Source organism: Rutilus rutilus (assembly GCF_951802725.1).
Source record: "Rutilus rutilus genome assembly, chromosome: 19".
Taxonomy (NCBI): Eukaryota; Metazoa; Chordata; class Actinopteri; order Cypriniformes; family Leuciscidae; genus Rutilus; species Rutilus rutilus.
The window spans coordinates 31,346,954-31,491,132 of record NC_140232.1 but is presented as its reverse complement, the minus strand read 5'-3'; the positions used below and the strand labels follow the sequence as shown (position 1 = coordinate 31,491,132).

The window sequence follows — 144,179 nt, the reverse complement described above, 5'->3', positions numbered from 1 at the left end:
ATTTAAATTGTGTCATTCCAAAATGCTGTATCTCGTGAAATTTATGACCATATGTTTTAGCTATTGTCACCCAATTTTTGCCCTCCAGATGTCTTAAAATGCACATATTTGTAGATCTGGGGAATGTAGTGTACTGGAATGTATATAATTGAATTCAAAATATATGATTAATAATAATTATTTAAATTCAATAAATTACGGATGGATGGATGGATGGATGGATGGATGGATGGATGGATGGATGGATGGATGGATGGATGGATGGATGGATGGATGGATGGATGGATGGATGGATGGATGGATGGATGGATGGATGGATGGATGGATGGATGGATGGATGGATGGATGGATGGATGGATGGATGGATGGATGGATGGATGGATGGATGGATGGATGGATGGATGGATGGATCTAAAATAAAAAGTCTGCTTAATAACTACAGCATAAAGGAATTGGGAATCAAGGCACTGTTCCTAAAATGCTGTATTTATATGTAGACCTAATTTAAAGTTTAATCAGAATGACTGGCAGTGGCATCCAATCAGTCCCATTTTGTATTTCATAATAGCAAAGGAAAGAAGAAATTGTGTATCTCTCTCTCTCTCTCTCTCTCTCTCTCTCTCACGGTGAGGCTGGAGTTAGGGGTGCAGTGGTGTGTGAATAATGGATTGCCAAGCTGTCGTTGTCACTGGCTCGCATCCTTAAGAGAGGACACTAATGTGCTTTTAATTACGAGTGTCATTATAGAGACATATGAGTGACACAGTTGCAGTCATTCCAACATCTTCCTCTTAATCTGCTGGGCTTGCGGTTTAGTTTCTTAGTGGATTAAGCAGTAATGAAGTCGTGCACTGCGCTGCTTTCTGCTGCGTGTGAATGTTCTCACAACATGACCTTAAAGGAACCTAAAGGATGTAATGGTTTTGTGATAGAGGACGTGTTGACCTTTTTTTATATCACAAAATCTGCAGATCTACTACGCCACATCCCACCAATATATAATACCGGTCAAAAGTTTGGAATAATTAAGATTTTGTAATGTTTCTGAAAGTCTCTTATGTTCACCATTGATGCATTCTTTTGATAACAGTAATATTATTACAATTTATTGAATATGATTTTTTACTCCAGTCTTCAGTGTCACATGATCCTTCAGAAATCATTCTAATATGATGACTTGCTGCTCAAGACACCATGATGAACAATCAAAAGTTTGGGGTTTACAAGTTTCAGCAAGGATGCATTAAATTGAACAAAAGCGAGAAATCTTTTGTAAGATTCTAATGCATTTTAGTATTTCACAAACGTGTTTTTTTTTTTTTACTTTCTATTCAAAGAACTCTGGAAAAAATGATGGTTTCCACAAAAACAAAAAAGCAGCAGTCTTCAATATTGATAAGAACAATAATTAATAATTGAGAAGAAAATCTGCAGATCATGTTGAACATTCAGCTTTCCATCACAAGAAGAATTGAACATCACAAAAAATTACACTGACATATTCAAATCAAAAAATATTTTAAATTGTTATAATATTTCACACTATTGCTGTTTTTACGGTATTTTTTATCAAATAAATGCAGCGTTGGAGTGCATAAAAGACTTCTTTCAAAAACAAACAAATCTTAATTATTCCAAACTTTTGACCGGTAATGTACAGTACAATATATTAAAATGACATGATATTGTCTTTGCTGCAACAACAACAAAAGAATAAACAGAACAGACAGGAATCACCTTTCCTTTACGTTGTTGCAGCAAGAATCTAATTATTCGGCTCACGCAAATGATTTGCCTGTGCATGATTTTGCTGTGCAGACAAATTGTTTCTACAGTGCTCATCGGAAGTGAAGGGTGGAATTAAACCGTCGTGTATTAGTTAAATACCTCCCATGCTTCATCTAAGATGATGGGCCCTGCTCTGCTGAGTCATTTCATTTTGTTGCAGGAAGATTTCATTTGTACAAGCACCTCACATGAAGTGTCACTCATTTAATCCTGCTCTTGCAGTTATCGTCAGAAGAGATCTGATGAAACTCAAGTCATAATGACAATTTTTATTGTAAATGTAAAAATTTGTAAACAAAGTTATATGGCTCTTTTTGGGGGACAGCGACAATGAAAGTGGTCTTTGTTTGCAAGTAAAATGCACCTAAAGAATTGATTTTACTAGTGGTTATGTAAATGTTTTTCCTTTTGCATGTGCAGTTCAGAAGTTCCTCTCAGGCCTTGTCCACACTAACATGTTTTCGTTGGAAAGCGCACCTTTTGGCCTCCCGTCCACACTGAGACGCCGTTTTTAGGCATGTTTAGGCATGTGACGCATATTGAACCGATAGATGCGCATGTTTATACCGCTACTGTGCCTGTTATGTGCTATTCACTTTGCACTGTTGCTAAAGATGTTACTTTGTACACTCTTCATATCGCAGTCCTGCAAAGATGACAGAAAATTTATTCACAGTTGCTATATCCTGCAGCAAAATGAAAGCAGACCAAACATATAATGGCGAGTCAGTGTGTGACCTGGACGCATCAGTGAATGGTGAGATATTTTGCTAAATAAAATACTGACTACTATTGCTGTATTTGAAATAGAGATGGTGTGGTGCATTGTCAAAGGGCCTTATTAAGTTGCATGTGTTCATTAGTAAAAAATATTTAAATCCAATTTTGTGTAAAAATGTCTGATCAAATAAGCAGATGGAGAAGAATTCGTGGCTGAAATAACTTCCTATGCATTTGTCACACTGGAAATGGAACGTCGCATTGAACATTGTCAGGTTGGATGGGGTTCGATTTTAGAAAACCCTTTGGTTCTGTGTAAGGAGAAATGTCTTAACCGCTTATTCATGAAATTAGTATGCAATAATTTATTTAAATTCCTGATTATGAGCTGATTGATTCATAAAATGTAATCAAATTAAATAAATGAATGAAATCAAAATGGATTAATCAAAGCTAATGATCCCTTGATTGGAACCCTTAAAGGTTCTATATACAGTATGAAGTGCCTGACGGGACCCTTTAAGGTTCCATATAGAACCATTTCTCCTATGAGTGTATTGTGGGATCCGGCATGCTGTGCAGCAATCTTCTGTTTTGCACATTTTGGAAAAGTAATACATGCTGCAGAAATAGTACGAGTAGTGTGGTAGTGAGCTTTCAAACACCACCAGATTTCCCCAATCCGTTCGGTTTCAGGCGTTTTGACAAAAATAAGATAAATAGCAGCTTTGAAAAAAAGAATTAAGTATATCAGCATGCAAATGCTGTGCACCCACTCTTCATGCACCCAAGCATGCAGTTTCCAATTATACGCTTATCAAATCCATTGTGTTTATGAAGTACAGTCTTATATGTCTAAAAGGCATGGCTGTACAATAGTTTTGTGGCCAAATCAAATGTAGCATTTCTGCCGGAACGTATTGTGGCTAAATCAAATCAGTGCTCATTTATCATACCGTTATCTGATATCCGGTTTAATAGAGGCTAGAACTTGCTGAATCCACATCACAATGCAATTATCCGCCTCCCAAACTCTCGTCTGACAGCTTTCCCTCCTTCAATTGAAAAGGAGAGAAAATTTGCGCAGAAAACAGTTCTGGTGTCCTGAAGGGAAACTCGGGTAATTGCAGCGCAGCTTTTAAAATGATGTTTATTGTGTGTGTCCCTTCGTGGATTTTTCTCCCCTGCACAGGAAGATTTGGGGAAATATCTCAATCTATTATGAATTTATGTCATAAGTATTGGTTTGCAAATATAGGTTAAAGAGTTTAAAATCACTGGTCCTTCAGTCAATGTTCAACACTAATCACAATGCCTCTGACTCACTGTCTCACTGTTTGCACTCTTAAAAATAAAGGTTCTTAATCGCCATTGATGGTTCCATGAAGAACCTTTCACATCAGTGGAACCTTTCCATTGCGCAAAAGGTTCTTTATAATGGAAAAAGATTAGAAAAAATGGTTCTTTTGTGAAATGGCATTGCTGTGAAAACCTCCTTTTGGAACCTTTATTTTTAAAACTGAACCCGTATCTTCAGTATTTTGCACAAAACTGTTTTTTTTCTTTTTTTTTTCTTTTTCTGGTGCTCCTGTCATTGGTGGCGTCGCCCATAATGCCCTTTTCCAAAAGCTTTTTACGTGTCAAAGATTGTGCTGCGACACACTGCCGTTTACCAAACATTACAACTGACATCAGCCCTGACATTTGAGTAACTTTTTCAGGCTTATCCTCCAACGCGTGTCATGTGCTTTCGGTCCTGAGCTTTATAAATGTCTTGTACGATTTATTTTTAGAAACAGGCCAGTCACAAACCTACAGGATCCAGGACTGTATATGTTTGCTTTATTCCTTATATTATGTACACTCGTTTTCCTTTTTCCTCTTATTATTCTACGAACCTAGTTAGGGTGGCTAATATGTTACCATGTTAAATGGGCAATAACAAGAATGTTTTAGATTGAGTCTATTTTTAACAAAGTTTACAGACGGCAAATTATGTTCTCAATAATTGCACTTAAAACATACGTTTTTGCTACAAGTGAATTCAGTCAATGGAAGCAACATACAGTACATATTCCATTATGAAAGAAGGAGAAATAATACTTAACTGTTTTTAATTAAAAACATTTTTTGAAAGTTTAACATTGGTAATATTAAAAATAAAAATAAAAACATTTTGAAAGAAGTCTCGTGCTCATCAAGGCTGCATTTATTTTAACAAAAATACAGTTGTGAAATGTTCATTTTGATATTTAGTAAAATGTATTTTATTCCTGTGATCAAAGCTGAATTGTCTTCACAGTCTTCAGTGTCACATGATCCTTCAGAAATCATTCTAATATGATGATTTGCTGCTCAAGAAACATTTTTTATTATTATCAATGTTGAAAACAGTCGCGCTGCTTCATAATCGTATGGAAACCGTGATGCATCTTTTCAGGATTCTTTAATGAATATAATTTTTTATTTGAAACAGAAATTCTGTAACATTATAAATGCCTTTACAGTCACTTTCAATCAATTTAATGCTTCTTTGCTGAATAAAAGTTTAAAAAAATAATAATTAACTGAGGCCAAACTTTTGAATGATAATGTATGAAGGCCAATATCATCATGCCTCATCATGTATTAATTACAGTGATTAATTGTTGTTGTAAAAATTGCTCTAAAACCAAAATATATATAACAAGGTTCACAGATTCCCCTCAACAACCCCTTCTGCATTTCTTGATAAATGGATGTGTTTGTTTGAGTTACGGAGCATTTCATTTGGGTTTCACTGCATACAGTAGAGTAAGAAAAATATTTTTTTACAGTGTACTGTCATCATCCCAGTGTTGAGAACCTTTCCCTAAAACCCTAAAATCTTGTTAAGCTAAATGGCCAGTAGCATCCCAAACCTTCCATAGTCTTGTATTGGTAAAGTGCCGGATTGTTTCCCTTGCTATCCTTACAGTTCGTGACAATTACACTGAGGCCCTAAGGAGATCTCTCTGTGGGAAACTGTGCTGACGACAATCTGCCCACAGAAGCCTGCAGCCGAACGAGAGAGAAAAAAAAACTCAATTTAGTCTGACTCTAGAATTAGCTGAATTTGACCTTTTTTCTGGCGAAGCAGACAGGTTTCACGACTGCCCAGCCAATGAGCTCCCTAGTGACAAGCAAAAGATCGCTTTGTGTCAGTAACGGGCAAATAGTTTTGCTGCGGGTTTCAGCCAAAACCTGTCAATTTGTGAAGGTGTGCTTGTCTGCTTTAGAGGAAGAAGAAAAAAAAGTGACAAGAGAACATGGAATTCTGCTCCAGTTTTACAATCTGCCTCAGCTGGCAGCGCCTTCACATGTGAATCATCATGCATCGTAAACCAGTCGTGACATGTATAATCTGATGAAACACTAACTCAAACAAACATACATTTATCAAGGTGAATGACGTGTGATCAACAACTCTAATGACACAGCATGAGTAACGACATCTCACAACTGTTGCCTTAACATCAACATGAACTGGCATTCATGAGACAACTTTAGACAACACTATCATGGTTGTTTAAATGAATGAATATGCACTTCCGTGCAAAAGTTTGGGGTCAATACATTTAGTTTAGTTTTTGGAAAGAAATTAGTGCTTTTATTCAGCAAGGACGCATTCATTTGATCAAAAGTGATAGTTAAGATTTTTACTAAAAATGTCAGCAGCACAACTGTTTTCAACAGTGATAATGATAAGAAATGTTTCTTGAGCATCAAGATTTTAGGATCATGCGACACTGAAGACTGAAGACTGATGCTGAAAATTCAGCTTTGCATCTCAGAAATAAATTAATTTTTTACATTTTCAAATGGAAAACAGTCATTTGATATTGTAATAATATTTCACAATATTACAAATGCATGCAGCCTTGGTGAGCATAAGAGACTCTTTCAAAAACATGAATTATTACAGACCCCAAACTCTTGAACAGTAGCACTTTTTAATACATTGTTCAGTCCATGAAAGCATTAGAAAAAGTTCAAATGGTTCTCTGATTGCAGTTTGATTAAGATGTTTATTTAAAAAAATGTTTTATGAATGAACTATTTGTATCTGCAGGCAAAATCACAGTGAAAGAATATTTATGGATTAACTGTGCCTTGCTTACAGACATTTTATTGCATTTTTCCCTCTCAGATGAAAGATGATTGTAATTGCAGTGTTGTGAATTACAGGTTTCCTGAGTCTAGAAGCAAATGTTTTATTTTATTCATATTTTGACAGAATTCTTTTCATCCTCTCTCTCTCTCTCTCTCTCTCTATTCAACTTTCAGTCATCCCCTTTTAAAAGTGTGTAATTTCTGTGCTATTTACGACCCAAAACGGGACTGCAAAAAAAAAATAATAATAATGTTTTGAGTAGTGCAAAATCACCAGCACTATGCTCAGATATGTCCTAAGGTAATCTGAGTGTCATTTATCGTGTTGCTATGGAGTTGCTATAGGATGTCAAGCCTTTATGATATTATGATCTCTAGTTATGGTTATTGGGTCTCTCTATCAATGCAAATCATGTGCAAACTTGTTAACCGTGAGCAATAATAGGCCAATAATGATGCCTGGCTTAGCAGCACTAATGAACCGTCTAACGAACAAGAGCAATGTGTCGGGCCACTCAAACAAACAGAGAGAGTCACAGAACAGTGTCCAAATACCACTGGATAATATACAGTAGTTGACTCTGAACAATAAAGTGGAAGATCATCAATTATTTAAGCATCAAAACAAAAATCACACAGCAGCTTGCTGACATGCATTCATCATGCTGATAATAATCATCGATAGATTGAAATAGCCTAAGACTGCATATGAATATCAATATAATACTCATTAGCAGAATTCCAATGTTTTTGACTCATTAGCAGTCTCGCGACTCATTCTACTTTCTTCATGCTCTCCAGGGTTTTGGTCCTCTAGACTGTGCTCATAAGTGGACTGTGTGGATTAAAATAATATTACAGTGAGCGATGCAGGATATCTTCAGCTTTTCATCTCACAGTGAATCCTCAAATGCAGACTTGATGACTCACTTGCATTGTCTGGGTCTCTAGACATCAGCCTTTTAGCCAACTTTGTGGGATAGTCAGGAGTGATGACTGCAATTTTAAAGAAATTATTCCCTGATCTCGCTCCCTTCCCTGCAATCTAAACCACAAAGGCTTGCACTGTCAACTGCTTTTGATTTTTCACAGACATCTGGCACAGGCATGGCTCTTGTTGTGTGTGTATAAACCATAAGAACAATGTGAGATAAATGAGGTCAGATTTTTTTGCCATCTGATTGGACAACTGACAAAAACATCATGATATTCTCCAGTTTATATATTCTAAATATATATTCAGTGTATATATTTATTATAGTATATCATAATGATTGTAATAGCCCTTATTCATAATATAATAAATATAATATAATATAATATAATATAATATAATATAATATAATATAATATAATATAATATAATATAATATAATATAATATAATATAATATAATATAATATAATGTATTTTATCCTTAAAACATACACTGTCATCAAACGTTTGGAAGCATCGAGATCGTTTCTTATTATCAATGCTAAAAATGTTTAGGTTTTTGGTGACTAATATGACTAACATGGAAAATGTTAAAGATTTAAATAAAGTAATATAACTTTTATTAGGCAAAGATGCTTTAAACAGATTAAAAGTGACAACAAAGACATTTGTATAATGTTTATATAAAATGTTTATATAATAAGATTTATATTTCAAATAAATGCTGCACATTGAACTTCCTATTCATCAAAGAAACTTTGAAATTCCCACAAAATATGAAGCAGCACAACTGTTTTCAACATTGATAATAATAAGAACTGTTTCTTGAGCAGCAAATCAGCATATTTGAATGATTTCTGAAGGATCACATGACACTGAAGACTGGAGTAATGATACTGAAAATTCAGCTTTGATCACAGGAATAAATGACATTTTAAAATATATTAAACCAGTAATGTTTTTTTTGTTTTGTTTTTTTTCTAAGGCACGCTTATAAAAGCTACTTAAATGAATTGAAATAAATTAAAAACCTAACTGAACTAAGGCCTAATCCTGGCTTAATCTAAACACTGTCTGTGATAGTTAATAGTTACTGGAATGTCTAAACTGTATATTTTGCCTATATACAAGTTTCAATTTTAGTATATTGAAGACTAAAATTGTATTCCTTAATATTATTTTCAGTATTATTATCTTTATTGGTATTCACAAACAGTTGTATTGTGAACACATGTGTGTGAGGATTGCATGGAGAGATTATTTTAACCACATGTGTGTATGCAATGTAGCATATGTTCTCCACTGATGCATATGTCGACTGAAGTGAGGATTATGTAGCATGACATACATCTATTTTGAACATCTGTTTTAAGAATAAACAACATGTTTCTCTACTTTGCAAGCATAATGTAAGTTCCTTTGGTCAGTTAACACACTCTCTCCGGTTAATTGTCTTTCTCTTCTATGTCTTGACATATAATAATAAATGCGATATCTCTTGGCAAAATACAGTCAAACCAAAATGTATTCAGACAACTTCAACATTTCTCACATTATCACCGTTTATTTGCTATAGTTTAGAAAATGATAATACAATATGACAAGATCTCAGAGTTATCAAATCAGGAGATATTTCACTGGTTTTGGCCATCTTCTGTTAGACTGTTTCACAAATGAATTAGGTTGAATATCTGTCAGCTGTTAAATTTAACCACACCATTAGAAAATACCAATTTAGCTCAACCAATTACCAAGCAATGCTTAATTGTGTTCAGTCTGTGGTGTAAAAAGGTCACATTAGCAATTAAAGAAAAAACACTTAAGCAAAACATGGTCAAGTCAAAGTGTCTGGTCCCAAATCTTTATACATTTTACCTGGTAGTCCACTGTATGAAGAATTTTTGGGTATAATATGCCACAGTTTACTTTATTTTGCTATCCTCACTTACATAACTGAACTATAGTGTCCTGCACCCACTAGTAAAAAAAATATTTATAACAAATTATATCTGGTGTCTGAATATTTTTTGGTTTGACTGTAAATGGTGTTCGCTTCCATGATTCAACAACAACTGGGATAAAAGCTTAATTCCAAGTCTACATACATATACACGTACATATACATACAAATATACATACATACACACACATACATACATACATACATACATACATACATACATATACATACACATACACATACACATACACATACACATACACATATACATATACATATACATATACATATACATATACATATACATATACATATATATATATATATATATATATGGGTCAGTTATGTCTAATGTGAATGTCAACAGACAGGACAGTTGCATGTCTAATAGTCAGATCTGTACAAACAGCCCAAAAGAAGCCAAGACACCCATTTGGAAACACCCTGATGCCGTATATTCGATGTGAACGTTTCAAAGTGACCCTTATTCTCTAGCTGAGCATAAAACAGCCCTTCTATCACTGTGCCGCAGCTCCTGGGTTTGGATTCTCCTGGTCTGGCAGGACGAGTACCGTAGCCGTGCATGATGAGCTCTGACACAGTCCAGGAGTGAGCAGAAGATATTCAAGAATTACAGGACAAGCACTGCAAACTCACAAGAGCGGAAAGGCTTTGAACATGGACAGCTGTTCACAGTCAAATAGGAAAGAAAGACAGACTAGACTGTGCCTTTCATCAATTCTCATATCCCTCTCAGAGTGACTGACGGCAGAGAGAGGGTGAACGTAGCAAGAGCTCGGAGATACTTTAGCCATTCAACATTAGGAGTCTCTTGATGCACTTCTTCCACACAGTGGAGACTTGCAGAGCCTGATCTGATTATGAGAGAAATATAGCCACTGAGAGAGAGAATACTAGTTCCGCCGTTATCATTTATTTAATTTCTATTCAACATGAACTTTCTATTATATTTCAATAGATATCAGATGTTTTCCAAATGGCATTTTTGCACCCTTTAAGGGCTCTGCGAGAGGACGACGTTATAGGGCTGTGAGAATCTAGACACCTTTACTAAAAATATACAATGGTCACATCAAGGAAGCAATATGCAATCACATGGCCTAAGGCATGTCTTCAACTACTTATTTTGAAAGCTAATTTGTTTCAAATGTTATCTGAGATTGTAAAACCTGAGCATGAATTATTCCTTAAATATTATTTTCATGTTTGTTTATCAAACACAGCATGAAGAACCAATTGAAAAAGTTTGAATTAGAAACACAAAAAGGCAATATTTGACAGACGTCGGGGCTTCTTTAATAATTGCATGGGTTTTTTTCCTCGTATTTTAATGCACAGGAGAACCTTGCATGAAAAAAATCCAACCTCGTTAATGAATTTGGAGTATTCTTGAGAGACTGTGCACAGGAATAATTTATTAAAAATGAATACAGTTATATTAAATTGTAATAATATTTTACAATATTACTGTTTTTACTGTATCTTATTCAAATAAATGCATACTCTGAGCATAAGAGACTGGTAGAATAAATCAGACACCAATGTTCCAGCACTCAGTTCATGTGTCTTGCTATCATGCATCATGGTATACATATTGTACTTATACTTAGCCACATCATCTGGTCTCTACAAAATTGATACAATTCCCTTACAATCTTACAATTCCCATGCTGTATGCAATGGAAATACACTATTCCTAATAATACTAATGCAGAAAAGCACATTTTGGTAACACTTTATTTTGATGGTCTCTTTCGAATATTCTGTTGACTATAAATAACTTTTGCAACTACATGTCAACTAACTCTCATTAGAGTATTAGCAGACTGTCTGCTTAATATCTGCTAACACTTTATTTTGATGCTCCACAAACAGACATTCCACTGACTATATTAGCTTTGCAACTACATGTCAACCTATTCTACTAACCCTGCAGTCTAATACTCTACTAACACTCTAAAGAGAGCTAGTAGACGTAGATGCAACATCACTTATGGTCAACAGAATGTGTTAAAGGGACCATCAAAATAAAGTGAAACCCAAATTGTTCTGGTGAACTCTTTCTGGCTAAATATATGCGTCTCAAAACGCCTCCTGAGCGATCGGAAATCACTATACGTCTCAAATGTGTCTTAGAGGGCAATTTCACTTGGTCTTTTCATGATCTGATAGCTATCCGATCAGTAAAAAAACGAACGAAGTGACCGAGTGTAAAGGCCCCCTTATTTCCCAACTGTATACTGACAGGCTCATTTCACAGACCAGTTGTGTTCTTTGCGGGTCGCAGCTGAAAGCAACAGCACACCTTTGTCAGAGTGAAACCTAGACCAAACTTTGGAGGTTGAGCTTGTACGCTGTATTCTGGGGTTTGGACTAAACAGAAATGGTATTTTTTGGTTATACTTTATTTTGATAGTCTACTTTAGACACTAACTAAGTAATGATCAACTATACATGTCAACTAACTCTTATTAGAGTATTAGTAGACAGTTAGGTTAGGGTTAGTGGAATAAGTTGACGTACTTGCAAAGTTTTAGTCAGTGGAAAGTCTGTTTGTGGAGCATCAAAATAAAGTGTTAGCAGATATTAAGCAAACAGTCTACTAATACTCTAATGACTGCCACTGTAAAAAAAAAAAAAAATTGTCAAATCACCTTCAGATAACATAATATTTTGAATCTCCTTCATTGTATTAACTACATTTTTAAATTTTGATGAACTCAAAATTTTAAGGCAACCAGGTAACTTACTTAAAGGGTTAGTTCACCCAAAAATGAAAATTCTGCCAGTAATTACTCACCCTCATGTTTTTCCAACCCCGTAAGACTTTCATTCATCTTAAAATATGTTTTATTAAATCTGAGAGTTGTCTCGCTCCTCCATAGGCTTCTATGGGATCAAAACTTGCCGGGCCAGAAAGTTAGAAAAGACAATGTTTAAAATAGTCCAAGTGACTACAGTGGCTCAACCATAAGTTTATCAAGCGACGAGAATACTTTTTGTGCGCAAATAAAAAAAGAAGACTTTATTCAACTCTTCATTTTGTTCTGTGTGGGCCTCTGAGTGAGTTCACATAGTGTGACAGTGCTGCGCTTCTGGGTTGTACGCACAAAAAGTATTCTCGTTGCTTGATAAACTTATGGTTGAGCCACTGTAGTCACTTGGACTATTATAAACATTGTCTTTACTAACTTTCTGGGCCGGCAAGTTTCGATCCCATAGATGCCTATGAAGGAGTGAGACAGCTCTCAGATTTCATCAAAAATATCTTAATTTGTGTTCTGAAGATGAACGAAAGTCTTACGGGGGTTGGAACAACATGAGGTTGAGTAATTACTGACAGAATTGACATTTTTGGGTGAACTAACCCTTTAAGTCATAGGTCTTTAACCCTGCTCCTGGAGGCCCACTGTCCTGTAGAGGTTCGTAATCAGACACCTGAACCAGGCTCAACCAGCTAATCAAGGTCTTCAGGGTTGCTTGAAAATCACAAGCTGAAGCAGGTTGAATATAAACTTTGCAGGGCAGTGGGCCTCCAGGAGCAGGGTTGAAGACCTCTGCTTTAAGTTAAACCAACAATATTTTTTTACAGTGTAGTTGACATTTAGTTGCAAAGTTATAGTACAATGTCTACCAAAATAAAGTGTTTACTTTTTTCTTTTTCCCTTTTTTGCAGATGGATCACATCAGTTATAACAAGGTCCACAAACAGAGTATCATTATTTCAGTGTGTCACCTGAAATCACAGATTTAACAACATGTACTTCTGACAAGACATTGGAAAACATTGATGTGAATGATGCATTCTTTGAGATAAACGTCAGTCTAGTCTAGCTAGAAGTCGGAGTCTTCAGTAACATGACGGATAGCAAGCAAAGCTGACTATGTGATGTGGCTGTGAAAGTTGAATTCTCAGTACTGCTATGTTTATATATATACTGTATATACATATATGTGTGTGTGTGTGTGTGTGTAAGCAGAAAGAAACAGATTCCTTGTCAAAATCAAATTAGCTAATCAGATTTTTTTTAATGGCTATAAATAAAACGCCCACCACGACAGTACAGTGACTGTGAGCGTGAACAGATCTTTAGCTTTGTGCACATGGAGTAAAGTGCCTTTTATATTTACACTCACTAGTACTTTTCATCAAATAAATCTTAGTGAGTGAGTCACACAAACACTTGGACCAAATCAGCAAAGCAGAAGCGACCATAAATATGCAGCAAAATAATCATCATAAATCCCCTACACTGAAGCTTGCCGGATTTTAATATTACTTGTCTTTTGGCCTGAAACTAAACCAGGCCATTGAAGTGAAAAGTAATCCATTTGGAGGAAAATCTTGCGTTGTGGGTCTTTAAATTGCTTTACCAACAAATCGTCCTTTCCAGCACATCTAAGTGAGATGCCCTCTTCGCCCTTATAAATTACGTTTTCAGTTGGCTTACTTAAAAACAGGATTAAGACTGACACACATTCTTCTGGGTTAAGCTTGCTGTAATCTCTTCTGATTAGATAGAAAAGACTGCCATGTCCAAACTTCTTGAATATCTCGTGAGGAAAACCAATTCACTGGCGTTCTGCTCGTGCCACTGCACAGCTCGAATTAGACTTATTACACAGCCCATTTCTTCTACTGTACGCTTCAACCTACCCAATATGGACTCAATAGGAATTCCTGAATGTCCCATTTAATAATTAAAGGATGTGGCACAAAAGACTAACTGAAATAAATACAGTAATAAATGAATGGAGTGAATTTCTAATCAGTGTCATCTTGTAAAAAAACGAACAAATTAAAGCGTAATACAAGAATAAATTATTATTGAAATTAATAATTTAGCATAAAAAATATATATGTTTAAGTAAATGCAGGATTAAATGTTTTAATCTTTTTTCAGCAAATTTGGGCATGTTCTGAGAAACGAAATCTCATTCGGATAGGACTGTCTGTCGGATATGATTGTAGTATTTATTTTTTTTTTTTCACAGGGCTTCTCATTTTGACCATTAATAACTAAGTTCAATTAAAGCTATAAATTTGTGTATATATATATACACAGACATACAAACATATACACATTATATATACACTTTTGAAAGCAATTAATACTTTTATTCAGCAAGGACACATTAAATTGAAAACAAAAGTGACAGTAAAGAAATTGATAAGGTTACAAAAGATTTCTTTCAAATAAATGCTGTTATATTTTGAACGTTATACTCAAAGAATCCTAAAGAAAAATTATTTCTACAGAAATTTTAAACAGCATAATTCTAGACATTGGTGATGATGATGATACTAATAATAATAATAATAATAATAAGACATGAGCATCAATTCATCATATTAGAATGCTTTCTGAAGGATCATGTGACACTGAAGACGGGAGTAATGATGCTGAAAATTCAGCTTTGATCACAGGAATAAATTACGTTTTAAAATATATTCAAATTAAAAATACCTGTTTTAATTTAATATTTCACAATATTGCTGTTTTTTCTTTATTTTCTTAATAATTAAATGCAGCCATGGGGGACTAAAAATCTCACTAATCTCAAACTTTTGAATGGTGTATATATATATAAATAGAGAGCTGTGAATCAACACAGAGATGAAATCAGTGATCTACACTGTTGGTCTGATTATGCAGATGAGAAGCAGGAATCTTCTCAGTATTCAGAAACCTCATCGGCAGGTCACCAGCGAGCTGTCACCACTTCCATACTGGGCCGTCAGTAGAGCGTTCCCTTGAAATGTTTTCAAACAGACTGTCAAACAGTACAGCTATTCTCATCAATCTAGACAGCCAAGCACAACACCGAAAATGCTTGTCACCGAGGAAGTGTGGAGGGGGGACGTTATATCGTCGTAAAGGAAATGGAACATTTGTAAAAGGAAAGACGGGGGGAATCAGTGATGCTCATGAATTTTGATCTGTGAAGAAATTAGAACAGCACTTTATGATATTTTTGCAAGCATTACTGAAGAATACAGCATGGTTTACATGAGATGTATTCACACATACAGCCATTTGGGTACATTTAAGAGTGTTTTTCTGTTTAGATGTCATGTATCAACAGGACCCATTGACGAAATGCCATCAAATCAGCTCCGTCAATTATCAGACTTTAGAAGATACATTTCTGGAAAAGTTTTAAAGCTGTAAGGTTAACCATATAAAGCAGACTGTATCATACGTGATACAGGTACATACATTTCTAAGGTCTCCAAACAATCAACATGATCAAAACTTTTCTGAAAAAACTGTTGTACACAAACTACTATGACTTCTGTCATCTGATAGATAGTTTGTACATATCCAGTCCTTTCAGTATAACTGAAAACACATTCAACTTCAGCTTCAGTATTCATGTGTTTTTTGCTGAGAATTTTTATCAAGTAAACATAAGAATTACTTTTATTGTTAGTAATATATCACTATGATATATCTTGATATATCAAGATGATATCTTACTGGACGCAAGCAACTCAGCTTCACTTCATTAGCCATACACATTTTTTTATTTTACTTTTTGAAAAATCATGTTAAAATGAGTATCAAATATGATCTGTTAGGCTTTTGATGAAGGTTTATTTGTTCATAAGCAAGCAGAATTGGATTGCATTGTGTTTTAAAACTACAGAGCTTTGATCATAAAACTAAGCATTTAAATATCATATTTCTAAAACATTATTGGCAGATATAGAGTGACAATGGATTTTATGCAAGTACTCTGATTTACTTTGTTAGATTTTCTTTTTAATATTGTGTCTAAAGGTTCAATAAACAGTTCCATTTTTACTATTATTTTATGTCAAGCATTACTGGGTTAATGGTTTGTTCTTCAAGCACTTACATCAAACAAAATTTGGTCATTTTGAGGCTGATCATCTAAGACAGATGTTTATTATTTGCAAAATAATTTCTCATAAAATTCATTAAATACACACCCACATAATGGGTCCTATTTTAACATCTAAGCACATGGTCTAAAGTGCTAAAGTGCACGGCACAAGCGCACTTAGGGCGTGTCCAAATCCACTTTTGCTAGTTTAATGACAGGAAAAATGGTCGGCGCTCCCGGCGCATGGTCTAAAAGGATTGTCTCTATTCTCTTAATGAGTAATGGGTGTGTTTTGGGCTGTACGTCCAATAAACCAATCAGAGTCTCATCTCCCATTCCCTTTAAAAGCCAGTTGGCTCGCGCCATGATGGAATTTGCAAGTGGATAGACTGAACGCTTCTCCAGAAAGGAAGCAGATCTGTAAAGCGTACAAGCGGACCATCTACGGGACAATCCAGATTCCACAATATCTTTATGTACACAAAAATCTTTTTCATTGAAATCCTTTTATTTTTAATATTTGGCCAGTTTGTGTGCTGCTGCGCGTCCCTGTGTGTGTGTGTATAATAAGCAGAGTGTTCGCGCGTTGTGGACCGCATATAGGCTCATATTACAAACGTGCTCTTTAAATAACCAAAAAATACTGCGCCATTGGCTTTAGACCAGGTTTCAGTTGGTCAATGGCGGAGTCTATTTCAGTTGCCTCAAAATAGCAATGCGCCTGAACACACCTCATTTTCAGACCAGCAAAACCATGGGTGAACAAATGGGCGAAAATGCATTTGCCATTTAAACAACGTGGCGCAGGACGTGAAAATGATAACTGTGTTAAGCTGAAACTAGCAAAAAACACTTGCGTCGCGTGTATGATAGGGCCCAGATACTTAAAATCAGACACCCTGCTCTCCACTATAAACAATTTTTCTCTATTATTACCTCCTCATAATGATTCACGTTCAAAGAAGACTCTTGATAAATTGATATCCCCAATTTTAATCACCAATAGTAAAAGGCTAAACAGAGGCCAAAGCAACATAAGCAAGTGTAATCCAAAACAGCTGCAGCCTGTTAGAGCTACTTTTCTGTAAAGCTCAATTCCTCGGAGCTGGTCCAGAAACAGTAAATCAGCTTTATGAAACAGGCACCTGTGCTGGACAAATATGATAAGTGCGGCGCCGGCCGTGGACATTGGCTGAACGGCACTGTGGGGATTAAAACTGTTCACAGGAGAACCTTCAGGGGAGCCAAACACAAGTGGCTGTTTTTGTGACAATGAACCCTCTTCAAAAGCAGGAGAAGACTAATGATTCTCTTCTGGAGAGTCTTTTAAAAAATATGCCTGCTTATGTTCTAGTGCTATTCTAATTCTGTGAATTAAGTCCTAGAGAAAATGGCATTTGCAATTGCAAATTACAATGTCATCACCAGCCAAGATGTGTTGAACGATCTCTACAAAACGAGAATCTAATTCATTTTGAATTGAGCTTATATGCAAAAGTCAAGATCTTTTAAAGTTTTCGAATTGTGCAAGTTATTATCTCCATTTTCTGTACATATTTTTGTCTTATGCATCTAACTATTCAGCCTGCAGAAGTATCTGAAATTTTGATAAAAGTCTCTTTTATAAAATGCAAAGAAACCTTTTTTCTTTCATAAAATGACACATTGTCTCAGAATGATTTATTCAGTACTTCAAATATCCAAGTTACTGAGATTCTGTCCCATTCTAAATATGACTTTATATATTATATTATATTATATTATATTATATTATATTATATTATATTATATTATATTATATTATATTATATTATATAGAAGAAATTGTGCCCACCATTAAATATAAATATATTATATTTGTAATAATATAGCGTGTTAATTGTACAATATAATATAATATAATATAATATAATATAATATAATATAATATAATATAATATAATATAATTAATATAATGAGAAGAAATTGTGCCCACCCTTGGAAATGTTATATTAACAATATTACATATTAATTGTAACATAACATAACATAACATAACATAACATAACATAACATTTAAAGGTAGGCACAATCTGAGTTCTCAAATACAGTAGGTGAACTTCTGAATACTTCTGGTTTCACAGACAGGACTTAGATTATAGGCTTTAGTTCAGTTTGGACATTTAAGTAGCTTTTATAAACGTGCCTTAGAAAAACAACATTACTGGTGTGCATCTTAAGACAAAACAATTACATATTTTAAGATATGCTAGTGCAAGTTGCTTTCTGTTAAAACAGCTCAAACATGCGTTTTTAGTCTAGGCTAATGCCTCATCTGTGAAACTGGGGGATAGTATAATTTCTGCAAGGTGTCAAACAAAAAGTCATTTTACTGAACACCCCTCAGGTGTATGGCCCATCTCCATTGGCTCATTGAGGTCGACATCCTTCCCTTTCAAGACAAATATGAACCTGTATTCATCGTTTTCGGCACCATTCAAACCTCAACATCCTTTCCTGGCGAGTCTTGAGATGCTTTCAACCTGCCTGCAGACTGGAACCGGTCATTTATTTATTTTCACCCCTGTTCTGTTGTTTACCAGTAAATTGGACATCTGTCAAGGTGGTGGGTTTGCCACAGCTCTGGTGTCATTTGTGAGCCCTTTGTTGCCAAATCAACTAAGATAGATGGGGTTATCAGTCGAGCCCTGGATGCAGATCAAATCCAGTCCTGTTTGGCTGCGGTTCCTCCTTTTACAAGCGAGGACAATTACTATACGATGAAGGACACCAGCACTGACTTTCACAGAGGCCAGCATCTTCAAGCAGATCTAGAATAGTATAGTACAAAGTTAATCTGAAGTCCTTGAGTATTTGTGTATGTGCAAAGAGATAAAAGTACAATATTTCCCTAAAATCTCTCATTTCCATTTGAAAAAGAAAGCCTCTGGCTAGAATGATGAAATTTGAACCAGAGCATCAAAAATCTTTTGGTTGCATTTATCACAGTCATACAGATGCCATCAACACACATTAAGACCGTAACCAGTGTTCACTCAGAAAACAGTTCAGGTGCAACAGTTCCCATTGCAAGATTTTAGACCGTACGTTATCGACCACTGCCTACATAGACAACTGCCTTCTAGAAAAGCATCCTCCCAAATGGAATTTGTGACTGATTTTTTACTTTTTTTACTCACTACTGATTTTAATACAATCAAGCTTGTTGAGCTTGTTGCAATGCATTCTGGGATTGCGCACTCTGGGAATGATAAAAAGGCTACCTTTGAGTTTGGCAAGGCATCTTAGAGGAGCATAACTCATTTTAAAATTATCTTTTGGAGCAGGCTTGGTGGCATGAGCATCTGTGAGGTCTTAAAATGCTGCCTGTGGAGGAAACTCACCAGGTTTGGAACAGAATGCTGGTCAAAAGTCAGTTCTTATATACTAATGATTTCTGTACTCGGCTTGTGTCCTCATTATAAGAAGTCATGCATGGATCAGTTAAACATAAAAAAAGAACAGTAACTTTCATCATTTGTTTCAAATTTATAAAGATTTATATATGCTGAAAATTTTGCTTTGCCATCACAGCAATAAATAACATTCTAAAATATTCAAAGAGAAAACAGGTTTTAAATTGTAATAATATTACTGTTTTTACAAAAAATTTCATCAAATAAACACAGACTTGGTGATCTTAAAAGACTTAAAAACAAGTTGATAAACCAGTAAGATACACTGCACAAATGATTTGTTAAATTCTCACTTGTTGCAAAGCATATTTGCTTTTTGCATGTTTATAGGGAAGTTTAAATTTTGTCAGGCTGTAAGAATGCCAAGACAACAAAAACATTAAAATCGCAATGATAAAACCTGAGAGTTTGAGAATAAAGCTAGAGAAAGAGAGAAAGTGTAGCATCAGAGAAGCCACATGGAATAAAGAGCCAATGGCCCAGAACAGACAGAACAATGTCATTGAAAACTTGAGTCTTTAACCCAGTTGCCCAGAAAGGAAGGCTCGGGTAAAGAGGAGATGAATTCAAGTGCAAAACTGAGTACTGGTTACAATGTTTTTTCATGCTTTTCGTGACCGTGTGACTAAACTAAACTAGAGACATTCCAGCTGACCAATCAGCACACTACAGCTGCCCCACAGAACTAAAGTTGCAAGCATAAACACTTCAGATGATAGGCTTTAAAGGGCAATTCGCACTGCACCGACAGACGCCTTCTAATGCGGACAATCACCAGATTAATCTACGACTCAACAGACATGTTTAGTCTGTGAAAACAAGCGCCAACCAGTGGCAACAGGAAGTTCTGGCAGGTCATCTTATATAACTTGGGAAGTCCCATTGACCGGCTATAACTTGGTTCCGGAGTTACAGCTGGTCAAAATTTCCATTTTTGGAGGGCTATAACTCTGGAGCCAAGCCACAACGGGGCTCGAGACTCCGTGGATAGGAAGGAGCCTTATGCCGAGTTCACACTGAACGAATTTAGGCCCGATTTTCGCTCGCCGACAGGTTTTGAGAGATCACCGACAAATGCCCGAAATCATAGGCACATCGCTGCTCGTTCACGTGAGTGACAATCACACAATGTGAATTATCAAAGACGCGATCTGAGAGAATCGCCGACGAATCAAAACCCTGCTGTGTGAATGTGTTCTGACTGAAAACTACATTGGTGATGACCTACAGCCAATGAGAGAGCAAGATACGAGCAAGCGGGATGTTCGGGGAGGAGTTATGGACCAGAATATCAGAATTTTAAGAGACATATTTACAATTATATCAAACAGAAACAAAGCACAAACATTTGCTTGACCAGCAGCAACAGCAGCACATTGCCAAATTATTTATTTACCCCCAACTCTCTTTGCAGAACACACAATCCTTGCTCTCGTCTCCCAAACCATTCCCTCCTGCATAAGCTGTTTTTCTTTTTCTCATTTTCGCTGCAAATCAACAGACAATTTGGATCTCAATCTTCTTTCAGGCTATCATTTTTAATAACACACGCATGATCTTGCGTTATTTCCTCATCACTTTTCACGTGTGTTTGGTTGAGAAACGTAGTTTGCGGAACAGACAGAAGTTGTCGGCGATTCTTTCTTTTCTAAAGTCATGCAGTGTGAAATCGCCGATCCCTCGTGTAGTGTGAACACACCAGCAACTGAATGATACCCCAGATAGTCACGCAATGTGAAAAGAACAGTGACCCGACTACTTTGAAAATCGCGCAGAGTGAACTCGGCATCAGGAACCTCTCAGACCCCGGAGTCTGGAGTCCCGAGAAGGCTCGCTTCTGGAGTTTCAGCCAGTCAAAGCTCCACAGGAATTGGCCATATCTCAGGCCGGGGGCTAGGGACTTCGGGGTACACTGATCCAACAAAACCTGACGAAGTGCAGTGTGAATTGGCCTTAAAGTGATAGCTCACCCAAAAATGAATATTTTGTCATCATTTACTCACCCTTAAGTTGTTTCAAACCTGGTTTCTTTCTTCTGTTGAACACAAAGGAAGATATTTTAAAGAAGGTTAGTAATCAAACAGTGGACGGTAGCAATTGACTTCCATAGTAAGAAGAAAATACTATGGAAGTCAATGACTACCGTCAAGTGTCTGGGTACCAACATTCTTTAAAATCTCTTCTTTTTGTGTACAACAGAAAAAGAAACACACATGTGTGGAACAACATGAGAGTGAGTAAACGATTGTGAACCATCCCTTTAACTCTGCAAGCTCTGGCTATGACCAGCCTGGCTATAGTTTCAGAAATTGAGATCAACAACAGTCGTTTGCGAGAGATTCTGTGTGACATAAGCTCCTTAACAAACAAGCTCACACTGCAACATTCGCACAAATCCAGGTGTGTTCTGTGAGGTGTCACTTCTTCATTAGCCTTCTTCACTTTAATGAACGCCTACGGTTTTTTGACTATTCTGACTCAGACTTTCAGAGACCCCAAAGGCCAAATTACCATCGTACAGTCACAGCATGATCAAGCGAATTCCCTGCCGATCGATGCAGCATAATTACATGTCATCTCTCATTCTACAGAATTAGCTCTGTCGGCTGATGTCCCCTCTTCCTGTCTGCCTCTTTCTCATCACACATTGTTCTGCAGAAGAAGAACATCAAGGTCTGATCAGGTCCGATGCGGGTGCATCAGCGCTACAGCAAACCTACTAATAGGCATCCTGCCGAGCCGTCATTGCATCCATCTACGGATGGCAAAGATAAATTACTCTGCTTATTAAGAAACTCACACTGCAGACAAAAAAATGGAGCAGCTACAATTCCATAAGGCTTATCCCTGCATAAAAGGCACATCAAACAGAGCATACATACAATTCTAATGGTCAAATAATGTGGACTGTACTGACAAAGCACACGTAAGGTGACTGCGCCATTGCCAGTCTTTGTTTCCACTTCTCGTTTTAAAAGTCCAATTCAAGATTTCATTACTCAGAAGAGTGGCCTTCCGACCAGCCGGGGAATTTCAGAAGGAAACCACAGAGCAACCGTCTCCGCTTCAGTACCAAAGGTGCAAATAAACAAAAGCACAGCCACTCCGTGAAATCAATCAGGGGAGCCAACAGGTGGCGGCAATCCAATCCAAAATTTGCATTCAATGGCACAATGAGGAACATAACCTCGGCTTTGCTTTCTAAAGACTCCATTAGCATTTGAGTGAAAGCAGTCATGGGATGACAAGCACAGCATTTCCCCATGTGTTTTACCTTATGTGACCTCAATAATTCAAGTTTAAACACATCCACGCTGACGGAATCACACTCAAATGGGAGGCGGTAGCACATTTAAATGTCTTTTATCAATGTTTTACTTCAAAAGAAATGAGTAGTACTGTAAAATACTATCAAGCTCTTTTATTGTACAATTAACCTTTATGTTTTGGAGGAAATCCTGTGACGTCACATAGCGAATCATTTAAAAACAGATCTTGAAAAAAAAAACGTTCCATGAATGAATGTTTTGAGAATATTATAATAATTAGCGACAGGCCATTGAATTATTATAATGCACACCTGCTTAGTGTATGGCCACATTGATCATTTACAATGCTGTTCAGCCAATAACAATCAAGAACTATTATTCTATTAGTTACCGCAAGAATGTTAGCCAAATGTAACAGAAAACCTTACTAGAACATTAGCCAAAGTTTTGATAAAGTTCCCTGTTTGCTTAGCCTGGCTAACGTCAGACCAAGTCTCATTGAGACTTGGTCTGGGAACTACGTGCGCATTTTCTCGTATTTGAGGCGTGGTTTACGAATGCCCAGAGCCGTTTATTGGGCGCTATGAATGTCTATCAAATGCGCCTGTATGTAGCTCATAGCCAATCGCTTCAATTATACCAGATGACGTATGTAGAGTGAGAGAAATTCGACGAGGAAAAAGACGATGGGTCAAAGATTTATTTGTACACGATGGCGTTTAGCGAATATTACCGTTTGTGCAAGATAAACATGAGGGTAGAAGGTAACGTCGAGTCTGATATAAACAAACTGCTTCGGTGTCGTCATCATCTTGCTGCTCCCTCCCCGTTCTGTGATTGGTTCCCTTTTTCAGGGGAAAAATTGTCCCATGGTGTCCAGACTGCCATAGCAGCGTGAATAGAATCGCGCTGCGAGCAAGGCAGAATGGGGAAACCCAGGCTACTGTTTGCTGTGGTATTGCAGGAAAGTCGAGTACATAATATATGTTAATATTTTGAATTTATTCATTCAAAACTGAAGCGCTTGACGTGATTGCAAGGTCTGAAGTAAAGTCTAGTGAAGTAAAGTCATACCATGCTGAGATCACATGACTGGCTAAATACTACAGATTACACTATCATCTGAAGAATCAATTATTCACAGGGGGTAATATGCCTGTGAATGCATTGTTAACCATAAATATGTTTGCATGACACTGCATCCACACCAGTAGGTGTCAGCAGGATCCAAAATAAACACTTAAAGCACCAAATGCAAGTAAAAACTGCCTTAGACCAGATAAAAAAAACTGTTAGTTGGTAACTGCAACACATTGCATTATTAATCAAATTTAAATGCTTGCTCTCGCTAAATGTTAAACCAAACTAGAACTGTCATGACCCATGCATCTTCCCCCATCATACGTTTATCGAGGACATCATTTCTTTCCTCCAGAACTCCATTTGGAGGCACATTGAGTATTTCTCACATTAAGACACTGGAACAAAAATAAACAGAACAAAAACAAAGTGTCATTATGTTGTTTATGGCAGGTGCAGCTTCATCAAAAGATGGAGACCGTCTCATTTCATATATGATGCTGCAAAAGACATTATCCTACACTCCGTGCCACAAACACGACGAACGGCTTGAAATAATCATTTTGTCACAAGGAAAAAAATTTCTACTTAACATAATAATACAAAATACAGTCTCATGGCCAGTGAGCATTATTTATTGATGGCATATTTTCTCTATTCACTTGCCATTGCTTGGTGTAAAATAAATTATAGAGTGTTTGTATAAATCCAAAGACCATCAATGAAAATGTATCTTGCACCATACAGAGCTCTATAAAATAATCCACCAAATCGTTTTCAGATAAAAAAAATAAAAATTGACATTACAAATAGGGGTAAATTTGAGCATTCTAGAAAATGTAATGTTCTTCAACCAAACGAAAATTGACGTATAAAAAAATGATAAAATATCTATAAATTTAACAGGTGGAATCTAGTGCTTCTAGAAATACTCCATATGTTGTTTATATGAAAATATATTTTGGAGTCAAACTGGGTCAAGTGTCTCCAGATGACTCATGAACGGAAGATTTTCGGAGATTTTCCAGTCACCACTTAGGCATCAAGAAATGACTGAAAATACTGTACGGTTGCTCTTTCAAGTCAGATGTTAGATCAAGTCGTGCGCACAACAAAACAAAACCACAGAGTTATTTTCAAAGCATCACATCATATAGAAAACAGCAACGTACACGGTCACGTCCTCTCATCTGGTGTCAATGTTTTCTCACTACTAATGGACTGAGTTCACTGGATGAACTGCTTCATTGAAAACCACAAGATGCTTTCTTTGTTCTTGATGAGAAGAGATAAGGATTTGTAAAGCTCATATCTCAAGGTCTTCAGGGAAAACTACATCGAAAGGTCTTAAATTCCTAATCGGCACCAATTATCAGCGGCCGCTATCTCAACGATTAGGCTTGTCGGCCTTGAAGCAAAGCCTGCGAGAATCGAGACGAGGAGAACATTGCTTTTGTGTTAGCAAAGAATCAGACTGAACCTCAAACACAAAACTTTGGTCATGTACACCACTGAATTCGTTAGGCTAAATCATTTATATTAGGCTACTGTACGTATTAATCATTTCATTGTATTTATAGGGGCTATGTGTGGAATTGTTATTAGCGATTAGTGAACTGTAGTCAGCAACATAGGAGACTGAACGTGATTCAAGGCCCCAATATACTCATGAAAACGTGAGAAAACGACAGTTAAGAAAACATCTGATCGTAGCAATGTGGACATAATTGCACCAGTTAATTCATCTGCATTTTGTCGACAGATGAGGTCATTAAAATTACACTAACAACATGCTAATTCATGTTAACAACATGCTAAAACATGCTAGCAACATGCTAATTCATGCTAGCAGACTGTTAAATCATCAATCTGTCTAATATTTTGCTATATCTATCTATCTAATAATTATTTCAATCTATCAATCTGTCTTTCTTATATTTTAAATCTGGCTTTTAAAACTACTCAACTAAAACTTAAACTGAAAACCTTCAAACTGCAAGCTTTTAAAACCACTTCAAACTTCAAAACTACTTGTTACACAAAGAAAAATCTTGTAAAACAGAGACCAAGTCCTGTAAGAAGTAAAATTTAATTCAGATTCATACTCATGAACGAGACCCGCTTCCTCAATTGTGAATTGTACACACTCACACTCACACTCACCTTGTGTTTTTGTCCTCAGAGGCTCGGCGATGTTGCCAGGGTGATCATATCAGCATTTCCACGGTTCTGTGTGTAGCTGTGGGAGTTTGAGGTGGCATTGATGATCAAAAGAGCTCTTGACTGACAGAAGACTTCATCTAAGACCGTGTGCGCACATCCATCGCCTACAGTGACAGCAAAGATTGATTCTCCTTGTATTACATGTTTTGTAGTGATAATTAGTGTGAGTAATGCGAGCAAACAAGCCGATTCCCCACTGAAACAACAGTATTTAGGTTTTTACACCAGCCTAAAGTTGCATTTCCAAAATAAACACTACTTTAACCAACACATTGGCCTTTTGAGCGTAATACAAAATTCATGTGAATAAAAAATATATATATTTTGACCAAAAAAAAGCTCACATTTGTCATGCAATATGCAATAAGACATACTTCAGTGCAGTGGTTCTCATTCGGTTTTGCATTTTGTATTAGGACAGTGCCAACACAGTGTCTAAATTGTTTATCGAATGTAAAGAAAATGATCATTAAACCAAACATGAAATGCATTAATATTACCCTGAATTGCACAGGCCAAACAAAATGCAAAATGACTCACATGGCCAGGCTGAGTAAGAAAACCCACAGTTTTGTAAACCCATAAACAACAAGTGTGATGTACTGTATCAACCTAACACACAGAACAAGCACTAATATTGAATCAGTATTAGTCATATTTCCCCAAAATACAATGTGTGAAGGATTTCACCTTCAACACTAACAAGTATGGGAATCTGCCCTTTTAAATGTAAATGCATATCTTGATATTGTAACTACGGATGACTTTATGGCTAGTTATGTTGTATTATTCATATTTATAATAGTTTTCAATATCCAAATGAGAAGCACTGCTTTTCTGTGAACACTGCGGTTGGATCATGAAATCCTCTCGAGGACTCTTTGATTCAAAATAGCTTATTTAATCCACTTACTTACTGTGATTCTTTGAACACATTTTGCATTAGATAATCCAAGGGGAATATTTCACTGGAATGAAGCTCGACCGCCTACACAGAGGCCATGAATCACAAATCAAACATGTCAGGTGTAAATAGGCGGGTCAGCAGCGGGTTTCGCTGAGTTTGTGATTCTCTGTGATTGGTGGAATGCTGTGAGGGGGCGGAGTTTGAGCGGAAACACCTGTTTACCTGCTTCAGGTGAGAGTGTGAGTTGAGGAAACCGCAAAGAAAACAGCTGATAGAACTGCAGGGTTTGTTGGATTATTCTGAAATTGGTTGCTCCGCTGAGAGGTAATTTATATTTTTTCACACAATACTCTTATTGAGTTTACATAAGATTTATAAGAAGACAACAAAGCTAGTTGGTTGTGATAGGAAGACCTTTAGTTTGGACTTTGCTCTTTAAAAGATCCTTGCCTGCTCTGACCTTCGTTCTTCTGGCTTATTTAATTTCTTATGAGACTGAGATGATTATTGCAGACTGTCAGTAAGCTAGTGCTCAAAGAAGGCTCATCGAATCGAAAGCATACTGTATATATTTAAGCTGCATTCAGTTGTGACAGAACTCTCTTCCTCAAAGTTTTATTTACTGTGTGTTTTATTGGCAGCAACTCTGACACATGATTTGGTCCTTAAATGATTTATAGACACACTGATAACAATCACAGTTTCAGTGCTTTGAGATTTTAACAAGTAACCCATTTCCCTATTTATTGCCCCCCTTTTTTTTTTTTTATAACTCCACCTGGTGTTTCAAACATTATATTGTTTTAGTCACACTGTAGGCTACTAAATGCCTTATTTGCCATACACAGGATATGAAAATAGCGATAGGCGAAAATATCGGTCAGGCAGATAAATTAGGCAGTGTTTGAGATTTTTGCCAAACTGGTCAAAAATATCCAAACACACTTTTCATTTGTTAGTGCACAATTTCTGTTTTGAAATGTATGTTTTAAATTAAGTAAATATTGTGTAAAAAAAAAAAAAAGTAAATTAATTTATTCAATTATTAATATTGTTATTATTAAAATTGTATTTTACATAACATTCTTATAATATTGTATATACAGTATCATTATAAATTGGGTTCAGTATTGGCTTTTAAAAAGGCTATATCTGTCAGATACAAGTCTATAGTTCTTGATTTAATTTTTCTGTGCCATATTTCTTTTGTTGACATTTCTCCTTTACTACTTCAGAGTGATTAATGTTGTTGTTTTTTTACACCTTTGAATCGAAACTCGAGACTTTCTCATTCCAGTTGCGTTAAAATGACATTTGAATTTGCCAGAACTGAGACCCTTATCAGAATCAAATGACTCACACTTGCAAATGAGGTGTCCAGTCAGCGAGCGACAATGACAGTCTGTTCTTCTTTTCCCCCAGGTTTTCAGTGAGTTGATATTTGGCTATGAGCAAGTTTTGGATCAACTTCCCCTTACCGCTGGCTGCATTATACATCATTGCAGCGTGTCTAAATCATGCAGGTGTGTGAAATATATTTATTTATTTAACAATCTCTTTGAGGGTTTTCTGTGTTAAAGGTCACTTTTCTCTTCACTTTGTGTGGGCTGCATTGAGTTTCCACGGCAGTGTGACCATGTTATGCATAAATTAACCCTGCATATTAAGAAGTTGCACTGGCCTCCCACTCTGCTTTATGCAAATTCTAGCTCTGAATATTACTGGTTCTGAGATTCAGTTCAATGCACTTGCATGTGCATTTCAGACTTTAAAAAAAGCAGAAGATGTAGCGTCAACAAAACAATAGTTCATTATGTGTGAGTGCGATTTGCATCATATTGAGTGCGCTGAAATTATAGAGCATGAAAATGCATAATTCTTAACCATACATCAACGGTCTTACATGGGTTTAGCCCAGCGGTGTTGCTCAACACATTCATGCTTGGACTGTTTTTATTCCAGCTGAGAGAGGCGATCCGTAAATCACAGGCACTCCCTGCGTTTTGTGTGAAAGTGCAATGCTAACAGGAATGACATAGTTGTCTGACATGTCTGGTTGTGTTGGTGGTGCAAAAAACAAAACAAACCTGAAAGTCTGTAGCATTTCCCAAAAATCAAAAAAACAAAAATCATATGCCCCAAGCAAAGATTGCTCATCTGTAATCAAAGCAGTTGTTTGTGAATTTGAGACACAAAGATAGTGACAGGAGCATCTGAAGACAGTAAAGCACATCAGATCACATTGCATAGATCACCTAATTGTTCTTTCAGGCTTCAAGTCTTCCCATTCAGTTTCTGATGATAGTAAACTGTTGTTGTTCGGTAACATTTCTGTGACCTTCACAGCTATGGCCTTTGTCTAAGCTTTAACAAGCACTAAATGTTATAAATTAGCATTGTGCCATGAGTATTAATTTTGCTTCCAGCATTAACATGCCTCTTTTCACTCTTAAAAAAATAAAGGTTTTATTGATATTTAGGGTTCCATGAACAACTTTTAATATTCACGGACCCTTTCCATTACACAAAAGGTTCTTTAGATGTTCTTCACACTACCGAACACCCCCTTTTGGAAGCTTTATTTTTAAGATATTCTGCTTGGTGCAGTTAAGGTTATGCTATTCCATCCGTAAAAAACATTTTCTAGTGATCATGGCTCAGGTAATTCATCAAATATGGGAGCAGAAAGTTATTACCGTCCAAATATCCAGAAGCACCATGCAAGTGCACTTTCAGCATTTTAAAAAGAGCCGATTGATGGTGTCTGGATATGTGGAGTGATGCTGCACAGACTGTATCATCCTCCACACAACCAACACTCAGAACCAATCCGCAAGATTGAAGCATGGAAATTGCACCTAGCAGATTTTCTAGCTCAGACAGAATGTGCAAATAAATGGCATTATTAGCAACCGTGATTCATTATAGCAAATCCCCCTCTTGATCCCTTTTTAAAAGTGCATATCATGGAAAACAGGATCGTTTGTGCTCTTTCGAAATAAATGGTGTCATGTCACTTCTTCCTCAGACCAATCATTGAAATTAAGCTGCAGAAATGGTTTCGTCAGAAATAGCCACAGTTATGAAGTCGCAACTATGAGCACATTAACACATGAGCACATATCAAAGGGCTAAGTAATATTTAGCAACTTGGAGATGTCATTGACATCCAAAGAGGTTAGCCAGTCATAACAGAGCTCATTTATAAATAACGTGCAGTTGAAAAACTGTGACAAGCCTGTTTAATTTGCATTATAAACAAAACAGCGGCTGGTTTTTGTGGAGAAAGTTTCAGGGAGAAAATGCAACACAAAAGTGCTCTTTAATTAAATGTGCAAAAACTGATGGTCGTGGCCCAAACATAACTGGATAAGTTATGTGAGGAATAATTAACGACGGGCCTTTGAATTAGGCCATTAGAAAAGGTTAGGGTTAGTGCTATAAATACATACATGATTAATGTAGATGCATGATCTGATGAATATTTTGAGGTGCGGTAAGTGCTATTAACCCTAATAGCACTGCGGTTACCGCGCCTCAAAATATTCTTCAGATCATGTATTTCACGACATCAGGTTTTTGACCTTAAAACGCTCTCGAGTTTAGGACAATTTTGTTGTTGTTGTTGTTAATTCCAAAACGTCATTTTAGAGCTAGTAATGGTGTCTTGAGCCGTTAATAGCAGACTAATGCAGTTATGATAGAGAGAGAGATGTGAATTACCTCGGTCTGAGCGTCTCCTAATGGTGTTTGGCAGCAGCGTCGCTAATAATAGCGAAACTGTAAGTGTATCTTCTCCAAGAACAACACCGTTATTACCTCGCTAGTGATACATGTCATGTAGCTTTTAAGTTCTTAAACTATTTTACTGACAAAATCGTCAGAGCAGCGCTGACGACACGTTTCTATGCGAGTGTGTGTACGTACTGTATGTGTGTGTGTGTGTGTGTGTGTGTGTGTGTTTGAGTGGGAGAGTGGGAGAAAGAGAGTATGTGCTTTCCATACATAATAAAAATTTATTTTGTGGATATAATTTGACGTTTTTTTATCCTATTGTTTACTATATTTATTTGCTTGGTCAGTGTCGTTGTGGGGTTTGGTCATTTTGTTGTTCTAGGCTGTACAGACCTGAAATGGTGATATGGAACTGTAATGCGTTCAAGACCTGCCTGGAACTATTTTAGCCGTGTGTTTCGCTGAAAATAATTACACACCTTAGAACGTTTGTCAAGATTCAACATCAGAGTATAAGCAAATAATAAAATGCAACAAACCATACAATCATGAGTAGTAAAGATAGCACTTTAAAGGGTTAGTTCTCTCCTATTTACTCACCCTCATGTCGTTCAAAACCCTTAAAGTGACAACATGTAGAATGCAACAGGACATTTCTGAATGGTTAGTTGAAGAATTTTGATAGATTATGTGTAGTTATCTTCTAGTCATTGATTAGCATATTCTGTCATGAATAATGACATGTTCTGTTCAATCTATAAATCGTGTTCCGGGGCGGGGTTTATGTAAATTTAAGGGTTCGTAATGTCACTAACCTGGGAGGAATGTCGTGTAATCCCATTAAAAAAACGATTTCTTTAAAAGCAAATATCTTCCTTTGGTTTAGTCCAAAAGAGACATGATTGCTTTATATGATGAACAGATTGAATTTAGGCTTTTAGTGATCTAGTCTCATATGGATTAGTTTTATGATCTCTTTATGAATTTTTTGAAGCGTCAAAGTGGTAGTTGCGTAGCTGTCAATGGAGGGACAGAAAGCTCTCAGATTTCATCAAAAAGATCTTCGATTGTGTTCCGTAGATTTGAATTCGGGTTTGGAACGACATGAGTGCGAGTAATTAATGACAGAATGATCATTTTTAAAAAAACTAGTTGAGAACCAAACCAAACGAAATTGGACAAGACAGGTGTTTGTAAAATGAATGGTCATTAATTCATTATTCTGTATCTCTCTCTGTGAACCTTTAGCTCTTACGTGGGCTATACAGGTGACGACCACAGGACCACAGACAATCAAGAAAGCCCAGGGGGAGAGTCTTACTTTGGGCTGCACGTACACCGTGGGCACCATGGATGTCGGAGACCTGGACATTGAGTGGACACTCGTCAGTCCAGACATGACCCAGAAAGATGAGCTGGTGAGAGGGCACTGAGAGTACAAAATGGATATTAAAGTGTTCGTGACATGGATATTTTTATTGAATATGTTTCTTGTGTCAGTAAACAGCCATTGTTATGATTGGCTAACTTCATTGCATAGGAGAAGTATCAACGCGCACTCCCTATATAGCACACGAGTAAGGGCATGTTTACACGACAATGATGTTCTAAAAGCGGAAATGTTTTTACTTTGTGTCTTTTGCATACAGGTGACGCCATTGATCAAAACGATCCCTGTGAAAATGATTAAAATCGCTGTATTCTGCTGCCAGGCCAGTAGGTGTCGATGTCACTTTGTAAAGAAAAACTTTGTCACCGTTTTAACAAATTTACATTTTTGTAGTTTACAAAGAGACAATAACAGTATCGTTTTTAAAAAACATGCACTTTGAAACCCGTTTTCAAAAGTTTGCGTTTTCAGGTCCCCAAAACGCTCATTGTCGTGTAAATTATCAGCCAAAACGCAAAAGCATTTTGAAACTGTTTACCTTGAAGGGACCTCTTACATCAAAAGCTCAAGGAAAATTTGACTTCTCATGTCAGAAGCACATTCTCATCTTGTATTGAGTAAAGGTAATTTACTTAAGCTTGGCACAATTTGTCATTGTGGTTTAGTTTAACTGGAAGTACAAAAATATCTAACATTAAAAAATATTTAAAACTACATGGACAGTTTATATATATATAAGACACAACAACAAAAATATAAAAAGAAAACAAAAAAGAAAATATAAAAATTATATAAACTATAATTGTACAGAAATAGTAAAAGAAAAAGGCCTACTTTTGAAAGATTATTTGAGTATGTTTTACGAGAAAATTGTATTTTAGTTTTAGTTTTAGTAATTGTTTCTACACCCTTTTTTTTTGTGTGTGTGTGTACATTAATGAAACTATTGAAGGAATAAAGGTGATTTTAAAACTGCAAAGAATGCATGCCGTGCAGCTTTTCTTGACGTAACATCTGGTGTTTCTGATAAGACAAGAATGTAAGAATGTTTTCTCAGCTACAAGGAGATCACAGTCTGATCAATCGTATATCATCTTGATGGATTTTTGTAATTTCCTCCCATTTCTCCCTCGTCCAAACTACTTAACCTCATGCTTTCCAGGGATGTGTGTGGAGATTTGGAGAAATTCGTGTTTACGGTGTATTAGCGGCTCCGTGTTAATGACGGCAGGTGGTTAGACCTGTTATATTAGATAAGGCTCACTGAACTGGGTTTCTCTCTCTGACAGATCTTATCCTACACCGGAGGGAAACTCTATCAGCTAGGAAACACAGACCTGATGAGTCGCTTGAAGTTTGTCGGTGACCCGAGTCTCGGCGACGCCACGATCACCTTCTCCACCCTCAAGGTCTCGGACACGGCCACGTACCAGTGCAAAGTGAAGAAGACACCCGGCATCGACTCCAGGAAAGTCACTTTAGTGGTGCTGGGTGAGGACTTGCACATTCTCTGTCTCTGCTGACCTGCTCTTGCGCTCTTATCAAGCTGCCGGGTTTCTGTTGTACCGGTTCTCTCCACCCCAACATGCCCCTTTCATCCAGTCGTTCAGGATGACATGACTGGAATGGCAGGTGGGGTGGATGTTCTTTGTTCACGCCTGCCTTCTGTTTTCCTCTGTTAACCTCAGCCCAACCCCGCCACCTCGTCTGTCGAGAGCCTCAATGATTTCCACTTTCTCGGAAAACTCCAGTTCAGTGCTGTGATCCTTTAAGAGTCCTGTGTAATTATAGTTTAGGATTTTTAGATCTTGAGGCTGATTCTATCTTATTTCAGGTTTGTGTTATTTTTTGCAGCCTTTATAGTTTCAGTTGAGAGATTATAATCTATATCTATTTTTTTTTTTTTTTTTTTTTTTTTTTTTTATAGTAGGCTATTTGTAGTACTTTTGGGGCTTCTTTAGCGTTCAAAAGTGAAATAAAAAATAATTTATGATTATTTTTTGGAGCCATGTAAATGTATTTACTCAAGTTTCTGTTTTATATAGTATTCTTTTCTTTTTTTTATTCCAGTGAACAAAAATTGTTTTCGTTTATAATAATAACATCTCTACCTAGGGCCCATGTTATTCCAGTATCATTGAGATACTTCATATTCATATTTTGAATTAGTTTTTATTTTTAAATGATCCATTTTCATTTTAATTCTAGTTACAATTTTAGTAATTTTGTTGTGTGCTCATCTTTTGTTTTTTAAACCCTTAAATGAATGAATGTTTCGCCAATCATTATTACATATTCGGGTCTTTAGCGACCCGGATCTATACCATATAACACAGATTGATCTCTAACTGTCGCAATAATATAAAACTCTCCTGATGTTTTGCAAAAGAATAAAAGAAAACAAATTTTGTTAATTTTTGGAACTTCAATTTGAGCAGATGTTTTTTTTTTTTACCATCGTCAGAGCTCATTTCCACATTAGGCTATATTCAACATCTGGCACATATTTGCTATCTCAAACTATAGTTTATTTGTTATATGTTAAAATAAACATGAAGATTAGAAATGTTGCCTTGGATACTAGGTGGAAAAAAAAATAAGCTAAAATTGTATTTGCTTTCAGTTAACGTTTATTTAATTTCAAGTAAACGTGATTTCAAGTAACGAATATTATTTTACGAAAGTTATTATTTTAGTTAACTATAATAACATGACAACATATTTTTCAAGGGCTGGACAATATATCAAATATTCACAATATATTTGTAATTTTGCTGCATCACTGCAATGGTTTAAATTAATTTTTGTCTGGCCATTCAATTTTCTAAACAGCGTGACACTAATCTCACAATCCTTCCAAGTATGAGAGTGTCAACATGAAATTGCACTCCCAACCCATTTTACTTCCTTAAATGTGACGCCTTTCTGTGTGAAACAGGATATTCAATGAGGAAAACATTTATAGGACTTGATTTTATCTATGAGGAATGAATTAGATTGTGAAAAGCTGGTGTTGTACACCTGAAAGGGATCCAAGTTACCAGTTATCCAAGACAAATTTCTTTCTTTTTAAATGTATGTATACATAGGCCTAGTGCTATCATTAATGACGTTGCAGGCTCATAACAGATCATTTTGTTCCATGCATCAGCCATGTGATTTTGTCCATGACCTCTGATTATTTTTCTTTTGGTTTCTGTCAGTACGACCTTCGCCCCCTAAATGCTGGCTGGAAGGCAGCGAGGAGAAGGGCGGAACCGTTTCGCTCCGCTGCAAAACCTCCCAGGGTTCATCACCTCTGAAATATGCATGGACCAAAGAAAGTGGAAACATGCCACCAACCGCAACACAGAGTGAGTGAGTGAGTGAGTGAGTGAGTCCCCAGCGGTGAGCGCAGGTCTAGCGCAACGCTAGCGGATAGTTGAAGCGAAAGCTCAATATTTGGTAGCGCTTGAAGAACCTGTAGCTTCAGGCCTGTGTGTCCTAAAGCCAGCTGTTGTAGATGAAAACAAAAACATTTTTTGAGCCTCATAGCAACCAAACAAGTTTGACTGTGTGCACTCTGCCGTAAACGCCGCCGTCGGGGCCTTTCGCAATGGCTGCTCATTCTGAATGACTCTTTTGTTTAAAGATCCCCTGACCGGAGAGCTGCTCATCTCCAACCACAGCGAGAGCTACACGGGGAAGTACCTCTGTGAGGTCAGCAATGAAGTCGGAGCGGAGCGATGCACATACGCCCTTAAAGCTTATAACCGTAAGTATGGGTGGATCCACAAAGTATTTAGACAAGTAAGGCACACTTGACGTCTGAATGTCAATAACATGTCGGCGTTGAGTATTGAGTGCAAAAAATAACTGTTTTCTTTTTAAAAACATTTTAAAATGAAGAAGAAATGGCTTAAACCATGAAGTTAGTGAATTGAAAAGTTCCTGAGACTTTTGAGACCTTTTAAATCTATGTCTTTAAGTAGCTTAAGTATCCAAATACTTGAAAGCAGTTTATTTGCACACAAAAGAAGTGTCTTTATGCTTATTGAACCAATGGAGAAATTGAGAAATCCAGTCATTTTCCTGTATATTCAGGACATTTCTGTTCAAGGTTCATATATACAGTAGCATGTCTGTTTATGAAGGCCATTATGCAGCATGTGTCCTTGAACAAAATATGTAAGACTCACTCAACAGAGCATTTTTTGTGCATATTATTTTGATTAACCCATTTATTCTCCAGATGATTTTGTAAGGCAATTGAAGCCTCAGCAGCACGGTCAGATGAATTGTTTCTCAGGTTAAGAATCGAGCAAGCCATTTCTGCACATAATCTATTGGCTTTTTATCGTAATCTTTTATCTCTAGCAACCAATAAAGTGGGAGTGATTGTGGGAGCTGTGATTGGTGCTTTGCTGCTGCTGCTGCTCCTCCTTTTGCTGATCTGGCTCCTGATTTGCTGTTGCAACAAGCGGCGCTATGAAAAAGAGATAGCCAATGAGATCAGGTAAGACATTGCTTGTTTATTTAAAAACATTGGAATAGGTGGAATGTTGATGAAACAGAAGTATAGTGACAGATCTTTTCCTCCGTATTATGACTTATCAAAAAGGAACAAATGTAGGGCGGGACTTGGTTTCTATGCGTCAGTTGTTGATTGGATCTGAAAATGGAGGTAGATAAACGCGAGTTTAAGTGGACTAAATGATTGGAGAAGTCCTGCATACATCATCAGAGAGAAGTCATCTACACCGAAATGACATAAAAAAATTAAATAAAAAAAAGAAACTTATGTAGGCATGAATTGTTTTCAATAAGATATATGGCATGCATTTGGAAAATAGATTCAATTCATGCCGACTTTAAAGTTAAAATCCCACAGACGTACATTAAAGGAGGCAAAGTCGCAGATACAAGAATGTCAGTGAAACTTGAAGTTGGATTCTTTTGACTTGACCTAGTATGCAAGCACTAAAAAACACATTACACAACTACATTAGCAACCACCCACAACACCCTAACAACATAGTGGGAAGGTTTGCCTGGGCGTAGTCATAGTCCTAGAGGATATTTTGTCAGCATTTTAGTGCATTTTCACACTCTTTAGGAAAATATTGCCCAGAACTATTGTTTTCTTCCTTCTAATATTGTGAAACTTAATTATCAAATGTGAAAATCCATTTTGCTCAAAAAACTGAGTGGTTTGAATGGGAATGGTGCCTCTGGTGTGTTCACGCTATTTCGGAAGTACTGCAATTGAGTTTCCAACTTGTAAAAAGCGTTCATGTCCTCGTAGAACTCGTAATTCCAACTTGTAACTTGACCGCTGTACCACCTGACCTGCCGTTGATAATGTTGCCATAGAAATGCATCCAAGAACAGCTCATTATGAGAACAGCTCCAAGTAGAACGTCACCCGTTGTCATCTCGTAATTACGGTAGCCTAATAACGAGAGGGTGTGAATGCAGCATGTCTCAACACTGGCGTACTGTCTCACACTACACCAGCGGAGGTAGCCTACATACTTTTAGTTCATCGTTAAAGAATGTCTCACAACAAATCTCATGGGTAAATACCTGGCTGACAAGTCACCAATACTGGTACATTGTTATTCATCAACTGCAACCACACCCAATAATACCTAACTGGACTGGCCCCAAATATATATGTGTCCTTTATATACATATATAAAAATAAATGTGGCTAACACCATGTGACATTGCTCCTTTCTCAGGGAGGACACCGCAGCTCCGGAGAGTCACCCGGGAAGCCGTAACACCAGCTTCCGTTCTGTAATGGATTACCGCGCCCACCACGGGATCCACTACAGCTCCGTACAGAATGCCGATGTCACACGGGCCGGATCCGGTCACAGCAGTGCCAACACCGAACGCAGCAGAGTCCAAAGGGAAGCCAGCATGCTTGCGTCTGATCACAGGCCTCAGCTCACGTATGACAGCAAATACGGATATCCCGTATAACATCTGACGTCCTGCCAGGGGACACTATGCGCTCAAAAGATTTGAGGACATTAATACTGCACAGAAGAATATTCACATTTGTGAATTCTCCTAATGTTCAAGATAGAGATCTTATAATATATGTGTATAGTTGTGTTGTTGTATTTTTGTAAGATTGTTTTATAAGTATTTACATAGTCGTTTTGGTGAAATGTGGTCAAAATGATAATGGAAATTTAAATACATTAAACTAACAAACCTTTTTGTTATAACAATAAATTCTATCTTTTAAGATTGAAAGTAAAACATAAAGTGTCATCTGAGTGGTTGATGTTTACTAGGGCTGTTTTTCAATTATTTTAAATTTAATTAATTTTGATTAATGATTATTTTTATTTAAATTCAATTTATGAAATGTAATATATAAAAAATCATTATTACTGAATAAATCATGCCCCCAGACCCATATGCAAATTACTCAGTGAATTTTCCTATCCTATCATCAGAGTAGTTTCAAGGATCAGATTGCACAGAATTTTGTTTGTTTTTTGTGTTCAAAAAGAGCGAAAGCGGTCTGAGCTGTGACACATGGGGCAGAAATCTGTTGACATGGGGCAGAAGTCCAGCCCCTCTAGACAATTTTATTTATAACGCTTCTCACAATGGACAATATTTCAAACAAAGCATCTTTACAGAAAAATAATAATGCCTCAAATTCTGTGAGGTCCTCATTTGGACGTTCAATTAGGCTACATGAAAATTATGCCTTAGAGTATTTTTCTGTAAACCCCGAGTGAGCAAGCCAAAGAGTGGTTCTCACTGTCAAGTCCAGCTTAATGGCATAATGGCTGGAGAAGGTCCAAACGCACCTAACCCTGCCCATAACTCTATCCCTCCACCCATCAGATCCACAGAGGAGGAAATATACTAGATCAAGCTCAACCCATGACGTCCAGAGAGGTGGAGCTGGACATCATGTGTCTCTACAGTGAGCACCACTTGAAGCCAAAAGGAACCCAACTTCTTACAGTAGGTGTTAGGAGTGGAGAAAGAAATCCTGGAAGAATTATCCACTAATCTAAAAAATAATGCAATGCTTACGGTATAAGCATTGCTTGTGGTATCAATGCTGAAAAGCAAGTCAAGCCACATTTATTTATACAGCGCTTTTTACAATACAGATTGTATCAAAGCAGCTTTACAGAGATAATAGGAAAATAATGCAAAAAAGTTTGTTTCCAGAACAAAATAGTGTCACAGTCCAGCTTAAGCAAGTTCAGTGATGTTTCATTTTTGTTGTAAAAAGGTTATTAATTTAGATCATATATAAATATAGCCGCTCTGGAGAAAACCGTGATGTCATCGTTCAGCTCAGTTCAGTTCTCATATAATGGTGTCAATGCAGGCAGATCAGTAATATTGTTGAATATTAAATTAAATTAAATTAAATGTCCCCAACTAAGCAAGCCAAAAGCCAATGGCAACAAAGGTGAAAAAAGGCGACAGTGGCAAGGAACCAAACAGCGTATGATTATGATGCAAAAGCAGAGCGACATGGTACAACAGACAAATTTTGCACAGTTTATAAACCAGTCTTGCATTATGCTTGTGCTCTCATAACCTTTAAAGTCAGCATGAAACAGAAGTTGCGATAGTCTTTTCTTCCCTATTGTGACGTGTATTCGAGTAAAACGGCTTCTGCATTGAGAAATAAATCTAGGACTGGACTTGACTGAACTGGACTGGACTAGACTGGACTGGACTGGACTGGACTAGACTGGACTGGACTGGACTCGACCGAGCTTTTCGTCCTCTGAAGTTGATTGGATTGTAGGAAGTTGGGCATCGTTAACTTAATAAGGACAGATCTGAGTAGGCTTGTTCGACTTGAACCGGCGCTGCACAGACCGATCGGTGAATGACATCAAAGTACCGCGAGAGCGAATAGAAAGTAGACGGCTCCTTATGCTTTTGAATTGCTCTCGCGGTACTTTGATGTCATAAACCGATCGGTCTGTGCAGCGCCGGTTCAAGTCGAACAAGCCTAATGGCAATTTGCAGTCAGTTGTGGAGAATATAGTCCCACCCTCCACAAGACACACGCCTGTCACTCACATGAGAATGACCAATAGCAAACCACAACCATCCAATCAATTCCCCATGGAGAAAATCAAGTCCCGCCCTACATTTTTTCCTTGTCCAAGATGACGCTTCAAACAGACATGCGTCACAAAAGGGAAGAAAAGACGATCGCAACTTCCGTTTCATGTCACTTTTAAACATCTTGAGCTGATTTTAGAAAGCATATTGTTTTCATTTGTCATGTGGCTCATAGCAACAAGGGCATGTTTCTGTTGTGTTCGGAATTACTTGAAAATCTAGTGTGTGATCCTCAGGTTTTCTCTGTAACCATTTATAAAGTCAGCAGGTGTATGATGCAGTAGTGTAGTGTATTCCAGTTTACCTCAGACTGATTTAAATGAAAATGAATTGGCAGTGTGTTCAATGACAAGACATAAACAAAATAATGACTTCTAATTTATATTAAATGCTTTTTTTCTGCTGCAATAATTTTGATTTGTTAAATATTTATATATGATTTTATTCTGCAGTTTGCATGGTGGTGGTTGAATTGGTAAAGTCCTCCATTTCTAATACGTTGTTTTTTTAGTTGCTGTCTAACTGTCTTTCCCTTGTGATGCACCTGCACTGACAAGCGTTCAGTTCAAATCTGCGCTCTGATTGAGAGATGATGGGAAGGAAATTGTTTGCTCTGTTTGATTTGCATCTTCAGGTCAATCACTGTATGACAGCGAGAGCGTTGTGCAAGAGCGCCCCCTGGAGGCAGTGCACCATCCTCCGTCACCACACCCTCTCAGTGCCCTTTCGCCTCCAATCCATTTCTTCCTTTCCACTTTTCTCTCAGAATTGTTAGACCAATAACCCCTGATTATGGGATAATGGGTCTGGACTACGGGATGGACAATAAGAAGCGGGTGGCAGAAAGACATGAAAAGATATTTGAAAAATTTAATTAGTGCATTTACACACCGTGTTTCAGGGACACATAGCTACACAGTGTGTTCATCTTTGTGAAAGACTGTATGCAGACGAAATCACATTTAATTGCACAAAGTGAACAAGATTTTCCTTTCCTTGCCAAGGTTCATCAGGCATGAAAAATCAATATTCTGATTCACAGAAACCAATAGGCCTATCCTTAAATAAGAGAGCAGAAAGATTTTCCTTGCAAACCATTGTTTTTACACCATTGATTTTCTGAAGAAAATGTGAGTGCAAAATCATGGCTAGGTTGGTTGCCAGGATGGTTCTTCGGTTGCTAAGGTGTTTTGAGTCTGTTTGCACATTACTATTATAGGTGGTTATTTTAAAGCATCCCTTAAGCCTTATATTCTGGTATTTGGAATTGGCTCAGGTCTCTTCAATGTACATCTATTGGATTTTTTTATTTATTATTATTATTATTAGCCGCCAGTAAAAAAAAAAAAACCCAGAACACTTTCTATGATTTGTGTCAACATTCATGTCTATAGCACAAACACTTCAGGATGAGTTAAAGAACCTCAGCTGTAGTGATTCACCAAGACCATTTCAAATGACTGTATCTCAAAACTGATTTCAATCCAGTAGAATGACTCAAGTGCCTTTCATATAGCATGACTGTATCCAATAAGTGCAAAAAGCCCAAAGTAATGGTTTCCTTACAGAAATAACATTGTTGATCATCCTGTCCATTATGAGTTTATTAATGCTCTGATGGATCAGGTTTTATCTCATCATCTGTTGTTTTATGGCTCATTTCTGTTCTTGAGCATTTGAACTCTATATATGGCTGCATCCGAAATCACATACTATACGGTATAGGCGAAAAACAGTACGTGACAAAAGATGTGTGTCCGAGCCTTACAATAAATGACTGTATTTTAACAAAATATTATAGCTAGAACATGATGATGAGTTATAGTGAGGGCCAGGGGTGTAGCACAAGATCCCAGGCCCTATGCATAGGCAGTCCTGATGGGCCCCCATGTTTCAAATTAGGCTATTATAATGGTGTGTTGTATGCAAACAGCATTGTTACTGTACAGTTTATTTATTTGGCCTTTTCCTCAGATCACATGTATAACCAAATTATCATCTGACAGTGTATGTTCTGCTCTTTCAATGGGTTGTCTCAGTTCATTTTTAGCACTAACGATTGCGGAGATATTCAAGCAGTTTAGCACTGTAGATTTCGTGTTGCAGTTTCTCACCTTTGTTTGAAAAGAAGTCAGTTACCAACTGTTTCCCCTCATTTTGTTTTCTTTCCTTCTCATGTCTTTCCTTTCTTTCTTGGTGGCCTGATTTGGCTTTCTTTGAGAAAGACATTTCTACAGCTGAAGTTTGCGCTCCACCAGATGCTCAACAGTTGGACTAAACCATTTGGCGCATTAGCAAGGGGTGGGACCGTGAGACCTTAGACAGTCTTTACTTTTTTGTATACAAAATCAATGATTATCAGTCAATCAACCAAGTTATTAAGGCAATACACTAACTTTAGATTTCATCTGACATTCATTAGGAAATTTAATTAGGAAATGAAAATATCCAGGTAAAATAAAATATATTCCAGACTTTTCAAGGGCCCTCTCTCTCCTTGGGGCCCTGGTAATCTGTACTGGTTCTACCCCCAGTCCGACGCCCCTGGTGAGGGCTGACAGTGGCTATCAACTTTAATCAATTTTGATATTATCATAATGATTTCTGTGACTGAATGTGTTTTAAAGTGAAACAACACAACCAATACAGCAAAAAAATCTAAGAATTCATCCAATCTTTTGATAGTACTCACTGATGATGATGATGTCACTTCCTGGAGGATGGGTTAGGGGTTTCTAGTAAAGGGATTTTTACCAAGACTGACTGGAAATACACAAGAAAAAGTCTATAAGTTAAGTAACAACTGAAATATGTTAGAGCATAGAAAGAAAATAATGAAGGAACTGGAAAATTTCCTAATAAATAGCCTATTTTTCATCAAATTTGAGAATAGAAGGAAAATAATGAAAGAAATGGAATATGTCCTAAAGTGTGTTTTCAGAAGTGAACACCCACACAAATGAAGACAGTTAAATTACTTCAAATTAACCCTGTGCTTAGTTTAAAAAGTTAATTAAAATGAAAGAACACTAAGTGACTGATTTCTATGTTTATTATACTGTTTTCTTTAATTGAATTCTGTTTGCATTACTGAATCATTACTTTGTTTATCACTGCTTTGAAATGATCTGTTTTGTATAAAACACTAAAAGGTGACTTGACTTTACTTCATTCCATCTTTAAAAAAGGTCAATTTAATATTTTATAAAGACATATGTGACGAGGGCGTGAAAATGTACCATTTATCTTATTCAAAATGAAGTGTAGCTGTGTGTTTGTCCAATTAAATCACTTTTGTAGGGATCTACATGAATGCGCTATGATTTATTATTTAATACCCATTACAGCTTACATGGTTTATGAGATGCACAAACAGAATATCGTAGGTTCTCCTGGCAATCTGATGCTCTTTCCTGCTGGATCTGTGGGTAAAATGTCAGGGTCACGTAAGTATTCTCAGTATCAGACGAGAAGCAGAGAAAAGCGACTGCTGGGTTACTCAGCAAATGAGAAGACGTTTGGTTCAAGGCAAGGCCTGCTGGATGTGTTTGAATGTGTTGAACAAAATTAACAAGAAAGCACCAAAGTTCTTCAAAAGCAACATGCTTACGTGGCCATTTTATCACCTGCACGTCATACAGCAATATCACAATTAATATGCGTCGTGCATATGAATGCCAGGAGAGCTGTATTTGTCTTGTGAATGAGGACTGGATCTTCTCATTATGAGTCTCGGTGGGATGTGTGCTAGTCAAATAAAACCTCTGGGTGCATTAGCACAGGAAGGACGGGTGCAGGCAAAGCAGTTTGTCCACCTCAGGATTTGGCTTCGATTTGCATCGAGCACATCTGAATAATTATACAATGTGATTTCATAATGAGAACAGCAGGTTTGTGCAGGTGCCTTTCAGCATATGCCATAGAAACAACAATTAATATAGGCTGTATTAAATCTCAGTTCTTACAGCCTTGCTAGAAATAAATGTTTTAAAAAAAAGTCAACCTCTAATGTCAGTTTTTAGAAAAAGTACATTCAAAATGTTATCCAGACTTCTATGATGAGGGCATGAAAATGTTGTCTCTTATTCAAAAATAACTGTGTTTGTCAAATGAAATCACTTTTGTATGGATCTACATGAATGCATAATGATTTATTATTAATACCCATTACTGCTTTCGTGGTTTATGAGATGTTCGGATGTAGCAAAATAAAATGTGTAGCTTTAGTTTACCCCTTTTTTGCCAAATAACTTTGTATAATATAATAATATATCAATAATACACATATATAATAATGATATATTTAATATATAAATTATATGTATATAGCTCATATTTCAATGTTTTAGTCAAACTTATTATGGTCATTAAAAACATCCCATCACTTTTTGTGAATTATTTAACACAATCTCTTGTTTTTAGTGTAAACAAAAGACTCTTTTTCTTTTTCTTTTTCTTTTTCTTCCCCCCCATCTAAGAAAATAACTTGTGGCCCTTAATTATGCTCATTAACTGGATTATATAAATGCTGTAATCATCAAAGTAAACACAGATTGTCGTTACCAAATGTGAAATTGTGTCGGACAACATAAAGCTTTGCATATGAAATGAAATTAATCTGGCTGAATGAATACTGAAGCATAAACCCGAAACTAAAAGCCCACCAGCCCCCAATGCCATTTGAATTAAACCGCAGTGTCTGGTCAGCTATAGTGGATAGAATGACTTGTCATGCTTCTCTGCCATAAAATACACTGCTTTAAATATGGTTACTGTCAGCATATGAAAATTGTCCTTCAAATCTGGTGTATAAAAGTCACTTGTCTGTTGTCAAGTGCTTGCAGCACCAACCTTAGCAATTCACTTTCAATTTTCTCCCTATCATTTACTATTTCTTTAAAAAGAAAATGCATTTTGCCATGACAACAGAACATCATTTTCTGGTATTTTTATCGCTTAAATGCACGAGGAGCTCAAGCACAGCGAACATGAAGGAAAATATTTGAGAACTCCAAACAAGGTAATGAAATATTATTTTTGAAGGAATCATAACTCTTACTGTATGTGTGTGCATGTTCACAGGGAAAACGTATGTGTTCATATGAATTTATTTATCAGTGTTGTGTCAGATGTTTCTCCTTCGTTTATTCTCTAAAGAAATAAAAGCACACAAATGAGTCAATAGCTGTCGTAGAGTAAGAGGAACATAGCAAAATATGAAAGCATCAAAAAGCTGATATTGATCTTTGACGTTTGAGTGCTTTAGTATCTTTACTGTTTGAGACCAGTATTATTTCATTTACTTTTTATTTAGTCATTTACTTTTAGTATTTCAGCTTAAACCTTTTATTTCAGTGAGTTGCCAAGTTGCCAACATTTATAATTTTCGTTTTTCAATTTTAAGTTTATATTTTAGTTAGCAATAAAAGAAAACAGAAAACATACGTGTTCATTCATTTACGCATCAATGTTGTCTGTAGAAATAAATAAAAATTTGTCGGAGAACAGAGCTATGATCAGTCAGTTGACTTAACTTAAAAAAAATTGAGGAAACCCATTGCCTTAAAATTATTAAGTAAATAAACTTCATACTTACTCGGAAAAATTAAGAAATGTGGAATTGTTTCAATTAAGCATCAAGTTTATTTACCTAATTCTAAGGCAACGGGTTTACAATTTTTTTTAAGTTAACTGAACACTTTTACACGCACATATATACACATACTGTATATATATATATATGAACTATACATATATACATACTATATATATATATATATATATATATATATATATGTATATGAAGAATTCAGATGCAAAAGCCTCTAAGTGCCATCTGAAATTTTCTTCTAGAATGATCATTTTTATCAAACTTGTATAATTAAGTTCAGTAATTTCACTTAAATGGCAATAAAAAATTACCTATTAATTGTCATTTAAGTGAAATTACTATATTTAAATAATTAAATAATATTTATTAATGTTTTATCTTTTTATCTTTTCAGTTTTCATTTTTATTTTAGTTTGTCATTTTATTAATTAGCTTTATTCATTATTTTTAGTTCAGTTTAAGGACGAACAGATTGGCGCAAATGCATTTGCTATTTAAATGTGCCGCAGGATGTGAAAATGATAACTGCGTCGGGCTGAAACCAGCAAAAAACACTCGCGTCTGGCGTCTCATTGCGCCGGATGTATGATAGGGCCCATAATCTCATTGAATATATTTTAAAGAGATCTTCTTTTCTTTCCTTTGCGCATGTTGAGACCATCAATCTGACCATCATCGATCATGCTGTCATCTGAGGGCAAACTCGTGGCCTGGCTGCTGACCGGCTTCTTGGCAATTCTCACCATCTTCTTCAACATGTACCTGCTTCTGGTCACCCACAGAAGCTACCGGAAGAAGCACAAGCTCAACCCCGCCGACTTCATCATCACGGCCATCGCCCTGGCCAGCATCTCCCAGCAGGTTCTCACTTACTTGTGGCAGACGATCGACGTGATCGACACCGTGTGCCGAATCAGCTCGATGGCGGCCATCCTGCTGGTGCTCATCTTCAGCTTGAAGCTCATCATATTCTGGAGCACGGCGTTCCTGACCTTCTACTACGGCACAAAGCTGGTGATGGAGCCCGTCCACTGCTACACACGCATCCAGGAGGCCATCGTCAAGCACGTCCACACCGTCCTGGCGCTCATCTTCGTGAGCGGCTTCGCCAATTGCGTTCCCTTGCTGAGCGTTCTCACTTATTACAACGGCACAAGCACTGAATTTGGCGACTGCGGGTCCATCATGCCCACCGATACGACCGGGCTCGCCTACGTCTTCTACTACGTGATCATCTCCGACATCATTCCGGGCATTGTGATGGTCAAATGCAGCATTTCGATCTCATACCACCTGGCAAAACATCTTCTGGAGATGAAGGCCAGCAGCAACGGAGCCCACGGGCCCAAGTTAGGCACACAGATGCGGGTCATCAAGATGACCCTGAGCCTGGTGGTCGTGTACATTTGCTTCGTGGCCGTGGACATCTACACACAGATGACGGTGGTGCTGATGAGGCAGAACACGCTCGCACTGACCATTCTCTTTGCCAGCGTCTACACCACGGTCAGCGCTTTCGTGCTGGTTTACGGTAAAAAGAGCTACTGGAAGGAACTGATCGCCTCCTATAACCTCTTTTTAGAAGAGTACCCTTGTTTCAGCAGCATGAAGGTCGAAGAGGTCAAAACAGAACCGCATGAGCACAGCCACGGGCACTAACCTGGAGTTAAGGCCCGTTCACATCAGGGACGATAACTATAATGACAAGATTTAGTTAAAAAAAAAAAGAAACGTAATAAAAATAAAAGAATAACAGAGTCCACACCGCAACTATAACGATAACGGCACAGAGAAACATTGACAGCCAATCAGAATCAAACAATAAAGATTTAGTTTAAAGTAAAACAATAGCAGAGTCCACACAACAACTGTAACAACACAGAGTATATCGGTGGAATCACTTTCAGAACGATTTGTTCCAGCTGATGAACGATAAAAACCAGTCAGCCAATCAGAATCCATCCTACTTTAAGAACTTGAGAATTTAAAGCGGCAGATGACAAAACTGCAGCGCGCGCTTAAAATAAACAGAACAATGTTGTCTGCTGGTGCACGCTAATATAGATAACGTCAAAGTTATATTTATAGTTAACGGCAACGATAAAGATATAGTCCACACCTCAACTATAACGATAACGGCACAGAGAAACAATATCACTGGAATCGCTTTCAGAACGATTTTTCCAGCTGATGCGCAATAAAAACATTGACAGCCAATCAGAATCCACCCTGCTTTAAAGAGCTTGAGCATTTATAGCGGCAGACGACAAAGAATAAACAGAACAAAATCGTCCATTGGTGTGGATGCTAATATCGTTTTTATAGCTATCATTCTGGGTGTGAACGAGCCTTGACGGTGATATAGCTTGTGTAGCTTCTTTCTGTTTTTCTAGAGCGAAGACATTTTTAGATTTCTTTCCACCTGAGATAATACAATGCGATTTCATAACTCATTCTTTAAGGTCTGACCACTAGATATTATTGGACATTGAGTTGCCTTGAAAGTTTGCACAATCATTCTGCTCTACTAGTCCTTGAAGGTTCATGTTAACGCAACTTGTCAATGGTTGACATGAATAAAGTATAAAAACATTTGTTTGCCTTTTGTGTAAAGAAACTCCTTTGTGGGCTGAAATATGCTGCAGCATCTTCTGTGCAAGTGTACTGCGGTTCATCAAACATTTCTTTTTCTTTCTTTCTTTCTTTTAAAGTTACAAAACAAAATGTTTACATAAAGCACCACAGTGGTTCTTCCAATAGTTTGACAGACTCATTCATGAGGGGTCATGAACTGCATTATTTTATTATTTTATAATGTTTACTGGGGGTGCACTTATAATGTTAGTATGATTTTTACATAAAAAATGGTCATAATTTAGAAATAAAAGGCATTATTCCTAGCCTGATTTTAGCCTCTGATTTGACCGCTCTGTCTGTCTGCTGTGAGACTTCAGTGTAAACGCCCACTGCTGTGATTGGCTGACATCTTTGCATATGAATAAGTGTTACAAGTGGAACTCTCTCGAAAACTTTTAGCACATTTTAACCATTACAGCTCTCAAGGTTTACTAATCGTGAAAAGTGTTGATAATAGCATTGTATTTAAATCTAGCATTATATTTAGATTGTGGCATGAAAGGCTGCAGTGATGAGCATTGTAGCTGATCACAGACATGTTGAGCGCATGAATGCAGTGATCTCATCATTGCAACTCTATTTCGGCAATCTAACGAATGCTCTCATCATAACTAACAGTGCAAACACAATGTAAATAAGTGATTCGTTGACTATAACGAGAGTTTTGGCGAAAGTCCTGCTGTTTGATTGACAGCTCCAGTGATTATAAAGGGAGCGTTCTTTGATCGCTTTCTATAATTTAAGCACAGTTTAAATAACAGATTATTTTCATCCTACTAAGAGAAAAAATGTGAAGTTGATCGTTTAGATCGTTCGATAAAGAACATCTGACTGAACATGAATCATCAGAAATCACTGGTCACAGATCATGCATTAGAATAAATACGGTTACTTAGGCTACATGTTGTTGCATTACTGTCGAGTCCATATCGTAAAAGTCTGTTTACAAATTTAGCAAATAATCCACAGTGAAATGTAACGAATACAAATAAATAGACATTCACATCTTGCCGTCCCCAAAGCCATCTTTATCACTTGCTAGCTCTAGTAACACAGCGTTAAGACCCGGTCACACCAAGGTATAAAGATAACAATAAAGACTTGAGGTTTTATATGGGTTATAAAGACCTCACAGGAGAAACTGTTTTTGAAGTAGGTTCACAATTACACAAATTTCTGCCAACCAAAGCAAGCATTTTAAGAACTGGATGCAAAAGTATCATTTTGGACTTTCGGATCTGCAGAAATCTGCAGTGACAGACTGGACTCAACACAACTAAAATGTCTGAATGTCATTGCATTATATAACACAACATCAAAACAAGCGGCAACTAAACATTTCGGTCAAATGTTTTTCTTTAAAGTAAATTCCACTTGCTTTGATATTTTCCCCAAAACTAATTCATTGACATTCAGACATTTAAAGTGTGGTGCAAGTGTTTTATAGAAGTTATACACAATTTTATGCATTCTATCAATCATAAAAACAGTAAACATTGTAGCATATTATTAAAATTAAAAAAGTTTTTTATTTGAATATATTTTCAAATTGAATTTGTGATTAAATAAATCTTGAATGATCCTTCATTCATAATAATTTATTATTACTGAAAACAGTTGTGCAGCTTCATATTTTTATGGAAACTATGATATATTTTTCTTTAGGAATCCTTGATGAATAGAAAATTCAAAACAACAGTATTTATCGTATTTTGTAATATTATAAACGTCTTTACTGTCGCTTTTGATCAGTTCAAGGCATCCTTGCTGAATAGAAGTACTCATTTCTTTTCTTTTTTTTTTATCTGGAGCCAAAAGACAGAGAACATTTCATGATGCAGAGAGAAATGACAGAAAAGATGAAAAGAAACTCAAGTGCAGGGAATCAAACAATATTTGGCCAATAAAAAAACCAATGCTTTCACCTCTCATCATTGACCAGATATGACACTACCTGAAGGAAAAGATTCATTATTTCAGAAAAGACCAACGTGAATATGCTTTTAAACATCCAGCATCACTTAAATAGTTTGGGTCTTACAGAAGAAAGACATTATTAGGCTAATGATATAAAAAATATAGTGTTTAATATCTATGCTTCCCCCGACTGAAAAACCGAGGATCTCATGTTGCTGAAGGCAGGTTTTAAGTGGTGTTACCATGGAGACATCCATCAGTGGAATGTAAGATTAAAGGCTATTTAGCAGTCAATCATTTTACAGGCATATACAGAGACGTTCAAGCATCAAGCATTTATTCAGGAGAACCGTGGAGAAGTGAACAGCACATATTTTACGATCTATTCTGGTTTGGGATCAGACAAAATGAACAGAAAATCGTATCTTCAACAATCAAAATACATAAAAAATGTAAAAAAAAATGAAGGCGCATAAATGATTTGCAGGTTTAGAGGATGCTTGACTTTGTGTGGCTCATACCATCATGCAGCACAACAGAGAGAAGTATCCATTTCTAAAAAAGAGGGACACCTTGACAGGCGAGATGATTCCCTCTGTAATCTCAGGCCGGATGGAGAGGTGCTTTGATCGACTCGCTCGTGACATCCAGTTCTGGCCGCTGAGAGAGAACACGTCTCGCATATAATGTCAGCGTAAACTCACTTGATGAGCAGTCAGTCTGTGTGTCTCCAGAAGAATAGGACAATTTACATGAAATCATTGTGACAAGTTACATTTTATTCAAGTAAAAACATACAGTGGACCAAGAGGTATTTGGCACTCGAGTCACTTAAACGCCTTCTTGCCTTCACTGCAGGGAGCCATTATTATTATTCTTATTTTTTATTTTCAATTTTCAATTTTGTCAATATGAGGTCATAAAAAGTGTATGTATATGATTTTTGATTTTTGTGAAACATTCAAATACTTTTAGGGCCCCTGTAAATAGCTAAATAAAACATTGCTTACTGTATGTTCAATATAGCCATAGATGACTATTAATTTAATAATAATAACAATAATAATAATACACTTTATTTTATATAGCGCCTTTAAAGGCAGCTTCTCAAAGCGCTGTACAAGAAAAACGCACATAAAACAATGAATAAAATAATAAATATAAAAGTCACCAAGCATACGCTAGTCTAAAAAAATACGTCTGAAGTTGATACTGAATTAATACTGATTTAGAATTAGAAGGATTAGAAGTTGTTTGGGCAAATACAACTACGTTTTCCATAGGAATACATTTTTTTATAGGCCTGTTAAAATAAGAAAACCAATTTTCAATGTGATTATTTGAAACATTAATTTCTTTCTCATTTGATTTCACCTGCAAATTCTAAACATTTAAATAGAACAAGTTACAACAAATCTCACACTGGCAAGTTCTGAAAGTTCTCTTAACAATGTGTTCAGTGATGCATAGAGTTTGATTGTGCTGGAAGCATTCTGTAATGCCTGACGAATGTATACGTTCATTTACTTGGGTCTGAAAGGACAGTGAGATTGATGCAACTCTCTGTGTCAGTGTGATCCTTACCAAACACAACAGAAACCAAATGAAGATTTATTTAGACTGAAAGGTAATTTGACTCAACTATTAAACTCCATTAGTGGAAAAACTAGTAAACAGTTTGATTCAAGATTTTTTGGGCACTTTTATTCAAACTACAGAGCAAAAATAACAGTTTCTGATTGGTTGTTGTCCAGTGGCTTTAACAGGTTTCTGCCTTCAACTTTGGCCGCAGAAATATAAATTATTACTTTAAAAACATGCATTTACTAAACTGAAAAAGCGTTTGAATGTTGAAATGATCCAGGCCAGAATCCCAGTGGACTGTATTTTTGTTCAGAATGAACAAATTAAAATAAAAATTAATTCATTCAAATCTAATTTAAATTACAGTTTCAAGTTTAAATAATTCTGTAAAGAAAAATTCTATATTTACACCTACAATCCCTTTATAAAAACATTGTTCTGGATTCCCTGGAATTTTGTGTCATTTCTATCACATTTGTTCTGAAAATGTCATGGTTTAATACAGAATGTACAAAACATTTCATTCAGAAATAGAATTTCCCATGTGCACATCAATTAAATATCATATTTGCACAAAAAAAGCACACTCTTACAGTACAAAACTATGCCATCTTTATGCAAATTACCTTAATATAAGAACCCATTACAAACAACATTAATGCCATGTAGTTTTTACCCAGTGAACCTTAACTGTGAACTCCTGCTATTCTGAAACAAATTCATAACTGGAGCGCTGTATTCAAAAACATTACAATGAATAATTTACACATGAGACATTCTATCACAATGGAAGAGACAAATTTGGAATCACAAAAAACACATCATGAGCAAAAAATACAGTACACAAATACAGCTTTTCCATACAGTGCACATACTACTGAAGTGATTCTGACTTGAGGTACATGAACCAGCAAACCTTAGATATGTTGATCCAAACCAGGGCCGTCCCAAGCATGGAGCGGACCGACCGGCCCAGGTCCGAACCAAATGTACCGTTCCGCGAAGAACTACGGTGAGATTTAAGTGCTGACACATTCCTGAATTCTGTTTTTTAATTTGATAAAAGATTTAGTTCACAGGCTTTCTACACAGCTCTCTACAGTGAAAACACATAGACAATCAGTCTTTTCTCATTCCTTGGCTCAACAAGTTCAACTAGAAAAGATTTAATTGCATGAATGCACAACTCAACAATTATGAGCAATGTGCAAAGTGAATATGTGCACCGAGGAAGTAAAAATAACTTCAATAACTTTAAATATTTATTAAGGCACAGCTACAGGTCTAGATAAACTAATGAATCCAGTGGATGCGAGGCCGATCTGAACATTCAAACCAACCTTTGGTCACGTTCCTGCCCAGCAGTGATGAATAAATACATTTCTCAGTTCATTTCCAAATAAAAAAACAGCATTTTGTCATAATTAAACTGCTGTTTTGCTACAAAAAAAAAGGTTATGATAATCTTCAATCAAATTTTCATCACAAAACCCAGCTCAGAATATCTTAAAAGAGGAGCAAGTACCGTTCAGATGTTTTTCCTCTATAAATCGAACCCTCACAGCACGCAATAATATGAGACACGGGTACCGCGGGCGTCAGGAGAAGCCGAGTGTCTTTATTGTGGATTGCTCTCATATGTGGAAACCATGGACTTGCGTGTTTTGGGTGGCGGCGGTGGAGGCTTGATTTCCGCTTTCGTCGGTAAGGGAGGCGTGAACTATGGGTGACGGAGGAAAAGCTTATTATTTTCAGTCTGTAAATTTCTATACCGTTTTTGTCATCTAGATTTTCGGTCAAAATACAGATGAATGCACAAAGGAAAGTGTAAATTTTAACTTTTTTCCCACATGCAGACTGTACATGCCGTGTCTCACCTCAGAAGTAGAGTTATAGATGCTCTCGCTCTCGTGAGGGTGTTTCTTGGGTGGCATTGGTGGAGGGATGTTCGTGATGTCAGGTGCGCTGAAGTCACTCTCGCTCGGGAGACATGTGTAACCTACGGGAAGGTGATCAATATGAGGTTTATTAATGTCAGTACAGACGTGCCATGTCCTGGATCAGTGTGTTCGATCATGATGATCTGTGTATTTATGACATCATCCTTACATGCCTCTAGGAATTGTCGTTTGTTTAAAACTTTCGACCGCTGCACAATTCTCATATTTACATTTGTGTTATTTCGGTAGAAAACGCATTCAATTGGTCAAAAGTCACCATTAGGATATTTACATTGTTACAAATGATTCAAATAAATGCTAAATCTTGATAGTTTTATTCAAAACTCCACAACGGTTTTCAACATTGATGATAATCAGAAATGTTTCTTGAGCAGCAAATCAGCATATTAGAATGATTTCTGAAGGATCATGTGACCCTGAAGACTGGAGTAATGATGCTGACAATTCTAATTGCCATCAAAGGAATACATTATATTTTAAAATATATTTAAATAGAAAGTTATTTTAATTTGTAATTTTGCAGGTTTTACTGTATTTCTGATCAAATAAATGCAGCCTTGGTAAACATAAGAAACTTCTTTCAAAAACAGTTAAAAATCTTACCAAGCTCTGACTTTTGAATGGTTTTGTATTTTGAGAACCTTTTTATTTTTTAACATCACTGTAGTGGCACCACGGTATACAGATATTAGCATACAGTAATACCATAATGCTTTGACATGTAGTTATTATGGTAAAGAAAACCCACAGATCAAGTAAAAAAAGCCCACCATCTTCATAAGTGTCAGTGTTGTATGTGTGTGTGTGTGTGTGTGTGCACTCACTCGAGCTGCGCGGTGTGTGTGGTGTGGCAGGCAGAGGGCTGAGTGGGTTGTGTAAACTCAAATTGGATGATTCTCCATGAAACAGCGACAGCGTGAGTCTCCGGTCCCCTATCGTCAGACTTTTCGGCCTTGGCTGCTTCTCTGGAGGAATCTGCCACCACACAGACACAGACACAGAGACAGCGCATCAAATGAATCATATCTCCAAATATTACATTAGTCCATTTTATAAATGTCTACAACTCTACAACTTATTCCACTCAATCCTTTTGATTCACTATGAAATGATACAGATCAACGTCAAACAGATTGTGATCACGTTAACATCACAGAGCCATCGCATATAGGGCCGGATTTACTAAACAGGGCAAATTAGCAGAGAAAAGCTCTGCTCGTGATCTACTGATGACGTGCAAATTAAAGGACACCATTTCTAGAATGACCAATGCAATCTACTAAGAGCAGCTCAAATTAGCATCTTTTGGGGCGTTAAATATTTAGGGCTGTCACTTTACACTCGAAAATCGATTTGAAATTTGTTTGACATTTCTAATGGTAAACACAGCCATGTTGAAGCCTGCCGTAATGTTTTTCATTGATGTTATGGCAGTCCACTCTGCTTATTGTTTTTCGAGAATGTTGCACTCCTGTTTGTCATTGTGCACGAAACTTCACGCCAATAAATCATCAGCAATATTGCTGACTTGCGCGCGTCTCAAGCGCGGCGCGCCCTCTTTACGTTCGTCCTAATGCCTGTTTAGTTGTCCGTGGATTTGCCCATATTTGGCGTTTAAAATGGAAACGTCTTTAGACATGGAAAATCGATTTTACAATCGATTCAATGAACAATTATGTCTCAAAAATCGAACAGGATTTTTTCACAAAAGTGACAGCCCTAATAATGGCCCAAATACCAGTAAATTGACGAGCGCAAACCTTAGTAAATTTTTGCATCTGAAAGGGAAACTCCTACAAATGCATATGCAATAAGGTCAGCCGCAAAAATAGCCGCCTTTTCAGCGCTAATTTTTCACTACATGTCTTTAGTAAACCCTGACTAGTTTTTTTTTAACGGCAAAAGAGGGTTTGCGCTGGCGCAAGCTGAAGTGAATCTGGCCCTAAATGTTTAAAACTGCTCACTGACAGCCATGAACAGAAGAATGAACACAAAAGCTCCCAGCACCTGGTCTGTGTCAGCGGGTCGCTCCAGTAAGACCTGAGACTTGCTCATGCTCCATTCCTTCCTGTTCTTCTTACTTATCCGATTATCTTCCTCTGAGCGGGACAGAACCGAAACCCTGCTGTCGCTCACGCGGGAGAGCAGCGAACTGAGAGAAAGAGAGACAATCAGATATTTGTGCACCTGTACAAATCCTCTGAGCATGTTGCCATGTATTATGCATTTGTGCAACAGCATTCTGCTTATGTATTAGTTTAGTAATCTCAGGTCTAGAAACACATTTGACTACAAGTAAGCCACTCGTGGATTGAGTGGCGCAGAAGTAGAAACTTTCAGAAGTGAAAAACAATGTATATGCAATTATTCTTGGGAGATTCTTCAGAGATATTTGATGTATTCTCCCAGCTGCCTGTCTTGGTAATTGCTACTTATATGATATACGCACTTAAATAAAAGCACATTGCTAAAAACAGAAATATAAATGTTAACATAAGATAAGTAAACCAAAGATGTTCGAACATAAAATGGAAACATTGAGTATAACTGCTTCTGACTAACATGAAAAAGTCACAATACAACAGTACAAACACTATAAAACATCCAATCATGAAGTTTTAACACGCACAGAAGGAAACATTAAGAGTTTCCAAACTCTTCTTCTCAACAAGTTTATTTAAATGGATGAAGTTCTTAAACTGTTTATTTCAGTCTGAAACGGTTTGAGCAGCACATTTTAGCACTGATTGTTTTATGAATCTGTCGCAATGTACTTCATTTTGAATTTCCGAATTACAATGCTGATTCATTCCATGTCATAGCTGATAACCAATAAAATGACTGATATTAAGTGAATATTATGGAGCCCAGTACATGACATGCGGGGAAAATATGTACTATATTGTAGCCACAAATTAAGAATTCATTCCCTTGGTTTATTAACTTCCATCGTTTTACTAAATTGTGGCCACGTTGTAATAATTCGTTCCAATGTTTTAGTTCAATCAAAAAACAAGGGAGCAAACTAGTACAACGTGGCTAAGCACTTACTAAACTGAGGGAACATATATATATATATATATATATATATATATATATATATATATGTCCGCATATCATGTTCAAAAAACAAATTCTAGTTTTAAATGCTTCAAGGGAATTAAGCCATAGCAACATAATAACGTATGAATAATGGATATTGACTTAGAGATCTGCTAAAGATTAGTGTTTTTAAAGGTTAACTTTACATGATCATCATCTAAATGTAAAAACAGGGGAAATGAACATCTAATCAGCCAATATATCCAAATATCAACCACTAAAAATTAAATGTTTCAGTTAACACAACCTTTCATACAATATCTAAGTAATGCAAAAAAAAAAAAAAAAACTTGCAAAGAAATATCTAGGATAGGAGACGTGTGTTAATGTTGGGTGTAAAGACAACCTATGTAAAACAGTCTTTGCTTTGTGATTAAAAGAATGATTTGATGTGAAGCTAAAATGAACTAAACTGAATTCTAAAGGTCAGACTCAGAGCGAGGGAAAATGGTCATAAAAACTAAATTATTGACTGTTTTGGCACAAAAAAACTTGACTAGCATTATAAGTGGACCTCATGGGAAATAAGAATTATTTACTAAGAACATTCTCTAAATAAAGCAGCACACGCTCGGATGACATCAAACGATGCATAAAGTGACAGGGGAAGAAAACCGGAAACTGCGCTTTTCATGTTCTTTCCGACTAAGCATCATTCATCCACAATAATGATTTTCCAGAAAGAAAGCATTTATAGGCAAGTGTGATGACCAGTTAGGAATGACTAATTTAGAACAATTTCATCTGCAAATACTTGAAGGAAAACAAGCAGGTTGTCATTTACTCTAGGTAGATTTTTATCTAAATGATTGGGGAGTTAATGGTAATTAAGGACTTGTTTATTGAGAACCCACTTACACATAAAAGAACCAATTAAACATGGAGGTTAAACCGGATTAATGTCATGTTTGTCCACTAGCAGAGGCATAATTACAGGGGGAAACTGAATCCTTCCATGACCACGGGAACTCTGTCCAGCGATAAATCAGCCCTCGGTGCGCTGCTGAAAATGAGGAGGATTATTTCTATGAACGAGAGAATACTGACTCCTGGGATGCAGGCCTGGAGGAGCTTCCGGAGGAGGAGCCTGAGCCGCTGGAGTGTCCCGAGGAGGCGTTTGAGATGGTGGACATCCGTCTGAGCGTGGAGGACATGATGTATGGCATCACCATCGACCCCACGCGACTCTTTTTCTTTTCGGTCAGAGAGCAGGGCTGGAGATACAGATACAGAAACAAACACAAACAATATCATGACTTGAATCTCACTGACCTCTGTGGTAATCCAATTAAATGCAACTCTTAACTTTTAGCATTTATATCGTAAATGTGAATTTAGCACTATTAAGTCTCAATTAAAGTGATGTCACTTCTTCCCACCCAGCAAGATTATATATATATATATATATATATATATATATATATATATATATATATATATATATATATAAAATACTTATTATAAATTAAAAAATAATACATTTATATATATAATAATTGCAAATAATACTTTTATTCAGCAAGAATGTATTAAATTGATCAAAAGTGACGGTAAAGACATTTATAATGTTACAAATATTTCTATTTGAAATAAATACTGTTCTTTTGAACATTTTTTTTATTAATCAAAGAACCCTGAAAAAAAAAAAATTGTATCATGGTTTCCACAAAAAACTGTGATTGTACTGTTGATTACTGTTACAAACTGTTGATTATAACATTGATAACAATCAGAAATGTTTCTTGAGTAGCAAATCAGCATATTAGAATGATTTCTGAAGGATCATGTGACACTGAGTGAAGACTGGAGTAATGATGCTGAAAATTCAGGAATATTCACAGGAATAAATTACAATCAAAAAGAAAGAGTTATATTAATTCAAATAAATGCATAAATTGTGTGCACAGGAGACCCTAAACTTTTGAAGAGTAGTGTAAATCTACGGGATTTTTGCTTAGTAAAAATAGCTTGGTAAAGTAATAGCATGCTTCTGCACAAGTCGTCACATGATTTGAGGCAACATTCATGTATTTAGGGAAAAACATAAGGGACAAGTTATGTGTCATCTAATAAGACCTGTGCTTACTTTTAGTTAATTGGGATGGCAGAAAGATTTTTTACATCAAAACAATGATATACTTCACCTTTAAGCTATTTTTTTCTTTTTGGGGACCAACCTTGTCAAAGAAAAATATCTTAATAAAGGCTGGAAAGTGCAGGTTTTACTATGTTTGTGGGGACCAAATAAACCTGCAAGTATAGCAAAAACCTGACACACAAAGACAAATATCACTTCATTAAGCAGATATGTCCTCCTCTTGTGGGCTGCTGTCTCACGAAAATGAATCTTGATGAGTCTTAGCTGATCTCCATCAAAGTAATTGTTAGACAACATCCCGCATGAATCATTTCATTAGATCTGAAACATTGCGACTCAAAAACAGGCTGTTAAAAACTAGAACTAAAAACTTCTAAATAGTCGTATTCGTCATACTCACTAGAGTAATGACGCCATAGAGTTTCTCCACTTTGGTGCGCAGGTCCTGGAAGCAGGAGACGATTCTGTTGTGAAGGGGTCTGAGCTGCTCCGTGGACTTCTCTCCGTGGATCCGAATTCCCTCATCAAGCAATGGGACCTGAGAAGCATTAAAGCATTTTCAACATTAAAAATGTAACACTGAATGGATCACTTTGATGCTTTTTCAGTACCTGATTTTAATGTGACAAAACATACAGTGCTTGGATGGTTTTACCATATACTCTAGATGGTTTCAAAGCTAATTGAAATTTAGATTTAGAATTTTATTTTGATTACTTACATCAAGTAATTTAATCCATTTAATTATCTAAAGATATTTGATTATCTAAAACAGGCAGTTCATGGTTATATAAATATACACTAGCATTTAAAAGTTTGGGGTCAATAAGATTTTTTTTCAAGAAATGAATAGGTTAATTCAACAGGGATGCATTAAATTGATCAAAAGTGACTGTAAAAACATTTATAATGTTACAAATGATTTCTATTTCAAATAAATACTGTTCTTTTGAACTTTCTATTAATCAAACGACCACAGTTCCCACATTAATATTAAGCAGCACTAATGCTTTACTGTATTTTTAATCAAATAAATGCAGCCTTGGTGAGAATTTTTCAAAAACATGAAAAATTCTTAACAACCCCAAACATTTGAACGATAATGTAAATACATTTAGACAATATAATTGATATATACAGTTGTGGTCAGAATTATTGGCACCCCTGGTAAATATGAGCAAAGATGGCTCTAAAAATGTATCTGCATCGTTTATCCTTTTGATCTTTCATAAAAAAAGAAAATAAATAATAATAAAAATTTCACAAAAATCGAACCTTTCATTAAAGTAAAAGAATTGAAAGTGTGTGGGGGGGGGGGGGGGGATCACATTATGAAATAAATACTTATCTCCAAAACACCATCAGGGCAATAATTATTTTACTTCAATGAAAAGTTAGATTTTTGAGAATTTTTTGAATGAAACAATGCAGATTTATTTTTACAGCCATCTTTGATCATATTTACCAGGGGTGCAAATAATTCTATATACATAGTTAACATGGTAGATGGTCATATCTCCCACTTCTATGAGAATAATCTGAGTATTGTGTGAATGGTTAAACACAACACATATCTGCAGAAGTGTCACCTGCAATGCAATCAGGTGTTTCAAGACTTCAATGCGTTCCAGGTGGTCGGGGTTCTTCTTCATGTAGGCGTCTGTGAAAAACGCCTGAGGGGTGAAACAAAAATTTCAATCAGAATCAGCCGGTGCTCCAGCAGACCTACCGCCTAGAGACACACATCAATTTTTCATATCTGACCAGGACTAAAGATACAGAGCGACTCTTGAGCACATCTGACTGATTTAGCTGCGGACTATCGGGTGTTAGCTTGATTTGGGCTTGATTTCCTTTGGTTAAAAATTAATAGAATCAAAAATACAGAAAAGGTGTGCACATCCCAAACCTTTATTGGGCTCAGGTGCAGGAGAAAAAAAAACGACAATCATAGAAGTAAGAAGACTCATGTCCGCACACTGAGCTTACAGCTCTGAAATTAAAGGCAGGGTAGGCGATTTGTTCCAGAAACATTTTTGTTATGCTGGTTGAAAGTCTCTTCACATCCTGATAGCAATCACTAAGTTAAGTGTTCTAAATGTATTTATATCTATATAAATCGTCTGTTGAAGGCGTAGGACCATAAAATGTTCGTCTGAATTCAATGATACGATGTCCTACCTGCCAGTCAACGTATGTATTTCCATATCTCCGCACACCTGTTTGCGCAGACATCACGTCATCAGCGCGATTCATGCTATGCAGAGTTAGACAGACGTCAGTCACCGAGCGCCGCAAACGAAACAGCAGCCGCCTTATACAGTTCCTCCTGAACCAAAACAACCAGCTTACGCTACGTTCACGCCATAACTACTGTCATTTGGAAGTGATGGAAACCCGTGACGTTATACTCGGAGGAGATTCGTGACTTGAATTTATGCGTTTCAGTGGCAACACTATCAACGCCGAAATTAATCTGCAGCAGTCAGGTGGTACAGGTCACAGCTCTTTAAGTTATGTTCATTATTACTGTAATGTTATGTGCTTTGAGACATGAGGTAGTTTAACTCCGTCTCTCGTGACACTTGCTCCCTGCTGTGCACGTTTATGTGTTTTGAAGGAGGCGTGGCATTGGAGACACTTTAAAGGGAGCATGGGATCTCATGGTTTCGAAGCTAGCTCGCTATTGCTAGCCTCTCTGAAAATTGCCTACCCTTACTTTGATAGAAGTAGCAGAAGAGAAGAAACAGGGGAGAAAGACTGACCTTCTCATAGTTGGAAAAGCCGCCCATGACAGCCGGGTCCACGATTCCATTGAGCATCATGGAGAGCGGGTGCACAGGAAGAGAGCGGTCACACGCCTGCTGCTGTACCAGATTACTCAGCTTCTCATTGGCCAGCTCCATGGTTTCTATGGCGTTGTCCAAAGGGCTGATCTCTTCCTACAAACGAGGAACAATATGAGACGGGCGGAGAGATCAGATCTGATTATGATCATACACTACCATTTTTTAAAAGAAATTAATACTTTTATTCAGCAAAGATGGATTAAATTGATCAAAAGTGACAGTAAAGGCATTTTTAATGTTACAAAAAAAGATTTCAAATAAATGCTGTTCTTTTGAACTTTCTATTTATCAAAGAACCTCAAAAAAAATGATCATGGTTACCACAAAAATATTAAGCATCACAACTGTTTTCAACATTGATAATAATAATCAGCAAATCAGCATATTAGAATGATTTCTGAAGGATCATGTGACGATAATAAGTAATGATGCTGAAAATTCAGCTTTTCATAACTGTAATAAATTAATTTTTGAAATATTATTCATAAAGAAAACAGTTATTTTATAAAATTGGGTTACACTTTATTTCAAATAGTCCACTTTAGACATTCTACTAGCTATAAGTAACTTTGTAACTACATGTCAACTAACTCTCATTAGAGTATTAGTAGACTGTAGTAGATTGTTAGTAGACTGTTAGGTTAGGATTAGAATGAGTTAATTAAGTTTAAAAGTAGTTCATTAAGTTAATCAGTAGAATAAGTTGACATGTACTTGCAAAGTTACTTATAGTTAATAGAATGTCTAAAGTAGACCATCAAAATAAAGTGTTAATCTTTCTAAATATTCTCTGTTTTTACTGTATTTTTGAAATAAATAAATGCAGCCTTGGTGAGCAAAAGACTCCAAACTTTCTTGAAACTGGAATATCATAAAGGCTTGTAGGAGGGCTATTTTAATCTATGCCAGTACATTTACATTTATTCATTTAGCAGACGCTTTTATTCAAAGCGACTCACAAATGAGAACAATAGAGGCAGTTAAACTAACAGTAGGACGACAATATGCAAGTGCTATGACCCTTCTCAGTTTAATCTAACGCAGTGCATGTCATTTTTTTTATTTATTTTTTATTAAAAAAAATAGAATAGAAGTGAAATTGTTAGTATTACTGGATCAAGTGCTGCCGAAAAAAATATCCTTTATTTTTTATATTGATATTGATTTGATTTGATTTTGATACAGATATTGCTTACTGCCAGTAAGCAATATCCAAGCAACAGTACAGCAACACACAAGCATCACATACATTTTCTTCAGTAAAAATCTACTTGGTTAATATTACATCAGCAGAAACATAATTTTAGAAAAAGTCACAATTTGATGAAAGACTATGAAAACAATAACAAGCACTGATTAACACATTAAGGGGCATTTGAAAAAAAAAAGGTGAATTGGGTTCATTTTGATGTCATGTTGTCTTTTGTTAATAGGTAAGTATTCAGATAACATGTTTGACATTAAACAATAAAAATCAGTTTTAGAGTATTTCGAGAAGGACGAGTTACTCACCACAGACATGGATTTCACTTCAAACCACTTGAGGATTCCTGGAAAGCGGTACGCTGTAATAAAAGTGGTCCTTTCGATCCACATGGTCTGTGAGGTCAAAGGTAGAGAGGCACATTTACACAGAGGGGTAACAGGTTCTGAAGGTTAATCATGCCCATTTATGAATAATTATATAGAACTGAATTACAGGTTCTTGTACCACCTAGAAACTAGTGAAATGTAATTTCACAGAATCACAACATTCAAGATTACTGGCAACAGGGGTGATTCTTCAGTGTTAGTGAGTGGCAACTTTCTTTTAAAAGTTTAATTAGGCATTTAAATCATTATCATCATCAGGGGGTTGACAATCTGACATTTTTTAAAGAGCTATTAAGTCTTGATTTTGTTTTAGGCATCTACTAGAATAGGTTTTATGCTTTACCGACAGAAAAGTCTGTCAGTAACGCTCTGTTTAGTTCCTGTCTCTATGAAGCCCCTCCTTCCGAAAAGCATAGTGTGCTCTGATTGGTCGGCTGGACCAGTGTGTTGTGATTGGTCTGTGAGTTTCAACACACTACTAAAGCTTTGCACCATTTTTTTGTGTATGCCTTGGACGGGAATTATTTAAATGAGGAATATTGTGACGTGTTCGTTCCCGGAAGAAAACTCAAGACTGCAATGGAAGCGTTTCAGGGAGTTCAGAAACAGTGACACTGATATAGAGAAGAACTCTCTTTTTATGCTCAAACAGCAAACATTACATACTAAACAAAGTTAAAAAATATATATATATAATAATAATAGGAGCCCTTTAAATGACTGCTTTTAAATTATTTCTTGTGATTATCAGATATGGATATTTTTAATCATTTCATAGAGATTGCATATAAAAGGTTTTAAACCAATTAATACTCAGCATAAGCTAGAACTGTAGACCAAGAAACATAGATGTTAGATGTCCAAGCAGCTTTTTACAAAACGTGAATAAAAAATTTAAAGTAGAGTCATTTTTTACTGCCAAGCTTCAAAAACAACATAATAACACTTATGTCTTTGAACCATTCCTTTAACATTTCATTCATTTTAATGACTCTATTAGACTTGGAAATAACAATGTTTTTCAGACACAAATTTCAGGTTCGCCATGCCTGTGAGACCCCTGCATTCATTTCCTTAGTTGCAAGTCACAAACAATCTTGATGAAAAACATCAGTAACTCACTCATGGGGTTTGAGTTTGACACTTCAAACTAAAGCTTGCAAAACAGTTTTGACAAGGTTAAAAAAATGTATAATGTCAACAATGTTGAAATAAAAATGTCAGTAATTTAATCTGAAATCATCTTTTTCGCGCACCATAAATACCCTCATCTGCCTTATCGGTCAACCTCAGTGATTCAGTATTTGATCAGTGTTTGCAACTTACGGCAAACTCATTGTCAGGATCTTTTTCTCCTTTCCTAAACGGTCTTGAATACTGGAACTTGTCCACCTCGTTCGTCCTGTAGTAACTGAGAAAACAATAGAAGGAAAATAAGATCTATAACAGCATTATTTACAATAGATTTGAATTGTGACAAGGGCGTTGATTCATACTTGAGGATTTGTTCAGGAACTCCCTTGTCCTTGAACTGTGAAGGTAAAGTTAGGACAGGCTTCACCGTAAAACACTGAATATCTGCAGGGAATCAATTAAGGGTAGAAAACTGGTCACATTGACTTAATTTGGTCACAATACTGATTTAATGTGAGGCACATACACTACCGTTCAAAAGTCTGGGGTCGGTAAGAGTTTTGTTTAATGTCTTTGGAAAAACTCTCTAACCAAGGCTGCATTTATCTGATCAAAAACACAGTAAAAATGTGTATATTTGAATTTGAAGTAATGTATGTCTATGTATGTATAAGTAATTTATTCATGTGATGCAAAGCTGAATTTTCAGCATCATTACTCCAGTCTTCAGAGTCACATGATCCTTCAGAAATCATTCTAATAAGATTATTTGCTGCTCAAGAAACATTTCTTATTATTATCAATGTTAAAAACAGTTGTGCTGCTTAATATTTTTGTGGAAACCATGACATTTTTTTTTTCAGGATTCTTTGATGAATAGAAAGTTCAAAAGAAGAGTATTTATTTGAAATAGAAAACTTTGGTAACATTATAAATGTCTTTACTGTCACCTTTGATCAATTTAACGCATCCCAGCTGAATGCAAGTATTATATTCTTTAAAAAAATGACTGACCCCAAACCTTTAAATGTTACTATATTTAATTTAACAGTAATTTTTTTTTAAATCTTAAAATTCCACAGAATTTAGCCAACAAAAAGCTTTGACATCAGTATCTTGCTGGGTTAAAGGTGAAGGATACGTTGACCGGGTGAGTTAAAGATGTTGTCACCAGGGGGCGATGTGCTGGTTATCTTCACTGCATTGGGAAACTGAGACATGAGCTTGAGGCTAAAGTCTTCCAGCCACTCATACTCTTTACCACGGTAAATGAACATTTTGTTCTGTTTGAAACAGGGAGAGTAAAAATTTAATTGAAGACTGTAAGCCACTTCTATTAACGTACTAACAACAAAGTTCTTTCTCTGTTTAAGTGATTTTCACGGCTTGATATCTGGCATGCAGAACCAATAATAACTGCGCAAAGCCTATCATTTCATTAGATGTCTAAGGGGCTCTTGTATATGTAAAAGTAAGGCACCAGGGTTTCCAAACCCCTGACTGTGAACAAAAGTATTATTTTCTTGTTAAAACCCAATTACTCTGAGAGCTCTTTGGGGAGAGCTCCAATCAGAATATCTGTTTTCCTTTGGCAATGCTTAATGCCCAAATGCCCTGCCAGCATGTTTGTGTCACTGTTTAATCCATACTTTACACCGCATAAACAACAGAAAATTAGACATTTGAGCACCAAATAGGGGAATAATTCTCCAAGTTGCCTTTTGAAAATCGTATCCCATATTAAATCCATTTAAACAGGCAAAACTGGGATACAGCAGCAATTCACTCACCCTGAGGAAGGAGGGGAAACCTTGACCGTAGTATCCCACTGCGAAATATTCGGGCTGAGGTCTCATGGCGTGCATGATGTTCTCATAATACTGTGCCTGCTGTTTCTGTGTACAAAACAACCGGTGTTTTTACATTTCAATTAGCAATTAAGGCATTTTAAAAAAGTCAAGCATAAAAGGAATAGTTGAGCTGAAAACGAAAGCACTGTCATCATTTGCTCATCCTGTATTACTATTTTTTTCTTCCTTAAAACATAAAAGGAGACTTTTATGTGTGTTCACGCTGCTCTCGTTCATACAATGAACGTGAAAGAGGTCATAATACTTGTGAACTATATTGCAATTCTTGTGAAGTCATATGACAGCTTTGGGTGAGGAAAATTTTAATATTGCACAAATTCATCTATTTTTCTGATGGTTCCAAAAAACTGTTGCGTAACTAGTTTGACCTCTATTGCACGTAATCCTGCTAATACAAAAGCCTTCAGTCAACTTCAATTACTGTTATCTGCCCCATAATGCCTTTGATCAAAGCACTTAACCCCTGGTTCTTCCAATACTTGGAAAGACGAACAATTATGATCCTTTTAGTAGCTTATTTTAAGAGGTTAATAATAATCAAGGTCATAGAAGTCATAAAAAAAAAAAAATCAAATTGTTGTAATTGTTCCTACAGCTCTCTTATAAAAGTGCTTTTGATACCGTAACACTTTTAATTGTGGCAGTCTAAGTGTCAGCAATCTAACACTGAAGAATTGCCAATAATTTCAAATGTTCACCTATTTTCTAGGTCGTAGGAGAGCCTGTAAATCATATTCATATATATTAATTAACAAATGGAGATGATTAACGTTCAGAATCAGATCTTGTGTAAATGTGGCTCTCCGCCTTTGGCCTCACAGACCACGTGGCTCTTTTATAGTTAAATATGGAACTGCAATTGTGTTTCCCTTCACTGTTTTTCCTCCCACCTCATATTATTTCCATCACAAAAGTTTTGCGTGCAAACACAAAGATTGCTGGGTGAACACAAAAGTTTCGTGAGAGAACGCAAAAGCACCGAAATATATTTTTTCCAACCATCGTAGTTTTCATGTGCCTTTTGAGATGTTATTGTTAGTTAAAGCTAAAACTATTAATCTTTTTAATTATTGAAATAAAGCTGAAATAAAAAAAATTGAATATAAATATTAGAATTATAAATGTTGCCTTGGAAACTAACTGATATATGTTTAAGTTGAATTATTAAAATAAATAAATCTGAAATAAATAAAAAGGTAAACAGAAATTAAAAAAAAAAATCAAAATTACTAGAACTTAAACTACAAATAAAACTGTAAATATAAAAATAAAAGCATTAATAAATATTACACTAGTGCATAAATAATACTAAACAATATTTGTACAACAAATATGGTGGTTTCATTTTGGAGTTTTAGCACTCCTGTTCACTTTAAACGTATGGGAACATTTTGCAGCCTGAACATTCAGATAAATATCTCGTTTTACTCTCCGGCGATAAAGAAACAATGTAATCGGTTGCGGAATGACATGAGGATAAGTAAATGATGACAGAATATAAATTTTTAAGTGTTCTGCATACTTAAGCTTTGGTATTTGTCACTGTACATTCAATACAATGATTCCAATTCACACAAGAAATTAGAAATATAGGATTTATTCAAAATAAATGGGACTTTTTTTCCAGTCATCTCAATGGCAAAAATTTCCCAAATTTCCCTCGAATTCACCTAACTAATGTATGGCACATTTTATGCACCACAGGACAGAAAAGTTGAAGCAGTTGTCCACCCAATTCATCAGCACAAACTGATCAAACTGAAGACAGCTGCCAAGTGAGAACTTGACAGAGCCAAAGGCAGAACTGAGAGGAGTGTGTGTAACTGCTACAGTAGCCGTTATCGCACCAGTTTCCTTCCTCCTCTTGCTTGCAAATTGCCATGCTTATTTCCTGTGCCGAGTGACGGCTGCTACCCAGCCGACAGCGTGATGGATTACCGACCCAGAACGTGAATCAATGAGTAGTGCATGAATCAAAACGCTAAAATGTTTGCACAATCACAGAGCATCTCCTGTTCGGGCAGAAGCTCGGGGGAGGTTTGTCTGCGGCGTTACCTTCAGATCGCATTAACAAAGAAACAAGAGGGAATTCTGTCACGTCTGTCTTACCAGCAGTTGACCGAGCTCTATGAAATCAAACATTTGGTTTTCGTGAAGTTTAACAAGCTGTTTGGCCATCTCGATGGCTTTCTCCCACATCTGTGGACAAAGAACAAACAAACAATAAATGAGAAATTGTTTTGATGGCAACATTGTTTTGATGTTTTGATGCGGTGTGTATTCTTCTTTAAGGAACAGCTTCAATAATGAAACATCTGTTATCATTTAGTCTACCTTACAGTGTTCCAAAGCAATTACTTTCTTCATAAAAGATAAAAAAAATAATACAAAAAAAAACGTTTTATAACATGATGCGTTGTGACATGAAACACAGCAAAAGTCAACTTGACATCTACATACATTATATATATATGTATATATACATATACAGGTGCTGGTCTTAAAATTAGAATATCATCAAAAAGTTGATTTATTTCAAGAATTCAACTTAACAGGTGAAACTAATATATTATATAGACTCATTACATGCAACGTGAGATATTTCAAGCCTTTATTTGTCATAATTTTGATGATTAGGGTTATGGGTTATGATGCTGGAGTAATGAGACTTGACTAATGATGCTGAAAATTACAGGAATAAAGTACATTTTAAAAAAGACTTCTAAAAAAATTCTTACAGACCGTAAACTTTTAAATGAAGTTAAACCGCAACATGACAATAATTCTCTTTTCTGTTTTTTACAGCTGTACTTCCCTAAAAATGGTGCGAATGGCACGTAAAAGTAATTATGTTAAAGCATTTTCATTAGATTTAGATGTGCATACTTTGCCTTTGTCCAGATTGCACATGATTTCCTGAAAAAGTCTTTCCTTCAGCTCTTGTTGTGTCCAGCCCTGAGCTCCGTCCCGTGGGATCAGGTGGGGCGCACACGGCTTGTCGGACCACTAGAAAGAGATTGCACAGTTCAGTCATGCCAATCACACTGATCTGATAAATCACTAAACTATGCTGCAACTTTAACCAGCACACTGCAAGAGCAATACGTTTCTGAGTGCAGATATTAAAATGCAAAGCAGGCTAAGTTAAGCAGAATAAGATTTTGGGGAGTGTTTGGCTTTATAAAGATTTGGAGGAACAACTGACTTTCATAAGGCCGTGTCATTTCCAAATCTATAGACATCCTTGTCATTGAATAATAAACTATTTCAAAAAAAATTAAGCACATTGTGAATAAATGGGAATGTGTCAAATCTCTTTAAAGGGTTAGTTCACCCAAAAATGAAAATTATTACTATTGTCGTTCCAAACCCTTTTAACTTTTGTTCATCGTCAGAACACAAGCTGCGTTTCCATTACCCTTCAAATTGCGCAAATTGAAATTGCGAATTGAAAATAATGGAAACCCAATTCAATTCCGCGCAACAGAAGACAGAAGACGAGACGTTAAACTTTTTATGGGAATACTGGATTCTAAAAAACAAAGAAATGCCACAATTTATCAAGACCTGGAAGCAGATATGAGGGAAGCCGTGGCAAATATTACACTCCAAATGGAAAGCTCTCAAACAGAAGTATCTTATGGAAAAGAGAACCTCTGCAAAAGCTGTGCTGATGGGAAAGGGGAAATAAATTTCAAATAAGACTAGGACAGAGACCAACTGTCACATCGATGAGCACAGGTCTGAACAGCACAGGTAAGGCAAACATTCTTTCTATGTGGCATGAGCTGATATAACTGGAAACACTAAAATACACCAGGCTAATGCAAACTGAGTTGACATTAAGTTAGCCTCAGGCTTTGTTTTGACATATCACGAGAGGAAATAATTACGTTTTAGTCAGATATCATCGGTTAATGGAAACCCCGTCATTTCACTTTAGTTTTTAATAAACATTTAGAAAATATCGCAAAAGTTTTGAGTAAATCTGTAATGGAAACCCGGCCACAAATGAGAGAGCACCACGGCGCGAGAGCAGACGTTGGTGCATGAACGCAAGTTGGAGATTAAGTTTAAGTGGAAAATTAAGTTTGTTTGAGCAAACAAAGCACTCCCGAGTCACGTGGATTACTTTAATGATGTCTTTACTACCTTTCTGGGGCTTGAAAGTGGTAGTTGCGTAGCTGTCAATGGAGGGACAGAAAGCGCTCAGATTTCATCAAAAAGATCTTCATTTGTGTTCTGAAGATGAACAAAAGTCTTCCAGGTTTGGAGCGACATGAGGGTGAGTAATTAATGACAGAATTTTCCTTTTTGGGTGAACTATCCCTTTAATATCATAATATTTCATATGTATCATTTGTCACCATTACTTTATTTTATGCAGTATTAGTCAAAGTTTTTTTGCTTCTGGCAACCACTTGTCATTGAGAAGAAAGTCAAACTCTCCGATTTTTGCATTCGCTATGGAGTTTATCAAACAATAGCAAATACACAAATATTTAGACTTAATACTTATTTTCAAGTATTTGTTTACACTTCTGGACTGAAACATGCTATACCAGAAAGATATTCAGATATTGGTTGAAAATGTTCTCTTCTTAATTATTGTTCTCTAGTTTTTAGCATAGTGTGATCTACTGCACTCTGTTTGAAACATTTGTTTACATCATACATTTTTGTTGTGTATGGTTTTATTGAGGCATTAAACTTGTAGGACAACACTGAAGATCTTTAACCTATTTTTGCAAAATAATTCAATTCCGTGATAAAAACACACAGAAAATGATAGCGTCACATGCCTACTCATGGCCCTAAGACATTTTGATCTAAATGCTTAAATGATTGCAATTGCTGTAAAATACTTTTTATGGCTGATTAGACTGAAAATCAGCTTAAAGAATGTATATTTGCAAAAAGCTCAAAAATAAGATTTAATTTAGTTAATTATGTTTTCTAATCATTTGTTTTAATTCGCTTTTAATTTAATTAAGTTTTGATTTGCTTCCTTTTTTGGTCACTACAAACTTCTCATAATTTGAAGGAAGAAAAAAATTGGAAATTATTGCTGTGTTTAAACTTTTAAAAAGTTCATAAGAAATATATATATATATAACTTATTTAATATAAACACCCCCTTTGAAAGTTAACAAATTACTCTTTGCATAGAAGAGTTCTTAAGGTTTCTTGAAGATGTAATGTTCCAGCAAGTCTCCTTGATCAATTACCAAAGAACCATGCCAATATTATTCAGGGAAATAAGATGTTCTTATCAAAGTGATAAAATGTTGTTGCAAAAATGAGTACACCCTCCTGAAAGTTACAAAATAAAATGATCTGTTGCAAGTTAAAGGCATTTTGTGATCAACGAGTGAGTATGTTGAACCAAACCGTTTATATAAAAGTCATTTCTTGACAAATAAAATGTATAAAGCCCATTGAATCATTCTCAGACTTAATTTTGACAAAAATGGAACAATTTCAAAGATTAGTAGATTTATTTCTTTGCACAAAAGAGGACATTGGTACAAGAGAATTACCAAAGCAATGCTCTAAGCGTGAAAATATATACCTGAAACAATACGGCCTTCACTTTAAGCTTTCATTTTGTATGAATGAGTGATTTTTTTGTTAAGAAAAGAGCAGGAGAAATGCCAAGCAAATGTCTCAGAGCTGAGAAGAGGGACTGTTTCATCTTACACAGTAAGACGCAACGTGCAGAAGTGAAATGTTTTCTACACAGGAACTACCTACTGTAGCCAAAGCACAAGAAACTCATTTAGCCTTTTCCAAGGCCCATATTAACAAAATAGAGACTTCTGGTAATCCATACTCTGGTCTCATGAGACCAAATCAATCATTTGGGACCCAACAGCATCCAAAAAGGGATTGGGGGAGTTGTGCTTAATCAATGTGTCATGAATTTAAAATTCTAAATCTTGAAACATAGGAGATGCAATCCTTTTCCTTATTCCATGCCTTATTCCAAGCTTAACACTATTGGGGGATTTTGTAGAGACAAGAGCAACATTCCTTATCAAACATCAGGGCACTCTAGGGGCCACTATCATACACCCGGCGCAATGCAGGTATCATCTTCACGTCCTGCGCCACGTTGTTAAAATAGCAAATGCATTTGCGGCCATCTGTTCTCCCATGGGCTGCTGGTCTGAAAACGAGGTGTGTTCAGGCGCATTGTTGCTATTTTGAGGCAACTGAAATAGACTGCAACTTTGACCAACAAAAAACCTGGTCTAAAGTCAATGGTGCAATATTGTTTTTGTTATTTAATGCAAAACAATTTCCAAGCAGTATACTTAAAGTTATGCGAGAGAGAGAGAGAGAGAGAGAGAGAGAGAGAGAGAGAGAGAGAGAGAGAGAGAGAGAGAGAGAGAGAGAGAGAGAGAGAGAAAGAGAGAGAGGGGACAGGATTGGTCCACAAGCTGGGATTTGAACTCGGGTCCCCCGAAGCGCAACGACACTACATGTCGCTGCACTTCCCCACGAGGCTATAGGCGCCGACACGCAACCCTTCATTTAAGCAAAATCGGCTAATTTACTTATTTTACAGATATTGATATCACATTTTTCTCTGTTTTTATTAAGTATATGTTTAATAAATTTACATTTTGTCATCTTTCCATGAATTGCAATCATTTAGAAATAGAAAAGTATCTTTATGTTCAGAGGGGGTGTACTCATTTATGAGATATGCATAGATGTCGGTATCTAACCATAACCGTGACCAGCACAAACCTCCAACAGTTCAGCATGCAGCAGCAGGGTGTAGGCAGCCTCGGTGTAATTCTCACAGGCCAGATGTAGATCACGTAACTTGTACAAATATCTAATGAAAGACCACAAAACATTCAGATTCATGTGTGGGTCAACAAGCCAATAACTTTCAATCATCTGGCACACTTACCGGATATAAATATCCTCCCTTTTCTTTTCTTTGTAAAAGTTCTGTGGGCATGAGAGAGAAGATACATGCGAAGTCTTTAAACATCTTTTATTCCTGATTAGATGGATACATTGTTAGAAAGAAAAAAAAGTTTTAATGGGTTTTTATATAGAACGCTAGGGTTCTCGACACAATAAAAAAAAAACGCTTTATGCCAAAAAGGTTCTGTTATAAGGGAAAGGTCTTTAACGTTTGCAAAATACTTTCATGTTTAACGGGTTATTTTTTCTAGTAATTAAGTATGTTTAATTCATAAAATAAAAAAATTAAATAAAACAGTTAATTAATTAATACTAAATCCATAAAATGACCCCATGTTGGGAACCCCTAAAAAGGTTCTATAAATGAAGCACCTGACAGAACCATTTCTGTTTCTATATACAACCTTTGGTAACACTATTTAAAAGTGACGTAATTACACATTACTACATAGTAAGTATAGTAAGTAACTCAATAGTAAGTATTGGTGGTGGTTGAGGAGATTCCCCCTTCCATGTAAAGCGCTTTGAGTACCTAGAAAAGCGCTATATAAATGTAACGAATTATTATTATTATTACATGTAGGTAATTCATATTACTCCGTACTTATTTGAGTAAGTACAATGTAACTACGTCACCTTAAAATAAAGTGTAACCGAACCTTTTCTTCTAAGAGTGTACAGCAAGACTGCTTTAGTCAATTAGCTTCACAAATTAAAGTCCTGCTGATGAAAAGTGTGTTCCACCAAACTAGACCAGCACCAAACCTCTAGTCCTCGCTGGTTTTTTCAGCAGGTTGAGCGCGTGATAAAGAATGTTTTCCAAAGCTAAAGATGTGTTTGAGTTCTCGCGGTCCGGTTCTCACCAGGACGTTGACGGTGCAGCTCATGCGGAGCTCGGGGCTCTCGTCGTGGTTGATGGTGCGGTAGGCCAGCAGGTTCTCCAGCAGACTACTCAAGAGCAGAGCCAACGCCTCACCAGACTGACACAGATACAGATGCCGCTGACAGCGCTCCAACAGTCTGGACACAACACAAACAGAGACATAGAGTCAGTCACACAGGCACAGAAACTACAGAAAAGAATAGAAGCACAAGGCAATCAAAAATATTTGAGTGGCAGCACATGGTACACTCTTAAAAATCAAGATTTTCACAAGTTATGCCATAGAAGAACCATTAGAAGATACCATTTTGGCATCTATGATTCTATGGAACCTTTCAATTCCACAAAAGGTTCTTTATGGAGGAAAAAGGTTCTTTAGAATTTGGTTCTTTTCAGAACTGTTCACTGAAAGGTTCTTTGGAGAACCAAGGATAGTTCTTATATGGCATCGCTGCAAAAACCTCCTTTTGGAAACATTATCTTTAAGAGTATGAGGGGAGAGAAAGATCTCACATTTTTTCCAGCAGAATCTTGTATTGTTCATCACCACGGCCTCCTTCAACTTCCTGGTCCAGTTTTGTGATTAGCTCATTCTCAAACTGCAAAGCACACAAATGCTTCATCAAACTTTCTGAGCATCATGTACGAGCCTGCATAGGCAACATCTTAAAAGACATGGACCTTCCTAAGTATCTGATCTGAATGCTCTTCATGGTCAGTAACTCAAGCACACACACAAATAGAGAACACTTACAGTTGATTTCAATAGAAACTGTCATTAGCATTAGAAGTGTAGCGATACATCGATATGGATCGATGCGTCAATCAAATGACTAACGATATGATGTATTATTATCAGTGTTGGGGGTAATGCATTACAAGTGACGTGAGTTACATAATCAGATTATTTTTTAATAGTAAAGTAACACATTACTTTTAAATTTACAACAAAATCTCCTGCGTCCTATTCTTCTGCGATCCAGAACGGCAGTGAATTTCCTTTTTCCTTCAGCCTTAGACTTGTTCATTTCACCTTTGGTGTGAAAGGGCCTTTACATTTGCCATTTTTTTTACTTTTGTTTCTTTTTTGGCATTAAAATCAAACAAGCAAGCCCTTCCCAGGTGAGAAAAACTAACGCAAAAGTAACATAACGCATGACTTTTTCCATAAAATGCAATTAGTTACTTTTTTAGGGAGTAACTCTATAGTGTAACGCATTACTTTAAAAAGTAACTTTCCCCCCAACACTGAATATTATAAATATAAATTTTTAAGATGCAACTCTATCTATTTAGTTGATTTTTCTAAAGAAATACCTCTCGAAAGAGACCACTAGAGAAAAATGAGATGTCAAATTGTCACTGCAGCTGTCATCAAATATTTTATGTTTAACAACTTTATTTTTAAAATGCATTTATTTTTCGGTAAAAATGTATTTTTTCAACAACTGGAGTACCTCATTTTGTTGCGTATGTCCTAATGGGGATACTAGATTTGCGCATTTTAGAAAGAACACTAGATTGAAAGACTTTCTTGACTGTTGTCATTGTTTATCTCACTGCACTATCCAATATTGAGCTGTCATCAACTGACTAATAATCTGACTGTTTATTAATATTATTAATTTTTAAAACTGCATTTTTTTATATTTCAATTAACAATGATAAAGAAAATAATTGCTGTGCATTTTTAGGTCATGAAACCTAATGCATTAACAAATGTTCACAGAATTAACTACATTGTATCACTTTTTATAATTAAACATATCTATATTTTAATTGATAGATATTTCTGCACCGAATAAAAAAAAATACCAGCATCTTATAAGGAAGAATTATTTGTCTGTCAACAGCATAATGAGTGTGCGCATGCTGCCTAAATAGACAACATTTTGGAACAGAAGTTCTCATTCTCAAAGTAACCCAGGTACAAAAACAACCTCTCACCTTCTGAAAGGTGTGGTTGGAGCTAAAATGCTGTTCACACTGCATCATGTCAAAGAAGATGGGGATGGTGGCTTTCCTCAGGTCAGGCTCAGGCACTAACGTGGCGTCCAGGATCGGCCCAACCATTGCAGGGATGAACTTGATCTTCTCTGGGCCTGGAAGTGACACATACATCCAATGATGTCCCAAAATAGCCAAAATGTTCTTTTCCATTTTTACCTGCAATATGTACTTTGCCTTAGCCATTAAAGACAAACAGTACAGTAGTGATTTTACTCTCTATAAAAAGAAATTTGAACAAAAAGACAGTCCTTAAGAACATTCTGCAAAATTCCTCTCTACTCTTGAAGCTTCTGTAATTGTCGGTCTCAAACAGATAAGAGGCACAGGAAAAAGGTTTTACCAAGATTCTGCCACATATCTCCCAGCTTAAAGCCGATGCTTTTCCGCATGTCTCCGCACCTGTTTACATTTTTAAGAACACAATTTAATCAAGTTGAATTTTATATCAGCCTTTAAAACAAAAACAACAAAAAACAACAACACTTGAACACAAAAAGATTTGACAGAACAATGTCTCTCACTCACTTGTTGAGAATCTTGTCTCGTTTCTCAAGCGAGAAGGATTCCAGCTGCAAGGACTTGTGGGTAAGGAAGGCAACAATTAGGTGAAAGTAGTTGTTCCAAAGCTATTGAGGAAACACAAAAGGAAATCATCACTGCAAAACAATTTCTTGAGTACAAAACAGACATAAAAAAAAACATCTGTGTACAGCAATATCCTGCATTTCAGACAATTGGCTCTTTGATAAGTTTTGGTCTCATTGTCATTACATAAAAAAAACAGTACCAAAACATACCATGGTATTACTAGGTTTAAGCCATGGTAATAATATCCTAGTATTCTTATATGCATATTGTATTGGGCATACATGCATATGTGTGTGTAACTGTGTATAAGATGCACAATTTGAGGTATCACTTATGTCTGCACAAATGGCGAAGGATATGTTTAATACTTAACAAAAAGGGGATTCACTGAGGAAAATCTGTATTTACTATTTCATTGTTTCAAGGACCAGAATTGTCCTCGTTCTACCATCGCAAAGCCAGAGCTAGAAATTCACTCTGACGCTGCTTTTAAATCATCCTTGAGTGTTCACAGATATCACAGATGAGTAAGGCATAGTCACACTATGATTATTAAAACAAATTAGTTTGTATTGATATACTGTAAAGCAATTGCTTTTTTAATTGCCTGAGGTCTTACGGGTGAAACACTTCGGATGCACAGGGTGTTGGATGAATGGTAACCAGGCAACAGAAAGTTTAGCTGTATTTTCAACAGCGCTATAGATTATATTTTCCAAATGCCTAAAGTGCACAAAGCTTACCGTGGGTGCAAAATCCATATGGTTTCCCAAAAGATAATCACAACCTCAACAGTAAAAACATGTTACATAAGAGCATGCAAATCACCAGAAAGCGTCCATACGCTTCATAGAAATGCCCTCGCATTATTCTCATGGACACACTTGCAGAGAGATGCATGCAGAGATATTCACAGCACTTAAAATATAAAACCAGTGGTCAAATCACCACTGCACAATCTCACAGAACATTAAAGAGGTTATATTTTTATATTTTATATTTAGTTTTTTGCACCAAAAACAGCCATAAATTGGATTTCCATGACCATTCTTTACACTCTCTCAGACCCCTAATTCACTGTTCACATATTAAATGAGAAACGGAGCTTTGCTGCGCTTACACGTTGCGGTTGTGGATTTGCTTTTGGATACCTGCTTTTAGATGGTCCTGTTTAATTATCTAGAACACATTAAAGTGACTTTTAGAATATTTAATGACTACAATGTGTATTTCCTGGTAGAAACTGAATCATAGATAGGACAATAATACATTTATTTACTTCTTTTAACCACTCTGTCAGATGCCCTTTTCATTCCAACCAACAAAAAAAAGAATCTATGCTGCCATCAAAAAACAACCAATAACTAAGCAGGCAGCAGGTCTTAGCAGGCAGGGTGTTGTGCAAACATCAGATTTGGACATCAGATTGCTTTAATGCCTTCCTGCCTCTATATACTGCTTGTGAAGGCAGCAGTTTTCAAATGAAGGATTCAGCTGTGCTGTTCTTAGGATTGGGATGGAAGTACGAGATCTGAAAATTACAGTATGGTTAGTAAAATGAACTCTTTTATCTCAGAAGATTAAAGAAAAATAATATTCCTTTTGACACAGGCCTTTTAACAACAGACGGCATTCATTATTTTCTTATTCAACATACCATTACGGTTCATTAAAGGTTCAATTAATGATTTTGTTAGTAGTTTTACATATTTGAAAAGAATGTCCATTTAATTTAAAATAATTCCTACAAACGGCATGTTTAACCAGATTTTTCACAACCTTTTTGGTCTTTATTTCACAAACTTTTTGGCAATAACAAAACTAAAACAAAAAAGTGGAAACATATTTCATTCATTTTGTTTTTTGTTTTTTCAATCCCACTGACACAAAACACAAAGTGTGTCTGTAACACACTACAAGATTCGTAAGACTCCTTTTGTGAATCAGATTACTCTGTAATAATTATACTATTGTTCAAAAGCTTGGGGTTGATATAATTTTTTATGTTTTTGAAAAAAGTATGATCAAAAATACAGTAAAAAACAGTGATTAAAATTTAAAATAATTGTTTTCTATTTGAATATCTTTTAAAATGTAATTTATTCCTGTGATACAAAGCTGAATTTTCAGCATCATTACTCCAGTCTTCAGTGTCACATGATCCTTCAGAAATCATTCTAATACACTGATACGCTGTTCAAGAACCATTTATTATTATAACAAAAAAATAATAATATTTGAAATAGAAATATTCTGTAACATTATAAATGTCTTTACTCTCACTTTTTAACAAAATTAATGCTTCCTTACTGAATGAAAGTACCATTTCTCATTAACCCCAAACTGTGAAGAGCCATTTGTTCTGTCATCAGACAACACTGGCCTCCGAATGTCTTCCGGTTGGAAAAATGGAACCGGTTCTGGTGAGTTGCCTACAACGTGCAGTTGTTTCCGGAGCAACACTGGGATGCACTGGTGGTTTGCACAACCAGAAACACTATTGCATTTCTGGAAATTTAACCTTGGTCTCGCCTGAAGCATAATTGCGTACTTGAAACCCCTTTACGAGACCTTGTCAAACTGACCTGTAAGTGGAAGTGAGCGGAGTCCAGAAAGTACTTGTTGAGAACATCAGAGTACTGGTCTATCGCCCGCAGAAACACTTTCATTTGGAGAAGATTCAGGATCATCCAGTCAGGCGGAAACACGTTGCCCATCAGGTTTTTGAACATGATGAAAGTCTCCATTAGAAAATCCTGGTGGGGGGGGGGAGACAACAAAATACAGGATTTATTGTTGTTAAGAGCATGTATGTACATGCCAAGGAATTCTATGATTAGATGCAGACCGGCAAATATATAAATATATGACCGAGCAGATGCTAATTTGAAGCGGCGCTTTGAACACACTTATTTCGTTCTGCTATTAAACTCTGACTCGCTTCGACCGACGACAGGGAAAAAGAGCAACATCAGGCAGCTGTGCAAAAGGTGGATTATTTATAACTAAACTCTCTGAGCACAGAAGGCTCTTTCTGCATCTGCGATGATGGATGGCTCCTGCGGAGAGAGCGGGAGACTTACGATAATGTCCTGTCTGGTTTTGAAGGTGCTGATGTATTGTGCATAATGCGCGTCTTCCATTTGTTTCAGGATAGCGGTCATGCATGCCAGGTAGTGGCCCTGTGTCCAGAGGAAGAGAAGGAATAATCAATAACTTTACATGTGCTGCCCACTCCGCTGAGAAAACTCACAGTCAAGAGCCTGGGCAAAGAAATAAACAAGTTAAGTTCAGTGGTGCGGTCTGTTGTTGTTATGAGTTTCAGCAGGTGTGTGTGGGCTTTGCCGCGGTGCGGTCGAAATTACACCAGCTTTGGCAGGAAGGTAAGCAGATTTATCTCTGCTAAATCGTTCTAGAAAAGCTCAATTTTGTGGCGTGCTTGTGTCTTACTATGAAGGGAGAGTCCAAGCTCAGGCTGATGACCGTACGGTTGACCCTCCGCAGGAGACGGTCCACGATTAACTTCACATGACCGGACGTCGGACCCTGAAAGAATAAAAAGGTGAATGACATGCAACAAAGGACGGTTGAATGAGTGATGACTGAATCCAGAAACTACTCTCTCTGATAAGATGACCTTATCTGACCTTATTTTGGAAATTTGCAATGCAACTGCAAAGAGCTGCTCACAAGTCTCAAGAGTTTGACCTGAAATGTCTGTCTGTCTCAATGCATATCAACTGAAATGTCAACCAATCTTGAATGTGCTGTCATATCAACAAACCAGTGAAATGCATCATGGTTGAAAGATCAGCCTGTCTGTATTCATACAAAAAGTCACTCAATAGTCTTGTGTAGCCAGATATAAGTACACTCACCAAGGCTGCATTTATTTGATCAAAAATACAGTAAAAACAATTATACTGTGAAATGTTATTACTATTTTAAATAACTGTTTGTTTTTTTTATATATTTTATGATGTAATTTATTCCAGTGAGGAAAAGCTACATTTTCAGCATCGTTACTCCAGTCTTCAGTGTCACATCCTCCAGAAATCATTCTAATATGCTGATTTGATGCTCTACCACATCACTCACCACGTTTTTGCAGTCCAGCATGTCCAGTACAGTGCTCAACAGCTGTACACAGGCCTCAAGATCAGGTTTGTTGGAGTGATCGTCCAGTTGTCCACTCAGCTGATCTGTGATCAGGGGTAACAAGACATCTCTGCAATCTAGAAGCACAACAGAGAATATGAGGGGTTCAGGATGACACACAGCTTGTGCACTACGCATTTAGTGTGATGTCGATGAGATAAATTACATGTTGTGTCAAGTCCTACCTGGCTGTTTGAACAGGTTACTCTCAACAATTTTCACCAGACAGCCCAGCTTCTGCCTCACCATCTGAAAATCTGGGATGCTCTCGATGAACTTAGCCAGCTGAACACTGTGAGAGAGAGAAAAAGAAAAAAAAAGTGTTAACTCTAAATTAATACTCTGAAACTGACATCTGTGAAGTGAACATCTGAGTTACACTACCCTTAATTTGTCTAAACTGGTCTTCAAACATTGGATGTTTACAAGCCTGTTAGAGATTTTTTTTCACAACCAATTTTCCACAAGATCTACCGCGCCAAACATATTCTGTCAGTGATAATGGTTGAAAGACATTTATACTTTAAAGCTTAAAAAATTTAACTGTTTTTTACTGAATTGCTCATGCTTCAACGAAAATACAAGCTTCATATTTCTGTTTTTTAACTATCAGGACTTGTTGGTTGGTGTTTTAATGAAAATAGCCAGCTTCCTTGGCTATTTTCATGGCAGGTAAGAAGTTGAAATATTATAAAAGATTCATTTAAGGTTATTAAAGTTCGCTTGAGATAAAAACTCTAAAATAGACACGGCACTATCTCCCAAAGTGCTGCTGAGTAATATGATTTCCTAAGAGAACTTAAAACCACACAATTGAATCAAATATCTTTCAGAGATACCGGGCTCTGGCATGAGGATCATAGCGATGGATCTTCGTTTGATATTATTAACTTGTGTAAGATTCTGGAATGTCTGATTCTGCATTGTGTATATATGATCTGATCCCAGCAATTATTGAAAATAAAAATGTGATTTTCATCACACACAGTTTGTTTTTTGTACACTGATCCCATTCACTTAGCAGTTTTTTTGATCATGTAAGATACGATGGTAGTTGTAACATTTGAGGGTGGAATGAAACTGTAACTATCAGAACCACTGATGAAATTTATTTACATTCATATGTGTTTTACTGTAACCATGATTTCTGAAAAAAAAAAAAAAACGGCAATGAAGTTTTCACTTCACCTGAGCTCTACAGCATCAAAGACCTTCTGCAATTCATTGATGATGGTGGGAAGATATTTCAAGATTGCTCCCTGTGAGAAAAACAGATATAAATTTTATGTATATATATTAGAAATCATTCTAATATGCTGATTTGCTACTCAAGAAACATTTAAAAAATTTATCAATGTTGACATTTTTTTCCAGGATTCTCTGATGAATAGAACAGCATTTATTGGAAATATAAATCTTTTGTAACTGAATAAGGGTATTATTTTCTTTCAAATAAAAAAAAATACTGACCACAAACTTTTGAACAGTAGTGTGAATCTTTATTTTGTTGCTTTTACAAATGGCTGCGTTCACAAATGACATCTGTAAAGATATCTTCTAAAAGTAGTGAAACCTGCCTTTATCTTAACTCCTTCATCCAGAGGTCTGTCCATCAGACTGCTGATTGAGAGAAATAAGGTCCGAATGGAGTCGAGAAACTGCCCCGCATCTTCACTTTTCCCATAAAACCTGACAAATAACAAACAGAAAAACATTTTTAGTGATGCTTGTCCATGCAAACATCAGCGATATGATTCTAGGGAGCTGTGGGTGGATGTTTCATATCATTCATGTTTGTAGCACAATGAGTCAGGTGTTTGTCCAACTCCCTAACCATAAGCAGTAACACAGTAACAGCAATTCTGGTCATAAAGCACCACTAATGTCTTCTGTATATCTATCCATCTCTAATTCTATCTATTTCTCATGCTACTATCTATCTATTTCTCATGCTACTATCTATCTAATTCTCATGCTACTATCTATCTATTTCTCATGCTACTATCTATCTATTTCTCATGCTACTATCTATCTATCTATCTATCTATCTATCTATCTATCTATCTATCTATCTATCTATCTATCTATCTATCTATCATGCCAACAATCCATCTCTCATTCTATCCATCCATCTCTCATCTGTCTGTCTGTCTGTCTGTCGCCATGGATGTCCATATGGAGGTCCAATTGCCCCATGACTTTGTACCAATATAGAAGTGAGGGATTTCTAAAGTATACTTTTAACTGTTGCTTTTTCATTTGTATTGTCAGATGAAGGACAAGTTCAATCAAGCCCTCTTTTCGAGAGGAAATGAGGGCCGGTACCCACCTCAAATAGAGAATTCGAGACTGCACAATGAAACGAAAAAGATATTTGAAGGCTTTCAAGGCGGCGTATAGTCGCTCTGTATGAGCCGGGTTCTCGGCATGGCCCACAAAATAATTCAACACTTTGGTCAATTTCCTGTGAAAAGAAAAGGCAAACCGAGGCAATTACAGCGCGCTTGCAAATAAACACAAGTCACAACTGAGAGTGTCACTAGACAGGTGTATATGGAGAACAGGTTAGAGAAAAGAGTGTTAGCCCGAGTTGGCAAAGTGAGAATTAAATGTGGAAAAATACGGCCAAGTTATATTAAAACATGTGAACTGTGACACAAAGGACAGCGAAATCCAAACAAGACATTAACTCTTACTGATACGCCAGAGTAGCGCTGAAGTGTTTGCTAATGTAGGTCTCCAAAACAGGGTTGAAATGCTGAAACTTTACATCACCAATCAGTGAGATGATGAAAACCTGGACAAATAAAGCAAAAATAAAAGGTCTAGCACTTCACAATATAATCATATGACTTTAATCAAGTTTAAATTTAAATTTACTTTCTTAATAAATGTATCTTATTGTGAATAATTCATCAGAAGAAAAACATTTGTTTTCATCAAATTGAAGTAACTCAGTCCCTGCCTCTGCAAGACTACCTTTCTTTTGTACTTATGCAACCAAGATCGAATTGGCAGGGAAAAATATTAATAACCAACTTGCTTTTTATATCTTCTGACATGATGCATAACCTCAAAGGATTATAAGGCACTAACGTCACTCTCTGTCCCAAATGTAATGCAACTACAACAGTGGTTGAAAAACTTACTGAAATAAAACTACTTATAAAAACGGAATAATCTGACTTGTATGTCTGTGAGGGGGAAGACATCCCACATGCAGATGGCCATATGGCGTGTTATGGCATTAAGGTTACTCAAATGAATAACTAATGAAAACGCAATGACTCGGCAGAAGTGGCAGAGCACTCTTTATACAGTTGGTAACTTTAATCTAACTTTTGTGCAATGATTTGGCCCCAACAAGCCACATGATTTGTATCACGATGAGAAAACGTACACACCAAAGTTTAATACTTGTTCATATCCTAGAGCGCAACTATCTATGAGTAACAGTGAAAGTATCGCTCATTCGGAACAAGCTTCCCACACTATGAATACCACTCCAAAAAAGTTTTTTTTTTTCAAGATTTAGCCATTTCAATTAAAAGTAAATTCAATTTAAAACATACAGTATTATTCATATAATAATTAAAGAATTTTAAATAAGAAAAAAACAAAAAAAACTAGTGCTTAATAAAACATTTTGTATAAATCTTAAACTTAAACAGATTTTCTTTTATTTTTTTATTTTTTTATGAATACGAATCACAAACTAAACGGTCCATTCCCTTGTTCCATTAAGATTTATATAAAATGTTTTATATAGAGCCAATTTTTTTTTTTTACTTAATTCATAATATGAAAAATATGTAAGGATTATTAAATTCAATTTCATGAAATTTTGGTATTAACTGAAATGCGTAAATCTTGAAAAAAGGGTTAAACATTTTTTTGAGTGTGGATAAATATATGATTTATAATAAAATCATTTTGTTCACATTGCACTGGAAAGAAAAATTCTAGTCCATGAAAAATGTTACAGTTGAGCATAACTATAAAATACATAGTTTATAGAAATATACATTTCCTAACATTTCATTAGTTTTCATGACTTTTTTAAATAAATGGTTTAATTATTATTAATGATAATATGAATATTAATTCTAATTAATATGAATAATATAACTATTAATAATAATATTTCATTATTGTCTGTGACTTTTTTAAAACTGTATTTTTTATTATTAGATATCATATTAATTATTCGTAATCATAATAATATCCATATCAGTTAATAATAATAATAATAATGTAAATTTAATAAATCTCTAAAAAGTCACAGAAAGTAAAATGTTCATTTTAATGTTACTATTAGCAGAATTATATTTATATTAATTACAATTAATAATAATAATATTCATAAAATCTCTTAAAAAGTCAAGAAAAGAAATAAATAGTAGAAAATCTATATTTCTACAACCATCATGTATTTTTATAGTTATGCTCAACAGTATGCTGGACTTTCATGGACTAGAATTTTTTATGCAAGTGCAATGAGAAGAAAGTGATTTTTAAATATATTTATCCATTAATCACAAATGAAAAATCATGGTGTGGGAAGCTTGTTCCACATGAGCGACACTTTTACTGTTACTCATGTGTGGGGTTAGGGATCTGAACAAGTATTAAAGGGTTAGTTCACCCAAAAAATGAATCACCCTCATAAGACTTTCGTTCATCTTCGGAGCACAAATTAAGATATTTTTGATGAAATCTGAGAGCTGTCTCACTCCTTCATAGACTGCTGGGTAATTGATATCCGCCGGCCCAGAAAAGTTAGTAAAGACATCGTTAAAATAGTCCAAGTGACTAAGTTTATCAAGCGACGAGAATACTTTTTGTGTGCAAAAACCCCCCCAAATTTTTTTTTTTTACAAAAATAACGACTTTATTCAACTCTTCATTTTCTTCTGTGTGTTCCTCTGAGCGAGTTCACGAGAGCGCCACGACACACACGCAAGAACTGAGAAGATGACACAGATGAGTCTCAATGTAGTGTTTAAAATGGTTCTAAAGTGTCCATTTCCTGGATGTCCGAATCATGAGAAACCAACGAGAAAACGTAAAAGTGCCTTACCAGTGCCGCAAAATGAATGTCTTACCTTTCACACTTTCCCAACAAATGATCGTGAGCGTCATCATCTCAGTTCTTGCGTATGCGTCGTGGCGCTCTCGTGAACTCACTCAGAGGCCCACACGCAAGAAAATGAAGAGTTGAATAAAGTTGTTATTTTGGGGGGGTTTTGCGCACAAAAAGTATTCTCGTCGCTTGATAAACTTAAGGTTGAGCCACTGTAGTCACTATTTTAACGATGTCTTTAATAACTGCTCTGGGCCGGCAGAATGAAATTACCTAGAAGCCTATGAAGGAGTGAGACAGCTCTCAGATTTCATCAAAAATATCTTAATTTGTGCTCCGAAGATGAACGAAAGTCTTACAGGGTTGGAACAACATGAGGTTGAGTAATCCTCATCTTTGGGTGAACTAACCCTTTAAGCTTTGGTGTGTAACTTCTTAACACTTACACTCATGTGGCATGTTGGGACCAAATCATTGCATGAATTGGCAGGAAAGTTTACATGTAATTTCTTTGATTGTTCCTTGATATTTCCAGGTTTTCCATTACTGGAAAAACTCCAAAACAGAAGCATAATTGGCAACTAGTGGATCTCCGAAGAGCGAGTTAAATAATCAATACTTGCCAAGGCATTGAAAACTAGTGTATCATAGGTTTCTTCCTCTGAGGTCTCCATCATGATATTAAAGAGAGCGTCTAGTGTGTCCTGCAGGAACTAGAGAAACACACAACAAACACTTTAGATCATAAAGCAGCATTTTGCAGAAGGCCAATGTTGTGTTTTCTCACAACCTTACTTTAATAATCTCCCCTCCATCTACTTCCATCAGTTTCTGAAGAATTTCTCCAAGTCTCTCAGTGTTTGATCTCCAGTTGAGAAGGCCCAGAAGGTCAACTGAGACAGAGGAAATTAAAAAAGTTTTACAAATCCACCAACTGCAAGAACTTTACTGCTTCATACTGTCACATACTGTGAGAGTTTAGCACAAAATTAAACGTTTGTCATTATCTATTTTCATCCCTCTTGTTCCAAATCATATGATCACATTATGATCACATGTAGTCATTGCTTTAACGTCACTGCTCATTGTTTCTGCTTAAATGAATACATGACGTTAGCTAACTGCGTGATTTTCTTACAACTGTGTATTTCTGCCATATGGACATTATTTTGAAAGAGTCACCTCTGATCACAGATTCATCTTAATTGTAACCTTGAAAAATGTATTTTCTGTGAAGCTGCTTTGACAATATGCATTGTGAAAAGCCCTCAAACAAATGTGAAAATGAAATCTGAAGGTAATGTGTGATTGAAGGTAAAGTTTGATATGCAGAGATGTCAAGTCTGCAAAGACATGAGGGTAAATTATGACAAAACTGTCATTCTTTGGCGAGATATTGTGGAAATATTTAAATAAAAAAATATAATAATAAATGACTACCGTTTTGAGTAAGCTTTGTAGAGCAGGTGAGGGTGGCGATCTGGAAGCTGTCTTTGGTGATAGGAATGAGACCGGCAGGATGGAAGGATTTTCCCGTTTGTCTCTCTTTCTCTTCCACTTCAGCATACGAGCCAGGCAGAGTCAAATACGTCTTGGCGTCGTCAGTTTTCTTCACATCCACCTGTAGGAACAGAAGAGGAGCTTGTAGTGGCACTGCATGTTTGAAACAGAAAGGCCACATGACATGGAACAACAACAGACACTGCAGGTATAAAGGGAAGTTCAGAAAAGTTTGAAGAGACCCAAAGGTCACGTGCTAAGATGAGTTTAACTGACTGAAGTGCTTTCAGCGAAGAAAGAACACTACTTTTCAAAAAGCTTGGGGACAGTAATATATTTTTTATTTGAAAGACATTAATACATTTCGCATTCAGCAAGGATGCCTGCAATTGATCAAAAGTGACAGTCAAGACATTTATAATGTTTCAAAAGATTTTTATTTTAAATAAACGCTGTTCTTTTGAACTCTCTGTTCATTAAAGAATCCTGAAAAAATGTATCACGGTTTTCACAAACTGTTCACAAAAACAGTTTTTAACATTGATAATAATCAGAAATGTTTCTTGAGCAGCAAATTATCATATTAGAATGACTTCTGAAGGATCATGTGACTAAAAACTGGAGTAATGATGCTGAAAATTCAGCTTTGCATCGCAGGAATAAATTACATTTTAAAATATATTAAAATAGAGAACAGTTATTTTGAACCCAGAACATTCCTTTAAGATGCCCACCTTGTAGACAATGAGATCGTGTTTTCCATCTGGGAGTGTGGTGCCATCCGACTTCATCAGGCGGACAAAGGCCATGCCAAAAGGCTTCTCGGACTTATCTCTGGCTACAGAAATGTAAGCAGACAAATTTTCAACATTAAAACAAACTTGAACATAGAGTAGTGCAGAGGTTCTCAACCTGGGGTCAGCAAAAATGCTAATGTGTTTAAGTGAGATCTCTATAAACTCTATTCTTTTTTTATGTTTTTTGAGTTTAATATTTAGCCCCATGTTGGACTTCCGTATAAAATGTGAAATGCAGGCAACAAACATGACCTGGACAAAAAGGTTGTGAACCTCTGCATAAATGCATTAATGAAAAAGAAAAAAGGAGAACAGATACCACAGTCTTTAGCTTCTACATACAGTACTTGCAACTTCAATGTCATGCACAATAAGGACTCACAATCTTGAGAAGATCTGTGTCTAAAGGTCAGCCTCAGGTGACATCGACACACATCCTCAATAGGAATGGTCACCTGACGGACAGAAGGGAGCGAGTGAATGAAAACTCTAGTGAAGCTCTTAAGTCCCTTTCACATGACCCATGTGAAGGGCTTAAACACACCTCTTAACACAAGCGTGAGTTGACCTTGACATGAAAAGCATTGCAGGCAGTGTCACAGAAGGGCAATTTTCTTGCACGGCAGCATGAAAGTGGAAGGTGTATGCAGTGAAAATAGGAAATAGGAAATGGAAGAGGGAACACATTTGAGCTTAAAATAAGAAAAAATCCCTGGAGATCACAACAAAACACTACAGAAAGAATGAAAAGGAAACACACTCTCTCTGATCGTCAAGATATGCATTTTACATCTTGTGTGTTTACATGCTAAACAATGTACCAGATCATTTTGTCCAATCTTACTTTGAGGAACTATTATAAATAGTGGCAACACTTTTTGGTAACAATTTACAATAATGTCTCATTTGCATAAGCTTGACAATAAGCAATATATATTTTAAAGCATTTATTAATCTTCGTAAATGTTAGTTATTAAAAATATAATTGTTTATTGTTTGTTCGTTAGTTCGCAGTGCGTTAACTGAAGTTAACAAATAAAACTTTTGATTGAAATAATGTATTAGTAAATGCTGAAATTAAGATTAAATAAGATGAATGTTAACTACTGTAGTTAACGAATGTGAACATATTAAACCTTATTGTAAAGTGTTACAAATTTTTTAATGGACATTTATTAGAGAGTTGGGTGGCGATATGTGTTAAAACAAATTATAATAACAGAAACTGAGATGACAAAAAGATTTTTTTGTTTTTACTTTTACAATTAAAACATGATTGGCCTTATGGGAAGTGCTTCAAAAATAAATCTAGCAAAGAGGTTTTAATGAAAGTGATATTAAATGAATAAAACATGCAACTTCAGTTGCACAAAGAATCAGTCGCTCTTCCATCTTGTTTGACTACGTTGAAAAAAGTTGAAAATGTTGAACTTTGAGTTACTGGTCACAACGCTTGAATACGTTGCATGCAAAATAAAGCGAGGTTGTGCTGTACTGTAGATTAATGCTTTGCATTGGAGAATGCTTGCGTGAGTCATATGAAAGGGTCTTTAGCTTCAAAACTTCAAAAACCTGAACCCAGATGCTTTTGTTTTCGTCCTGGTGTTTGTACCTTAACCGTCTCATTCCAGCAGGGCTGCTTGACTTGATAGTAGATGACAGACTTATATTCAGTGATCCCTTCATAGCCAGCTCCAGGAAACATGGCTTTCTGAAGAGAGATTGAGAAGGTAAAAAAAAAAAAAAAAATTACTGGAAAAAAAATAGTTTTTCTTTTCACATACAGTAAGTGTTTTGCAGCAGAAAAAGTTCAATGTTAACAAGACCAGAAATTGGCAGCGCACAGCTTGAGTTGAAGGAAACTGTGCTGCATAATGTGCAGTATATAAAATGACAGCAAGACTGAAAGACAAGCTTAAATCCCTTAAAAGGGGGAGATTTTTTTAGGAAATGTTTCAGAATGAATTTTTTTGCATTTTTCAGTGTTCACGGGTGTAAACAGGACACACATTACTGTGCATTACAGATCGAAATAGCATTTGGCAAGAACAGAACTGTAAAAAGCTTTCTGTACTGTGTGTTTGAACATTTAAAGAAAGCAGCCGTTTCATAAAGGAGAAAGATCTGTGAGCTGTTTTTATGCCAGCAACAGTTCTGCTGTCAAAACACAGAGATAAAGGGGGTGGATGAGCTATGCATGCTAAGTAGAGAAAGTAAAAACTGTTAGTCAATATAAACAAGGAGAAAGGAGGACAGTGGAACCCAAGAAAGTGTTTTTTTTATTCAGATCATTCATAGTGAAATGACGATGTTATTTCCTAAAAAGTTGTGCCATGGTAATCCCATGTGGGTTTTTTTTTTTTTTAGATATGTACCATGGTAACACCTGCAAATGACTAATGCAAAAAATATGTAATTGAAGCTGTTGTCATGTGTTTATTTTGAATCAGGATTCAGTTACTGGTTTTTAACAAGTGCCCTTTACCAAGCAATGTTGTGGGAATATCCTGATTGTGCCTAGATATTAATGTTAGTAAATATTACATTTATTGTTTTTTTTTACCTCCATGGGATTTCCTTCTTCATCCAACACGCTCATTATAACTTCTACATTTTTGGGGGTCTTCTTCTTGCCACGATCAAATTCTCCTTGTAGCAGTGTAACATATATATCATTCCTTACATAACCTGTAGAGACATAATAGTTGCACTAACTGAACTGTACATTAAAGTTGACTAGTAATGGTCACTAGAGGATCTGGATGAAGAGACAACTGCAAATGGATGTACTAAAGTGGGTAAGAAAGGCTTTAATAGCTCTGTTATTAAGACGAAGATGTTACAATCTGAAAGATGTGCAGACCAACCTGGCAGGATAATTTCAGGAAAGCCCATTTTCCTGACTATAGCTGTTGTGCGATCCACAAAATGAGGGTAATCTTTTTTAACCTGAAACACATCTCCAGGGAGCAGCTTTAGGGTCACAAACAAACCTGAGAGCAAAAAATATGCCATTATAAGTCGGACAGGTCTCGTCAGTCAACAAACTCCAGCCCTGAGGGCGCAGAATCTCTCAACACAGACTAAATCATCTCAGAATCAATTACCGGACCGATAGCAGCCAGGCAGACAAGACAAACAGACCAAACGAAAGACAAACAGACCAAACGAAAGACAGACAGACCAAACGAAAGACAGATAGACACAGACAGACCAAACGAAAGACAGACAGACAGACACAGACAGACCAAACGAAAGACAGAGAGACAAGACAAACAGACCAAACGAAAGACAGACAGACACAGACAGACCAACCGAAAGACAGACAGACCAAACGAAAGACAGACAGACACAGACAGACCAAACGAAAAAGACAGACAGACAGACCAAACGAAAGACAGAGACCAAACGAAAGACAGTGAGACAAGACAAACAGACCAAACGAAAGACAGAAAGTCAAGACAAACAGACCAAACGAAAGACAGACAGACCAAACGAAAGACAGAAAGTCAAGACAAACAGACCAAACGAAAGACAGAAAGACAAGACAAACAGACCAAATGAAAGACAGACAGACAAACAGACCAAACGAAAGACAGACAGACCAAAAGAAAGACAGACAGACACAGACAGACCAAACGAAAGACAGAGAGACAAGACCAACAGACCAAACGAAAGACAAGACAAACAGACCAAACGAAAGACAGACAGACCAAACGAAAGACAAAGTCAAGACAAACAGACCAAACGAAAGACAGACAGACCAAACGAAAGACAGAAAGTCAAGACAAACAGACCAAACGAAAGCCAGAAAGACAAGACAAACAGACCAAACGAAAGACAGACAGACCAAACGAAAGACAAAGTCAAGACAAACAGACCAAACGAAAGACAGACAGACCAAACGAAAGACAGAAAGTCAAGACAGACAGACCAAACGAAAGACAGAAAGACAAGACAGACAGACCAAACGAAAGACAAAGTCAAGACAAACAGACCAAACGAAAGCCAGACAGACCAAATGAAAGACAGAGAGACAAGACAGACAGACCAAACGAAAGACAGAAAGACAAGACAGACAGACCAAACGAAAGACAGACAGACACAGACAGACCAAACGAAAGACAGAAAGACAAGACAAACAGACCAAATGAAAGACAGACAGACCAAACGAAAGACAGAGAGACAAGACAGACAGACCAAACGAAAGACAGACAGACCAAAAGAAAGACAGACAGACACAGACAGACCAAACGAAAGACAGAGAGACCAAACGAAAGACAAAGTCAAGACAAACAGACCAAACGAAAGACAGACAGACCAAACGAAAGACAGAAAGTCAAGACAAACAGACCAAACGAAAGACAGAAAGACAAGACAAACAGACCAAACGAAAGACAGAAAGACAAGACAAACAGACCAAACGAAAGCCAGACAGACCAAATGAAAGACAGAGAGACAAGACAGACAGACCAAACGAAAGACAGACAGACACAGACAGACCAAACGAAAGCCAGAAAGACAAGACAAACAGACCAAATGAAAGACAGACAGACCAAACGAAAGACAGAGAGACAAGACAGACAGACCAAACGAAAGACAGACAGACAGACACAGACAGACTAAACGAAAGACAGAAAGACAAGACAAACAGACCAAACGAAAGACAGAAAGACAAGACAAACAGACCAAACGAAAGACAGAGAGACAAGACAGACAGACCAAACGAAAGACAGAGAGACAAGACAAACAGACCGACAGACAGACAGATAGCTATAAAACATGATTGGCCTTAAATAAAGTGCTACTAAAATAAAAAATAAAGAGTTATCCAGTTTTCATTCTCTCAAAACCAAATACTCGACTTTCATACAACAATCAAGAAACTTCCACAAGGTCACATTTGTTACCAGAGACATAAACACAAGACCAAAGATTATTTGCTTGGGCCTTTTGGTCTGAATTTACCCTGTCCTTTGTGGTTGACCTCTCGTGTTGCGATGACCTTGTTGAAGACGGCAGCCAGTGGCTCGTTCTCGCCAATGACACGAGACGGGATGAGAGGAGACATGATTAGCTGCCTCTGACGGATGTACGTTTCCATGGCAATCCTAGGAAAAGAGAGTCCAAGAGGAGAAGGACAGAACTGAAAGAAATAGCAAAACATAGCCTAGGGGTAACAGTGTATGATGGACTCTGCCGAAGATAAACAACAATGCATGAAGAAGTGCACAAAAAAAAAGCATGAAAAGAGAAACCAATCATGTAAATTAAGGATATTTTAATCTCAAAAAGGACACACTCACTGTTGAAAAGGGATGAAATACTGCTTATCATCATCATCAATTTTCCCATGGGCAATATCTGTGATATCCATGACTGTAAACACAAAGAACAGGAGGCTAGAGCTGATCCGAACCGCAGATACATTACATTTAATTATTACATTCTGTATTGTTCAAATTCCCTTAGAGAGAGAAAATAACTAAGTATTAGGTTTGAGATGTATTCAGAGGTCAAATATGTGGCGCAAACTATTCATTTCAATTCTTTGAATATGTATTAATGTTGATAAAAGATTTTTGACTAAAGATTTCAATAGACTAATTTTGAGTCTATAGAAACGTCAATATCGACTTGTGATTTGCAAGCTTGAATACCAAATGAACAGACACTAAATCATCTTCAAAATCAGATTATTAAATCTAAGAAAAACATCATTATTCTGTGATCATGCTGCCTACTCATAACTGCTTTTCCTGAAACTCTCATGTCTTTTAGCTCTCTAATTGTGTACCATCAACCATGAAAAAAAAGGACAAACATGTTTTCAACAAGATAACCCAGGTATTGTCTGTGCTCAGGATAAGCCAGTGATGCACTATGTCTTTGAGCTTATGGTAAAAAATTGCTTCAATTTTCTTCTTGAAAAATACAATGCAGGCATTCAACCTGATGTTTTTGTCAGCAGTAAAAAAAGAAGCAAAAAAAAGGTCAAAACACTTGACACAATGTCCTACTGAAACAAAAAGAAACTATTTTCCACAAATGTGGGTCACCTATAGGCTTGATACAACATCTATTCACAATCTAATCATTTCATATGACATTATTGGGTTTGACCAAGGAAAGATAATAAGAGTATCATTGGGTCTTTCAGCTACCTGCACAACTGGAAACTTTAAACTGAAATATGATAAACAGGAGAAAGAAAGGCAAGAGAACACTATAAGCTGCGAGATGCGAAACGTCATGCGTTCTTGACTTGGGAAAATCCATTTTTCGCAAAAACAAATCGGCAATACGGATAAATAATGTCTTTTGCTCAGTTATTTGACAATACGAGGCAGAGCAAAAAAAGTAAAAGTGTTATCATCAAAATACTAGAGAAACACAGATTGTTGTGATTCTCTTGATGCAATTAAACCCTTGTTCACACACATCTGTCAAGTTAAGATCTATCACCAAACAAAATGAAGTTGACGCATCCCCAAGATCATGAAAACAGACAAAAAGTGCACTCGCAGTAATGCACTCATAAGTGAAGCCCAGCAGCCAAGACAGCTGAAGAGCTTAAAAGCAGACATGTGTCATTTGTATTGTTGTTTGTGAAGAACTTGTAGTCAGCAGAACAAAATGTGTGTTATTTGAGCTGTAAAGCTGTTTGTGTCGTCCTGTTGAGGTGGAAGGAAATCTGCCTGAAACCGGTCAATATTTTTGCAATTCTGTTCCAGGATGCTAGTGGCACAGAAATGACTGAAAAAGACCTACTGTTAAATGTAATAAAATTGCATTAAAGTATATTTGTATTGTACTAAAAACATTCTCAAGTACATTTTTAATACATTTAATAGAACGTCTTTTTCACCTGGGCCTTTTTTGGATATATAATGGCTACACTTAGCTACCTTAGTTAACAAACTAATAATAAAAAATACTTGTCAACCATTTATTAATATCGGTACATTTAGTAATACATCATTAAAATAACATAAAAATCTATTAATATTATTTAATGGACCCGAGCGAACATGAACTAACAATCGAACGCTTGTGTTTTTATTAACTAACATTAACAAAGATGAATAAATACTGTGACAAATGTGTTGCTCATAATTAGTTGCATTAACTAATGTTAACTAATTGGACCTTATTGTAAACAATTTAAAGGGACAAATACTCATGGTTCTAGACATATTCCGAATATGAAGTTTGAAACGAAGAGAAGATCTAGGAAAGCTCTGGATCTTCTACAGCTATACCATCTATAAATAATCAAGAATCTAGAACCTGCTACTCCAAACGGCCTCCTCAGCCCTCCTGTGTGTTTCTTTCCGTCCTTCAGCTCCATGCATCCCACACGGATGATCTGACACACCAGGAAGAGGCGCTGTCTGATGAGGTCACTGCTGCTCAGATCCTGAACACAGGGACGTCAAAGAAGAAGAACAGCAACTATTCAAAACAATCCCATGCTTTTTATTTATTTATCATTTTTAGATTTGCTGTTCAAAGTTTGGGGTCAGAACGTTTGTTTGTTTGTTTGTTTGTGAAAGTTAAGACTTGCATTATTACAAAAAATATATATATTTCAAATAAATGGTGTTCTCTTGAACTTTCTATTCATTAAAGAATACTGAAAAAATGAATAACAGTTTCTACAAAAATATTTGTTTTCAACATTGATAAGAAGAAATGTTTCATGAGCAGCAAATCATCATATTAGAATGATTTCTGAAGGATCATGTGACACTGAAGACTGGAGTAATGATGCTGAAAATTCAGCTTTGATCACAGGAATAAATTACGTTTTAAAATATATTCAAAAAGACAAACAGTTGTTTAAAATGTTTCAACAACACAAAAATCGTACTGACCCCAAACTTTTGACCGGTAGTCAAAAAACCTGTTCTTACCGTAAAGAGTGCAGGAAGGTTGTTGAGTTTTTCGATCTCTTTCGGCATGCCTGTGCTGTCCCACCGCACCAGGAAGTTTTCACTGATAGGAAAAGACAAAATGCGTCACAAAAATTACTTCCACAAAGCTCAAACAACATTTACTAACCAAACTAGGTCTGTGGAGAAAAGGTTGCCTTTAAATGACAAGCTTATGACCAGGTCCACTTATAATGTTAAATGTTAATTTAATATTCATGACTATTTTCCACCCTCATCAAAAATCCAATGCTTTCGAAATGGGACACTTTTCAAGTTTGACTTTAATAAACGGTTTTAATGGACTCAGGATCTTTCGAGTTCTTGTCCAGTATGTTTTCATAATACAATATACCCTTTTAATTCAAAATGTCAAGGAAAATTTGATGATTCATGATGCAAGCTCTTAAATATAAAGGCTAGAACTGAAAGCAAAGAACCACATTGAGTAGGTGTTTGAGGTATCTTTTGAAAAACTATCTCGTTGACTTGTAAAGAACAGATTCGTTTTCAGTCTCTTGGACATTCTCTGTCTAACATAAAGCAACTCATGAAAAAAAATAACATGTTATTCACGGTCCAGTTTGTGCCATAATATTTTCACCACTGAAAGCGACACAAGCTGCTCTTTGAGGAATATACTGGTGTAATTCAGCTTTTAAAGAACTAAATCAACTTTCTATTTCAAACAGAAGTCCATCGATACGAAGCGGACATTAAATACTTTTGTCCTTCTGCTTTTAAAAAACAAAACAAAAGGAAGAGACGGACTCACCTGATAAATTCCGACTTGTCAGGGTCATATAATGACATGAAGAGTTCTGCGTCTTCGCCGATGTTGCATACAAAGTTTTTGAGATTCATTAGGATGCTGTACGTGTGCACGCCGCTGAAGAGGGCCTGGCGCCGTTTCTCCAGGCTCTGAAGCCGCATCTACCCAAAAAGAAAAGAGAAAATGCAGGACTGGACACAGAAGTAGTGGACAGTTTGACAAGTTATGTCATGGGTTTGATTAACAATGCTAGGGAATGCATTAGCTGTTAAAACGTATACCTGAATGCAATGGAAAAAAGCATCTGTCAAATGCAAAAAAAATTACAATTTTACAATTTAATTGTAACCTTCAAAAGATGCTTGAGAGGAAAGTCAGTGAGTTCTTTAAGTAATAATGTTTTGACATTTTTTATGCAAATAATGATTTGAAAAAGATTTTAGGCCCAATTAAAAAAAAAAAAAAAATCATATTTAAAAAGCAAGGTTTTATCACCACACCAATATGTTTAACTGTATGAATGCTGATTAGGGGGGATTATTTATTATCAAGAAATGTACAAAGAAAGCGCTCATGCAAAGTCCAAAAATACCTTTTTAATACACTTTTCAGTTGCAGGTCAATTTTAATTAACAGTCATAATTATTGCTCACCAGCCATGGAAATAACCATGCATTATAATAACTTTTACAATAACCTTTGTATTATTTTTATTATATATATTTAGCTACAGTGCTTCAAAGAGGATACATAAAAATTCCTTGTGCGATAAAAGGTTAATAGATATTTAGCCTATATAACATAACAGCAGAACAACCAACCAGTGTATCAGTTTTTCTTTAGCAGTCCATTTGTATCCTTCCTAATTTGATTCTGTCAGCTATTCCTGTGAATTTACATTGCAACTCAAACCATGCATTATACAATAAACAGCCAATTATTTTAAGTACTCATCAAATCCAATTTGGCAATAGTCATTGTGCTAATTCTGGACCCAGGGTTCAACAAGCAACTAGAAAGAAAATATTTTCCTAGTACCAGCGTGTATATTATACCAATTTGATCATGAACAGAGCAAAAACTAGTGTTTTACCTTCTCCTCCTGTATCCTCTCATCAATACTGAGGGATGCTGTCTCATGAGCCCTGAACAGACTGACCGTGCTGGTGAGTTCGGGATCTAATGTGTTTCCGGCTTCATCACGCACCACTAAATCAAGACCCAGAATCCTGTGCAACAGCCACAGTCATAGTTTACCACACAAGAGTGCTGACACATTCTTACTGTATTATCATCATTAATTATAAACAGTTGTATTAAAGCATTCCATCGACTTAAATAGGTTAAATTCAATATTTCTGCTTGAGGATATCAGCAAATCACATATCCAGACATTCACAGGTTCGGGACGCTATATCGCACCTGTTCCCATAGTCGATTTTCGCGGTGACTTTCTTCCTCAGCTCCACAAGTTCGTCGTTGGGAAGCGTGCCGGACACAATCTGCGAGCGGTACTCGATCAGACTGTAGGCCATCTGCTGAACGTTCCGGAACAGCGTGGTCTTGTTGTTCTGGTGTGTAGACGAACAATTGATTAAAAATGATATCACAGCTTACAAAACACTAGGGATGGGATTTGTCTTTGTTGAACAAACACGTTGTGGGAAGCTCTGTGTTGAGCTGAAACGGACGATGAGTTCAACTCAAACTAACCACAAATGACACAGGTGGGCTCACGTACCACGTAAAGCTTGTGCCATATTTGTGTCCATTCCCGTAGTGTGGCGCCAAGTTCCTGGACCAAAGGCAAATCTGTCGGTACGACAGTCTCTTGTTTCCTGTACATCAACAGAAGGTTAGAAGAAAAACTTGATTCAGTCAGGGTCTCAGATCATCAAATAAAAATATTTGCAGTTATTTAAACCTGGGAGACCCAAGCACTGATTTTCATCATGTTTTTTTTTTGGTTTTTTTAATGTCTATAAGAAGCCATCGTTACAAAAAGTATCATTTGGAAAACATTCGCAAAATTGCAACGCTGGGCATTTTGGTTGCAGAACGTCATTAATATTATTTGATACACTAAGTGATCATTTTTTATTAAAAACAATTCAGCATATTGAATAATCTATATTTCAGCCAGTAAGCATACAGTCATAACAAGTTAAGAAAGGTCACTAATGGACCACTTAAATAATGTAATAAATATCCAAATCAAAGCATATTTTAAATATATGTTATTCATTGAAATACTACTTATTAAAAAAAAAAAAAAAAACATACATATACATACATACATATATATATATATATATATATATATATATATATATATATATATGCTCCATTGCATGAAAACCAGTAATTTCACTTTAATGGCAATGAAAAGTTTATTAGCAAGTTATTGAAATGCCTTATTTTCAAAAATGTCACTGATAAGAGTACAATTAAAAATATTAAAATGCTAATTTAAAAGATAAATGTAAAAAAAAAGCCACTAATTTTGACTATGACTAAACATGTTGAGAATTGAGAAAATGAATTCAGTTGAAACACTTGCTTAGAAGATTGTTCAATTTGGTCCAAAACAGTCAGCAATTGTGTCAGCACTGACTATGTTGTGTGACTTTGGCATGCTGGGAGATTCAGACTATATTTTCTAGCCAAATGTGTTGCTATGATACATTTCAGAGCATTTTAATCCATATTTATTAATCATGCATTATTTTAAAGGCAGGGTAGGCGATTTGTTCCAGAAAAATTGTTTGTTATGCTGGTTGAAAGTCTCTTCACATCCTGATAACAATCACTAAGTTAAGTGGTTTAAATGTATTTTTATATGTATATATATAATCTGTGGAAGGCGTAGGACCATAAAATGTTTGTCCAATCATTGCATTCGGTCCAAATTCAATGATACGATGTCCTACATGCCTGTCAACGTATGCATTTCCATATCTCCGCACACCTGTTTGCGCAGACATCACGTGACGTCATCAGCGTGATTCATGCTATGCAGAGTTAGACAGACGTCAGTCACCGAGCGCCGCAAACGAAACAGCAGCCGCCTTATACAGTTCCTCCTGAACCAAAACCACCAGCTTATGCTTCGTTCAAGCCATAACTACTGTCATTTGGAAGTGATGGAATCCCGTGACGTTATACTCGGAGCGGTTCGTGACTTGAATTTATGCGTTTCAATGGCAACACTATCAACGTCGAAATTAATTTGCAGCAGTCAGGTGGTACAGGTCAGAGCTCTTTAAGTTATGTTCATTATTATTGTAATGTTATGTGCTTTGAGACATGAGGAAGTTTAATGCCGTTTCTCGTGACGCTTTTTTTTTGCTCCCTGCTGTGCGTGTTTATGTGTTTTTAAGGAGGCATGGCTTTGGAGACACTCTGAAGAGAGGGTTGGATCTCATGCTTTCAAAAATAACTTGCTATTTCTAGCCCCTCCGAAAATTGCCTACCCTACCTTTAACTGCTTTGAACAAGTGTCACAATCGTGCAACAGTGGGTGTCAGAGTAAACGAGAAAACTACAAGCCACGGTAGATGACTGGAACAGTAGATCTTTCTGACAGCACATGGTTAAATAAGTGATTGACAATTTTTCATTAATGAATTATAGAGCATAATTAACATATGATCTGCCTCTTACCCAGTTCCCTCAACTTTCGCTTCTTTCAGATGAATATAGTTGGCAGGGAAAATGCCCTTTGAAATAAGACAAAGAAGCATTTGTGAGAACCCACGCAATTCATTCCGCCTGCTGCAGAATGTCAGGTAATGATTAGATTGTCATTTTATCAGTAGGATGATAATTATCCCAACACCTTTTGTGATTTCTGTCGTAGTGTGTATCCTCGGTACCACCCTGAGAGAAGGAAGGAAAAAGAACAGATCTTTTTAGAAAGATGATGCCACATGGCAGAGCTATATTCTTATATTATTTATATAACAGTATAAGGCAGATGTTCTGTTCGGATCTAACAATATCACGAGCGAAAATATTGAAACTAAGGCAGTTGTAAATAACAAAAATTAGGTTTTCTATTTTTAAATAAATCATATTTACAAGAAGAGGGACATTAATGCAAGCACTACAAAGTCATAATTACCAGTTGGAAACTCTGTATTGTCTTCAAAACACAGCTTTCAGAGTTGGGGGTGTAAATTAAATAATAATGGTGGAAGCTGATTAATGATAATGGTAATATAATAAAGTTTACTTTGTGAATGTTGACTGTACAAATTAGTTTGAGTGCATTTTGTGTTCTGTTGAAGAAGAATATCTATAAACCTTGCCAGAAAATACTTATTTAGCGAGTTTACAAGAAGACAGATTTACACAAAATGTCCAATCATTCTTTGCTGTAGTGGAGAATGCTAAAATGCACAGATAAAGCATCAATTGTGTGCATAATGCACAGTCCTTTCCTATTCATTTTGTTGTATTGGTGCTAAAAGGTTTAAGGAAAAAAACTGAAATTGGCCAATCTGTCCCATTTTATTCAGACAAAATCACTTGAATTTACATTACAACTTTAACTTCCAAACTTAAAGGTTTAAGTCCATCACAGATGGAATGGTATTTTGAAATCAGATGGATGTTTATTTTTTTAAGCTGCATGTGGACAGCAAAGTTAAAAACCCTTGTCCACAAAAATATGAAACAGCCCAACTGTTTTCAACATAATAATCAGAAATGTTTCTTGAGCAGCAAATCAGCATATTATAATGACTTCTGAAGGATCATGTGACACTGAAGACAGGAGTAATGATGCTGATAATTCAGCTTTGATCACAGGAATAAATTACATTTTAAAATATATTCAAATAGAAAATTGTTATTGAAATTTGAAAATTGAATTTTTTTTAAATTGTAATAATATTTGACAATATTGCAGTATTATACCCATTGCAAACCTGTATGACTTCCTTTCTTCTGAAGAACACAAAAGAAGATTTTTTTTATTATTATTATTACTTTAAATGTCGTAACACAGAAAAAAAGAAAGTCTTACATATTTGCAATAACATGCGGGTCAGTAAATTCAGAGATAATTTATATTTTTGTGTGAACTATCCCTTTGACGCCAGCTTAACGGTCAGAGAGAGTAGAAAACGGTCATGGAAATAAACTTTTAACATTATAAGTGGACTTTGGTTAAATAAACTGCAACAAAGTGTAAAATATGATCTCTTTAAATCCTCTAAGCAAATGGTGCTTAATTTGTGTGTTCAGGTCATGTGTGAAGTCCATTCATTCGAACATCTCTCAAAGCTACACCAGAACTGGGATACCCCAGATTAAGTGTTCAGTGCAAGTGTGAACACGCAATCAGAAAGTGTAGGTGGACGTGTCTAAACGTGTCCAAGAACTCAACACTCACCTTCAAACGTCTCAAGTATGTGTACCGTGTCCCCAACCTGAAGACTCAGCTCTGGCTCTCCTTTGGCATCATAGTTATAGATAGCTGAAATTTAGACAAGAGTGTGTCACAAAGAGAAAACAAAAAACAAAAACAACAAGGCTGCTGTCTGTCCTGTGACAGAGGGAAAAAATGACAGCGCACAAACTGTTGCACAAGTTCTTAAGAGGAAAGTTCTCAAGTTCTGCAGGGAAACAGCCACTTGACATGTCTGACGCCTATCGGAATGACTCAGATCTCCAAACAACGTCAAATGCAACCCAAACTCCCTGTGAGATTACAACAAAAAATGATTTTGCACGTTTATTTTGCCCTTAAAAACATGCCATCATGACGCAAGGACGTTGCTTTGCAGTTGACAGGGTGTTCTGGGTGGTTATACTGGTCAAAAGAGCCCACGTCATCTGGTCATTTACTAAACAGTGCAAATTAGTGTGAGAGCGCAATTCCAAAAAAGTGCCAATGGCAGTGAAAAGCTCTGCTCGTGATCGACTGACAACCTGCAAATTAAAGAACAGTCCAAAGGAGTCTTTATAATATAATAAAGATAACTTTAAAGGCATGGTATGTAAGTTTTGCCGCTAGAGGTCGCTTATTCAAAACAATAACAAAGGCATAGCCTGATGACGCTGTGAATGAGTGTGGAATCATGGGAGTTGTCATCTTATATGACGTCACTGGCAAGGCGCCGCAATGACACGGACCGTTGCACTGGTTAAAATAGCTGATTTCTCTGGATTTAAAGCTACACTGTGTAATTTTTAAAGTTGATTCTTAGCAAAAAACACTTTGTTCTTTCAAAATGATATGTGCTCATTAATGTGTAATTACTTCTACCAATTAATCAAGTATTCTCGTAAGCTTAGAATCTGCCATTTAGAATACATACGAGCGAGTCGCTCGAATGGCGGCAGCCATGTTGAAAATACATTAGCCTAAGAGGGACATACCTGGAAATTCAAGCTTCGCCTTTCGCGTTTTTACACTCAGTGGCACCGTGACGAATGCGAGGGGGAGATTACCCGCGACTGACGGCAGATTCGAATTAATACGGCCACCGTAGGAGTTAAAACGCCCTCGGAATGGGAGGGGCTAGAAAGTAATATTCAGTTGGTAGTCATAAACAATTTCACCACTAGATGGGAGAAAATCCTACACAGTGTAGCTTTAAACATTGTTGGAAACATTTTGGAAACATTACACAGGTCAACAAAATACATAACATTGTTTTGATGGTTTTTGGACATTTTAATCCATTGAGCCTTTACCTATTCTATATAATAAAAAATAACTATTTTATTCCTTAAATTGTTCAATTGTTTTAAAAATGACACTGTATGTTGGTAATTGATTAACTCACTTATGATTGCTTGTAATCAATGATTTGATGATGATTTATTTTATGATGATGATTGTTATGTTAGATCCTTTCTTGGCACACTTAAAATAAACCTCAACCTCAAAGATTCAGGGACAGCAGTATTAATAGTGACGCTTGTCTTAGCAAAAATAAGTCAATTTCATCATGCTGTAGGGGATACAACAGACGACAGGAGAGTTTGTGATATACTTGGATGCAATATTGGCTTGCACAAACAGCATCTGAAATGTTGGGCACTGTACAAGTGCCGATTTGTGGAATGTGAACACACTAAAAGGTGCTGAGTGCTTTCCTCATACTAGTAGTAACATTTTTGGGCTGTTGAACTGCAGATGAACCTGAGAGTGCATGTCTGAAGGACACTAGTGGGAGTGCAAGATATCTTTGTGCCATGCATCTGCCTCCACACTGCCTTCCATCTGCTACACACAAAAAATTAGAGTGTGTGCATACAAAGATGAAGTCTAGGAAAGTTTAGCACACTAACACAATTCTGTTTGCATCACTGAATCGTTCATTTCCTGTTTATCACTGTAAAGCTGTATTGTAAAAAACATAATATATATAGAGGTAGCTTGACTTTCCTCATTCCGCATTCACACATTAAATTACATTAAAGAAACAGTGTTATGACAAAGCAATCACTGAAACGTGATTGGCTGATACTAGGGGTGGGCGATAAACCAGTTTGTCAATCGATGTAACTAAACTGAACAGTATCATATCTCAATTGTGCAAAGCACATGGGTCACTTTAAACATTCCCTGCGAAGAAGAAAATGATCAGTCGCTAAGCCTCACCGCCTTTACTGTCTCTAAAGCTGTCAAGCCCTCCTACTAGCACTTCCTCGAAAGCTGTCGTCAAACATGAATAGAACCAATGGAATTGAGTGAGTTAGCACAGACATTATTAAATAACACATTATATCATTATATATATATATATCAATTAAATAAATAGATAATATGTGTGTGCGTATACATATATATATGTGTGTATATATATATATATATATATATATATATATATATATATATATATATATATATATATATATATATATATATATATATATCCCTTAAACAGGCAAGAGTAGAAAATGATAAGCAAAAAATAATTTCATGTAATTTTTTATATCATCTGGACTTAAGTAAAACATATCCAAAAGAATTTTTGAAATATTTTATATATTTTGGATTTTATGAGTTGTGACTCCCAGGTCACGTTGCCTGTTTAGGGTATAAAAAAAGGACCAAATCTATAACTGTAACTGCCATTGCATGTTTAAAACAATTATACCCTATACTTCTCCTGATCTAATGTTGACAAATTATATATCATTCGAAAGCTTACGATCTCAAGATTCAGCCTGTGAAAACTGTTTTGAAATCGGACCCTGCCTTACCATAAAAATGGTACTTTAACCCCTTAACTGTCACCCCCTTTTTGAGAATGGACATTAAAATGCACTATTCAAACTTAAATGGTTGTAATTCAAGAATGCTTTTGGGTATAGACCTAAGTTTGGTCTTGTTTTAAAGAAAACACTCTGCAGATTATTGCTGAAGTGAAAGCACTTAAAAAAATGAAAGTATGAAAAAGTTATGGAAGTTTAAATTTACAGTAAATCAAATATACTGTACTTAATATTCTTTTATATAAAATATCTATTTTACAAAATATGTTTTACTCTAAAATTAATATAAAATCAAAGCCATATATCTAACCATGTTTTGTTCCAAATTTGAAGTTGATATCACAAAACTTGAAGTTCCCATGAGATTCTGTTTAGGCGTAATACCAGAAATAGCCACCGGGTGACATACATTCCATTGAATTTAATTGTATGCATTCTGCTGTAACAAATTAATACATTTCTGTCCAAATATCACTTCTGTCACAAAATATCAAACCTTGAGACTCAGACCTTTCTGACAATATTTTGTCAAGATTAGAAAAGGTTTTGATCACAAATTATGAAACATGATTACGCCCAAAAGGGCTGGAGCCAGAGAAAAGAATTTAGACTACCGTTTCTATGGTAACGCAATGTCCAATTTCAAAGCGGTTTTCACAGGATGAATTCTGAGTTTGTAAGCTTTCAAATGATACCTAATTTATGATAACTACTAAAATATGTGATGTAATAAAAAAGGTGACAAAAAGATAATATTATATTTTAGAGTATAATATATATATATATATATATGTTATGCTTTTTAGAGGATAATATTATTTTATCATTTTTTATTGACAAATACTAGATTATATGTTTTATTATGAACTTTTAGCATGAAAACCAAAGTTTCAATTATTAAAAGTGTGTGCGTCGACTTTTTGTGACAAACGCCAGAACTCCTGTTACGATGTAGATTTTTTGAGGTGCCCTCTTGTCATAAATTCATCTATTACTGTTCCTACATAATTTGTAACAAAAAACAGAGCTAGAATATCTATTTAGGAGTCTTAGACCTTTCCAACGATATATAGTTTGTCATGATTAGATTAGGATTTAATTGTAATATAGTGAATTAAAAACTCAAAATACACAGATAGTCAAAATTAGAGTTAATCCCTTTTTTATACCCTAAACAGGCAACGTGACTCAGGAGTCACATATATTTCAAAACGTGCTAAATAACAACATGAACAACATATTAATTATTTTTCTTCTTCAGCACTTTAAGACAATGTTCACAATTAATGTTAGCAGTATTATTATTATTTTTCCAGAAGAAAAGTAAGTTTAATATATATTTACTTTCCTCAAAATCTGAATGTCCTGCACCACCGGTAGCCATGTTGGATTTAGGTCAGGCTGACTAATTTATCACAAAAAACTTGAAGCAAATCATGTGACCAGCATATTCAAGACAGACCAGGCTGTGATAAATGATAAAAGGATTTGATGAAAAAATCGTTCTTAGGCCCCAAAAAAGACAATAAAAACTATGTGACTCGTGAGTCACGTTGCCTGTTTTAGGGATATATATATATATATATATATATATATATATATATATATATATATATATATATATATATATATATATGTATAAAACGTTTTCTTAAAAATAATTTATAAATTCAGTCCAGTGTGACCAAATCTGTGACATATTTAGAATAAAACCAGTTATATCTATATATTTCATAGTAAATTAATACTTTTATTCAGCAAGGATGCAATAAATTGTGCACAATGCACAAAAGTGACAGTAAAGACATTTTAAAATGTTAAAAAAAAAAGATTTTAAACAAATTATGTGCTTTCTATTCATCAAAGAATCCAGAAAAAATATATTTTCATAAAAATATTACGCAACAACAACAATGAAGACTGGAGTAATGATGCTGAAAATTCAGCTTTGCCTTTACAGGAATAAATTACATTTTTAAATAAAATATATTAAAACATAGGATAATAGAAAAATAGTTATTTTGACTTGCAATAATATTTCACAGTATTTTGTTGATCAATTAAATACAGCCTTGGTGAGCATTAGAGACTTTTGAACAGCAGGGTATGTATAAATGTTTTGCTTAAATCTCCCACTCATGATGCATTAAACAATAAAAAAAGATCAAGTACAGCTAAAAAATAATGTTTTTTTCAATGCCACACTATCTACAGCCGATGACACTCAGCCCAGGGGAAAATAGCTCAGGCCTTGTTCAGGCATGCACATTGTTCAGTTCAAATAAAGACTCGTAGATAAACCAAAAAAGCTTGAGGCTACGTTTCCTAACATGCTTCCACTAGCGCACTGCAGATCTCAAGCACACTCAACTGAGAAATCTGTCCGCTTCTTTTTCACGGGCTTCTTTCGGTTTAATCTACAGCTGAGTTTGTATAGAACAGGTTCATTACAATATGACATTCTTTGCACATTGAAGAAAAGAAAATGCGCTACCACCATATCTCACAACTCATAAAATCAGCACATAAACTTCGCTCAGATTAATCATTTATAAGGTGCGTGAAATTTCCTGTCCACACCCAAATGAATCTAGATCTCAGAGGAGTGTCAAACACAAAGGAGAATTTCACCACCCCAGGTTACATTTAGAACATATTAAGACTTTTTATCACTTCAAAAAAGCTGTAACGGTCTTCAGTTCACACACTAGGCACCATTTGAGCGTGTGATTTGTTGTTGGCCAAATGGGCCATAGAGGTGTCACAGTGTTAGCCTGGTGCATGCTGGGATGTGGGCTCTGCTAACAGGCTCTATTCTGACCGTCTTTGTGTAGGCTCGTCTATGACATCACTGACAAGCAAGTCACACACTAGCACACTGCCATTTGTCATTTTGCCATAAGCATTTTTATGCGCTTCGCTCAAGTACCACGATGAACAGAGCCATTTCAAAGAGTAAATATGTGATAGCGCTTCACAAGGGCAGTGAGACTAATGCCTTGTGGTTATAGTGACAAGCAAAAAAATGTGCTGAAGTCATGGTGCAAAAACAGCTTGAATGAGTGCGATTAGAGTTCAGAAGCAACAAAAACATTGGTTACACTTTATTTGGATGGTCCACTTAGACATTCTACTAACTATAAGTAACTTGTATTGCATAATAAGTATTAGTAGACTGTTCTGGTAAGTAGAATAGTTGCAAAGCTATAGTCAGTAGAATGTCTATTTGTGGAGCTTCAAAATAAAGTGTTATCAGATACTAAGCAGACAGTACTCTACTAATACTCTAATGACTGCTAGTTGACACATAGTTGCAAAGTTACTTATAGTAGGCCTAAATGTCTAAAGTGGACCATTGAAATAAAGTGTTATCACTTATATACAGCATTAATTAACCTTTGTAAATGTTAGTGAATATAAATGTTCACCCTAATGTACAGATGTAACTTTTGATTTAAGAAATGCATTCGTAAATGTTGAGATTAACATTAACTACGACTAATACATGCTGTAGAAGTATCATTGTTAGTTCATGTTAACTAATGTAGTTAACAAATGTTAACAAATACAACCTTATTGTAAAGTGTTACCACAAAAAGCACCTTTAATTCAAATTCCTCAAGTGTATGTTAAAGTCCTCGGGCAGGAAAACCGGCTGAGTATGAACCAGACTGCTTGATGTCTGACCAACAGATTACATATCCCTTAAGAACATTCCACCACAACAATCCATCCTGTGTGCGTTAAACTGGCCAGCTGACCACTCTTGGTATAAACACTAAGTACAGTATCGCACCAGAGCTACAGAATAAATACATGTACATCAACCAGGGTCAGAAATTAACCAGCGCTCAGGGGGAAAAGGTCGACAAAAGTACTCCAAATATTAAAATGCGCTCTGAATCTGTTATCTAACATGTACCGTATGACATAATGTAGTGAAGAGTTGAATATGGGTGTAGTGCCTCTGAAGAACATTTTTAAAAATCATACCGTCCCTAGACTTTTGAACGTAGTGTATGTTTTTTGAAAATCATGAAAATCATAAATTCAGTCCAGTATGTCCAAACATTGCACATCCCGATTCAAACCATTATCGAAAGTAGGCTATATTTTTTATACATTGACTGTTCCAGTAAATAAAAATTACTTATATATATATATATAAACAAATTATGTTAGATGCAATTAATCGAGAAAGAATGCTTAAATCTCCCACCTCTAGCTGATGCATTAACATTAAATATTAAATGTACTCCCTCTCCAGACACGGTAGCTATCAGATTTGCTCTTAATTACTGTTTCAGGGCCAAGTTTTGTTGAATGTGTAGATAATATTAAGTGTTTTTTGTTTGTTTTTTAGGAAAACATGCAGAAAACAGAGACTGGACAATTGCATGAAGCAAGCAGAGCATTTACTGTGTTATGATATCTTGTGAATTTTAAGTTGATTTAATTAAGAGTTTTAACTCTTAAGTAAGCGCTTTAACTGTCCTCAGAATTGAAGTCATTTCAAATGAAGCAAGTGACATAAATTGGATGATTGGAAAAATAAATGCAAATCTAATTAAGATTCATCAAAAAAAAAAAAAAAGAAAAAAAAAAAAAGAATCAATTCCAGTGAGCAAATGTTGCTCTTGAACAAAAAAAGTAAGAGCAAATTGCAAATGCACAATTGGGTACTATCAACTAAAAATTAAACTGCACAGCATAGCCTGTTAGCTGACCACAAATGTATGCAAATGTCCTTTATTGTTGTTTGTGTGTGGGTTGATATGGGCATTTGCGAAACAATCCAGCAACTGTATATGTCAGTGAGCAGTGAGAGATAAAAGAGTTCCTTCTGGTTGACTTTATGGGTGTGTTAACCTGAGCTCATGTGCACAGATTAATGTGACTGGAAGGGAAATGCTGTTTATGACTGTGATCACTGTAACTCTGGCCGCACTGTTGCTGTATTTATTGTAATTGTATTGTCCTGTCAAGCCTCCAGGAAAAAAAAAACATTCACTGTACTGTGTACTTATATATACACAATAAAGCAAAGTATACTAAAATAAACATGTTGTTTGTGACCATAAAGTGCAATGAGATACCCATCCAATCTTCTGAAACAAAATGTCAACAAATCTTAACCATTTCGCTCTATTAAACCACCTGAGTAGTTTGTGTATAATAACTTGACAACTTTTCATACAGGTATCATTAGCGCGCGTGTGTGTGTGTGTGTGTGTGTGTGTGTGTGTGTGTGTGTGTGTGTGTGTGTGTGTGTGTGTGTGTGTTCAGGTAAAGGTGCGGCTGAACGCTCCTCAAACTCCAACGCAAGTTTCCAGAGTGAAACATAGGGTACAAACTAACGAAAGCGCTTTGAAAGTCACTCACCCACTCCGTATTTCTCTCTTTTAGTGGGAATCCAGAGCGTCATGGCAGAAAAACTTGAGAGAAGTTAAATTAATCATATGAATAATAATAGTGTTGTGGAGTAGCAGGGCTGCAGCGGTCCGAACATCACAGTTCCGGTGTTACGCAAAGAACGTGCGTGAGCGCGCGCGTGTGTGTGTGTGTGTGTGTGTGTGTGTGTGACGCGCCCTCACTCTTTCACACATACAGAGAGAGAATTTCATTGAAATCTAAAAGTTTATGCATTCATTAATATTCATTTTTAAACACAAAAACTGCTAAATACCAAAAGTTGTCAGGACATAACGTCAATGTGCTATATAGTTTAGATTTGGTTATGGGTTTACAATTAGGTTATAGGGTAAAGGTTAGGGTTATGCAGATAGATAGATAGATAGATAGATAGATAGATAGATAGATAGATAGATAGATAGATAGATAGATAGATAGATAGATAGATAGATAGATAGATAGATAGATAGATAGATAGATAGATAGATAGATAGATAGATGTTATGTTCTTATAGATGGCTGTTTTATTCCTCCTTTGTCTAAAGTTTGTAGTCTGTGTTTATTGTCAATTTTGTCTGTTTATGTCTGAGACTGCTTTTTTTTTTTTTTTTTCTCCTGGCTTTGCAATGAGTGAATGAATGAAACAATGAACAATAAAACTGTCATGGACTTTGAGTAAACAGTCATTCTTGTCATTTTGAGGAAGTCCATGGGATGCATGCCCATATTTCCCCCTCACTATATATATTTTAACAGGGTGGGAAAAAATGCAGTCTTTTTACCGTTTTAGATTTAGTACGTGCATGGCTTTAATCATTTTTACAATAATTTCAAGGACTGTGAACTGAGCCAGAATGAGATGAGATGGGAAGGAATGTTTGGAATCTACTATTGTTACAGCAACTGCTACATCTGTGTGTGTGTGTGTGTGTGTGTGTGTGTGTGTGTGTGTGTGTGTGTGTGTGTGTGTGTGTGTGTGTGTGTGTGTGTGTGTGTGTGTGTGTGTGTGTGTGTGTGTGTGTGTGTGTGTGTGTGTGTGTTCTCATCCCCCTGATTTCGGCAGGACCCCAGCTGTTTAAGTGTGGATTTAACTAACTACCCCTCTCATATGATTGCCACTTCTGTGTCTCCAATTTATTTGGTCAAAACTAATTCCATTATCCTCCTGCAAACACAGAGACCTTCAGTTGCCAACTAAATGTGTTGAGAGAACATTCTGCTCTGGCTTATTGTTCTGCCTTCATTTGTATTCAAATTCAGGGTTTGGATGATTCAGCAAACAACTCTGAGCATTTGGTCACTATAGGCTATAATTCCTTTAAATTTTAACATTGGTGTTTATGTTCTTAACATCTGACTCTTCATTCTTGGGTTGAATCTTACAAACTCCACCAACCAGTCAATAAAACTGTTGAACACATACACAAGCTATCTATATATTTTTAATGATCCAGTCTTAGAGTTTCAACTTCAGTGCTCTTTATAAGTGAAAATACTAGTGAATTTCAGAAGTAGACAGGAGAACTGAAATGCGGAATGAATTATGCCCAATGACAGAATATCAAATTAGTCATCTTCTTAAAGCCCTTCCAAAGGCTCAAAGCTTGATTTTTTATATAGGGACAGAGTGCCATCTAATGTTTACTGTGAGTCACTACATTCATCTCAGTGTTTTATTCAAATCAAGCATTCTGATTCTGAGGTAAAAAAAAACACTGTGCAATAGAAAATTAAGAACAAGAATGCCATAGATCTAAAAATGTAATAATTTCATTTAATTTAATTGGTAGTTGGTATCTGTTAGTAATTGTTAGTAGTATTTTATTTAATTTATTTAATTTATTTATTTAATTTATTTAATTTATTTAATTTATTTAATTTATTTAATTTATTTATTTAATTTATTTAATTTATTTATTTAATTTATTTAATTTATTTATTTAATTTATTTATTTAATTTAATTTATTTAATTTATTTATTTAATTTCTTTCTTTATTTCTTTCTTTATTTCTTTATTTATTTATTTTATTTTATTTATTTATTTATTTATTTATTTATTTTATTTATTTATTTATTTATTTATTTATTTATTTATTTATTTATTTATTTATTTAATTAATTTAATTTAATTTAATTTATTTATTTATTTATTTATTTATTTATTTATTTATTTATTTTATTTTGGGGGGGTCATTCTTTATCATTCTTGGATGTTCAACTTTACTTTAATTTAATTTAATTCTAGGTTAGTATTTTATTTTATTTTATTTTATTCTTATATAATTGAACTATAATCCTTGGATGTTCTACTGGTCTTTTTAATTTAATTTAATTTAATTTAATTTTATTTTATTTTATTTTATTTTATTTTATTTTATTTTATTTTATTTTATTTTATTTTATTTTATTTTATTTTGGAATTTAAATATAATCCTTGGATAATGGACTTTGAGTCAGGAACATCATAAATGGGATCTGAAGGTCGTGATCTGTCAACATTATAGAAAACCACCTTAAAAATCATATTTGATTTGTTTTAGCCTATTGTGCATAATTCACAGTTGCACATTGTTTTGAGTGGTTACTTTGCACTGGTTTACTTTTTTTATCTCCTCAGTCATTAACTGACTCATCAGTGAGGAATGTGCCCTTTAGCCAGTGCACAAAACCTTCAAACTCACCCATAGAGTCAAAGCCAAAGTACCTGAAGTGTTTAACAGCGGACAAACAGTTAGCAGAGCAAGATGTTGAGTCAGTATTTAACCATAAACTGTAAAGAAAGAAAAAAACATTTTATGACTGGACAGTAGGGTGCACATAGTCTTATACTGGAGAAGTAGAGGATTTTTTTGTCTATAAAGATAACAGTATTACGAACTGCAATGTAGAGAAACAAATTGGCAAAAACACAGCTGGCATTACCTGATCACATTAACACTGAGTATGGCATTATATAATCAGGGTCTGTATTTATAAATCCCTAGCTGGTCATGGTTTACATATTGCTCAAAACAATTTATTCAACAAATATTGAGGAGTGACGCACAAAATTTACTTCTGCATTACATTTTGTGTGTACACAATGTATGTCTGTATGTCTCTGCACTGTAAAAAATAACAAAACAAAATATTTGATCAATAAGTTATGACAACATATGTTTTGCCACTGCTTCAACTCATCTAAATAAGTTAAGTAATTTTCAACTTTTTTTCATAAGTTTAACAAGATTCAGCCAATTTTTTAAAAGTCAGTTTAACGTAATTTAAGTTGAAATGACTTAAACGTCCAAGTTGGTTGTACTTAAAAATGTAAAGGTATTGCAGAGGATTTTCTTTTTCCGGGTGGATCATCAAGACTATTGGTCCTCCTAGTATGTTTACGTAAGGCCGTCGTACGTGCTCGTCCCTAGGTAGTTTTCGCTTTCTGCGCATGCGCACTTTCGGGTGTGTGTGTGTGTGTGGTGAGCTACGGTTTCAGCCATTCATTGAAGCTCGCCCGTTCTCACCGGGTTTTTTCAAAATGTCTGAGGGTCGCAAGAGAAAAAGTGTCTACGAATTGTATGACAAGAAGAGAAAGGCCTTCTTGTTTCAAGAAAGAAACAAGACCAGAGTGTTTTTTGGGAGTATATTTCACACGCTGGCATGCGCTAAAAGCACAGGTTGGGCTTCCCACTGATGCCTCAGTCGCGAAGTTTCTACTCGACAGGTAAAGTTTGGCATGCTATTTGGAGAAATCCATTTAAAATCACTGCTAGTAAAAGTTAATGTAAGCTATGATTAGCGATGCTAGCCCTGGCACAAGTCACGCACGGTAAACATCTCAATTTGTCTAAAGTAGCCTTATGACCAAATGGTAAAAGGTATCACGCTGAAATGTTCTAAAACCTTGTGTGTTCATTTTTGATAAGTCCAATGTGTTCACATAGTATTTATTACACAAATGCAACAAGCTACTTCTCCATTGCAGATCATGTCTTGAGTCCTCACTCAATCGATCAGTATAATAAGTAAATAAAACACGGAAGGGCATTTGACATTTTGTCTTGCATGAATGTTTTTGAGTTAGAGTGTGTTTGGGAGAATATTTCACACGCTGGCGTGCGCTAAAAGCACAGGTTGGGCTTCCCACTGATGCCTCAGTCGCGAAGTTTCTACTCCACAGGTAAAGGAAAGTAGGCTTGTATGAGCCATACCAACAGCAACTTGTAAACAGAGCGTGCACGAAGAGAACTATAGGCTCGTGCATGCTCTCTCGTGCACACGTTTAATAGGCGTTCCCTCTCGGGAGCAGGTAGATTGTTGCGCATGTGCATTTTTTCAAAAAGTGGAGAGGGCGGATCTTTTCTAAAATTGGGGGAAATCCACCACTATACCTTTAAGGCAGCGAATTTTTGTCCAGTGCATGGTAAGTAATATGACAATTCCGACAATCTGAAAGCAGTGCTCCCAGTGTCCAGTAGAGGGAGGTATTGTCCTCCAGATCCACATCTGCAGAAGGTTCCGTTTATGAGTCAGATATATTGTGAAGTGCTGAAGCTTTTATTAAATTGCTGAAGGTATGAAAAGGGTTTGAAGGGTTTGGAATTCTTGACTGACTGATAAAACACAGTTCAATACAAATAAGCACGTATTCTCAACTATATCAACAACATAAATTATACACGATAAATAATCTGCTTTGATTGGATGTTTTCTGCAACTCTCAAACTAATATTTGTTCCCCTCCTCCAGCCATTTATATTTCACAACGGATTTTCTCGACCCCTTTTTCTTCCTGTCACGCTTATGTTAATATTTCTAACCCAAATTATTCACTGGTTTCGTCTTCCTCCTCCTCCTCCTCAAAAGCCTGTGCTGTTGAAAAATCTTTTTCTCACCAATCAATGCCGTGTGTTTCCTCAGCAGAATCAAGTGCTGGTTCTCATTTTTCTTTCAGCGTCACGAGGTTTGTTGTTAATATTTATAGCACATACAACAGATATTTTCAGTCAAATGTGGCAACTATTTATTTTATGACAACTAAGAGGAAATAATATTGCTCAGTCAGTTGCTCTTTCGTATCTCAAGTGACTTAATGGAGTTGTGAGTTAGGCTACGTTTCTTTTACAGTAGTGCAAATTCGTCTTGGGTGTTTCTCCTAAAATGTATAATAAATAATCTAAACAATGGGCCTATAAGTCAAGTCATCTTTATATAGGCCTAGTGCTTTATACAATACTGATTGTTTCAAAGCAGCTTCACGGAAATAAACAGGAAAATAACGATATATGATGCAAACTTAATCAAATATGAGACAATAAAAAAAAAAGCAAAAGTCACAATGAGTGTAGATTATGAAGCTTATTTTATTTTATAATAATTACTGTTCTTTTGCTCAGGAAATCAGTCTCCATTTACTCTTCATTTAGTCTCACTGCTTAAACAGATTTTCTATCTTATGGTAAGATGGGCGGTGATGATGATAGTGGCCTCACTGTAAAACATGATATGATCGTTAATTTATGATAACATATGTTTTTACATTGCTTTATCTCCTCAAAATAAGTTAAAGAAATTTTCAGCTTTTTTGGGAAGTTATACAAGATTCAACTCATTTTTTTTAATGTAATTTAAGTTGAAATGACTTAATCATCCAAGTTGATTGTACTTAAAAAATTAAGGAAGCAACTTAAAGCAAAAAGAGTAATAAAAAAAAAGAAGAGAATGACGGTGCATGAGAAGAGCTTACAGTACATCAAGTCCGATGAAGTCAGTGAAAGCTTCGATTCAAACCTCAAAACAAATACTGCCTTTCATCTACTTGTCAAAAAGCGTGTTCAGGTTTCATGCAGTCTGCTTCTTACTGACAAGTGCTGTTTTGAAAACTGTGGAAAAAATGGAGGAAAAAAAAGAGAAAGAAAGCAGAATGTCCTTGCAAAAGTACGAAAGGACATGCACAGTTTAGATGAAACTCTCCTCTCCTCAAAGCCCCCCCACCCTGCTTTCCCTGCCATTAAACTGAATTGATCAGCAGTGCAGGAAACATCCAATCCGTAAGTGCTTGCGTGACCGAGGCCAGAGCAGCATCTTTCTGCTAAAACATCTCTGTGGAAGTCAAAGGCTCAGCACTTCCACCTTAAATCTTGTCAAGGAAATGCAGCGTTTCGGGGCTTGGAACTGCTGATGGTGTTGATCCACTTCCATGGATGTGACCGGCTGCTCTCATTCCTCCAAAACGAAGGCGACCATCTGCTTTTTTGGAATCAAAAACTGGGATTGATTAGAATTTCAAATTCCATCCATTTATGAAATGACATTTACATTGCAGAATGCTAATATACATTGTTCAGTATTGATTCTCGTGTCTCTTTCGTCCATGGCTGAGTGTTTCCGTGCACTCAGTCAAGGGCAAATTCCCTCTATTATTCTTTTGTGTGTGTGTGTGTGTGTGTGTGTGTGTGTGTGTGTGTGTGTGTGTGTGTGTGTGTGTGTGTGTGTGTGTGTGTGTGTGTGTGTGTGTGTGTGTGCAAAAACTGAGTGGTGATTGCCTGTGGTTTTGCATGTAGTCAAGGTCAGGTCAAGTCACGAATAGGCTAAACATTGTTTTAAAGCAGCTTCACATTAATAAACAAGAAAATAACATTGCAAAATTCATCAACTATGAAACTGCTTTCAGCTGTAAAGCAGCTCTACAGAAGACATAGTGTCATTATTCAGCTCAATTGTTGTTCATCAAAGGTCATTGGTTCGATTCCCTGGAAAAGTCCTTTGGATAAAAGTGTCTATCAAATGCATTAATGTGAATGTAAAACTTGCTGACAGGGTGTTCTGCACTGTAAAAATAGTGTTCAATGTTGTAAATTGGAGAGTTCATTTTACAAGAAAATACTATTTCTGTCTTTCCACATAAAAATGTCACATTAATTCAATGGATTGTTTCTTAATTATTTGGGAAATTTAGCCTAATAGAAATTTCTGAGTGAAAACTATTTTAAAGAAAATGCTACACCAGAAATCATATTCTGATTAAGGCATGGGGAAAAAATAATGCAAAACTGTCCAATCTTTTTGCTAAGAAAAGTAAAAGCACAACCCTATTTAAAAATCCACATGATTTAAGTATAGGACGAACAAATCAAGTCAAGTCAAGTGCATTTGTATTGTCTTTCCTCTATATAACATGTGGGCTGTGCATTGGAACGAGAAGGCGTTTCTTCAGGACCATGGTGCAACACGGAACATACATAAATGAAAAAATATCATTGGATAATAAATACTCTGGGGAAAAAATAGACACACTGAATATGGACTGTAAATTGTAAACATGGACTATAGTTATTTTATGGCATAGCATCACAAGTATAACATCAATATGGCATTGAAAAATCAGTACCAAAAAGTGCACCAAAAAGTAGGCTATTGTTAGGGGTTTGTTCAAATTATTTGTGAGCATCACAAATTCAGTTGAACGCATTGAACCGGATTGGTGGTGTAAAAGCTCATGTGGACGAATGTGTCACAAAAGACGCTTACTCTCCCTCTGACCGAATGTGAGAATATCAAGCACGATGTTCTCTTACCATTCCTGATTCCTCACAGCGTCCGGCTGGTCTTGCGCTGTCAGAGCAGAAACTAAAGTACTCTCTGTACGTTTTTTTCCGTCGTCTCCGGGTGCGTTTATATGTAAATTGCTTGAGCTTTTGTCACCCATTAGATCGTAAGATCTGAAAAAGCCCACAGCCTACATCTACCCGTCCATTAACCCTCCTCTCGAAGAAATCAGGACAGAAGCGGTTGAAAGTGGACAAAAGAGACGGATTAAAACACCAGGTGTAAGCGGGAATGTGTCCCCCTCGTTTACTTGTGATCCGGTCGACCAAAACGCATCTTAACACCAGGTGTAAACAGGGCCTAAGAGAACCGAACATGTCCCCCCACACTCACCATATTTGTCAACTCATTCCAACTATTAGCTCATTCAATGCATTTTAGTGCTTTTAACACCACCCTACAAATGATGTCTTCATTCGGTGACAATTACTGTGTTTCCTCCAGTGCATTTCAGCACAGAACAGATGATACAAGCGCTTGGCAGGATAAAGCACATAAACTTGCTGAACTATAGCACCAGGCTGTGCCAATCCTCCTAAAACAGGCACTGCAGCACAACTATATGCAGAATATAAGCAGAGATTCATCAGTGTCCGTCACTGCTGCCTGTAGGTGCACTGTGGTGTGTGTGTGTGGTGTGGTGTGGTGTGTGTGTGGTGTGGTGTGGTGTGTTTTGAGGTGTGGTCTGGGTGCATTGCAGTGCTGGACTGACCCACGTCACAAGTGGGACCACCTCTCCTCATCTGTGGCTGCGCTTGCCAATACTGTACTGAGAAGGAGAGTGAGGAGGAAAGCACTGCAGATTCTGGGTGTTGCCTTTCAGGTCCTGGACAGAGGGTAAAGGTCAGGTGACACTGACAGCAATGGAGCTAGACTGCTCATGAACAGAATGCAGCATCTTTTGCACCAAATGCATGGTGAAGAATTCACATGCAACTCAAGATAGTCCTGTTTACTGGTCGCAGTGAAACGGCATAATACTATATGAGAGTGAGGCAGGTGTCCCGATACAGTCGTATAATGGAAATGACAATAAAAGCCGACGCAGACCTAGAGGATATTAATCATCTTGGCTCAGTGGCCTTAGACGTATTCAGTGCGTGTGTGTGTGTGTGTGTGTGTCGGCCACACATGCATTTGTGGGAGATTTATATCCACTGCAGTAATGAAGTTACACTCGTTCTTTGGCAGAAGCATTAAACACCTAATAAGAGCTCTGCAGAAGGGGATGATGATACAATCTTCCCTCAGACACCACCGTATCATATGCACAAAGTGAAAATGCTCATTATTCCCTGTGTATTTTTTCCCAAATGTGTATTTACAATGATAAACGACAAGATAATTTTTGCTATTAAATCTTCGTGTTTATATATTTTGGAATTTGCGCACATACCTCAACAATATGTTGTTTTTACACATTTAATATTTTTTCTTTAACCAGAAAAAATCCTTAAATAAACTACCAACAAAACAAATTTACACAAAAGCACATTTAAATAAAAGAAACAATCGCTTAAACCTGTTACAATAAAATTTCTAATTCTACGGATTTTAAATTCACTAAAAGCAATTACTGTACATCTTAAACATTTTTGCAAATTGTTCCAAATAAAGGCACTGAAAGTCTGAGCTTTAGAAACATTTACTGTAACCCCTGTGAGTCCTGCATTAGTCAGGGGATTCTTGCTGTTACACCAATAGGAGGCGCTCTGTACACACACACACACGACAGATGGACAGTGGGACCCAGAGGACAGACAATGACATTGTTCTCAAACATGACAAAGAAAGATTCTTGTTTCAAGGTGTGTTCATTTAAAGAGACATTTGAACATAGAATGGTCATTGAACATCCACAGTGCGATCAGATTATCAACTATTGATCTTGTCTCTTGTTAGTGATATATTGTTAGTGGCAGTGTTAATAGTTCATTAGGTTGCTGTTGTAGTGATTTGAGTTTGAAAGCTGATCAATACTACAGCGGTCATACCATGAGGAATCATTTCAACTTCAATTTCAATGTCAACACAGAATGAAACATACTGTAACTTAAAAAACTCAAAACTTGAGTTATTCCAAATAAAGCATTTATTCAAACTAAGCTGTAAAAATGGGTTATTCTGCAGACAGGTGAAAACATGAACACACGCCTAAATTTGACTGCAAATTAATGCCAGGCAGTCAACCTATTCGGCATTGACACCGTCAGGCAATGAGGATGAAGGAACAGCAGAAAAACAAACTAAGAGTAAAACATGTGGAAATCTGCCATGCTCCAGATCATTTCAGTCTGATCTGAACATTTTGAGAGGAACATTTCCGCACAGATTGTGAAGCAGCTTTATGAATCTGTCTTGGAAGGATGGGGAAGTTAAACTGACAGCAAACTCACAGCCCGGGTCTGAGCGGAACTGAGCTCTATCATGAACTAAATAAAGTATGAACACAAAAAAGAGATTTTCATTAAAAAGAGATTATCAAGTGGACCTAGAGAAAAAATTAAAATGACTATTAAATAATAATAAAAATGATATTTTGATAGTTGAAGTGATAATTATATAAATAACAAATGAAGGTTATTTTTTTCTTTTGACCATATGGCTCAAAATCTCATCTCAACACTTATGATGAATGGCTATGCTCTTCTTAATTTTCTCATTTCATCTAAATGTCAACATTTGTAAATTTAAGGGTACGTTTCGATGACAACATTACTAAAAACAGAAAAGTGTTTCCTTTGCGTTTTTTTGTGTACAAATGACAACATTGTCAAAATGAAACCCGTTCACACGGATTTACAAAAACCGCTGTATTATTCATGCCAGGCCAGTAGGTGGCGATGTCACTTTGTAAAGAAACATGACACGCCTATAGACTGAACACGTAATACACATGCGCATGATGTCACCGTTTTCACAAATTTGCGTTTTTGTAGTTTACGCAGAGACAGTAATGGTATTGCTTTCAAAAACATGCACTTTGAAACCCATTTTAAAAAGTTTTTGTTTTCAGGCCCCCAAAACGCTGTTGAATCTTAATTTTTATAACTTGTGCTAAATATTTTTATTTCCTTTATTAAAACATTGGCTAAACATATATAAATATGCTATAATTGAAAAGTAAATGCACGTTCTATCATATACACTCAAAAAGGAGGTTTTCATATTCCAAAGAACTATTTTTGGATCCTTCCTCAAATAACTTTTTAGAGTTTTTTTTTTTTTTTACTGTGAAGAACTTCAAAATTATAAGAACTTTTTCCACTATAAAGAACTTTGTGTGGAAAGGAAAGGTTCTGTTAATGTTAAAGGTACTTCATGGAACTGAAAATGCCATAAAAGAAGCTTTAAGATGTGCAAAAAAAGAGAGACTTCGGTTTGGTCTACTTTATAGGGTCTAAAACTCCCCGCAACACTAGTAAAATCTGATATCACTTGGTGCAGCAAATGGTCCTCACGAGTAAAACTGCTTATTAAACAAACTCAGTAATGTGCTGATGAAAAAGCAAAAGGTCTGTGAGTGGTAGGGGTAAAATCAATGCAAGTCAATGGAAAGTCCACATCGTGATTTAAAAAATCAAATGCGTATTTGTGTAATAGGCTTACTATCTTTCTAGACTGACACACACACGGTTTCTAATATGGAATTCCAAAGCTGCCAAAATATCTAACCCGTCCGGCTCTGTAAATGAGATGTCTGTGTGCAGTGGTGTGCTGCAGAGGGGCGGAGCTTGTGATTTACACCCAGCAGTGTGTAGACAGATACGCGCGCGCGTGCGTGTGTGTGTGTGTGAGTCTGCAGGAAAAATAGTGCTGTCAGCCCGCGCGAGCGCTCACGGTGCCGCAGAGCTGCTGACGTTGGAGAGGGATGCTGAAGTGTTGAGTGGGAAATGCAATCCTCAAAACACCTAATAGATGTCCAAGTATGTCTTTAAACTCACGAAAAGAGACTTCTGCACGCTGAAATGATACAGATGTCTTTCTAGTACCAGTATGTTTATGTTTCTCATCATTTTTTTTTTCTGCTTCAGCACACACAAACACACGCGTATATGGTGTACTACTATCTGTCTTACATTCCCATTTGTGTGCAACAGTAATGGAGCTCCGCTGTGTTCCTCTGCTGACTCAGCATCTCTGCACCCTTCTGTTGGCCCGCAGCCTGGGTTGAAACATCAGCCGGCGCACTGTCTAAAAGCATGACTGTGCAATTTTAGAACCGGCAAAAAGGTAACTTTTTTGGGCTTTACAATTACATTCGAGCGTCTAGTGTTTCACTGCGGCAGGCGATTCCCTATCACAGAGTCAACAACGACATATGAGCCGGATGAGTTACTAGAGATGATGCACAGCTAGCTCAACATATTGTAGCCTATAGGATATAACTCAAACTAGGCTATATATATATATATATATATATATATATATATATATATATATATATATATATATATATATATATATATATATAGACACACTCTGTGTTTTGATGTTTTATGGGCACTTTCCATAGACATAATGATTTGATACTGTACAAACTGTATATTCTCTCCCCTTACACTAACCCTACCCATCACAGAAAACTTTCTGCATTTTTACATTTTCAAAAAACATCACTTAGAATGATTTATAAGCCGTTTTCCTCATGCATGGGGACCAAAAATGTCCAACAAGAACAAAGATTTCGGATATTGCCATCTTTGTGGGGACATTTTGTCACACACACACACACACACATACACACACACACTGCTATTGCCTGAACCCTGAATCTGAAGCATCAGTGTCATTAGCAACAGGCCACTTTCCCTCTTTTGATTGTCAGATTTATATTTTCTATTGATTATCTATGATTTGTATTGATCTAGTCTGCAAAAGCTTCTTGTATATAACCTCTGACATATGTGTACAGTATTTCCCATCATGCCCCACTTCTTCCAGTATGTGTCTGCTCATTTTACTCGTCATGGCTATAATAAATAATTGAAGTGCAGTTCTTATGGCATTATTACTGCCGTTTTATTGGATTAGTCTTATGTAATGATATTAATATCATAACATCTTAGTGATTTGCGCCCTTTTTTTAATTAATATCAGTATTCAAGATGCTTTTTTAGGTCCTTGGGGTACTTCCTTATGAAGAAAGTATAATTATTCTTTTAGGAAGGCCCTTGGTTTTTTATTAAGCATTGAACTAAAATGAGTCCCTTGTGCACTCTAAAATGAATTAGAAAACTTCTTATAACCTTGGTACTTTGCTGCATTATTGAACCCTCCTGACAACAGAGGCCAAATCCTCAGTGCATCAGCTGAGGCTGACAGCGGATTGGCTGCTTCGTCTTGCCATGTGCACACATTCAAGAATATCAATGTCTGGAAAAGCAAAGGAAAAAATGACACTTTATTAGAAAGAGGTGAATGTTAATATGGGACAGAGGTTATCCATAAATATTATATTGCTTTTTAGCCTTTCGATCCGATTTGATGTTAATTTTAATTGTAATAGAAGTGCACATCCTACTTTATTTTGTTTTTGTGTGTATTCAAGCAGTGCTTTCATGTCCTACAGTGTGGCATTTTATAATTCATCTGTATATCCAAAAACATTTTTTTTATAAAAACTTTTGTAATTATTATTATTATTATATTATTATTAAGTATGCCGGTTTTTTACTGCAAATTAATGCAGAGACTACATGGAATATCTGTTCTTTAAAATAAATTATTTGTCATATAATTATTTAAACTAAAAACAGTTTATTAAAAACAGTCACCAGTTACAGCATGTTAAAAAAACATAACTTTTTTAATGAATATTTTTGTGTGTTTTTGTGTTGAATATTTATTGTTCAGCCAGTGATTAATATTTAATATATCTCTGCAAATATTGTGTTCAATCTCTGCACCAAAATTTGTTTAAATTCATATGCATTAAAATAAGATATTATTGAATTTGAAGCAAAATTCATGTTTACTGGCAAAGAAAGTTGCATTTTTAATGGGTTGCTCCAAAGGACACAGCAAACATGCCATAAATTAAAATTGGGATAGATAGATAGATAGATAGATAGATAGATAGATAGATAGATAGATAGATAGATAGATAGATAGATAGATAGATAGATAGATAGATAGATAGATAGATTAAAGAGAGTGGATAAAGTCCATCTGCAATACATTAAGAATAAGTATAAGTGAACAAGTGCAAAAAGTGCGTCAAGTGCATTAAACAACATGTGATGCAGAAAGTCACAGCCTCTTGACTTCACCTTTTATACAATTTTAAAAGACTTCGACCACTGAGGTGAATTGCTGAACAACCCAACGACCCATCTTCATCGATTTTCCAAGGGGAGGGTGGTGCTCCTGCCTCGTTGACAAAGTAAGCGCGCGTATAAATAGAACAGGACCGAACACACCACCAATTCACAAGCACCATCTACCATGGACATGATAGGTACCTCCTCCCGCCGAAGAGCTCTGGAGACACGGACTATCCGTCAGCCGTCATCCACTATGCGCTCGTGGGCTAAAAGCAGTCCTCTGTCTTTCAAAAGAACCGCAAATGTGACTGCATCAAGAGCTGCGTACAGTTCTTCCGTGCTCGCGTCTCCGGAAGGGTTCGAGTTGAGCGCGGCGCTCAACGGAGACCCGGCGCGCCATAACGAGAAGGAGCAGCTCCATGGGCTCAACGACCGCTTCGCCAGCTACATCGACAAGGTTCGCTTCCTCGAGGAGCAAAACAAGCAGCTCGAGGCTGAGATCCAAGCGCTAAAGCAGCAGAAACTGTCGCAGTCCCTGCAGAGCGATGGGTACGACCGCGAGCTCCAAGACCTGCGCTGCGCCCTGGAGCAGCTCCACAAGGAGAAGACGCAGATCCTGCTGGACACAGACCACATGGATGAGGATCTCCAGCGGATCCGAGAGCGCTACGAAGATGAATCCAGGCTCAGAGAGCACATGGAGGCTGCCATCCGAGGCATGAAGAAAGACAAGGACGACTCGGTTCTGATGAAGCTGGAGTTGGAGAGGAAAGTCCAGTCGCTCGTGGACGAAATGGACTTCTTGCGGCAGAACCACGAGGAGGAGATCAGCGAGCTTCTGGCTCAGCTTCAAGCCGCGCAGGTGCCGGTGGTGGAGATGAGGGACCTCCAGAAGACCGACATCACCTCTGCGCTCCGGGAGATCCGCGCGCAACTGGACGGGCTCTCCTCCAAGAACCTCCAGCAGGCTGAAGAGGTGTTCCAGTGCCGCTATAGCATGCTGACGGACGCCGCGGAACAGAACAAGGATGCTATAAAGTCCATACGGGACGAGATCGGTAACTACCGCCGTCAGATCCAAGCCAAGAACGTTGAACTGGAGGCTCTTCGAGGCACCAAAGATTCACTGGAAAGGCAGCTGCATGACATCGAAGACCGCCACAACACCGACGTTGCGAGTTATCAGGTCAGTTTATCAAGACCTATTAAAACATTATAAGTGTAATTCAATAATAATATAAATAAAAAGTTTATAAAAAATATAATTATTTTATATATAAATTATTACTAATTAATTAATATAAAATGAATAAGAATGTTTTTTTTATAATTTATATCAGATGTGACAAATCCTGCAGCACTAGTAGCTATAATGTAAGTATGCACACTGCACCGTTGCGCGTAAATACGCACGCAGTGAGATAATTGCTTCTTTCATGATATGAACGATGGATTTTGTTTTTAGAGTTTATTTATTTCTTAATTATAATGTCTTAAATGGAAGCAAATGCACATGGCTGTGTTGCAAAACAGAAAGCACCCACGATGGCCAAAATTGCTGCTTACTAGGTTTTGAAACCCAGCCATTATTTCACAGGTGGTTGCGCACTGCGTGCGTAATTATGCGTAGCGTGCCAAGCGCGTACTACTTACTTTTTACTAGTGCTGCAGGACTTCGTTTTAGTGGTTTGTTGTGTTTCTGCCAGGCCGGGTATACATTATAAAAACAAATCATAAAACAGATGCTACGTTTGGTACAATGAGAACATTTGGCACCATATAAGAACTTTTATAAATGTAGTTGTTTCCACTGTAGGGTAAAATATCTCTTCTTTTTTTTTTGTTAATACTGAGTCATAATTTCTTGCAGTTCAATTTTAAGTGTAAACTAATGAATTTATCACATCTAATTTAACAGGAAATGATTCATCAATTGGAAAATGATCTAAAAGGAACAAAATGGGAAATGTCTCGTCATCTTCGGGAATATCAGGATCTGCTCAATGTCAAGATGGCACTGGATGCTGAAATAGCAGCTTACAGGTAGAATTGTGCAGAACATTACACTTTTTTGTTGCTCTTTTTCATGTCTTGTTTGATTTATGACAAACTTTTCTCTTTTAAATGTAGGAAACTACTGGAGGGCGAGGAGACGCGCTTCCGTACCGTCTCTGGAAGTATTTCAAACGCTGCGTTTCCGTACAGCCAGCCCAGATCCTCTAAGGTCAAACATAAAATAGTGGAGGAGATCATTGAGGAGACTAAAGGAGAGAGTGACTTCGATGATGCCCTGGCAGACGTGGCAAAAGAGGTGTCAGAAGAAGCAGGTGAGGGTGAAGAGGAGGAAAAGGAGGAAGAGGAGGAAGAGATTGTTGCCGCCAGTCAGGCCAAAGTGAGTTCCGCCGCTCCTGAGGGAGAAGAAGAGGAAGAGAAAGGAGAAGAAGAGGAAGAAAAAGGAGAAGACGAGGAAGAAACAGCAGAAGAAGGAGAGGCGGCTGAGGCGGCAGAGGAAGAGGAAGAAGAGGGTGAGGAGGAAGAGGCACAAATGGAAGTGATTGAGGAAACAAAACTGTGTGGAGACAAATCGCCAACATCAGAGAAAGAAGGCAGTGACAAAGATGAAGAAGGAAAGGAAGAGGAGGAGGGCGCTGAAGAACAAGAGGCGGAAGAGAAAGAACAAACCAAAGACGATGAGGAGAAGGAAGAAGCTGATGGAAAAGACGACGAGAAAGAGGAGACCAAATCCGAAGGAGATGAAGAGAAGAAAGACGAGTCTGGAGGAGAGGAAACAAAGGCTGATTCCGAGAAGAGCGACAAAAAAAGCGATGCGGAGGAAGACGAAAAGAAATCCCCCGTAAGTGAAGAAAAAGAGAAACCAGAGAGCCCAGCAGAGGAAAAGCAGCAAGAAGAAAAAGAAGAAGTTGTTCCCAACGGTGAGCAGACCAAAGAGGAAGCCAGTCCGAAAGAAGACGTCCAGACCAGAACAGTGGAGACCATCACCAACGGAGATAAGCAGAGCAAAGCAGACGCAGAGAAAGAGGAAGAGAAGGAGCCAGAGGAAAAGCCTCAGGAGAAAAAGAAAGTCACCAAAAAGGTGGAGAAAGTCACTCCCGAAGCCAAGAAGGAAATCAAAGGAAAAGACTGATGCAGATGATTCCGATGGGAAATTAGTTATAATCAATTGTTAGAAATTATTCTATTTGATGCAAAATGTGAAAATGACGCAGCTAGCAACAATAATTGCATGCGTGTTAAATGATTAACTTGCATGTGTGGTCTGGGGAGGACGTCGCCATGCTGAGCTGTTGCGTCTGAAACAGAAATTATAGCGCGTTTGAATTAAAGTGCAAATACATTACGCTGCTAATGACTTGAACCATCTCTGTGAACGAGAGAAGTTCTCCAGCAGCTGTTTGGCAATAATGGTGCTACAACTATATCATCATTCGCAGGCGCACTTTGAGCAGAAACTCCTTCATTTCATCTGTATACTTCTTGCCTTAAGACATAATGCACTGAATCAATGATAAGAGTCGGTTTGTTAACGCGAAACACAAAAGCTGTTAACGATGATACTGTGAAAGCTAACTGGTGCTGCACTTTGCAATATCATATCAATCAATAAAAGCTCATCAAGTCCTTACAACGCTTCTTGTGTGTTTGCATTCATGCTACTGGGGTGGATAAGACGGAAGTCTCCAAGGCTGCATTTATTTGATCCAAAATACAGTAGAAACAGTGAAATATTATTACAATATTAAATAACTAGTTGAATATATTTTAAAATGGCATTTATTCCTGTGATCAGAGCTGAATTTTCAGCATCATTACTCCAGTCTTCAGTGTCACATGATCCTTCAGAAATCATTCTAATATGATGATTTGCTGCTCAAGAAACGTTGTATGAAGAAACAATGTTAAAAACAGTTGTGCTGCTTAATATAGTTAATAAAAAAATATGAAGAGAAAGTTCAAAAGAACAGATTTATCAACTTAATGCATTCTTTCTTAATAAGAGTATTATGGACATTTGCACTGCAATGATTTAGAAACAAATAGCACAAAGATGATTGGTGATAATCACAAAAATCATTATGATTTCAACATGGAAAATTCACATGGAACCCTAAATGATACATTTACCAATAAAGTATTTATTGTCATATGGATAAAAGGCCTTGTTAGACACAATGCACAGCAAAGTTACCATTGCATCCCCTTATTGTATATCTAATTCATCTATCTAATTGCTTTCATTAAATGTTTCCTACATAATAACAATATTAAGATCACAAATTTGAACTACAACCATTCATTATCCTTCCACTAGAAGATAAAGTCCTTCACATGTAAACTAAGATTAATAGTTGGCAATAAAACCTTCTTTTTTTTCCACCTGGGCAAATGGAAAGAATGACAATGAAGCATGACTTAACTCACAAACGTTTCATCACAGCGTGGACATTAATCAAAAAACATTTTCAGACGAGACCATCTCTAAACCCCCTCCATTAGTGTAACTACATGTCAGCGTATAGTTCTCAATTAGGATAATGGAGAACATGCGCTGCACCGGCTTGTTAGAGCTCGAGCCGAGTCCTCGGGCTCATCAGGTAACTGCATTTGTGCGAAAGGATGTCGCTGAGGGGGCAGTAATTGGATTTGTATGCTAAAACACACTAATTCAAATGATAAATCAATAGAGATTTGTGCTGACCACCGGGTATGGCTGAGGACCACATCTGGCGTGACAGTGCATGGCTGACACACTTATCCAACACACTAGTGCACAGTGGGAAACTCCAGTGGATTCAAACCTAAAACTTCCCTGTTACAGCCCAGATCCGAACCATGCAACACTCACCTCGTACTGTATATATGCATTAGAAGCATAATATATGCAATATAAATATATAAATATATATAAATATATATATATATATATATATATATATATATATATATATATATATATATATATATATATATATATATGTATATATGCAATATAAGCTGTGCTTTGCCTGGACTCTGCTCTGTGCTGAACGGGCACAAAATAGTCACATGACATCAGTCTAGTGAATTACTTTAGCTGAGCTTTGAGGATTCTTGCATTATATTGATTACAGCTGCCATGAATAAATAATCAAAATGCAGCGCTATACTTGAGTTAATGGCTCCGTACTTGCAGCTTTAGGTTGCCGTAGTGTACCTGAATAGATTATACTATTCTCAGTATTTCTACAGTATGCTTGATTTATAGAGAGAGAGCAGAGCACATGTGATCACAAAACCAGTCTTATGGGTCTTTTGTTTTTTAATTGAGTTTTATACATCATCTGAAAGCTAAATAAGCTTGTTAGGATAGGACAATATTTGGCCGAGATACAACGATTTGAAAATCTGGAATCTGAGGGTGCAAAAAAATCTAAATATTAAGAAAAATGTCTTTAAAGTTGTCCATTTCTGTTGGTGATTTTGCTGCATTCATTCACAACAATACATTTTTGATATATTTAAGGTAGGAAATTTACAAAATATCTTCATGGATCATGATCTTTATTTAATATCCTAATGATTTTTGGCATAAAAGAAAAATCGATAATTTTGACCCATACAATGTATTGTTGGCTATTGCCACAAATATACCCGTGCAACTTATGACTGGTTTTGTGGTCCAGGGTCACATATGGTATATCGTATCCCACAATGCACTGTGCTAAACCTTTAATGTCTGGCATTACGAATGAAATTTTCAACATTTAATCAACGAGTTCCGACAAAACATGCAAAGTAACCTTCTTCTGAAATGATAGCTAGACACCACTCGCTGAATTATGCATGCCACATAATTTGTTCTAGTTAGTTATTCTGTACTACTAACAGCATACAGACAGAAACACAACAACACAGAGTAACGCACTAGGTTAAGGAGTTTTGTCAAGATTTTATTGGTAGGCAATGAGCCTTTCTTTGAGGATCTGGTATAAGGCATTTTGTATACTAAGCACACTTGTGTTAGCATAGGCAGTTGATAGTGCGATTAATGCTGAAGGCATACAGACACAGTGCTCAAATGATAACATTTGTTTGCATTTTAATAAATAAACATCAATTAAACCAACACAAGAAACCTGCAATCACAACTTCCCTGCCAAGCGCAAACATAAGGCATGTGTTCATGCATAGGCTACTCTGGCTTTAGGCGATCTCTATGGTTGCATTTATTATTCTAGTTTGTGTCTGAATGTGAAATGGAGCAGCAGGACACAGAAAACTTGTCGAGACGTCTGCATGTGGGAGAGAAATGAGGTTTGATCACGAGGTTTGATCACCTCCAGCTAGCACCAGGGGTTCGGTCCAGTGGGTTTACTTCTCTTTCGGCTTGACTTTCTCAGCTTTACTCTCTTTCTCGTCGTCTCCTTTCTTTTTCTCCTCTTCTTTTCCAGTATCATCCTTCTCCTCCTCTTCTTCTTCACCTTTCCCTTCTTCTTTATCACCTTCTTCACCCTCTCCTCCTTCCTCTTTTTCTTTCTCCTCTTCCTGTTCTCCCTTATCCTCACCTTCTTCCTCTGCTCCCTCTTCACCTCCTTCTTCACCTGTAAAGGAGACAACAAATGTCACTACTGCCATCTGTCGATAGATAGATAGATAGATAGATAGATAGATAGATAGATAGATAGATAGATAGATAGATAGATAGATAGATAGATAGATAGATAGATAGATAGATAGATAGATAGATAGATAGATAGATAGAATTTATATATCATCACCTTCCTAAAATAATTGGCCAAGTCATTTTTTCAGGTTTCTCAGAAAACACAAAAAACTGAACCAATAATTGAAAAATTGATAATTGAAAATGTACGATATTACATATAAACACATTTTAACAAACATAAAAAATGTAGGTACAAAATGTCAATGTAAAAAAACTTTTTTTCACTAAATGAAGAGGGGAAAAATATTGTGGAAATTATTAATAATTTTCATTTACTGTTGAAATGTTCATTTACTTTCATTCACTTTCAATGTGTCAATAAACTGAAGCAATTTTTATGTAAATTAAATAAAAAAAATTATCTATCTAAAAAACAAATGATCCTCACCCTCTTCTTTTTCCTCTTCCTCTTTTTTTTCTTCTTCCTCCTCTTCCTCCTTCTCACCCTCTTCCTCCTCCACCTCCTCCTTCTCCTCCTGCTCCTCCTCCTCCTCTTCTTTCTCTGGACTTGCTCCAGCCTCCTGCATCTGACTGGCTTCTATAATCTCATCCGGAATGGCGGAGTAGCTCATCAATCTGGTTCCCAGAAGATAGGGGGCGCCAGAGGTCAGACTGGCCTGCACAGAGAACACGGGACGGCCGAAAGACGGAGTGGCAGCGATGGAGGGAGAAAACACACTGGACATACCGCCAATACCACCCACGTTGAAGCGGGTTTCTTCTCCTTCTAGAAGTTTCCTGTTGGAATGTAAATTGACTTTTATAAAGGATATAAAGAAGTTTTCAAGATTAGGGAGGATCAAATGTAATCAATGTAAAACCCATATTAATTGATTGAGGTTAGATATCAAATGCAATGAAGCATAAATGTTGTTCTAGAAAACGGTTGACATTACTAACCTGTAAGCAGCTATCTCTATGTCCAAGGCCATTTTCACATTGAGAAGGTCCTGATATTCTTTAAGGTAACGGCCCATTTCACTCTTCATGGACCTTAGCTCATTCTCCAAGTCACCGATGTTATCCTGTCCAGACAAAAAATTAAAGAAAAAAGTTTTGTTTTTTTAGTACAACAGTGCATATAGAGCATTATTGAAGGATATAGCCTTCCTGTAGCTCAAACAGTAGCATGGCACTAGCAAAACCAAAGTCATGGGTTCAGTTCCCAGGGACATAAAGAACGGATCAAGTGTGTGTCTTGAATACAGTTTAAGTCACTTTAAATAAAAGCTAAATGCATAATGTAAATTGAGGACATGTAGTTATGATTCTGACCTGTAGCTCAGCGATCTCCGCGCTCTGCTTCTCCTCGACCTCTTGCAGTTGTCTCTCCAGAGCTTGGTTCAAGCCCTGGCATGCTTCGATCTCCAGGTCTCGAGATTTCAGCAGGCGACGGTACTCCCCGGCCTCGTCTTTAGCGGTGCGGATGTTCTCCGTGTGTTTGGCTGTGTCCTCCGTCATGGTGCTCACCTTCCCGCGGAACCACTCCTCTGCGGCCTGGATGTTCTGCTGAGCCAGGCGCTCGTACTGACCTCGGATTTCTCGGAGAGCCACAGAGAGATCGGGTTTGGCCACTTCCATCTCCACCGACACCTGGGCGCTGTACTGTACCTGGGCTTGGAGCTCGGCGATCTCGCTTTCATGGAGCCTCTTGAGGAAGGCCAGCTCGTCCAGTAGAGTTTCGGCTCTTTTTTCCAGCTCAGACCGGGCCAGCGCTGCATCGTCCGCCCCCTTCCTGGCATCCACCATCCGGCCTTCGGCTTCCTCACGGGCCAGGACTACTTCTTCATAGCGACTCTGCAAGTCCTTGAGTGCGTCTTCCAGTCGGTCCCGCCTTTCTTGAGCCGCCTGGCGCTCCCTACGGGCCTCGTCCACCGCCGCACGCAGTTCTCTCGCCTCTTGCTCGTACAGACCCCTGAGGCGGGAGGGTTCGCAGTGCTTCTGGCGCAGGAGGAGCAGCTCTGCTTCCAGGGAACGGTTCTGGAGCTCCAGGCCATGCACACGCTCAATGAAGTTGGCAAAGCGGTCGTTGAGGCCCTGGAGTTGGGCCCTCTCTTGGGTCCGCACCACTTTGAATTCCGAGCTCAGCTGAGAAGCCTGGCTCAGGTCCAGCTCTGAATGCTGCAGACCTGCAGAGGAGGAGAGAACCGAGGCACGGGACGGGGAAGAGTAGGTTGAGTAGACAGATCGAGAACGACTGCTTGCTCCGCCGAAGGGCGTCCCGCTGCGCACCACCACGCGCCTCCGCTGCACAGACGGGAGATAAGGGTTGTAACTCATTGAGCTCATGGTTGTTGAAGAGAGAAGAGAGCAGAGGTTTCCGCAGTGCTGCTGCTGTTGTGGAGAGAGGTCTGTGAGGATGTAGCGCCACTGGCACAGCTTTTTATAGCAGGAGGCGAGACTCTGACGCAGAGCTTTTTACTGACAGCATGAATCCATTACCTTCCAGTGCGGGCAGGGATAGGTTTCTCAGGAGCGGAGGGGCGAATTACAGAAATGGATTGGCAATGCGTGAGAGAGAGAGAGAGAGAGAGAGAGAGAGAGAGAGAGAGAGAGAAAGAGAGAGCACAGCAAAGAGGGCAATGAGGACAAAGCTTTCAAGAGCTTGCAGGGGAAAAAGACAATTCATCATGCAATGGCTTCATTGCACAGATCTAACAGGGGATATAGCTGTTAAATCGAGCCTTTAATATTAGTTCCCAGCAGTTCTCTTTGCATTTAAACTGTTTCTAGTTGTGAGATGAGAAATCTGCATAATATTTTTACTTTTGCCATCTTAAAATGTTGGCAAAATTGGTGTGAAGGAAAGGTTTTTCAATGATCTGTGCAAGTGTGTATATTCAGCTGCACAGGCCACTAAAATCTCAGTCACCAGATGCTCTAAAGGGAAATCTTACAAACAAACTGCACATAAACATTAACAGAAGGACTTACACAAGTAAATGCTTCTCTCTAGTGGTGGCTGAAGGTATTGTGAAATAATCCAAGTCAGATTTGCATCGCTGTGAAATAATGCAGAGTCATAGTAGAAACTGACAACTACACAATAACCTGAAATAATAATAATAATCTGTCAATCACAAAAAATAGGTCCCCAAAGAACAATATTTCACACAATTTAATAGATTCTGACAGAAATGCATTTAGATTTTTGGACATTTTTGAGCAACCTTCTTATACACACTTCATTTTCCCTTTCTTTATTCTTGCTTAACAGTTAACTTAGAATATCAGACAAACATCTTCATGATTGCTAAAGTCTCTTCAACAGCCAGACAGCTAATGCAGGAGAAAGGAGATGAAGTGATGATGAAAAAATGAGTTTATTGAACATTCTTATTGTCTTTGTCAAAGCTCAAAACAAATTCAACAAGTCGTATTATGCAAAGCAAAGGAAATGTGCACTGCTTTTTAACTCTTGTGGCCTTGACATTGCATTTCGATTTAATAAAGAAAACAAAACAAATTGTGTAATTATTGGGTTCTCCAATGACATCCATCATGTGTTCATGTCAAATGTTGTACATATCCAGTACATATCCAGTTGTACATAACAGTGCTCTTTGGGCAAAGCAATGGAAAATTACTGCTTCACAACATCATCCTGTTACATTAAAAACCTTGAAATGGAGACATTCTGTTACCACTTACTCATGAGGACAAATATCCCTTGAAACCACACAATCAATAGAACAAAATTAAACAATAATAGAAAGTAAATATAGTGCTGCAAAATATAAATGCATAAAATGTTAATAATATTAATAATAAAAAAGATGAATAAATGATTAAAGGATAAATGTAAGTAAAAAAAATAATATGAATAAATGATCAATCAAATGACAACTGCATAAATGACCAATGATTATAAATGATTATAAAATGAAATCATATATAAAACAAAGAAAATAAAACACAACAGATGTATGATTGCTCTCTTCAAGTAACACACACAACCTGTCTTTGTTTTCTATATGATTTCATTTTATAATCATTTATAATGAGTGAGAATCCCTAGATCATTCAACATCACACAAACACAGAAATGCAAGCCAGCAGTTATTTTACAAAGTTCTAAGGTGGACCACAACAATAAAGCATAAAGAATGTATATCATTGTTTTATAACAGTGTATAATTGTGTATACTGTAGTTTATAATAGTGTATAATTGTGTATACTGTAGTTTATAGTGTATCATTATTTTATATATATATATATTTTTTTTTTGTATTTCAGGAGCTCAGGTTTTCAACAACAAAGACAGAATTCACTTGATTTGTTAAATATTGAAATATTTAGTTGTAGGTGACAAGTCTCAGGGATTAAAAGTGCAGTAAGCAATTTTTTGAGAAACACTGTTGATATTTGAAATCAACACTCAAACAAACACACCCCTCCCTTCATTGCTCCGCCCCCAAAATAACAAACACGCTATGCAACAGAGGATACCGCTAACAGCTGGCGCATCAGGCAGCTCGCACAAGTATGTTTGAATCCGCTGTAATTTAACAACAACAGCATACAAAAGCATATCTTGGTTCTGTGAAATATAGCAAAAACCATTGTATCCACATATCGAGCAGAAGCAAAGCAACCTGGGCGTCCGTTTTCAGCCCTTAATTCCTCCTCTATAACATCTCTCCAGCACACTTTTCCAATATTAACGTAGGTCCTAAAGCTCTTGCCTGATCATAACCCTTCTTCCAATTATATTTCTCTGACCGTTTCCTTTTTGGTAATCAGCTATCCCTCTTGCTACAGTCTTTCTACAAATGTCACATGCTCACTCTCTCTCCTCCCCCATCATGAGTGTATACGCCCACTACTGCTGATTGGCTACAATAGTGTTTTGGTGCACCATGGATCAGTCTGATCCACTGTTTTTTCTCCTATTTACACGGCCAGGACTATACAAATACAGTTTCTTTCAGCACACACACACAGAACAGACATCTAGCAAATATTCACAAAATTGTTAAAGTGTTGATTTATATTTTCAACAGCGTTTCTCAGAAATCTTACTTACAATGCTTACTGAACCTTTAATAAAATTGTATTGTATTGTATAAATATGACACAAAAATAAATGACAAGTAATCACTGAAACAAGTAATTTTGCATTATAGTAATTGATACATACCACGATATAGTAAGATGTTTGACTGGAGCATATTCACTCAAACAATGAAATATGTTGTGATAAACATGCCACAATATCCTGTTCCATTCAAGAGTTCATTATGAAACTTTCAAAACACAAAACTTCCTCCCTAGTCCTAAAAGAGCATTTACTAAAACTAAACTACAAAAACGACTCTACTTAAGCTCTGCAGTCTGCACTAATATTAGCAGCTACAGCGGTAAATAGAAATGCTACCGGATAGAATTCTTTGGCACAAAAAGCATTCACGAAACCCTTTAACTCTAAAACCGTACAAACTATTTAACAGGTGTCCCTTTATAAACTCACAGATATTTAGATTGCATCAAATTAATATATATATATATTTTTTTTTTTACAAAATTACACAACAACATGAAACATGGGAGAATCATCATGCTAAGCTAGTGTCCGTAACACCTGGTAAAGTTTGGCAGTGGATGGTTAGCGAATAAGGCTTTTTGTAGGGCGGGACTTGATTTTGTCAATCGGGAATTGATTGGATGGTTGTGGTTTGCTATTAATTGATCCCATGTGAGTGTTGCTGCAAGAGGGAGGGGAAGTTATTTTGATTACAGATGGACGAGGACATGTGAATGTAAAAAAAAATTGTCCATTTTGATTTCATGATGACTAAAAGGCAGAAGGCTGTTCACCCTGACAGAAACACTGAACCATAAACTGCAAACCCAGCGTAGAGCGATCCAGTGAACTTGGTGTTGAACGTGTGTATGTGTGTGAGCGTGTGTGTGTCGGAGATGCTGTAGAAGGACAGAGTGCCGGCCGGCTTGTCCAGATACACTGCTACTCTGTTTGAAGGGTCTGATTGGACATGTATGTCGGTGCTCTTGTTATCGTGCCAGGCACTATATCTATCAGTAGTACAGAAAAGACTCCAGGACTTTTCATTCCACCCAAACTTACACTCACCTCTTCCTTTCTTTCTGATTTCTTTATATGTTACTGCAATATAAGCCCTCCCACTCCAGTCAACCTCCCAGTAACAGCGGTCAGACAGAGGTTCTCTACACAGAACCTGCTCCCGGTGCTCAAATCTTTCCGGACGATCAGGATATGGCTGGTAATCTTCCATATGTGACACCTTTCTGTTCCCCTCGGACAGAGTGAGAAGAGTGTTTGCCGTGTCTGGATCCAGCGTGAGATAACAGGCATCTGTACAGAACAAGAGAGATTAGAACAACAGACACAGTTCATTCATCATAGTATTGCATGGCTCTCTGGAATATGATTGTCTGATTATACATATACACACACACATTTATATATATATATATATATATATATATATATATATATATATATATAGCACCTACATTTTCGCAGTCCTGGTGTAATCCTGAAATCTCCACAATGGCATGTACTAAAAAGTGAAAAAGAAATGTAGGAATGAAGTACGAATAGGCAGTGCAGGTCTAGTACTTTTAGGACAACCTGTACTTTTCTCACAGTATTTATTTTTACTTTGAACAATATTGGTACACTTTATTTAGATCAAATAAGATCATAAAAAAAAGCTGTAGATCATTACAAATGTAAACAGGAACATTTATCATACTTTATCATACTTATCAAACATACTTACACATATTTTTACACATACGGTAAATACATTACATGTGTCATGAAATCCAACATACTTAAATTTCGCCAGTTTGCAGTCTGGATTCTCTAGCAGAGCAGAAAACATCTTGAAGTTTGCGTGATTGTAGCTGAGATCCAGCTCTCTCAGGTGTGAAGGGTTTGAACTGAGAGCTGAAGCCAGATAACGACACCCTTTCTCTGTTACCATACAGCCAGACAAGCTACAAAGAGAGTAATTAAAAGTAAGGTTGGGATTTCTTGTTGTATTAGATCTATACTGATATTATTATGCTGATAAGAAAATAAATATATGTAAAAGAAAAGATATGCATCACTCATTTATTATTTATTCATTTATTTAGGCAGGAACAATGATAAATTATTTATCTGAAAACAGGACGAAAATGTCTTTTGCTATCTTTGCCACTCAAAGGCTGTTTCACATAGGACACGTCAGGCAAGCGGTGGAAACGGAGAAGTCTCAGGGCCAACACTGCCAATCAACAAGCTCACATTTGGGTGCAACGGGGCAAAAGGCGCCTTTGATTTTATTTTCCTTTTAGCCACTGGCACAAAAACTTGCTGCAGCACTTTCCAAAACATCCGCTTTTCAAGATGCATGTGGAAATTCGGCTGATCCTTGATGCGATCGCAGGCAGCAGCGTAAAGTTGATTATGTGCTAGTTTGATCTAATATTTGATATTTTTTCAAATGTAGATTTAAGTAGCAAATGAGAATCGCTAAAATTATTGAATATATTTTGAGACAAAGGTCTTGTTAATGATTTTCAGTTTTATTCAAGGTAATTAAAGCAACAGTTTTTCAATAACGGAAGAATATGTAAAAGTATGGTATTTGGGGTAAAAGGCGCCCCTGCTGTTGGGGTGAAAGACACAATAATTAACATGATGATAAATATCTGGCTGACTTTTCCATTTGTTGACATGACATTAGATTTGACACGGTTGAATATCATATATTAAGTTGGGTGTCCACCTTAGAGATAATTACTATATTTATAATGAAACAATCATATTTAAAAATATGATATTAGTCATACCGTACCATATAATAAAATATCAATAATAAATAATGTTTACTACTGTAAATCTATATTAAAATATTATCGGATCTCCTTCAAAGCTTTCAGAATCTTTACTTTTTAAAATAATTTTGTTTCTGTATTTTAAAAAGGAACATATTTTAATGACAGTATATTTATTGAACAAAAATAAATTCTTTTATTTATCAAAATAATCAGAAAATAGTACAAACTTGATTGTGATTGTTTTGAACAAGTATTAACTTAGACATTATTAAAAACATACTGTATTATTTTAGCTAAAGTATTTGTATAAATAATGTGTGCCTTTTGCCCCATGGTTTTACCTGTGTGTCTGTGGGGTAAAAGGCCCTAGCCACTTCATACATTTATTAGATTTTTAAACAAAATAAACTATTTTGTTATATATTTTATTATATATTTCCACACAAAATCTGTTGCTTCATAAATGTTCAATCCAAACATTTTTTTTCTGCAATACACTATGGGAACATTTTTCTTAAGGTGTGCCTTTAGCCCACCTAAAGTAAATACATTTATTTGAAGTAAATAAAACATAACAGAAATGTTGTGTTCATGTTATTTGTTATAAATCATCGAATGGGAATGTGACTAGTTGAGTAGTTAATGACATTTTGCACATATTTGTATTTTTACTTGTAAAACCAACTTCACTACACTCACAAGCTCCCATGCTCTGGATTTTTTATTTATATCTCTGTATGAGATTTTTGATGGGTCATACAACTCTGGGAATTTCATTACATTTAAAAGGATCTTCTCCTCCATGTTTTCAACACTACAGCATGAGCTCAGTGAAATGTTCTATGATTGGTTGTTAATAATCTGTTCAATGATTGGTTAAAGTGGACGTGCCTGCACCTCACAAAAAACTATTTTTATCTTCAGCAGTGCCAGCCGCAAAGAGCTGTGCTTGTGGAGCCGGCAGGATTTTAGGTGCACGAACATCGCTTGGGCACTGCCTCCCATTAAAAATAAACGAAATACTGTGTGAAGGGCTTTTACTCACCTCAGTATCTCCAGCCGGCAGTTTGGACTCTTCAGACCAGCACAGAGGAGCTTCACACCTGAGTCCTGCAGGTCATTGTTACTCAGATCCAGCTCTATCAGCGGTGAATCTGATGATTGTAGAACTGATGCCAGGATTTCACAGCACTGATCGCTGATATTACAGCCAGCAAGACTGAAAGAGAATAAAAACACTGTTTCAGTTGATGTAATTGGACATCTATAACAGGTTTTTAATGTCAATGATCGTTATTTTTCGATCGTTAGTCGTTAAAATGATTAGTTGGTAGGTTTTGGCAAATAACATCTAGGCTGAAGTAAAAAGAGTCTATTGGTGTGCAGAAACAATAATATAAAATGATATTTTACAACTGAAAAATGATAAAAAGTGTAGGCCTACATACACAATTGAATGAATTAGTAATCTGGAACTTGATATGAAGAAAATAACCTGAACCGCACAGTTCTGTCATGTTTGTCATTTAAATGAGAAAATATATTTTCAGACCATACAAGACAAAAGCTAGGCTATCAAGTGTATTTTTGATATCCCAATACTAAAAAATGTGTTGCATGTAGATACTCACAGAGCTTTTCTGCAGTTCATCACAGCCGGTACCAGTCTCCTTCTGCCCTCATCTGATGTGTTGTATTTCTTGAGGTCCAGCTCCTCCAGCACCTCGTCTGACATCTAGAGCAGGTAGGCAATTGCTGAGCAGTGAGCAGGAGAGAGTTTATTCTGCGAGTCTTTGTTTGATTTCAGAAACTGTACAATCTCTTTGAACAGAGTCTGATCGTTCATCTCCAGCAGACAGAGGAAAAGATTGATGGATCTGTCGGCCGAGAGACCCTGTTCATGTTTGATTTTGTCTTTAATGTAAGCTGTGATTGTCCCGATGCTCTCTGAGCTCCTCTCTGTGTGTGTCAGCAAACCCTGTAAGAGTCTCTGATTGGACTCCAGAGAGATTCCCAGCAGGAATCGCAGGAAGAGATCCAGGTGTCCATTTTCACTCTGAAGAGCCACATCTATCACTCCTTTATGGAAATTTGGCAGTAAATCAAACACTTTCAGAGCATCTGAAGTGTCATTTATAAAGCTGTAAAAAACATACAATGCTGCGAGAAACTCCTGAAAGCTCAGATGAATGAAGCAGTAGACTTTCCTCTGATGAATCACAGATTCCTCCTTAAAGATCTCAGTGCAAATCCCAGAATACACTGTGGTGTCAATGGCATCTATGCCACTCTCTCTCAGGTCCTCCTCGTAGAACATCACATTGCCCTTCATCAGCTGCTTGAAAGCCAGTTCAGCAAGTTTCACAATCACGTCTCTGTTGGACTGCAGGAGTTGTTCTGGATCTCTCCCACTTGTCTCTTCATACTTCTGATTCTTCATGTTCATCTGAGTGAGCAGGAAGTAAATGTACATCTCAGTCAGAGTTTGAGGGATTTCAGCACTGTCATCTTGTTTCAGGAGGTTTTGAAGCACGGTGGCTGAGATCCAGCAGAAGACGGGTATGTGACACATGATGTGGAGGCTTCTTAATCTTCTAATGTGTGAGATGATTCTGCTGGCTTGATGCTCGTCACTGATTCTCTTCCTGAAATATTCCTCCTTCTGGGAATCATTGAATCCCTCAATTTCTGTCACCCGATCAACATATTTCGAGGGGATCTGATTAGCTGCTGCTGGTCTGGAGGTGATCCAGATGAGAGCATTGGGAAGTAGATCTCCTCTGATGAGGTTTGACATCAACACACCCACTGATGAAGACTCATTCACATCAGAAATCTCATTTTCTGAAAAAATCTGTGAAATTCTGCTTTCATCCAGACCATCAAAGATGAACACAACTTTATACTCTTCAAAGAGCTTTGAGTCCATATCGTGGAGTTCAGGATGAAAGTCCAGCAGAAGACTGTGAAGACTGTACTGGTGATCTTTAATCAAGTTCAGCTCTCGAAATGGAAGCACAAACATGAAATCTACATCCTGATTGGCTTTTCCCTCGGCCCAGTCTAGAATGAACTTCTGCACAGAGACAGTTTTTCCAATTCCAGCAAAACCATTAGTAAGAACGGTTTTGATTTTGTCTTTCCTCTGCTTCTCACGTCCCGTTAGAGGTTTGAAGATGTCATTGCAGTTAACCTGAGTCTCTTGGAGCATCTTGTAATTTTTCTCCATCTGTAAGATCTCATGTTCTTTATTCACTCCTTCACTCTCTCCCTCTATGATGAAGAGATGCGTGTAAATCCGGTTCAGGAGAGTTTTATTCCCTTGTAATCGAATTCCCTCAAATAAGCTCTCATACTTGCTCTTCATGCTTGTCTTGTGTCTCTCCATGAGCACATCAACAGATGAAGTATAGCGGGAAGCGGAACCAACAGAACTGGAATTCAAATTAGAAAAAAATATTATTTAAAAATGTTTATTAAAATGACCCATCGCACAATACTACAGTCTACAGTAGAGTAGGGTTATACCAATCATTTAAATGAATATTTAAATCAGAATTGGTTTAAGGCTTGAAAATAAGGAAATTAAGTATTGTACATAAGTATTGTAATCCTACTACTATAAAGTACATTTATTAATAATAATATTATTATTAAATATTCATTTTTATTTTACAGTGCAGTTGTCTTACAATAGTAATATAAGGACTTTGATTTAGCAGTAGTAGTCATAAGAATAATAAGAATTAATTTTGTTCTCAATGTGCACCACATTCATGCCTTTAATTATAATTTTGTTCTCAATGTGCACCACATTCATGCTTTTAATTTAAAAATGCCCTGGACCCAGCTAGACGTCCAAGGTCCACTCACCACAGACTCACAAAATCCTGTGGGAAACACTGAACACCCTTAATAGGTAAAAGCTTAATAAAAAGCTTAGCTTAATAATAAAATAAAAAACAGAATAAAAAAAAAAACAGCAATATACTTCATCTGAATGAATTTGAGCATATGCCACAATACTGACATGTCAGGAATTTACATTTTAAGTGTCCTATCATACCTGGGAGAGTCTATACTGTTCACAGAAGCAGCACCTTAGTCTTACCTGGGGTCAAATGGCACGGGTCCATCACTGAATCCTGGAGGTTCATATATGGAGTGTGTAGGCCTACTCTTCATAGACACACAGCTGGGTTCTGGAGATGCTGTTCTCTGTGTCTTCTCTTTTCCTTCACTGAATCCAGGAGGGTCATACATGGAGTGTGTACTCTTCATAGACACACAGCTGGGTTCTGGAGATGCTGTTCTCCATCTCTTCTCCTTTCCTTCCATAGCTTTCAAAAGGTTAGAATATAGTATGTCAACCACAGGAACATCAAAATTATTTAATTCTATGTAAGCTGTTTTATTTTCTTTCTTTTTTTAAACCCTGATACAAAATGTAGAACATATCTAAATACTGTATAGTTCCAAACCCTGATTTGTGTGATTTTAGAATATACCAATGAACATTAAATAAACAGCTAAA

General features: G+C 36.5%; 6 protein-coding genes and 1 long non-coding RNA gene across 8 annotated transcripts in view; 4 read left to right on the top strand and 3 right to left on the bottom strand.

Moving 5' to 3' along the window:
- The first annotated feature begins 27,569 nt into the window (after positions 1 to 27,569).
- On the top strand, positions 27,570 to 38,884 carry vsig8b (V-set and immunoglobulin domain containing 8b). Its single transcript, XM_084388695.1, has 8 exons — positions 27,570 to 27,667; positions 28,766 to 28,866; positions 32,327 to 32,496; positions 33,758 to 33,959; positions 35,672 to 35,821; positions 36,100 to 36,222; positions 36,825 to 36,963; positions 38,192 to 38,884. The coding sequence occupies exons 2-8, from the start codon at positions 28,791 to 28,793 to the stop codon at positions 38,436 to 38,438; spliced, it is 1,107 nt and encodes a 368-aa protein (XP_084244821.1). The 5' UTR covers positions 27,570 to 27,667; positions 28,766 to 28,790; the 3' UTR covers positions 38,439 to 38,884.
- Positions 38,885 to 46,869: 7,985 nt separating this feature from the next.
- On the top strand, positions 46,870 to 48,037 carry tas2r202 (taste receptor, type 2, member 202; the record flags this gene model as incomplete). The annotated part of the gene is made up of 1 exon (XM_084388662.1): positions 46,870 to 48,037. One exon carries the CDS (start codon positions 46,870 to 46,872, stop codon positions 47,845 to 47,847), a length of 978 nt encoding a protein of 325 aa, XP_084244788.1. The 3' UTR covers positions 47,848 to 48,037.
- Positions 48,038 to 52,422: 4,385 nt separating this feature from the next.
- On the bottom strand, positions 52,423 to 111,367 carry dock5 (dedicator of cytokinesis 5). Of its 2 annotated transcripts, none has more exons than XM_084389229.1 (51): positions 111,222 to 111,367; positions 103,003 to 103,086; positions 101,443 to 101,483; positions 101,268 to 101,323; positions 99,346 to 99,442; positions 99,027 to 99,175; positions 98,698 to 98,833; positions 97,608 to 97,765; positions 96,815 to 96,896; positions 96,189 to 96,318; positions 94,205 to 94,277; positions 93,867 to 94,009; positions 91,766 to 91,891; positions 91,462 to 91,586; positions 90,511 to 90,609; positions 89,281 to 89,353; positions 88,836 to 88,939; positions 88,042 to 88,222; positions 87,397 to 87,494; positions 87,225 to 87,314; positions 84,215 to 84,315; positions 83,848 to 83,982; positions 83,092 to 83,207; positions 82,707 to 82,773; positions 81,704 to 81,810; positions 81,459 to 81,595; positions 80,811 to 80,906; positions 80,444 to 80,542; positions 79,946 to 80,116; positions 77,298 to 77,398; positions 77,113 to 77,171; positions 76,710 to 76,864; positions 75,276 to 75,361; positions 74,743 to 74,899; positions 73,860 to 73,900; positions 73,691 to 73,781; positions 69,821 to 69,940; positions 69,044 to 69,133; positions 66,854 to 66,958; positions 66,205 to 66,346; positions 65,426 to 65,507; positions 65,256 to 65,340; positions 63,849 to 63,935; positions 62,253 to 62,429; positions 61,077 to 61,160; positions 59,888 to 60,025; positions 58,437 to 58,603; positions 56,295 to 56,439; positions 55,112 to 55,262; positions 54,204 to 54,325; positions 52,423 to 54,046 (listed from the first exon to the last, which is right to left on the bottom strand). In XM_084389229.1, the coding sequence occupies exons 1-51, from the start codon at positions 111,262 to 111,264 to the stop codon at positions 53,945 to 53,947; spliced, it is 5,604 nt and encodes a 1,867-aa protein (XP_084245355.1). In that variant the 5' UTR covers positions 111,265 to 111,367; the 3' UTR covers positions 52,423 to 53,944. The 2 variants fall into 2 exon arrangements, with proteins under 2 accessions (XP_084245355.1, XP_084245354.1); XM_084389228.1 differs by having other exon boundaries at positions 82,707 to 82,777; positions 83,096 to 83,207.
- On the top strand, positions 78,781 to 81,493 carry LOC311278418. The gene is made up of 3 exons (XR_014625424.1): positions 78,781 to 78,908; positions 80,513 to 80,922; positions 81,356 to 81,493. It is a non-coding gene; the product is annotated as an uncharacterized lncRNA (long non-coding RNA).
- A 13,922-nt stretch (positions 111,368 to 125,289) lies between the features above and the next one.
- On the top strand, positions 125,290 to 128,633 carry nefmb (neurofilament medium chain b; the record flags this gene model as incomplete). Its single annotated transcript, XM_084388585.1, has 3 exons — positions 125,290 to 126,294; positions 127,027 to 127,151; positions 127,239 to 128,633. 3 exons carry the CDS (start codon positions 125,290 to 125,292, stop codon positions 128,251 to 128,253), a joined length of 2,145 nt encoding a protein of 714 aa, XP_084244711.1. The 3' UTR covers positions 128,254 to 128,633.
- A 2,404-nt stretch (positions 128,634 to 131,037) lies between these two features.
- Positions 131,038 to 134,181, bottom strand: neflb (neurofilament light chain b). Its single transcript, XM_084389703.1, has 4 exons — positions 133,108 to 134,181; positions 132,733 to 132,857; positions 132,221 to 132,570; positions 131,038 to 131,707 (listed from the first exon to the last, which is right to left on the bottom strand). Exons 1-4 carry the CDS (start codon positions 134,119 to 134,121, stop codon positions 131,478 to 131,480), a joined length of 1,719 nt encoding a protein of 572 aa, XP_084245829.1. The 5' UTR covers positions 134,122 to 134,181; the 3' UTR covers positions 131,038 to 131,477.
- Positions 134,182 to 135,004: 823 nt separating this feature from the next.
- LOC311278922 (protein NLRC3) overlaps positions 135,005 to 144,179 on the bottom strand; it is a 10,227-nt gene continuing 1,052 nt past the window's right edge. The window contains 7 exon segments of the mRNA XM_084390087.1: positions 135,005 to 138,167; positions 138,329 to 138,375; positions 138,653 to 138,817; positions 140,691 to 140,864; positions 141,277 to 141,380; positions 141,384 to 143,079; positions 143,757 to 143,985. Of these exon segments, the coding sequence (XP_084246213.1) occupies positions 137,647 to 138,167; positions 138,329 to 138,375; positions 138,653 to 138,817; positions 140,691 to 140,864; positions 141,277 to 141,380; positions 141,384 to 143,079; positions 143,757 to 143,983 (2,934 nt within the window). The 5' untranslated portion in view covers positions 143,984 to 143,985 and the 3' untranslated portion in view covers positions 135,005 to 137,646.

Coding starts and splice junctions, on each gene's coding strand:
- neflb (XM_084389703.1), bottom strand. CDS start 134,121: ATGAGCTCAATGAGTTACAACCCTTATCTCCCGTCTGTGCAGCGGAGG. Junction 132,571..132,732: donor ATAGAGATAGCTGCTTACAG/GTTAGTAATGTC, acceptor ACATTCCAACAG/GAAACTTCTAGAAGGAGAAG. Junction 131,708..132,220: donor GGAAGAGGAAAAAGAAGAGG/GTGAGGATCATT, acceptor TCTCCTTTACAG/GTGAAGAAGGAGGTGAAGAG.
- vsig8b (XM_084388695.1), top strand. CDS start 28,791: ATGAGCAAGTTTTGGATCAACTTCCCCTTACCGCTGGCTGCATTATAC. Junction 32,497..33,757: donor TGACCCAGAAAGATGAGCTG/GTGAGAGGGCAC, acceptor TCTCTCTGACAG/ATCTTATCCTACACCGGAGG. Junction 36,964..38,191: donor GAGATAGCCAATGAGATCAG/GTAAGACATTGC, acceptor CTCCTTTCTCAG/GGAGGACACCGCAGCTCCGG.
- dock5 (XM_084389229.1), bottom strand. CDS start 111,264: ATGACGCTCTGGATTCCCACTAAAAGAGAGAAATACGGAGTGG. Junction 98,834..99,026: donor AAAATCGACTATGGGAACAG/GTGCGATATAGC, acceptor GCTGTTGCACAG/GATTCTGGGTCTTGATTTAG. Junction 90,610..91,461: donor AAGAAGGAAATCCCATGGAG/GTAAAAAAAAAC, acceptor ATCTCTCTTCAG/AAAGCCATGTTTCCTGGAGC.